We start from the raw sequence: 144,179 nt of genomic DNA, 5'->3' as shown, positions 1-144,179 counted from the left end.
CCCCCTGACTGCCACCTGGAGGGCTCTGGACCTGGGGGAGTGACCACAGAGGGGGCCTGGATGACCATAGGCTGTCTATGGCGGCCGATGCACCAAAGCGCCCCACCCCAGATCAGCCTCACCTCCAGACCTCTCTGTGTCACAGATGGACCAGGAGTCCATTCTCTGCACATGCTCAGAGTCCTGACCTCCAGGTTCCCTGTTGGTCCCTCTCCCACCCTCAGGAGGGAACCGGGGAGAGCGCCCAGGACAACAGCCCCCACCGCCTGGCAGGAGGGCGTGCTGCAGGCCTGGCTGGATGCCAGGAGCTTGGCACAAGTCCCCTTCTGCATCCCCCAGTGCTTGGGGTGGTAGCCAGGGGCTGGGCCCCAGGGAGCTGTCCATTTTGCCTTTCCCTGGAGCATCCCCAGCCTTGGCAGCCTCCAGGCTGGACAACAGCCACCACCACAAAGTCTCTGAGTGCCTTTTCACTTATACTGTTAATTTTAAATACTCAAGTAACAGGTGAATACATTTTTCTTATACAAATGAAATTATTTCAATAAAGCCAAGGGTTCCTTGACCATTTGGCCCTCAGTGAATCCTAGGCCCGGATGAACATAGTTTGGATTTGCTGACTCTCCTTGTGGATATTTTCTATGCATTTATAGACACACCTGTCTGCCTGTAGTGTATATAAAGCATTTGTGTGTGTGTTGTGAATAGCATAATCAGTCTATATTGTTCTGCAGCTTGATTTTCTCACCATCGACTGTCTTATTGGGTGGAACATATATCAGTGCAGGGCCCTCTGTCATCCTCTTAATGTGTTTCCCCAGGATGACTAGACTGGCTGGTATAGTCTCATTCCTACTGATGGATATTTGGGATCTGGGTAAGATTTTGCAGTTCCCTTCCTTGAGTTAGATGATTTATCCTCCATTTTTATGGGGTGTCTCCAAGACCATTTGCCCCCTTACTCTTCACATGCTCTATGGCTGTCTCCTCCACCGCCTTGCCTTAGCTTTTATCTCTTGCCAATGATCCCACATCTCCATCTCCAGTGTGAACCTCATCTGGCCACCTCTACTGGACAGCCCACAGGCATGGCCACCAACAGACTGACCTCTATGTTTCACAGGAGCAGACATTGTGGCCAATAAATATTTGTTGAGCCAGACAGTGTTGGTCATGTTTGAGTCCTGCTAGAAGGATTCTAGAAGCCTTAGGTGGGCATGCTTACACACTGACCATTTCCTTGATTACCACTGCTTGAAGGCAACCAATGCCAATGCCAGCTGTGATTCATGACCCATCCTGAATTGCAAGGAGGAGCCTTGCAGAAGGCAAGAAGCCTGGGCTCACATCCTGCCCTCCCACTTACTGGCTCTGTGCCATTGGGCCAATGAAGACCACATCTGAGCCTCAATTCCCTCACTGGCAATTTTGATAGTAACAGAGTGTACCTCAAGGGCAGGATTGAATAAAATGAAGCATCCCAAATGCTACTGAATGCTATTTCTGGTATGATCGTATCAGTTTTCTTGCTCGTCATGTTGCCAAGATTAAATACAATCGAGCACAGCTAGGCATTGAGCACTGTGCCAGCACATTAGTAGGTGCTCACTGAATGCTGGCTTCCTTTATTTCTTTCCACATTTATCTTCAAATGCAAAGAATTAATCAGTGAATGATCAAATGGCCATCCCCTGTGGCACCAAGCTGAGGAGTGGATCCTTGCTGACTGCTAATCAATAGGCATTAGCCAATGCCCAAAATGTTAATGGGACATTTGCCTTGCAGAGACCAATGTTGGAGTCACTAAGAGAGGAGCTTCCAGATGTCCTATGCCTCCAAATGGGATATGCTGGAAACCCCCAGCCCCATCTCTGAGGTTTCTGCCAAAGAACTGAGCTTGAATCCAGGGAACACCTTTATTTTATTTATTTTTTTAAGATTTTACTTATTTATTTGACAGAGAGAGTGACAGCAAGAGAAGGAACACAAGCAGGGGGATGGGAGAGGGAGAAGCAGGCTTCCCGCCGAGCAGGGAGCCCGATGCGGGGCTTGATCCCAGAACCCTGGGATCATGACCTGAGCCGAAGACAGACACTTAACGACTGAGCCACCCAGGCATGCCTAGGAAACACCTTTAGAACTGACTTCCAGATTAGAGGAGGAAGAGAAGATAGAGGATCCAGTGATAGGACACCACAAGGCAGCCTGGACAAATTGAGGAAGAGGGACACTCTACAGGATGATTGACCTCGCTCGTGCAGCAAGTCAATGGCAAGAAAGGCAAGGTGGGGGGCACTCTAGATTGAAAGAGAATTAGGAAACATAACATCCATATATCATCTATGGCCTTTGTATGGATTCTATTTGAACAAGATACGTAAGAAGAGGCCTTATTTTTGAGACAATGGGGAAATGGGACTATGGACTATACATTTGGGAACACCAAAGACTTCTCGGTCATTTAGTGTTATAACGGCATTATGATTATGTAGGGAAATGTGCTTATGAGGTATATAGGGACAAAACAGGATTTGTTTTTTAAGTAAAACTATGATGACGGCAGACCAAAAATTTAGTTATTTTGTGAAAGATGTCTGGTTACCAGTGACCTCTCTATGGTATAAGAATCTTATGACAAGCAATTCGTACTTCTGAAAATGAAAGAATAAAGCCATTTGCAAAAATTCTGAGAAGTTAAGGATAAGAATCAATGCCAAGAACACTCTAGTGAAACCAGTATATTCGTTTGGTGTAGTGAGAATATACAAACACCGGAAGAAAATTTGGCAATAAGCAGCAAAAGCCTTAAAAGTGTTTGTTCATCTTCTCTAGCCCAATCATCTCACTGCTGGGAATTTACTCTGATGAAATAATCTGGAAGGGGTGGGGGAGCCTCTCACAGCAAGGGCCTGGCCCTTTGACTTACATACTTTGGCTTGAGAACTTGGAAAGCAAAGTGCTGAGAGCTGTCACAACTTAGAGGCCCAAGCAGTGCTTTGGGGATTGCACTGGGATTACACGCACTTGGAGGCATGTGTGCCTGGGCCCTGGGCAGTAGATGGCCTTGGAGAGGTGAGCTCTGCCCTCTGGGAAGGCACAGCTGGGCCGGCCAAGAAGTGGAGGGCAGGGGTGTTTCCAAGCTGGTACCACGCTGCCTTGGCCATAGATACAACTTTCTCGGGAATGGATTGTGAGCCCAGGTGAGAACTCAGCACTACAGCTTTCTATGGAGCAAAGGGGCGCTTTCAGGGCTCCAGAAAAGGCCCTGTCCGCTCCCATTTCTCCCAGGAGCTCCTCTCTCCAGTCCTGGGACTCTGTGCTCATACACAGACGGCCTTCTCCCACTAGGGTGAGATTGTCAAGCCCTTTCCCGAAATCTCAGGTGAAGAAGGGGTGAGGTCATGAAGGCAGAGTATCTGGGAAGGAAGGAGGGCCTGTGGAGGGGAGAGGGAACCGGGTGAAGGAAACTCACTGGCACTAGGTTCTTGACACACATTTACCGCACTGCCTCAAAACCTTCTTAGAACAAGACATCATGTAAAATGTCTCAACACCGTTTCTTCACCATAGTCCCCAATAGTTATTCTGTCCCCATTTCACAGATGAAGGCACTGAGGTTCTGAGGGGCTGGTAATCTCACTAAGGTTACTGGCTTAGGTGTAAAGTTGAAATGCCAACCTTCATGATAAGCAGGTTGTCTCTTTCTATGGTGTCCCCTGTGACTTGTCAGGACACCAAGGCTGACATTTAGAGGCTTGCACAGGTGAGCTCATTGCCAACCTCCTTGATTCTTTCCCCAGGATCTGATTTCAACCCCTACCCCCAAGGTGCTGGACCCTCATGTCCCATTTAAGTATGGCCTTAAGGCCTCAACCATGACTTGAGCCCAGGCCATTGGAATGGCTGCATCATATGGTAGATATACATTTTACCTTTTTTCTTATTGTGGTAAAATACACATAATGAAATTTGCCATGTAAATCATTTTAATGCATACAATTCAGTATGCTGTAAATACGTTTATACTGTTATTCAACCATCCCCACTATCTAGTACCAGAACTTTCTTGTCATCTCAAATGAAAACCCCTTACCCATTAACAGTCACTCCCTGTTCCTCCCTGCCCCCAACCCCTGGCAACCACTAATCTGTTTCTATAGATCAGCCTACCCCAGACATTTCATGTCAGTGGAATCTTATGATATGTGTGGTTTGTGTCTGGCATGTTTTCCCCAGTCAACCAAGTTGTAACATGGATCAGCAAATCATTCCTTTTTTTAGCCAAATAATAATTCATTGTATGGTTGACCTTTGAGCAACTCAGGGCTTAGGGGCCTCAACTCCCCATGCAGTCAAAAACTCATATATAACTTTTGACTCCCCCAAAACTTACCTACTAATAGCTTATTGTTGACCAAAAATCTTACCAATAATATTAAACAGTTGACTAACACAAATTTTGTATGTTAGATGTATTATATACTATATTCTCACAATGAAGTAAGACAGAAAAAATGTTATTAAGAAAATCATAAGAAAGAGAAAATGTAGTTACAGAACTGTACTGTATATGAATGGACCCATGCAGTTCAAATCCGTGTTGTTCAAGGGCCAACTGTATTCATATACCACCTTTTGTTTATCCATTCATGTATTGATGGCAATTTGGATTGTTGACACATTTGGGCTCTTATGAATAATGCTGCTATAAAAATTCACGTACAAATATTTATTTGAGTACCTGTTTTCAATTATTTTAGGTGTCTATACCTAGGAGTGGAATAGCTGGGTCATCTCCTAATTCTGTGTTTAACTTACTAAGGAACCACCAGACTTTTCCACAGTGACTGCATTATTTTATAGTCCTACCAGCAAGGGTTCCAACTCCACAGCCTCATTGTTGTTATTGCCATCCTGGGGGGTGTGAAGTGGTATCTCACTGTGATTTTGATTTGCATTTCCCTGATGATGAGTGAAGGTGGGTCTGTTTTCATGTGTTTGTTGAACATTTGTATATCTTCTTTGGAGAAATGTCTATCCAAGTCCTTCATCCATTTTATTAATGGATTGTCTTTTTTGTTGGTGAGTTGTAAGAACTCTTTATATATGCTGGATAGTAGACCTTTACCAGACACATGATTTGTAAATATTTTCTCCCATTCTGTCAGTTGTCTTTTTACTCTCTTTTAAAAGTTAATTAATTTTTAAGTCGAGCTATATTTGACAATTAAAAATTTTCTATATTTAAGATAATAAATTTAAGTACAATTTGATTCTTTGATATATGTTGCAAAATAATCACCACATTCCAGCTAATTAACATATCCACCTCTTCAGATAGCTACCACTTTGTGTGTGTTTGTGTGTGGGGGGGGGGGGTTGAGAACACTTAAGATCTACCCTCTTAGCAAATTTCAAGTAGTCAGTCAAGTGTTGTTAACTATAGTCACATCGTTGTGCCTTAGATCTCCAATACTTGTGCATCTTGCATAACTAAAACCCTGTACTCCTTGACATCTCTCCATTTCCCCCTCCGCCCGGCTCCTGGTAACTACCATTTTACTCACTGTTTCCATGAATTCAACTATTTTAGATTCCACATGCGAGTGAGATCAGACAGTCTTTCTCTTTCTGTGTCTGACTTGTTCACTCAGCATAATGTCCTCCAGGTTCACCTATGTTGTCACAATGCTTTCAAGATTCTGTCTTTATCTTTCAACAGGTTAATTATAATGTGTGTCAGTGTAGGTCTCTGAGTTTATCCCACTTGGAACTTGCTGAGCTTCTTGGATGTGTACTTTCATGTATTTTATCAAATTTGGTAAGTTTCTGACCATTATTTCTTCAAATATTCTTTTTCTTCCTTTCTCTCTCTTTTTCTGGGATTCTGTGCTGCTTATGTTGGAACACTCAGTGGTGTCCCATGGGTTTCTTAGGCTCTGTTGATTTTTCTTCATTCTTTTTTCTTTCTACTCATGAGACTGGATAATTTAATTTGACCTATTTTTAAGTTCTCTGATTATCCTTCTGCCAGTTCAAATTTGAGTTGGTCCCTGCTAGTGAATTTTTCATTTTAGGTATTGGACTTCTCATTTCTTAGTTCATTAGGGTAGCTGTAACAGAATACCACAGGCCAGATGGCTTATAAACAACAGAAATTTATTTCTCACCATCCCGAGGCTGAAAGTCCAAGATCAAGGTGTTGGCAGATTTGATGTCTGGGGAGAGCCCTCCTTCTGGTTCATGGGCTGCCATTTTTCACTATAACCTCTCGTGGTGGAAGGAGCAAGCAGACTCCCTGGGGTCTCTTTTACAAAGACACTAATCCCATTCATGAGGGCCCTTCTCCTCCAAATAGTTTCCTTCAAGGCCCACCTCCAAATATTAACACATTGGGGATTTGATTTCAACATACGAAATTGGGGAGGGGGGACACAAACAAGTTTATAGCCTCCTTCAGATTTTCCGTTTGGCTCCTCTTTACATTTTCTATTTCCTGATTGATGTTCTTTCTCTGTTGAGACATTGTTTTTCTGGTTTCTTTTCATCATCTGTCCATGGTTTGTTTTTATTTTTCCTTTGAGTGTGGTAAAGAGAGTTAAGTTAAAGTCTTTGTCTAGTAATTTCCATGTGAGGGACACCATCTGTTAATTTTTTTTCCCCTGTGAATAGGCCATACCTTTTTATTTCATCGCATGCCTAATACTTTGTTGTTGTTGTTTAATGCCGGGCATTTTAAATATTATGCTGTTGTAACCTGGAAATCGGATTCTGACATCTCCTCAGGGTGTGTTATTGCTTGCTGTGAGTTGCGGTTACTTGTGTAGTGACTTTTAAAAAAACAACTTCCATGAAGACTGTGCTTTGGGATGTGTGGCCCCAGTGTCTCTGTTCCTTTAGCTTAGTAACAGCGGAACCTTGATAAGGATTTCTTGATAGGGAAACCTTGATAGGGATTTCTTGAGATACCATGAGCCAAGAGAGAAAAACACAAGAAAAAAGGAACAAAATACCCTTCAGGTCTTTGCGGGTTATCTCTCTGCTGGGACACACCTTCGGTGCTTAACCAGGCCATTTTCAACTCAGCCTGAGACTTCACTCACTGCTTTTCTGAAAGCAAGCAGTAAAAACTTACGGTCTTCTCAGGTCTCTTCTGAGCACATGCCCTTCCCTGGCATGCACAAGGCTTTCTAGATCCCTCATTACACGTGGGAGCTTTTCAAAGCCTTTAGTCCCCAGTGTATCTCAACCCGTAGCTTTTCTTCCCAGGCTTCTGGCTTGTTTACTTTTTGCTTCAACTGTTATCCAACCCCCACCAGCCCCCCACCAACCCCAGGTGACAGCTGCTTATTCTTTGAGCAATATCTTCTGTATAGCCACATCTCCATCCTGAGAGCGTTCCAAGTTGGCAAAACAAAGGCAAGCCCCTCGCATTGATCCTTCAGGAAACCTCAGACAGGACAAAACTAACACAAGTTCTTGGGAACAAAGTCCACTCTGCTCCCAAGTACCCCACTGGGAGTGTGGACTGGGAAAAGGGTAAGTTGGCAGCTACAAAGCCCTCCTATCACATTTCAGTGGCCTTTCTTTTGGTTAAGCTCTTGCTTGCTTCCTATAAATCCTTGACTATTTTCTAGACTTCTGATAAGTTTGCTTCTGGCAACTTTTGCCAAGGTTTTTCAGTTTTTAGAGAGGGATAAGTCCCCTAGAATTCCCCACTCCATCATTTTCAGTGATATCACCCATATTTTGCTTCTTAAGAAACTGCCAAACTGTTTTCCAAAATTATGGTACCATTTTAGATTTCTACCAATAGTTTTGAGAGTTCCAGTGTCTTCACATATCTGCCAACACTTGGTATGGTCAGTCTTTTTCACTTTAGCCATTTGTTCTGATTGCCTCTTACTCACCTTTTGTTGAGGGAGGGATAGTATGAGATGGTTGAACATACAACACTGACACTGGACAAATGAGATAGCCATTTATTAGTCCCATACACTCACAGCCCAGGGGAAGAGGACACCATATGCCATGCAGGGCCACATGGAGATTGCACTCAGGAGTGAAGTGAACCTGCAGGGGCTGTGGGAGGCAGGCTTTGTAGTGACAAGAGGGTGGAGTGACCTTTGCTTCCTAGAGAAGGATGTGATTGGCTTATTTGAGTATTTTCATGGGCTAGCAGGGAGATGAACTTGTTAGGTTGAAGACTGGGTGGAGTGTTGCTGGACCAGCTGATAGGGGAGCTCCTGGGTAAGGAGGCTTTCCCTCTGGTTGGGGGAATATCTGGCAAGACTAAGGGAAATCATTGTTAGGCCTTTGGAGCCCTGAATGAATAGATCATCTTGGAGAAAACTGACATCTTAACAATACTGATTCTTCCAATGCATGAACAAGGTATATGTTTCCATTTATTTAGGTCTTCAGAAATTTCTCTCAGCAATGTATTATTATTTTCTTTGTACAGATATTATGCATCTTTTATTTATTCAAATTTCATATTTTTGTTGCCATTAAAAGTGTTAGTTTTTCAATTTCAGTTTCTTTTTAGGGAGCTTCCAGCAAGTTCAATAAGGCAAGAAAAAAAAAAATGAAATCAAGCCAGATTGGAAAAGATGGAAAACTCTTGATTCTTAGTCCACTTGATGGTCTATGTAAAAATCTGGTGGAATCTACAAAATGCTACTGGAACTAATAAATGAATTTTTTTGAAGATTTTATTTATTTATTTGAGAGAGAATGAGATAGAGAACACGAGAGGGAAGAGGGTCAGAGGGTCAGAGGGAGAAGCAGACTCCCTGCCGAGCAGGGAGCCCGACGTGGGACTCGATCCCGGGACTCCAGGATCATGACCTGAGCCGAAGGCAGTCGCTTAACCAACTGAGCCACCCAGGCGCCCCTAATAAATGAATTTAATAAGATTTCAGGATACAAGATCAAAGTACAAAAGTCAATTTTATTCCTGTATATTAGCAATGAATTATTTCAAATTAATATAGCAATTCTCCACAAATTAAACTATAGATTCAATGCAATCCTAATTAAAATCTAGCAGGCTTTTTTGTAGAAGTTGAAAAGCTGTTTCTAAAATTTACATAAAAATTAAAAAGCACCTAAAATAGCCAACATAACATTGAAAAAAAGAAACAAAATTAGAAGACTAACGCTACCTGATTTTAATACTTTTTATAAAGCTATCTGATCAAAATTGTATGATGTTCACATAATAGAGAAATAGATCAGTGGAACAGAATAGTTGAGAAATTAGATTCACGTATATGGAGAACTAATTTTTGATAAGTATGTGAAGGTAATTCAGTGAAGAGTGGATAATTCCTTTAACAAATGTTGCTGGAAAAATTGGACATATTTATGGAAAGGCAAAAACCCCAACATATACCTTACACCTTATACATAAATTAACAAAAAAATGGATCAGAGACCTAAATGTAAAGTGCAAACTATAAAACTTTTAGATGAAAACATAGGAGAACATATTTGTGAGCTTGAGTTAGGCCTAAGACTGAGTAATTATGTATTTCCTACTTTTATACATAAATAATTCTGGTTTTTTAGTTAAAGATGGTAGATTGAACTTACACAATAAAGCTCTGCTCCACATGGACATCCCACTAAAATTAAAATAAGTATGACTTTAAAACTGCAAAACATAGCAAATTAAGCTCAAATAAAATAGAAGACAGGAAATTATACTGATAGGAGCAAGAAATGCATGAATGTAAAAGAAACATACACATAGTGAGAATTTAGAAATTCAAAATACAGCTATTTGGAGATTATGACATTGATAAACTCCCAATGAGATTAAGGGGGGGGAAAGGGAGGAGACACAAATAACCAGTAATGAAAAAGAAAATGTCACTGCATATTCTTTTTTTGAAATAAAAATTGTGTGTGCTTAAGGTAAACAATATGACATTTTGATGTACATACACATAGTGAAATGATTACTACAGTCAAACTCATTAACATCTCCTCACATGGTTACCATTTTATGTGTGTGGTGAGTGTACCTGATATCTACTTTCAGCAATTTTCCAGTGTTAACTATAAACACCATGCAGTACATTAGCTCTCTAGACTCATTCATCGTATATAACTGTAATTTTGTACCTTTTAACTAATATCTCCTCATTTCCCCCACTTCCTTGTCCCTGATAACCAATATCCTACTCTCTTCCTCTATGTTTTTGATATTTTTCGATTCCACATATCAGTGAGATCACGCAGTATTTTTCTCTCTGTATCTGACTTATTTCACTTAGCATAATTTCCTCCAATTCGTCCACATTGTCACAAATGACAGGATCTCATATTCCTTAAACATTAAAAATATCATCAGATGTTATATAAAAGTTTATGACAATAAATTGGAAAATGTAGACATAATAGGTAGATTGCTGGGGGAAAAAATGCAACCTAGCAAAATAGAATGAGGAAGACAGAAAATCTGAAGAGTTTAAATATTAAAGCAATTTAACGCATAACTTAAGACCTTCCTACAAAAACACTGAAAGCCTAGATGGCTTTGCTGATGAGATGTCCCAAACATTTAAGGAAGACATTGCAACCATCTCACTAACTCTTCCAAAGAACACGAAAAGAGGGAACATGTTCATGAGAAAAGGTTAACAGCAGGTCTGGACCCTTTCTTCACAGAAGTAAGCCTGACTGGAAAAATGACCTGGGGTTGCCTTCCTTAGAGTGTTTCCTTGGAAGATATGAAGTCAAGATACAAGTGGAATGCAGTGCATGGGCAATTGGTGATGGGCCGTCTTTGCTGTGAATCCCCCAGTCTGTGTGACTGCCTGGACCCGGAAAGCTGTGAATTGGCATGAAGACCAGGACCCCCGAGTGCCTGGAGGGAAACCAAGGCAGTGGCTTCTCTCTGTTGAAGTGTGGTGGATTTGCATTGTGTCAGGTTAGCTGAGCTAGAACTATTTCCCAGAGTTCCTGTCCCTGCATAGTTCCAGGTCCACATGGGCCACAGAGACATTTCACAGGAAATTATGGAGGTGGACATGGAGCAGGCAACATATTCTTTAATGCAATACTCCGTTGGGGCCCACACAGCACACTTCCCCACTGGCTCACTTGGTTGGTGTAGGCAGCGGCTGCTGCCAGATCCTCCTCTGGCTTCTCAGGCTCCTGGGCCAGGTTCTTGTTCAGCTCACCTGCTTCTCCAGGAGGTCACTTTCATTGTCAAAGCTGGAGGCTTGAAGACTGTGATAGTTCAGCATGGGTTCCAGTCTGTTCTCATAGGCTCCAGTTCATGCTTACAGGTCCCAGCTTGTCTTTGTTTCCCCCTCTTCACGCCTAAACATTCTCTTCTGATTGCCTGCTCTACTGACTTCAGGCTCTGGCAGGAGGCACAGAAGCAAGAGTTAACACAGCTTCTTTAACCAGCTGCCACATTGCATAAGGTCCAACTCCTCCAATAAATCCCTGTAATCGCCTGCAAGTCCTGCTTCTCTGATCAGATCCTGACTGATACACAAAGGCACTTCGATGTCATCTCTGGCAACCATGAATACTTCTGTGGGAGTGTGGGGTGGACAAGAGCTACACGGGCAAGCAGTTGCTGTGTCCTTCCCAATGCACCCTACCAAGAGGTACATGCTGTTGACCTGTCTCATCACTGCTAATGTCAGCCTTGGTCACTTGGTTCAGGTGGTGCCAATTTTCTCTACCATAAAGTAACTATTTTTGTCTTTGTAATTAATGGGCATCCTGTTGGGGGAGACTTCTAGATTACTAATTTTTAGCAACCATTAATGGTTCCTTTCCTGCAACAATTGTTAGAGCGGTGCTTGCCAAGTAGTGACTTTCTATCTCCATCATTCCTTCTACATTTATGAATTAGAACACCGCTATAAGAAAGAGCTTCCCCCCATTTAATTATATATTTAAATATTTATATATTTAAATACTTATATCAGATTCGTGGATATTTATTTGACCATCTGGGTTATAACCCATTGTTTGTTTCTCAAACGTTCCCACATTTGGCCACATTTGGCCATTGGGACCCCTCCTCTGTCATAGGCTGATCTGTTGATTTCCTCTATTGTTTATATATTTGCTGTTTTATTGGCTTCTGGGCCAGTGATGAGCTCCTTTTCCTTCTAAATTATTGCTCTTTTTTTCCCCCTAACTTTTGCGGGCAGAAACTTACAAAATTGATTTTAAACTTTCACTCTTGTACAATATAATAATTTAAAGTGTTGGGGAGAGGGATGCCTGGATAGCTCAGTCTGTTGGGCGTCCGACTCTTGATCTCAGCTCAGGTCTTGATCTCAGGGTCATGAGTTCAAGCCCTGCATTGGGCTCCATGCTGGGCATGTAGCCTACTTTAAGTGTCCGGGAGCAAGAATTCCTGTCCCCTTAAAGATCTTCCAGCTGGATTAAGAAATAAATTGGTGTCAGTCAGACTAACAGGAGAAAACCAAACTTAATAGGCATACATACAGGGAATCCATGTAGACATAGAAATTCCAAAGACAGGCAAAATGAGGTATATATGTCATTCTGAACTAAGGAAAGGGGGATAGGGATCTGGGACTTAGATGGAAAGGAATGTACTTCACAGGATGATAAGAAGAACAGATTTTTGGTAATTAGATGTTTGCCCTACCATACAGATGGGTCACTCAGATAAAATTTACCTCTGTTAATAACTCTGTGTGACTAAAGGAGGATAAAAGTTTCTCTTGAGCCTGCAGGGTCTCAAGCGCCTTCAACTCAAAATAATCCACACGTCAAAGTGGCACATTTGGGAGGGAGGGGGTCTGCCTTGAACCCCTACAAATGCTACAAATTTCCTTCTAAGCTCTGTTGTAGCTGCATTCCACAGATATTGATATTTTGGTTTTTTGTTTTGGTTTGGTTGTTTTGCTAGCATTCAGTTTAAATACCTTCTGATTTTCCACAACATTCTTTCTTTGACCCATTCATTATTTGGAAGTGTTCTGATCAATTTAAAATATTTAGGAATTTTCCAGATTGTTTTTAGTTTTTCATTTCTAATTTAGTTCCACTATGGCCAGAGAACATGTACTGTATGATTTCAATCATTTTGCATTTAGTAAGATATGTTTTATTGACCAACAAGTGGTCTACTTTGATGAATGTTACATGTACACTTGAAAAGAGTTTATATTCCAAGATTGTTTAGTATAGTGTTCTATAAATATCAGATTAAGTTGGTTGACAGTAATGTTAAAAGCATTCATTTCTTACTGATTTTTTGGTCTACTTTGGTTTATATCAATTACTGAGGGAGAGAGTTAAAATTCCTACCTATAATTGTGGATTTGTCTAATTCTCCATTAGATCCGTCAGTTTTTGCTTCCTAAATGTTGAAAGCTCTCCTATTAAGTGTATACACATTTATAAATATTATATCTTCCTGATGAATTGAAGATTTATCATTATGAAATGTCTCTATCTCTGGTAATAGTCCTTGTCCCGAAATTTACTTTGTCTAGCCACTCTAGTTCCTTCCTAGTTTCTTTATTTTTTTAAAACAATTGACTGTTTCAAACAAGTAACAAAAACAATATAATGTGGAGTTTACAACATATATGAGTTTTTTAAATGTAATAACAATAGTATAAAGTATAGAAGAGAGTAAAAGTATACTATTTTAAGTTTCTTAAATTATATATGAAAAAGTATAACAGTAATTCAAGGTGGCCTGTAATAAGTTGAAGATGACTATTGTAATCTTTAGAACAACAACCAAAAGTTTAAAATAAAAAGGTGCAGCTAAAAATCTAATAAAAGAGATAAAATAGAACTTCCAAAAAAAATTACACTACTAGTCTGAAAGAAGGCAGGAAAGGAAGAAAAAAGAAACAAAGAATACATTGGACAAATGGAAAGTGAATAGAAAGATGATTTACAATATATACAATGTATACACTATATCACTGGATGTAAATGAACTAAACACTCCCATGAAAGGCACGGCTTGTCAACCTGAATAAAGTAAGATCCAACTATGTGCTTTAAATATATGGTCTTTGGATATACAGAAGGAAAAAAACATGAGTTTTTTTAAAGGGTTTTTTAAAAAAACATGAAAGATTAACTGTATGATGTCACTTATATTTGGAATATTAAAAAAGCCCAAATCCAGAGATACGGAGAACAGATTGATCATTGCAGAAGTGGAGGGTGGGCAAAATGGGTGAATATGGTCAAAAGACACAAACTTCCAGTTATAAGATAAATAAGTCCTGGGGATGTAATGTACAGCATGGTGACTAAAGTTAACAATACTGTATCTTACATTTGAAAGTTACTAAGAGAGTAAATCTTAAAAGTTCTCATGATGAGAAGAAAGTTGTAACTACGTAGGGTGACGGATATTAACTAGACTTTTGTGGTGACCATTCTGCAATATATACATATATCAGATCATCACGTAGTATACCTAAAAAGCTAATACAATGTTACATATGTATTATAGCTCAATAAAACTGGGAAAAAATTAGAAAAAATTTGGCCATTATTCCTTCAAATACTCTGTCTGCCCCAATACAACTCCCCTTCTAAAACTCTACTTACATACATCTTAAGAATGCTAGCTTCAGGTTACTGAAGCTCTACTCTTTTGTTTTTCTCTGTGTACAGAAGTTTGGGTAGTTTTTATTAACCCGCCTTCAAGTTTACTTCAAGTTTACTAATCCTTTCTTCTCTACTGTTCATTTTCCTATTGAACCCATTCGGTGAATTTTTAACTTCAGGTACTTCACTTTTTACTTTTAGAACTTTAATCTTTTTCCCTTTTTCATATTTTCATTTCTGTACTGGGACCCCATCTTTTCCTTGAATTTTTTGTGATTACTTTGTTTGCCAATCCCAGTGTGTCTTTGGCATATTTGAGTTGGCTTCTGTTGACTTTTCCTCCTTCTTTTTATGGGCTTCTGATGCCTAATAAATTTTGATAATATGCTGGACATTGTTATGCTACATTATTGTGGGACTAGATTATGTTGTTTTCCTTTAGAAAGTATTGTGTTTTGTTTATCTTTGTGGTGTCCCATCCAGTTCTTTTTCTTTTGGCTGTTTGGAATTGCAATTCCTTCCAATACTATATACCTCAGGAATCTCAATTCAGCTCAGTTTCCTAATTATTGTTCTCCAAGTGGCCTCACAGAGTCCTACTCTCAGGACGCCAGCTCAGTTTTTGGCTGAAGACTCAAAGGGACCACTATGCAAATTTCTACGTGTCCTTCTCTGCCCACCTCCCTCCTCTCTGTTATTCTGTTCCCACAGATTCTAGCTGGGGTAGCAGCTCTAAACCCAAATTCCCATTTATCCACCCCATAAAACAGTGGCTCTTGTTTCAGCAATAGTTTGTGGTTTAGAAGGTGCTTCCAGACAGAAGGTTGGGATGGATGTAGAGCCTACCATGTTTTCCTGTGTTCGAAGCTCACTTCATATCTCTTCTATAGTATGTAGTTGTCTAGGGGAGGAAGATAAAGCCAATACCTGTTTTTTGTCATGTCTGGAACTAATAATCCTCCATTATACTTTTCCCCGTTTTAAATGTGATTGGAAACTCAGGGACCACCACACATGTGAGTAAATTTTCCTGTACTAAGTCAGGATACCAAAACTAACAAGCAAACAAGTAACTTGAAGGAGGCAGAAACCATGCATGGAAAGAAAAACTTTAAAAAAGAAACCATTATTCATATCCTCATCCATAATGCAAGAACAGAATTTTATATTTTAAAAAGGTGGGAAACCATTTCTCAGAGAAAAAAAAAAAACCTTGCTTTTAGAAAATAAAAATTTGGGACGCCTGGGTGGCTCAGTCGGTGAAGCGTCTGCCTTCGGCTCAGGTCTTGATCTCAGGGTCCTGGGATCGAGTCCCACATTGGGCTCCCTGCTCATCACGGAGCCTGCTTCTCCCTCTGCCTGCTGCTCCCCCTACTTGTTCTCTCTCTCTCTGACATATAAATAAATAAAATCTTAAAAAAAAAAGAAAAGAAAAATTTGATCCCAGAAATATAAAGTTCAACAAAGGGATGGAAAATACAAGGAAAAAATTTAAATACATAGTCCAGCCCAAGAAGTCTAACGTTTGAATAACAGGAATTTCAGAAAGAGAAAACAAAGGAGAAAGAGAAACCAAAGAAATAATTGAAGAAATTTCCCAGAAACACGAGTCTCCAGAAAAATAACATACTTCCTTCATCAGGTGCTCTGCATAATTTATGAAAATACACCAACACCAAAATACATCATAATGAAATTTTAGCATACTGAATAAGAGCACATATTTTATAAGATCCCAGACAAGAAGGAAGAAAAACAGATTCTGTTAAAAAAAAAAAAAAAAGACAATCAATTAGAATGGCTTCAGTTGTCTTGATAATGACTCTGGGAAGGAAGCAGACACCATCATAGTAATGGGGGAAAATCTATCCCCAAATTAGATATCTATATCCAACAAAGTTATCGATCATGTGTAAGAGAAAATTAAAGACATTTTCAGGCATTCAAGGCCTCCCATGCTTCTGGTTTCTAGAAGCTGTTATAGAATGTGCTGATAGCACAAGGGAAACAATCAGGAAAGAGAACAACATAGGATCTAAGACGATGCTCCAGCCCAGGAGTGAGCAGAGGTGGACCCAGGATGATGGTCAAAGCCATTTGCCAGGCACAGGGCCACCTGTACAGACTGGAGCGGGCCTGGAGACTCCAGGAGAGAGCTCTCAAGAAGTTCAAGATGCAAACACATTTAATATGTTTTTTACACAGTCAAAGGAGATTTACCTAAGTGGAAAAAAAGCTTAGAGATGAAATGAGTGATGAGTATATAGAAAAATAGATGGCAGTCATTACCGCTAGTGCAAACAAAAGGCTGTTCTAGAAAAGGAAAAGTAATTATGGCACCACATGTTCAGCTGTGAACACCATTTACATAGACATAATGATACAACTCCTGAAGAGCAATCTAGCCAGAATGACAACAAAACCACATATATGGGGAAGATGAGGGATTATAAGTGGGTATGGGGGCTACAGAGAGAGAAAGAAGGGACGTGAGCTAAATTTTCATCTTGCACTGTGGAAATGCAATAAAAAACTTAAAATGAAACAGTCCAGAAGCAGCAATATAAGTATCCTATTTAGAGATATGAATGTTAATGCCTACAGAATCAACTAGAAAATTTGACATGGAAGGACTGCTGTTCTTGATATAATTCTTATATAGTTTCTTATGTCTCTACTCTGTATGCATGCATACCTTTGATGACCAACAATAAATTTAGAACAAATAGCACTGTGATGAGCACTTCTAGGCAGAAATTTATTTTTATTTTTAAAGATTACTTCCAAAGGCCAGATTCCTAGAAATGAAAGTATTAGGACAATGGCGTACCCTTTTGGAAGTTCTTGCCACATTGTGCCAGACTCTTCTCTAAAGGGCTGTACCAGCTCCCTCCCAGATGCATCTCCTCTAACTTGGACTTGCTTGGTGCTCCTGCGTGTTGCTCTGGGCGACACAGAGTGTTGAGCATTTCTGCCCCCAAAGTCTGACCTTTGACAACTGAGCTGTGGATTGCAGGACCCCAGGGGAAAGAGGGAGCCTTCTTGGAGGCTACTTGAAGGAGGCTTCTTAGAGAAGGTGACACTGAAACTAGATCTAAAGGAATAAGGAAGGGTTTCCCATGTCGGGGAGTCAGGGAAGGACTTCTGGTGGGAAGTGAGAGAAAGATATCTCACGGATTTTTTTTTTTTTATGTGACGGTCGGTCAGGGGTAGCCAGGAGAGGCTCAGGAAAATAAAATTTATTATACTCACTGGTTCTAGGGACAGGAAGCAGGACACATGGAAAAGACACCAGTGTGGTCAGAAGGCAGAGGACAAGAGTGAGGGGAAGGTCTGGGCCAGAGCCTTTTCTTGGGGTGTCCTCAGAAAAGGGTGAACAGTGTAGGACGGGCTGGTTTGGTTCTAAGCTAGAGGGGTGGTCCCTGGTTGTGGGTCACCTGGCCTGGGATGATTAAAGCAGATGAACCTTGCCTCCTGGGCTTTGTGGGCCTGGTCGAGAAGCTACAGGCTCCCCAACAGTTAGTTTGCAGTTTGCATAACAAAGGCATGCTCTGGGCTGGGCCCTTTGCCATCTCCATGAATTGGCTAGCCCCAGGAGGGGCAGTCTCCCCAGCCAGGAAGATTTTTTCCCCCAAAGATGCCAAAACCTCGTAATACATGGAAAATAAAAAAATGTAAATACAGAAGCCAACTCAGATTAGGAAGGGCAGAGGAGAGGAGGCTTAAGGAGAAGCCAATGACAGGCACGCCAACTGCCCTCTCTCCCCTCCTGCCCGTCGCCTTCTGCGTGTGTGTTGGCTTCATTCACCCAGACCAGCTTCTACCCTGGGTGGAGACGTGGCAGCCTCCGTTCCAGGACCAGAGGCAAAGCCATGTCTCTGTGCTCTGGGTAAAAGGAGCTCCCATTTGACCTGGCTCCAGCTGAAGTCCCGCCACACCCCCTTCCCCATCCCCTCCGCCTGTGTGCATGCTTCCAGATCCCTCTGACCAGGGCTGGCTACTGTGATTGAACCAGCAGGTGCCAAAGGCCTAAATCTGTGGCTGGTTGGGGGGAGGTAGGGGGAGGGTAACTCAAGGGCATAGCTGAGAATAGACCCCCTTCTAGGTCTTGCCCTTGACCTTCCTTCTGCCTGGAAGGCTCTTACCCAGACAGAATGGCTCCCTCTCTTGCCCTCCCTAGGTGTCTGCTCAAGTGTCCCCTTCTGCATGGGACCTGTGCCCGCCCCCTCTCCTGCAACTGGTGCTCACGGTCCACGGAGCCGGCCTTTTGTTTCTCCATGTCTCGCTCCGCCGCCTGGCTCCCATGCCTGTGTGTGTCCTGTCTCCCCCTCCCCACGCTAGAATACAAGCCCGCGGGGGCAGAGCTTTGGTGCAGGTTGTTCACGGCTGTATCAGCGGTGCCTAGAACAGTGCCTAGTGCGTGGCAGGCGGTCGGCAGGCATGCGGATCTTGTGGCAGAAGGAAGCAGTGTGTACAGGAGAATTTCCTCAAAAGAAAGAGGAATAGCACAAATTTGGTGCTGGGGGATCGTGGAAGAAAGGAGACGCCCTGAGTGGTGTCTCCTGGGGCTGGGGGTCTAGGAATGCCACAGCCTGAGCTAGTAGATTCTCCTTGGGCTTCCAGGCCTGTGCCCTATTGGGAAGGCTCCTTCCACTGACTCCTCCCCTCCCAGGGACAGAAGCCAGTACGGGCACTGGGAGGTGGGCAGTAAGGGAAGGGTGGGGGCTGTGCCCATAGAAGCAGTGGATAGCCACCTAGCTGGCCCCTTGCAGGAGTCAGTGGTAAAGCCACATGGATTTCTGGACACCTGTTCTGAGACATTCCTCTCTCATGGACAGAAAGCTGTCTTGGGACCAGCTGGGGATGGGGTCATGATGGGGAGGATGGTATTATGTTAGGACTCAGAGTGCCCCAGACAGGCCCCTGAGCACGTGGGAGCAGACTCCACCCTGGGGAAGGGAGGACAGGTAGCAACAAAAGTTAATGAGTGGGATCGCTCCTGGTCCTCTGCCCTTGCTTTGTCCTGCTCATGAGGTGGGTTTGCATCCCTGCTGCTCCAATGAAGACACAGAAGAGCTCAATCCTAAATACCCACCCCCTAGAAGACTCGCTCCAGGGGCCATAGAGCTCTCTCCTTTGTTCACAAAGGTGTCCCAAGTGTGTGGCCTGGGCTGGGCCCTTCAGTGATATTTGTGGGACCATGGGAAGCATCTGGGCTTGCTAAGCAAGCAATCCAAAAGGAAGGTTGAGTATCCTTTGGGGTGGCCCCCGAGGCCATAACGTGGTCATTGCACCTTCTTTTCAGAAGATCACTTTCCAGCAACAGGGTTGCCCAGGATGGGAGAAGTCACCTTGACAGTGGTCAGACCCTGTCTCTAGGGGTGCCTTTCCACCTTATCTCTGGTGAGCTCCAGGGGCTCTGCTCTTGGGGATGCTTCTGTTTCCAGGCTTACCTGTCAAAGTGTGGACACTGCTGCCTTACCTGGTCCTGGGGAGGTTCTGTTAGACTCACCCTCCTGCCCCCACCCCCAAGCTCACAGGACCCCCAAGTTCCTGACCTGCAGAGGTGAGAAAGAAACCTCTCTGAACACAAGCAGCCCCCAGGACAATGATCTTCAGGGGAACCCTTCGCTTGTCAGTGGAGGTGAACTACACCCCAATAGTCCTCTGACTTCATTAGCACCTGAGTCCCCTGGGAGCTTGTGAGAGACCCAGATTCCTAGACCTGGGAGTCTGCTTCCCTAACAGCCACCCCATGGGACTGGGAGAGTGAGGGCCAGGTTCTTCAAGGCTTTGCATCAAGTGGCGCCAATGTGTCTCGGCCACTCACCGGGAAACTACCCAGCCTGGAGCTGCAGCTATGGTTCACCTTGCTTCGGGGGGCCTCTCAGGCAGTGTGTGGGGTGGAGGCCTTGGTCACCCCTGACTAGAGGGTGGGCGTGTCCCAGGGAGCTGCCTCCTCCTAGGAGCCCAATCTTTAATGCCCACTGTGCTTGAGGGACCCTCCAGCTCCAGGACCGGGGGTCCCCACACAGAGGGGAGGATAGTAGGCTGAGTAATAGCCCCCCAAAGATACCCAGATCCTAATCCCAGAACCTATTAACATTGCCTTACATGGAAAGAGTCTTGGCAGATGTGATTCGTTAAGGATCACACGGTTAAGGATCTTAACATGGGGTGATTATCTTTGATTATCTGGCAGGCCTAAATGCAACCACAAGTGACTTTATAAGCGCGGGGCAGAGGGAGATTAGACACAGAAGAGGAAGAGGTGATGTGACCACCGAGGCAGAGATTGCAGCAACGTGGCCACAAGCCAAGGGATGGATGCCTGTGGCCACCAGAAGCTGGGGGTGGAGGGGCAAGGAACAGATTCGCTCTTGGAGCATTCAGAGGGACCCAGCCTTGCCAACAACACCTTGACTTCAGCCCAGTGAGACTGATTTCAGTCTTCTGGCTTCCAGAATTGTAACAGAATAAATGTGTTTTTTTTAAGTCTCCAGTTTGTGATCATTTGTTATAGCAGCCACGGGGCATCTCCTCCAGGAAGTTGTGGCCTGGTGTCCAGGCCGCTCTGCTGGCTGGCTGGTGGAGGGGACCAGCAGGGCCCTAGGGAGGAGTCATCTGGGGGTTGAACCCAAAGCCAGCAGCCCCAAAGACGTCCATGTCCCCTCAGGGTGTTGTTTTTAGTTATCTGACAAGCTGGGGGCCACCCAGACCAGCCCCAGAGCAGACATCAGCCTGTTGGCACAGCTGGATACCAAGGTCATTTGCAGCCCACTTCCCCGGAACCCTGGGCCAGGTGGGTGAGGCCCCCGGGGCAGCCTAGGCCGGCCTGAGGGATTGCTGAGCAGCCTCAGGCAAACTGAGGGGGGCGGGGGTAGTCACAGCTTGTGCTCAGCATCCTCCCCAGATCCTGAGTGGGCCACGCCCCCAGCCCTGGAGCCTGGGGTCCCTCTGCAGCTCCTCCCACTCCAAGCCCATCTGGACATTTCACATTTCTGGGCCTCTACATCTGCCTTTAGCCTGGGCCTCCTTGAGGCAGAGACTGTCCCCTCTGCAGCAGAAGGGTAGAAACTGGTGCTCATCGTGGGTTTGTTGGCCCCTGCGCATGTCTGGGCTAAGCAGGCCTTGCTGCCTGCGGACACAGGAGTGCTGGGCACCTGGCATGAGGACCAGGCCTGCCTGCCTCCTCCCATTCTGGGCCTGAAAGGGAGGGTCAGGTCTAATCGGGCTTCTGCATCCACTACCTCCCAGGGATGGGGTGAGCCTGAGTCTTCGTTGAAAGAGTAGTCCTATAGACCTTGAGAAAGCTGATTTATTCAGGAAAGCACAAGAGGCAGATCTGGGCATCAGCAGGAGGGGGAGACCCTAGAACCCAACTCTGTGAAGACTCCCTGGACCTCTCCTGGACCCTGCTCAGGGCTCCTGGTACCATCCACAAACTCCTTCATTTCTTGGCTCAGGCCCCTGATGCCCACTTCCATCCCCTCCCCCTTGCACGCAAACACTTCCGAGGCTGCCTTTCTGTGCACTCAGCCTCCACCTCGAACTTCTCCTGTGAATTCGCATAGCCATGCTCCTTTCTTGCAGGACAACTAAGCTCTGGCCTCAGCCCATTGGGCCCTGAGCCTTGCTGGGCTCTTCTGGGCAGGGGCACAGACTGGACCCAAGGCAAAGGGCATTCATTTCTTGGGGTAGCTGAAACCCAGCAGGTAGACAGCAGGCCTCCCTGGTCGGTGGCTGATAGCCTATCCCTAGGCCTGTGCATCTCCTTGCCATCCTGCCCTCTCCCTGCTCGGCCCTGGCTTCACACTCAAGTAGGCCCGAGCATTGAGACTTCCCGTGCCCAGCTTAGCAAGCCCAAGGGAAACAGTCCCTACAAAAGTCCCTGAACAGTGGGACTTTTCCTCCTGGGTTGAACCTCTGCCCGCCTCAGAAGCCATAGCTTTGGCAGGGAATAGAATTCTCTGAGTCAGGCTTTGGACCTGGGCCCTGCGCCCATGGGTGCTGGAAAAGGTGATCTCGCTGAGACCCCGTCTACCTAGAGTGGGGCCGGGGAGATGCCCTAGGAGGGAGTGGATGCTGGGTGGAGAAAGAGCTAATACCTCACCAAAAGATGCCTGCATCTGCCACAAACTCTTCTGACACCCGTTGGCACCCCCACCTTCCCGCTGCCAACAGACCACCCAGATCTGGCTACGGGGCTGCGCCTGGCCTCCGGCTGCGCCATTTGGGCTACAGAGCCTCACCAGCACCTGCCTCGGCCTCAGTGCACCAGCTTCGTTCCTTTGTAGGGACCAGCCCGAGCCAATCAAGTCTTGCCAGGGGACCGTCCTCACCTTCCCCAGGGGAAGTGGCGATAGGAGGCAGCAGGACAGGGAGAGACATGCCTGCCACGTGAGAATTCAGCCTGAACCTCACTGATCTCAACATGCAGGGCGGTAATCCTGCTTACCTGCCTGCACTAGGGTGAGGAGAGCTATGGAAGGATGCTTTGCAGGCTGAGCGCATTGCTGCAATGTGAGGCGGCCAACGGGCCTCCCGGGCGGGTCCCCTAAACTGACACTGAGCTTGGAGAATTTCCCCGGGGCCAGGGTGTGGTCCCCAGATCGGCAGCTACAGGCAGGATTGGTCCTTGCAAACCAAATGCCTACCTACCTGTTAATTTTCAGTGCGATATACACTGGTCCATGAGAGGCCACCGGCAGAGGGCGTTTGGGAGCCTTCTCTGCCCTGCCTCTCGCCTCTTGGCAGGGCTGGGAGAGGCAGCATTCCTCTTGGCTTCCCCGGCTGATCAGCATCCTGCTCAAGCTTAAAAATTCTATATTTCAGGCCTAATGCACTCCCAGGGGAGTAAGACTGGAGGGTTGAGAGTTCTGAAATGCTTCCCTCAGCCCCGCATAGGCCAACGAGGTTGCTCATGGGTGTCCCCGATCTGTTCCTGAGAGCAGGAGGCCCTGGAGGGTCCCTCAGAGCACACCAGGCCTACCAGCCTGTGTATAGGGAGGTGGGGAAGGGCCTCATGGCAGCCACCTAGCCCTGAGCACTGGGCCAGGCATACGGGGGACCCCACACCCCACAAAGCACCGAATCAATGAATGGAGTTTTGCATAAGTTTTGCATAATCGATGTTATCCTTTGCAGGTGCTATACCTTAAATGGCACAGATAATTGGAACATGGTCCTCAGAGGAGGAGAGAGTCCTGGGGTTTGGGGTCATCAGGGAGGCTTTCCAGGGGACAAATCTGGGCCTGGGGCTGAGAGAATGGGGCACAGCTTAGGGTGCTTGTGGGCAAGGCCAGGGTAGTGTTGGGAAGACAGGGCGTGGCTGCTCTGGCTGGAGCCCACGATGATCTTGGAATTCCCCAGGGCTTTCCAGATGCCAGAGAGCAAGGGTGGAGTGGGCTGTTCCTCCTGTCTTCCTCCTTCTGCACCAGCCACAGCTGGGAAGCCCTGGGTGGTGCCTACAGCCAACTGGCACATTCTGCCTTTCCTGGAGATCCGGAGGTGGGCCGAGAGGAGTGACAGAGAGGTGTCCTGGGGCCGTGCATTCAAGACAGGAATGGAGGCTACAAAAACAGCCGCAACCTCCCCCCCAGCTGTTGTGCAAGGAGAAAGGCATGTCTCCTCTCAAATTTCGGGGCCAGTGGGGACCATTTTCTGGTCACAGTTCAGCCAAAGCAGCTGTCCTCCCCACTGGCCCGGAAGATCTAAAGTGGGGAAGGTGGGGGAAGCGTTTCGCACTCATGGTCAGAGAGGAGATGCCCTCACCCCAGTTTACAGACAAGAAAATAGCGGCTCAGAGAATGGATAAGGCACTTGAAGGGCCGGGCAGGTGGGAGCTGGCTGGCAGCAACCTAGGGTGGAGGAGGGGCTGGATGGGCTCTGGATGGGAAAGGGCCGACCTCGGGGGCAGGTGTCATTACTGACCTGGAAAATGGCTTCTGAGAGTCCCAGAGTCTGCAGGCCATCAGGGCAGAGAAGCCAATGTGGGCTCAGATGGGGGTGCAGCAGGTCGGGGGGGGGAGCCTGGCTGTGGACTGGGCCAGAGGGCAGGGTTGGTCAGGGGGCAAGGCAGCAGGACCAGAGCGGACGGCCCGAGGAGCACCGCCTGGATCCAGCTCAGAGGCTTCTGAGGCTATCTGGGCCCAGCCTCATCACCCTTGGCGTTGACATCCCAGAATCCCTTCCAGGCATGTTCCATGACCCCTCAGTCTCTCCCCTCTCCATAAGCACGGTCCAGTCTCAACTCACGGTTGACCCTGCTGACGAGTCTCTACTTACAAACTACAGCTTAGCTTTGCCCTTCTTCCCGCGTTAGCTCAGGAAGGCCTTCCAGGAAGTATGTCCTGAATTCCTCAGGATCCTGGAGCAGGTTGACCAGTCACTGGACACCAGCAGAGACACAGGTACATGGTGGGCCGCCCTCACTGACAGATGTGGGGGAAGACAGCCGACAACCAGGGGCAGGGGCAGAAACACGGCGGTAACTCTCATATCTGCGATGAAGGAGAGGCTCAGTGTGTCCACAGCGGAGCTAAGAGGCGAGGCATCCCTGAGCAGGCCTGGGGTGCAGAAGGATGGCCTGGGGCTGTCGCAGGACACAGTGGGGAGTGGCCCAGGCCGAGTGGGACAGGTTGCTGGGCCCGGCATCCCACACACTGAGGACCTGGTGGCAGGTGTGACTTTGTTCTTAGAGCCATGAGAAGCCACAAGGAGACTCCTAGCAGACGTGTGTGGTACCTGGTTTGCCTTTGGGAAATCCGCTCTGGCTGCTGTTGGCGGAGGGAATTGGAGAGGTCCACATGGCACTCCAGGATACCTCATCGAGGTCACGGCAGTCCTCTGGTTCAAGATGATGTTCTTGAGAGAGAACATGAAGTGGATGGATTTGGAGTGTGGAATCAAGGGGGGTGGATGAGGAAGCGGAAATGCCCAGGTACAGCCTGCATCCCCTAAGGGGGGGTCTCAGACAGCAGCGGCCTTGGGGAGCAGTGGGGAGAAAGCCATGAACTCCGTGGGATAGATGTCGCAAAACAGGTGTGAGGGGCCAGTCAAGGTATGGGGCGAGAGGGCAGGTGGGCAAGATGTCACGAGTGTTTGGCTGCTCAGAGGAGGAGCCCTGGGTAGATGATACAAGCCCGAGAGTCCTCGTGGCACCAACGACACTTGTCTGAACCTCCTGGCTCTCATCCCAGAGTCGGAAAAGCTGAGTTGAAGTCCACTCCATCACATAATTGACTGGGCCACCCAGACACCCTCCCTGAGGGAGCTGCATCTGCACTTGGGACTTGAGCCGTCACAGGGGTGCTCTTGGCTCCCACACCTGCACCTCCTGCCCCCAGCCTCAGGCACATGCCCTGCTGCTCCCAGACAGTGCACCTGGGTGTCCTCAGGCACCCCCACATCCCATGGCCCCAAATGAAACTTACGTGGTCTCTCCCACCCACAGCTGCTCCCATTCCTCCTGCATCCTCTCTCAGGGGTGATGTCCTAACAGCCAGAAATCTAGTTAGACCAGGGCTGTACCAGGCTGCGAGGTACATATAAATCACCTGGAGGTCTTGTTAAATGGCAGGTCTGACTCAGCAGGTCGGGGAGGCCAGAGATGCTACGTTTCTGATAAGCCCCCAGGTGCTGTGGCGGCTGCTGGTCTGGGGAGCACAGTTGGAAGCTGTGGCTTTTCTAGGCCCTTCTCCCCTCCCTCCCCTCCCACTCTGCATCCTGCATACTTCCCGAATCTGTCCCCAGAGTTCCCCTCCTACCAAGTCCCATTGTCTCTAACCTAGATGCTTGTAGCCACCTCCTCAACCAGTATTCCTTTGGTTCCTGTTGCTGATGGGTGTTCCCAGGAGAAATCGAATGTTCCACGATCAGGATGACTTATCCAGTCACCTTCGCCAAAGTCGATAACAGGGGGAGGGTGGGTCCAGGCCTCCACCCTATGGCCAAGGCAGGCTGCAGGGTCCAAGGTGCTTCTCACCCCTGACGCTGTGCATGGGGCTGGGGGATGCCCCCGGAGCAGACTCTGGATGGACTGCCAAGATCCAAGCCGGGAAATGGACTCTAACAGTAGGCTTGGGGGATGAGGAAGCGGAATTCATCCCATCAATCCCAGGGGGGGGCATGTCCGATAGTGGGCCAAAGCAAGGGAGAGCCAAGGATGAGGCCCCACTCCAGAGGGAGGGAGGGAGGCCCTGACTCCTCGTGCTCGAAAGCAGTGGTCTCAGATTTTCAGCGTGTGGACTAAAATCCTAGCCACAGCTCCCGAGATTCTGATTCTGTCTCCCTGGGGGAGCCATTATTTTAAAAGAAAAAACAACAAACAAAACTGTCTCCGATGATGGGGATGCCCACCCTGGAGCGCGGCCGCTGCTCTGGGTCGCTGCTGCCAATGGCCCCACCTGGCGGCCTTCGGGGGAGTTACACGGCGCTCCTAAAGGAAGGCTCCCAGCGCATCCCCTTAGCCTCAGGGATCGGCTTGCTACAGAACCTCTTTCAATATCTCCAACAACCCTCTGCACGAGGGATCCTCCTTCCCACGTCACTGATGGTGAAACAGAAACTCAGAGAGTGGAGGCGACGGCTCCATCATCACACACCTGGAGGGTGGAGGAGTCAGGGTTAGATCCCAGGTCTGTCTGAACCCCAGCCCTGTCATGCAGGTCAATGGCTTGTAAACCTGGCTGGTGGGCAAAATCACCCAGGGAACTAGAGGGGAGGACTTCAGGATGAGCCACATGCATGTGGCTACTTGCCCTCCCAGGCAAAGGTGCCGCACACAGTAGTCAAAGCAAAGAAGACCATGCCCCTCCCCCCACCCCCCAGGGCAGAGTCTGGCCCCGGAGCTGAGGTGGGGTCTGGAGAGCCCTCCCTGCTAAACCAGATCTTACCCCATCAGTTTCTGGATCAGTAGGGGTGCCTGGGGGTCTCAGGGAAGGGGCAAGAGCTGTGGGGGACACTTGGAGGTGCAGGGCAGCATCTATTTACCAACCAGAGGCGGGGGGACGCATTTCAGCATTTTAACAACTGGCATATGTATATATATATAGAAATCTACATGCATGAGGAGAACAGACGAGGGAACAAGAGTAATAGCATTTCAGAAGCCAGAAAGCAGATACTTGAGTGGCAACTGACTTAGCAGTGTGCATTGGCTGGGTGTCTGCTCTTTTCCCAGCACCATGAAAGTAAAGGAGTAAAGGCCCTATGAGCCCCTAATACAAAGAAAATGGGGGTGTCCACAGCTAAAGTTTCCACAGAGGAATAGGGAGTGGGTGAATTGAGCTGCAGCAGTATCTCCTGGGGTCCCCAAGGCCACCCACCCCAGAGGGAGTTCGGTTGCCTAGGCCAGAAGCTGCCTTCTGCAACCCTGGTCTCCAGGGACAAAGTCAGCCCCGTGATGATGGCTGCCAGCCAGCAAGCCCTACCCCCCCCCCCCCAATATCCTGGTTGCTTCTTCCCCTATATGTGAATGGAAGAACGAGAGCCACCTGACACTTGAGGAAAGCCAATATCCTGACAGGGAGAGATGGAGAGGCAGAAGCCTGCATGGATTCCTGGAGACACAGGGACAATTCTGGGAATGGGGGAGGGAACAGAAAGGAAAAATCTAGAATCCTGAGCAGTAACATTCAATAATGCATACTCTATCTTCACCTAAAAGATTGCTGCAACTGGCTTTTTCCTCTCAGCATAGTTTTTGAGATTTTTTTCATCGTAAACAAATCAAGGAGTTACATTTTTCAAAGTTCCTTTGTTTGCCTATCCTCCAATTTACTGAATGACACTTAGGTTGATTCTGTTCTGCTTTGTTTTGGTTTTTCAGTTACCAGTAATGCCTAATTGCCCTGTGCCTTTGGAAAGTTACTCTGACCCTCTCTGGGCTTCAGTTTACAGATACTTTCTCGGTTTACAGATAGTTATCTATAAAGCGGGGAACAGTAGAACCTACCACATAGACTTGTGATGACAATTCAATGCACTCATAAAGGTGAACCAGCAGGGGATCTCAATCAAGGGCAATTTTGTTCCACGGGGACATTTGGCCATGTCTGGAGACATTTTTGGTCATCGTAACTTGGGTAAGGAGGCCACGGTTATTACTGGCATCTGGTGGGTAGAGTCCGGGGGTGTTGCTAAACTTATCCTACACTGCTTCCCACACAAAGAATTAGCCTGGCCCAAAATATCAGTCGTGCCAAACTTGAAAAACCCTGGAATACTGTATGGCACAAAATAAGCACTAAGTAAATATTAGTTTTTTTTTTAAAGAGTTGCAGTGAAAATTCTTTTTCTTATCTTCTATAGACAAGTGTAAGAATCTCTCATAGAATGATAACTGCCTTCAAATACTCGTGGAACATTTACCACACTTGTTTTATGCAGCCATAAAGAACACCTCAGGAAAATTCTAAAATGTAGAAATTATACAGAGAATTTTCTTACCATGAAGCAATAGCTGAGAAATTAACTACAAAAGGAGAGCTTCTTTCTGCCTCACCCCTACCCCTCACACCTACCAGAATTCCGGAGCCATCCAGAATTTTTAAAATTTCATAAGTAACTGTTTTTTAAAGAAGAAACATAAAGTAAAATATTAATTTATAAAGTATTATCAATGGCAATATCGTATTTTAAGAGCCATTGCCTATGGCCCAAAGGAGAACTTATAGAAAAAAAGCATAGTCTTGGGTAACTTTATAAAATAAAAAAAAAAAGAAAGAAATGAGCTAAGCATTCACTTCTAGAAAGAATATAAATAATAAAACAAAATACCAACAGAGTAGGAGGAGGACATCAGTAAACTTAAAAAAGAAATTGATGAAATAAGAAAATAAGAGTAGCCTCAATATTTTCCGAATACCAATAAAATGGGCAAAACTCTGACAAGTATGTCTTCAAGAGGGAAAAACAAAAGCTAGAAACAGAAATAGGCAATATTAGGAATGAGCGAAAAGATAGCAAACATAGATATGTAGGAGATTAAACACTGTAAGAAAGACTTGCATCTAGGATAGGGTGCTGAGTACACCTGTCCGAGCTGCTCATTCCCACAAAACCCCACGAATGTTACAGTGACAGGCTGAGGACAGGTAAATAAGCCCACAGCACAAAAATGGGGAGGAGAGGGCGCCTGGGTAGCTTGGTCGGTTAAGTGTCTGCCTTCGGCTCAGGTCATGATCCCAGGGTCCTGGGATCGAGTCCCACATCGGGCTCCTTGCTCAGCAGGGAGTCTGCTTCTCCCTCGCCCTCTGCCCCTGCTCGCGTGTGCTCTTTCGCTCACTCTATTTCTCAAATAAATAAACAAAAATCTTTAAAACAACACCACCACCAAAAAAAAAAAAAAAAATGGGGCGGACAGAGAGAAGTAGCAATACAAATTTGGCCAGTAGAAAGCAGATATTGGAGTAGTAACTGACCTTGACTCCAGACAACAAAAACGAATCTAGCAGTGGGGAAAGCAGAAAAACTAGATTAAAACCTCAAAATCTAGCCTCTGCATTAACCACTCCCACTCTCACTCCAAACCAGGGCGCAGGCAATGGTGCCATCCACCTGAGGCTGCGAGGGCAGCACAAAGCCTCGGGGAGTTCTGGACCCCATCCCACAACCAGGGACTGGGGTGTCCCGTGCAATGGCACAGCAGAGAAGCTTTGTCTCCCCACCCAGCAGCATTAGGAGACATCAGGTCCAGTGGCTTCTGTTCACCCCCATGCCCTGCAAACAAGTCACCCAGAAACACCAGTCAAACCCAAGAAGTGCCTCCTGCCCTCGGAAAGCCTAGCTGGAACTGACTGAGCAGGGGCCCCAGAAGAACAAAGCCAACCAGAATGGCACAGAAAGGGCTCAGAAAATGAAAACTGTCATCAGAGCTAAAGCCTGCAAAAGTAGATACAACCTGCATACTAAGTTGGGTGACTGCCTGCTGACACAGAAGATTTAAGTGTGATTAAGAGTCCCTCACACGGGGCACCCAGGTGTCTCAGTTGGTTAAGCCTCTGCCTTAGGCTCAGGTCATGATCCCAGGGTCCTGGGTTGAGCCCCACGTTGGGCTCCCTGCTCAGCAGGAAGCCTGCTTCTCCCCTCTCCTCCCTGCTTGTGCTCTCTCTCACTATCTCTGTCACGATCTGTCTCTCTCTCAAATAAATAAATAAAATCTTAAAAAAAAGAGTCCCCTCACACAATAACCAAAATAAGAAGGGTACTGTAGAAAATCACCTGTCATTCCCAGAACAAGGAAAATCACAACCCATATGAGAGAAGACAATCGATGCAAGCCAATACTAAGATAAATCAGATTTATATACAATATCCAAAATAAAAACTCACTGGATGCACTTAGTAGAAGAGTGGAAATGAAAGCAGATAGAATCAGGGGCTCCTGGGTGGCTCAGTCAGTTAAGCAGCTGCTTTCGGCTCAGGTTGTGATCCCGGGGTCCTGGGATCGAGCCCCACATCGAGCCCCACATCGGGCGCCCTGCTCAGCGGGGACTCTGCTTCTCCCTTTCCCACTCCCCCTACTTGTGCTTTCTCTCACGCTGTGTCTCTCTCTGTCAGGTAAATAAATAAAATCTTTTAAAAAAAGAAAGCAGATAGAATCAGGGAGCTTGAACGCCAAAAGAGCTTACTCAGTCTGAGCAACAGAGACAAAAATAGATTGAAAAAAATAATGAACAGACCCTCAGGGACCTGTGGGTATAATAAAGGATTCAAGTCACAAAACTCTCAGAGGATAGGGAGAAAGTGTGTGCAACTGAAAAGGTGTTCATAGAAATAATGGCTGTGGTTTTTTCCAAAATTGGAGAAAGACATAGCCTACAGATTCAAGAACTGAAAAGAACCCCAAATATGAAAACCCAAAGAACTCCACATCAAGACACATCATAATTAAATTTTTGAAAACCAAAAACAGAGGAAAAAAATATTTTTAAAAGATTTTACTTATTTATTTGAGAGAGAGAGAGAGAGCACGAGTGGGGTGAGGGGCAGAGGGAGAAGCAGACTCCCCACCAAGCAGGGAGCCCAAGGCGGGGCTCGATCCCAAGAGTCCAGGATCATAACCCAAGCCGAAGGCAGACGCTGAACCTACTGAGCCACCGAGGCGCCCCCAGAGAAAAAAATCTTAAAAACAGCTGAAGAGAAATGATGCACTGCCCCAGGAAGGAAAAGATATTCAACAAACAGTGGATTTCTCATATGAAAGAAAAACTGTCAACTCAGAAGGGTTACATCTGGTAAAATTGTCCCTCCGAAATGAAGGGGAAATAGAGACATTCTCAGATGAAGAAGAACTAAGAGAATCTGTTGCTAGCAGACCTACCCTTAAAGAATGGCTACGGGTGCCTGGCTGGCTCAGTCCGGATGAGTTCGAGCCCCACATTGGGTGTAGAGATTGCTTAAAAAAAAAAAAAAAAAACTTAGAAAAAAAGAAAAGAAAAAGAATGGCTAGAGGGAAGCTCCCCAGAAAAAAAAAAAATGATGTCAGGGGTACCTGGGTGGCTCAGTCAGTTAAGTGTCTGCCTTCGGCTCAGGGTCCTGGGATTGAGCCCCGCATCAGGCTCCCTGCTCAGCGGGAAGTCTGCTTCTCCTTCTCCCTCTGCCCCCCTGCCTCCCCCTGCCTGTGCTCTCTTTCTCTCTCTGTCAAATAAATAAATAAAATCTTTTTTAAAAAATTATGACAGAGGAAACTAGGGCCCTCAGAAAGGGGTGGAAAACAATGGAATGAGTAAACAGAATAGAATGTTCCTCACCTCGTGAGTTTTCTTCAACATATCTTATGGTTGAGACAAAAGTTATAGCATAATCTGATGTGGTGCTCAATGGTTATAGAGAAAATACTTCAGAATATTATATTTTATAAATTGGAAAGATCAAGGAACCTGAGTGGAGGTAAGTTTTCTACATTTTGCTCAAAATGATAAAATGTTGACACTAGCAGGCTATGGTTAACTTACGTGTGTAAACACATATGATAACCCCTAGAGCAATTGACTGAGAAAATTATTCAGTGATACACTCAAAAACTTTATCAAGAAATCAAAATGAAACTCTAAAAGAATGTTCAGGGCACTGAAAGGAAGGCAAGAAAAAAGAAAACAGAGGACAGAGAAAGAGAGGGTGAATGTGCAGAAAACAACAAAGTGGCAGGTTTAAGCCCTAATGTATCAACAATTGCTTTAAATGTAAATAGTTTAAACATACCAAAGAAAAGATTTAAAGAGTGGCTTAAGAATAATAACCCACCTGTATATTGTGTATAAGAAATTCACTTCAGACATAATGACATAGGCAGGAGCAAAGTAAAAGAATGGGAAAAATAGTATCTCTAAGCCAGATAGTTTCACTGGAGTATTTTAACAGACATTCAAACAATTAACAACAATCTTATGCAATCTATTTCAGAAAACAGGAGGGAGGATACTTCAGAACTCATTTTCTGGGCCAGTATTACTCTAATAGAAAAACCAGACAAACATAACACACAGCAAGAAAACTACAGACCTATATCCCATGTGAACTTAGATGCAAAAATCCTCAAGAAAATTTTAGTGAATTAAATCCAAGAACTCATAAAAAGATTAATACACTACGACCAAGTAGGATTTATTTCAGATATGTGTGGTTGGTTCAGTATTTGAAAATCATGAAAGAAAGACTGTATTTACACAGGAAAAGCATTTTCTTGAATTCAACCACCAAATTATGATAAAAATTCTCAGTACACCAAATAAAGAAGGATTTCCTTAACCTCGTAAAGAGCATCTACAAAGCCCATTGCTAACATCAAACTTAATGGTGAGGACTGCACGCTCTCCTTCTAGGATTGAGAACAAGGCAAGGATATCTCTCCCCAGTCTTATTTGACATAGTATTAGAAGTTCTAATCACTGTGACAAGGCAAGAAAAAACAAAACCCAAAAGGCATACACATTGGAAGAAATGAAAATGTCTCTACTTGCAGCAACATGATTGTCTATGTAGAAAATTGCAAAGAATATACAAAAAATCACCGGGAATTAATAGGTGAGTTCAGTAAGATGGCCCACTTGCACAAGAGTACAAAATTGCCATGCAAAAATCAATTACATTTCTATATACTGACTCTAAAAAAGTAGAAATCAAAATCAAAAACACCATTTAAAATTGCTTAAAGCAACAAAATGCTTAGGTATAAATCTAGCAAAACATACACAAGATCTGTAGGATAAAATATAAAATGCTGATGAAGGAAATCGAGAGATTGGAGAGACATACCATGTTTAAGATCTGAAAGAGTCAGTACAGTAAAGATGTCAATTTTCCTGACTTGATCTATAGATTTACCTCAGTTCCTATCAAAATTTCAGCAAGTCTAATTTTATAGGTATAAAAAGGCTTATTATTTATAATAAGCTATTATATATATATTGGGGCTATTATGCATGAGGCTACTAGAACATTCACGTACAAGTGTCCGTGTGAAAATAAGGGAAAGCCTCTACAATGGCCCAAACTATTTTTTTTAAGATTTTATTTATTTATTTGAGAGAGAGAGAGAGAGAGAGCACGCGCACACAAGTGAGCGGAGGGACAGAGGGAAAGTGAGAAACATACTCCCTGCTGAGCAGGGAGCCTGATGCGGGGCTCCATCCCAGGACCCTGAGATCATGACCCCTAGCTGGAGGTAGCCGCTTAACCAACTGAGCCACCCAGGCGCCCCTGGCCCAAACTATTTTTAAAAAGAAACATAAAGGGAGAGTAATAATTCTTCCGGATGTTAAGGCTTTACTGTTAGCTATAGTAATCAAAACAATGGTATCAGCAGAGGGATGGTCACATAGATCAATAGAACACATAGAGAATAAAAAAAAAATAGACCCACATAAAGACGCTCAAGTAGTTTTTGACAAAGGAGCAAAAGCAATTCAATGAGAGAGGGACAAGCTCTTCAGGAAATAGTGCTGGAACAATTGGGCATCCACAGCCAAAACACACACAAAAATAAAACCCTTGAACTGAGCCTCCCATTTTATATGAATTTTAACTCAAAATGGATCGTGGACTTAAATGTAAGACTTTGTAAAGCTATAAAAGTTCTAGAAAAAAATAAGAGAAAATATTCTGTATTCTCTATTTCATATTCTGGCAAAATATCCTGGCAAAGAGTTCTTACATTTGATACCAAGAGCATGATCCATAAAAGGAATAATGCATTAATTGGACCTCATCAAATTTTAAAACTTTTGCTCAGCAGTAGACCCTGTTAAGAGTATGAAAACAAAAATTACAGACTGGGAGAAAATATTTGCAAGTCACATATTTGACAAGAGAGTTGTACCTAGAATATATCTAAAGAACTCTAAAAACCTGACATTAAAAAGACAAACAATCCAATTAGAAAATGGGCAAAAGACACACAGAAGCATTTTATCAAAGAAGACATATGGATGGCAGATAAGCAAATGGAAAGAAGTTCAACATCATTCACTGGTAGAAAAATGCCAATTAAATCCACAATGAGACATACCTGTCAGGATGATCAAACTAAAAATGAGTAATAACACAAATGCTAATAAAGATGGGGAGAAACTAGATCACTCATACCTCGCTGGTGAGAATGTGACATAATATAGTGTAATATAATTTTTTAAAATGCAGTCTGGCTGGGGTGCCTGGGTGGCTCAGTCATTAAGCGTCTGCCTTCAGCTCAGGTCATGATCCCAGGGTCCTGGGATCGAGCCCCATATAAGGCTCCCTGCTCAGCGGGAAGCCTGCTTCTCCCTTTTCCACTCCCCCTGCTTGTGTTTCTTCTCTTGCTGTCTCTTTCTCCGTCAAATAAATAAATAAAATCTTTAAAAATAAATAAAATAAAATAAAATAAAATAAAATAAAATAAAATAAAATACTGTCTGGCCAAAAAATGCTGGTTTGAGGCTAGTCAGTTCTGCGGCATCCCATCAGACCCACAACCCAGCCACCTCTTTTTTTTTTTCCCCAGTCACCTCTTTATTGGGCTGTCCGTCTCCTGCCCACTATACACCTGTCCTCATCACCCCAGGGCCAGGTACCCGGCAACCAAGGACAGCCCCTATGTCCCAGAGCCCATTGAAATGATTCAAATCAGCCAGTCCAAAACTTGGTTACCCTGCCAAGCCCATTTTTTCCTGCAGAAATCACAACAAAGGTGCTTGCCCACAGTCGCCCCCTCTCTCTGCCTCCTGATCAATTCTGGTACTTCCCCATGTGGCCCGACATGGGGTGTTACATTCTCCCCACTGAACTTTGAGCAACAACACTATAAAATTCTTTGTTTTTTCTCTCTTGACCTGTGTCTGGCCTCCCCATACCTCACCCCAGGTAATATGGTTAAAACATACAGTCACTCTGGAAAATAGTTCGGCAGGTCCTTTTAAAACTAAAAATGTAGTTATCAGGTGCACCAGTTATGCCACTCTTGAGCCTTTATCATGGATAGTGAAAACTTATTTTTACACAGAAACTTGTATGTGAATGTTCTAGTAGCCTCATGCATGATAGCCCCAAACTAGAAATGACCTTAATGTCTTTCAAGTGATGAATGGTTAAATAAACTGTGGTATGTCCTTACCATGGAATACTACTCAGGGACAACAATGACAAAACTATTGCTACAAGAACTCAAATGAACCATGAGGAAGTTATGTGAAGCCATCTCCAAAGGATACATACTGCATAATTCCATCTATATAGCATTTGTGAAAGAACATAATTAGAGAGATGAGGGTAGCGGTTGATGCCCGCTAGGGATGGGTGGGGGAGGGGAGGATGCAGCTGCAAAAGGGCAGCACAGAGAGTCTTGAGGTGATGGTACAATTAAGTATCTTGATTGTGGTGGTGGTTCCATGAAGCTACACATGTGACAAAATTACATAGAGCTACACACACACACATACACACACACACACACACACACACACACGCCTGCACATGCAAATGCATATAAACTGGTGAAATCTGAATATCAAACACAATGGTTTGTGCCTAGTGTCGGCTTTCTGGTTTTGATATTGTACCATAGCTATATGCAAGACATGAGCATCAGGGGAGGTTGGGTGAAGGGTGAATGGACCCCTTGGCACATTTCCTTGCAATCTCATGTGATTCTGTAATTAACTCAAAATGAAAAGTGGTTTTTTGTTTGTTTGTTTTTTAAGCGGGAAAGGAACTCCTATAAAGGAAAATAAGCAAAGCCAAACTTCAAAATCCTCAAAAGTCTCAGAAATTGGCATCAGCTACATCTTCAACTGAAAAAAAATATGCCTTTTTTTAAATTGTAAGGGAGGCTAAAACCAAGAACAGAAGAAAGCACTCAGAAGAAATTAGACCCCAGGTCCCCTGCCCTACTCTGCTCAGCCAGGTGTCTGCCCCTCTTCTACTCTGGGGTTTTTCTTCTCTGATGAGAGTAAAGCAGAGGATGTCTCAATATTTATTCCTACTCAGCTGTAAGGATGCTGGCAAGTGAAGGGATGTTGGAGAGTTGCATCTTTATTCCTGAAGAAGAATTATCCTGTGGTCCCAGGACAACATACCATTTTGGTCTCTGGAAAAAACTTTAAAAAGAGGAAAGTGGGAGGATGGTGGCTACTCACTGGTTCTTGCCCATCTGGTTTTCTAGGAGCACTTCTCTGGAGGCAGAGTAAATTATTGGCCCACCCACCTGGCAGTCCTTTGCCCACTAGCCTCTACAGCTTTATCCCTACTGTCTGGAAGGTCTATTTTCTTTCGTGATCACATTTGACTTGGGAATTAGAGCGCCTGCTTCCTACTGGTGCAGGTTTGAGAAACTGGGTGTTGCTTTCAGGGTTAAATAATGATGGAGTTGTGGGCCATACTGGGGGTTCCTTTGGCAATATACTCCCCTCCAAAACCTACTAGGCTTCCAGTCTATTCACACTTTATTAATTCCATATGAAAGTACTCATAGCCAAAGATCTGGCCTGGACACGGTTTTAAAAATCTTAAGACTTGAGTCATTTCCTTGTTTGCTTTTGTGGTCTGCTCATCACCAAATGTCACAACCTAATGAAATTGGGGCTATTTTTAAAATAATCAACTTAGTTTGAAAGGCAACACTCTCAATCTACTTTTCTGCCAGCAAGCTTTTGGTTTCTACATGACAGGGCATCAATCTTATCTCCTGCCAAATACATACCTCGATTCTGGAGGAATTCAGCCTAGAGCTGGTATGGTGTCTCTCCTCCACGAAACGCTCAGAAACCAAGCTTCTTCCAGCTTCCATTTTTATTCTGACATCGTGGGCTCATTCCCATGGTCTAAGACGGCCGCTTCAAGTTCCAGGTAGCAGAACAGCAGAAGGGCTAAGGGAAGGAGGCAGCAGTAGATGGGGCCTTCCTTGGGGACAGGAAGAGGAGGTACCCTTTTTTGGAAGAGGTGTGCATGTGGATATCTGGTACACAGAGGGGTGACCGTGGCTGAGATGGTCGTTCAAGAAAATTCATGCTGTTCCTTCCTTTGTTAGATTCGTTGCTGAGAAGCAGTTGCTCAGACAGAATCAAGTAAGTTCTTTCTAAGCTTGTGAAATCTTTCCCAAGTCTTTTTTGCATTTGGTGAGATACGTGACTAGTTCTCGCCAGTGGAGTATGGGAAGGAGTGCTATGGGTGGCTTCAAGCTGAGCTCCATCTCTGCCATTTACCAGGTGGATAAAGAGGGCTCCAAAGCCTAGGGCAGGGTTTCTTGACAAATTTTATGCCACGAGCCCTCTTGGTAGTCTGGTAAAGTCTACGGACCCCTGTACAGAACAATGTTTTTTTTTTTAAAAGCATAAAATAAAATACAGAGGATTACAAAGGAAATCAGTTATACTGAAATACAGTTACCAAAATATTCTAAGTATTATGACATAATATTTATGCATTTGAATAGCATATCAAATGACAAGATCTACTGGAGGCTCTAATAGCTACCACATTTTCAGAGTAGTAGATGAATGAAAATGAACGACCATCTCAGCCACGGTCACCCCTCTGTGTACCAGATATCCACATGCACACCTCTTCCAACATTTTCTGTTAGGTTATGACAATGTTTTCCAACTAGAGAGGGTTGCTCAACATTGTGAATGTACTCAATACCATTGAATTGTACACTTTAAAATGATTAATTTGAGGTGCCTGAGTGCCTCAGTGGGTTAAACATCTGCCTTCAGCTCAGGTCATGATCCCATGGTCCTGGGATCGAACCCGGCATCAGGCTTCCAGCTCTGCGGGGAGTCTGCTTCTCTCTCTCCCTCTACTTGACACTCCCCCTGCTTGTGCTCTCTCACTGTCTCTCAAATAAAATTTTAAAAGAAAAAGGTTAATTTAAGTTATGTGAATTTCACCCTAGTCAAAAAAGAAAAAATTAATTGGGTCGTCTCCCCAATGACTATGATAGGATATTAAACTGTCAGGCTGGGGTTTCCACTGGTGATAGTTACAGGTACCATTCTCCTAGGATTGTTACCTAGATGCAAAATGCAGGAAATGTGAAAATTGTCTCATCTGGGTTCACAGCATCCCACCTTGAGGTCTATACACAGATCCCATAGGAGTACATGGACACCCCCCCATAAGAACTTTTGTCCTAGGGGATGACAAAGCCACAAGAGGAAGGAGCCCAGGTCCCCAGGTCTTTCTACATGGAAGAAAGTCATCTGCTGAAAGGGTTGTTACACAAGGAAGATATTTTGTATCTGTTTATTAAAGCAGCTAGCATTACCCCGAGGCAGTAAGTTCCTATTTCTGCTTGAATTATGAGTCAGGTTTCTATTCTAGAAACTGAATATATCCCAAATCCTAATAAATTCAGAAAGTGACCCACAAATCAAATTATACATAAAGAAACTTGAGACTCTGTCACCTCAGCCCCTCCCGAAGGAGCCCCAGGGCTCCAGCCATCTCTGGAGGGACCCGCATTCAGTCTCCTGCCATCACTCCAACACTCCACATATCCCATACTAAGTAGCAAAGGAACAAAATATTTTTTGTCCAAGGTAGTATCAGTGATTAACCTGCCCACAGGCTTTAAATCAAATAACCCTAATGGCTGCCCTACATTTGGACTTTCAGTCTCAGAGTCACTAAGTACCTCAACCAGTAAGCATATTTGAAGGTGTTTGGGTGTGTTTGTTTGTTTTGTTTTGTTATTTAAGGCCAAAGCACTGTAATCAATTCAAATCTCTAGGGACTATGGCTGGAGTAGGGCCAGAGATGAGACATCTAATTTCTTCTTCATCCCTTTCTGCTGTTTGGTTTTAATCATTTTTTTTAAAGATTTATTTATTATTTATTTTGAGAGAGTGAGAATGAGAGAGAGAGAGAGTACATGAGAGGGGGGAGGGTCAGAGGGAGAAGCAGACTCCCTGCTGAGCAGGGAGCCCGATGCGGGACTCGATCCCGGGACTCCAGGATCATGACCTGAGCTGAAGGCAGTCGCCTAACCAACTGAGCCACCCAGGCGCCCTGGTTTTAATCATTTTTTAAACGATGACCACAAATTACTTTTACAACAAGGATAAAGGGGGGTTGATCTTAGAAAAAAATAGTCATACACTTAAAAACAGAAATGGATTTGCAGCTTTTTCCTGTTCCCATTAATTCGCTACTGTGTCTTCAGGGAGAGCATCCAAGCTCTGAAATAGAAGAGCTGCACCCTGCCTCCCACATTCTGAGGCATGGAAGAACCTTCTCAGTCCGTACCGTGAGTGAGACCAGGACTAGAGGGGTTCCTGGAGGAGCACCAGGCAGGGGGTCTGAGCGGGTGCAGCTGGAGCCCTGATACAGAGACCTTAGACCTCTGCTTCTTTCTGCCTTTCTGCACCATTCCACTTTCTTCTGGCAAGAGCATCCTCAGTTTTTTTGGAGGGGACCCCCCAATTCTTTCCATATGTGCTTTGAGTGAACTTGAAGACAATCCAGATCCAGAGTGGGCGTGTGACTTCTTCCTGGCTAGGGTAGGACATTGCCCTGAACATGGCATTTGGTTCAGGGATGAGAGTCAGACCCAGGATGCCTATTCATCTGTTGAGGGAAGCTCTCTCCCCCACTGGGCTTGAACCTGGTAGGAGCTGGCCTCCATTCCGCTTCAGTGTGGCCCCTGATGATAAAATCAACGTGGAGGTGAGCAGAACTGAGAGTGGCATTAACCCCCAGATCAAGCCACACCTAAAGCTGGTGTATATTTCCTGGCCTTTTAAAGCTATTTGGGCCAGTGAACTCCTTTCTTATCTTAAGCTGTTTGAGTTGGGTTTTCAAACAATTGCAGGTTAACACAATGGACAAAGGACCTAGCTGAAGAAAAGCATGGCCTGGAGGCCTGGAGGCCAGAGAAGAAGAGATTGATGGCCAGGGTAGATTCATGTCTTTGGCACTGGGTGGGGATGAGGGATCTTGGTCATCAGTTCCGGTCCCTAGCCAACAAGTCTCCACCCCGAGAGAAGGCATAGACTGTCAAAGCTGAGTGGCCAGGGTCCATATTTCAGGCTCACCAAGCAAACTCTAGTATAAATTTGTGCTTCCTTGTGGGCTGAAGAGGTGTGGATCTTCCAATGCAAACATTCTGGTCACACAGTGGTTGGCCTTGTCTTGCTAATAAACCTTGGAACCAACTTCATTTGACAGTCTTCTGTGAATTTTACTGTAGTCAGTCTGACCAACACTGCCCATCTCTTGACAACTCTAGTTGCTGGACCCATAAACTTATTGTCCACATCCTACATTGACCCTGAGTTTGAATTCCAGTGCTCCAGCCATGTGTGAGAAATAGACACCAGAACAACATCCGTGATCATGGCCAGCATTCAGTTGTCTGTCTTTATTATTTATCCACCCACCCATTATCTAGTATATTTAGTGAGCATCAAATTAGAAGTATTTTGATCACAAGTGGCAGAAGCCCAACTCTTAAGCAAAAATCTGTCAGTCATGTACTTGGGATAGGTCACAGGCTAAAAGGAAACACTACCGAAACCCAGTACCAAGGCTTTTTGGCAACAAGACATTCTCTCTTCATCATCTGTCATCTCTCCACGTGGTGGGGAAGATGCACTGGTTTCCACCAATTCATACTGTCCTCCCTTAGCATCCCAGTGGGGCCAGGATTCTCTTCCTATGTCCATTAATCAATCCCAGATGGGTCCTGCTTGGGTCCCATGCCTACCTTTGCACCTGAGTGGCAAGGTTCTCATAATAGAGGAAGAAACTGGGAAAGCCTGCAGGTTGGAAAGCCTCAAAAGCAACCCCAGTTGGTGGCATGGAGGCAACAACATGAGTCAGACTTACATGTGTAGCACACAGCCAGGCAGGGGAGGTAAGAACATCAGCTGCTAGGTGCCCCCATGGAGGGAAAGACGGTGGGGAACCTGAGGAGACAGTGACCAACTCTTCCAGAGAAACCTTCCCAGAGGGGTGAGGTGGAATCTGCTCCCAGTCTCTAGCTGTCCTCAACTCTTCCTGAGGAACCCCTTCCCCACTCTCAATACATCTGGTTCACGTGGGGCTGACCTCACGCCTCCCTGCAGGGGTAGAGATGGGGCTTAGGCCAGGCCAATGAGAGCCTGTCCTGGGCTTTTTGCTGGAACAATGAGGAAAGAGGTACACCCTCTATCCACGTGGAGAAATTGGTAGAATCTGGTAGAAGCAGATGCTAGAGGCCATCTTCCCTGCCTGGTCACAAAGCATGTGTGAGGACGCTAGTGTGGACAAGCAGAGCAAAGCGTGCGGGAATGAGATCGATTCTTGATGACATCTTGAGATGCCTGAACTTTTCAGTTACAGGACACCTGAATTCATAAATGACCTCCTTCTGCATAAAGCCTATTTGAGTTGGGGTTTTATAACTTGCAGTGGGAGGTCCTGCCTAACACGAGGGGCTCTTTGATGTGGATCTGGAAAGGTGAGGCATTTGGTGGTTTCTCTTCAGAAAGAACAGGATGTGCTCAGGCAGGGCCACCACTGTGGTACCTAGCCTACTGAGATGGCCCCAAATAAGTCCATTCTCCCTGCATGTGCATGCAGCTCCTGCCTTGCTTATGTCTTCTCTTCCTGAATCCGGACTGGGCTTGTGCTTGCTTTGACCAGTGGAATACAGAGAACGTGATATTCCTCAGAAGGTCTGTCAGCTCCCTCGTGGAACCCTGGGTTGCCAGGTAGGACATCCAGGATAACCCACTGCGGGGAGAGGCCACAGAAAAGGAGGATGAGACATTACACAGAGATAGATGTCTCCTTGGGGGGCCCTAAGGTGGCAGACACTCAATCCCTAGCCACCATCTCCAGTATAGGCATGAGACCCCCCCCGCCCCCAGTGAGACCAGTAGAACTGTCTAGCTGGGCACCAGAATCATGAGATACAAAAAAGTTGTTGTTTTATGCACTAAGTTTTATGTTACGAACTCCCCTCTTGCGTACACACTATGCCAATTATAAAAAGTAGCTTCCTCTGGGCAGATGAGTTACAAAAAGGCACCTCTCTGTCCAGGCTAGAGCACAGGTTGCCAGGGCACAGTACTCAAGTGGAGGTAGAGACCCAGATGGATGTCAGCCCCTCAGCCAGGTGATACTGAATAGCAGGGGCTGCACAATGCCAGTACTAGGTGGTCTGGGGTTGGAGGATGTGGAGGGATGCCGAGAGGTCAGTCTGCACTTGTTTCATCAATCCCTCACCCCTGCTGGGCTTTGGTGCCCTGCCCTGTCCAGTGTCCTCTGGCACTTGAACACTGGGTTGTCACTTGATTTCTTGGAAGAATACAAGGACCACCCCCAGGCCATGCTGGAGAGAGGCAAGCACAGAACTCCAACAGCTTTGGTTCTTCCATCTTTTCCTTGCTCTTCCAGCTCTCCACTGCCCCAGCAGCAAGCAGCCACCCATTTCCCATATCCTTGTAGCCCAAGTGGGCCTTCAGGGAGGGGGTGTCTCACTTTGTTGCTGTTGTTCATTTCTGGAACGAATTTCACACCCACTTCTTCAGGGTGGATTTTTCAGGAAGGACCGCCGTGGCCCCTCCTGGTTTGCCCTGTAGGTGGGCAGGTGGCTATCCCTTTCCTTGGCATGCGTCTCTCTCTTCCCTAGACCATGAGCTTACTCAGGGCAGGGCGGGGCCTGATTCATCTCCACATTCTAGCTCCAGCACAGGGCCTCAACCACCAGTCAGCTAACACTCACCGAGGCACGCACCATCACCATCGATCTCTGCTCACCTCCAATCACCACCTGAACAGAACAGCTTGATTCCTGAAGGCAGCCGCGGACAATTACTCCGGCTAGGATCCCACCAGCATTACTGTCCCTTAACTTACTAGACTGAATGACCATTAATGGACCGAAACGGGCCACTAATTAACATTTTTTTCCTGCATATTAGAGGCAGGAAGCATCATGCGACTGTTCACGACTGAGAGTCTCATCTTTAGGCAGATGAAGACACTGGCTCAAGTCAAGTCTGAGAGCCGGTCCGCGTTTCCACGTGATTGACAGGGGAACGAAGGCGAACGAAGATCGAGGAAAAGGAGCGAAGACAGGAGACAAAAGTGAACAGCCTGAGACAAAAAAAAAGGGGGGGGATCGGGATAGATGGGAAAAGGGAGGAGGGAGAAGAAGCTAAGGGACGGAGCAGGCAAGGAGCGGCGGAGAGCGCGAAGGCTGGCCCAGGAGCGCGCCGGGCCGGCCCACAGCCGCCGAGCGCGGGGGGTGCGCGAGGGGGCGGGGCTTGGGGAGAGGCCCACCCCGCCGGACACCGAATGGTCGCGCCCGGCGGCGGCGGCCAATGGGCGGCCGGGATGTTGGAGCGGCGGCGGCGGTCGGGGTGCTCGCTGGCTGGGGGACGGCGGCCGCCGCCATGATGCTTGTTTGCTTTCAATGAAAACGAGGGGGGCGCGAAGGAGGAGGCGGCGGCGTCGGTGGCGGCGGCGTCGGCGGCGCGGAGGCGAAGGCGGCAGTGGGCGCAGCGAGGAGGGCGAGGCCGGGGGCCGAGAGGGCGGGAGGGCGTAGCGGCGGCCCGTCGGGGCGGCTGAGGCGGGCGGCTGACGCGGTGGCGCTCGGAGGGGTAACAAAGAGCGGCGGCTGAGGCGGCGGAGGAGCGGCGGCGGCGGCGCTGCAGCAGCGGCGGGACTGGTATGGTGGTTCCACAGGTCAGACCCCGCTGCACTCACAGGGAGGAGGCGGCGGCAGCGGCGGAGGAAGGCGGCGCACCCCGAGAGGTGAGCGAGACGGGCCCGAGGCCCGGCCGGGCGCTGCTCCCCGCACTGGCCACGCACGGGCCCTCCGCTCCGTCGTGTCCCCCGGGACCGAGGCACGCGCTGGGCCATGGCGCGGGCAATTTGAGTTTTGTGGGTGGCGGAGCTGGCGGTTGTTGGGGGGCTTCTGGACGCGCCGCTGTGGCGATCCGGCCGGGTCCCAGGCCGCGCCCCCCGCGCCCAGCCCGGGGGCGGGGGGGCGTCGATTGAGGCGGGGGCGGGGGTGGGGCGCCCTGGCCCCGGGACCCCGGCTGCGGCCTCCCGCAGGCGGCGAGTGGGTGTCCGGGACTCTTGGCCAGGATGGGTCGCAACTTTGGCGGAGTGTCTGTGTGGGATTGTGCGTCGTGGAGTGTGGAACTTCGCAGTTACCGCAACGCGGGAAACCAACTGTTGACCCCCCCCACCCTAAAAGTATTTAAAATTCAATTTAACGCAGATTTCGGGGGAGGGGATGGGAGTGACAATGACCTGGTTAAAGAGGCACTTGGCACCAGATGAAGAGATTTCTAGTATTGCTCAGAACTCGGAGGTAGTCCTAATTACTTGAAGCAGTTTTTTCCCGTAACCCCAACCACATCTCTCCCTTCTTATTTCTAAACGCCAATCGTTGTTTTCTTTGGAAACTTTTTTTTTCCTTGGACTCTTTTTCCTCCCTCCCCTTCCCCAGAGAGCCTGCTAACGAACACCTGTAGCCTTTTCTTTAACTGTTACTGCAGATGACATTGTGAATAGTCAGTCCTCTTGCTTGACCTTGGATTTACTGTGTTAAGCTGACGTGGTTTCAATAATGTGCTTGAATTTGAGTTCCCATACTTACCTTTTTCTAGGTGGATCTTCCCATTAGTGCTAGTGCGGAATTTCTTGCATTCTTGTGTCTGGACATTTAATCTTGGAGAGGAAGAGAGGGAATGTGAACAAGTGAAAAATAAAACGGCGGTAATAGAACTTGGTGTTTTTCACAGCCCTCTAGGGTTTACCATTCCAAAACAGTTTTGTAGGCGTTTGGGGTGATATGGTCATGGGTCAAAAGGTTTTGAAGACTTTCTTTGTAATTGCTGTCAGAGCAGTTGTCACAGTCTTTTAGAATGAAAATTGCTTAATATTCTTAGACCAGTGATCTCGTCCAGTCAGTGTGCTTGAAACAAAATATTGGAAAAGCTACCAGTGTGGAAACTGAGACCCAGAAAGGTTAAAGTGACTTGCCCAAGGTACTTGAAGAAAGCACTTGAGACTATGAGATACTTGCTGGAGATTAGTTCTTTTGGGAGGGCAGGGGTGTTTTAATGGGTAGAAGTTATTTGTGGCGGTTGTGTCTCTTCAGTTTGCAGGTGAACAAGATACTAAATGAAGTAGTCAAAAATAAGGATGGGATAGAAGACATTTTCTTGTGAGACTGAGAAGATTCATTCTGAAAGTTGATTCTTGCATAGTTTTGAAAATGTCTTGATCAGTGGTAATGTTGATGAAGAAGCCCTTTAGAATGCCTGTTTGGTTTGTAGGTGTTTTCAGGTTTCTTAAATCTTGGTGGCACATTAAAACTACAATTATTGGGAAATTTCAGACTATTTTCTCTTGACTAGAAATGAAGTTGGTTATAGAACTTGGTCCTGACTACAAATAAAAAAAAAAAGGAATTGAAGGCATTTGCCTACTGTACTTGTAGTTTATAAATACGCATTTTGGTCATTGCTTAGGCATCCCACTATACGCATATTAACCTTCTTATATTCTTGGAAGTATAAGCTTTTTTCATATTGTAGTGCAATGGAAAGGGATAATGTATGTAAGGCATACTGGAATAAGTGGTCAGGGCTGCTCACAGCTGTAGCCCTTGGGCCATGAGGGGTGAGGGACCAATATCTTCACACTTGTAACTTTCCTAGATGCAGGGTACACTGGTTGGGAAGCTCTCCTTTTAAAATGTTTATCACTTTGGAAGAGTCCAGATAGGTTCAGCTAAGGACATGTATTTTAATGCAGAAAAGACTTGGATTTGTGGGTATGCAGTACTATTTACATTTTTTTTTGTTGTGAATGGGACTTTATGTTATTGTCTAGAAAAAAGTTCCAATTTCAGTTTTCAAATCCTTAGCTTCCACTTTTGACGTACTTTTTTGTTTAACCTTGCCTGCTACTCACTTTACGAAGGTAGCCATTTTACAACAAAGTGTGGTTAAGAAAACACTGTGAGATTAGGAAATACCAAATAAATTAAACTGTAAACTTACTGTACACAGAGCTTGGTGCATTAGAGTACAATGGAATGCACCATATTTTCATATTTGAATAATTAAAGAGGAGAAAGTTATTTGCGTCCAGAATGGGGACTCATATACACTGCCTTAACCTTACCCTCTTCTGGCCTTTACCTCTCCCTCATCCGTTTGTATTTTCTTCATAACTTCATTTATGTGTCAAGGAATAGTATATGCTGGACACAGCGTTGGACCCTGAGAAATCAAAAATGAATTCTCCGTTTTTGGCTGTGTAGTCGTTAGGTGTTGTAGGCATACAAGTGCTATGAGAGAACAGAAGAAAGGATGAATAAATTTGTGGAAGGTGTGGGACCAGTTTACAGAAAATAACACGGAATAGGTGTTTGTCAAACTGGGGTGATGGGGTCATTTCAAACAGAAGGGAATGGTGGGTGCATGAGGTGCCAGAAGTTGGGGTATGGCCAGTGGTGAGGTGATACTGGGACAGGGAGAGTGACTGGAGATGAGCCTGCAAAGCTGTGTCCTAGATTTTGAAGAGCCACGCCTTACTCATCTAAAACTGAAGTTTGAATCTTTATTCTAAAATATTTTTATTAGGGGAGCAAGGTGATTTATAGACTACTTTGGCATCAGTGTGGAAGATTGAGTGGAGGCCCTACATATAAAAAAGTCACTTCTGAGATAGTATGGAGTTAGTGACTCTCAGTCTTTTTAACTTGGATATGATGTCTGTTGTGTTCTGTAGTTCCTTTTATAATGGACTTGAGGGTTTGGCCAGTTGTTCTATGAAACAGGGTAATTTAAAATCAAAGTGTCAGGATGTTTTAGAAGAAGTTAAAAGCAGTCAAAAAACAGTAAAACCCATAACATGGTACACTTGAAAATTCAGGCACTGAGAACTTGTTTTTTGAGTTAGGCTTAGGCGGACTGTAGAGCTGGAGAAAACCACCCTCTGCTTACCAGAAATGAGAGGCACCAACTTTAAAGGTTGTGAGTATCCTAATAGTCCGTTGGGACATGGGCTGTATGTATATGAAACTTGTGGGAGGGCAGAGTTTTCTCTCCAGTGACTTACTGCGGTTGGAATATTGAAATTTTCTTAAAATCTAAGAGCTCATCATACAGCTGATAGTTTATGTAGTCCATTCTGCTGTAAAGCAGCATATAGGTTCCTGAAAGTTACCATGGTATGCTAAATTGTGCACTAAAAACTACAGGCTTGCGGGGAAAATGAGATCAAAACACAACTGAGTGACTTATTGTTAAAAACGAATCTGATGAAAATGGTAACAGTTTTACACATGTGAAGTGGCTAAGGAATATATAAATACTATAATAAATGTGGCACTTTACCTTGAGAAAGACCTGGTTTGCTTGTGGAAATGAGCATGGAAAGGTTTGCTGCTTGTGAGTTCCTGTGAAATGGTAGAAGGCGGGTTACCTGAAATCAAATGGAATGTTACAGTAATATCAGATGTGGGTGGGTGGGTGTGGCTCATATCACACAGGGAGAACTGAGGGGTGGGTAGTGTTTGAGGTGTGTGTGTTTTGTGTGTTTCTGCACAGCTTAGTTCAGCTGGGTGCAGTTTTCTGCCTTCATCTAGTGTGGTAGATGCAAATGAAAAATGGTATGCAAATGAGAATTTTGCATTGTGCTCACATTCCCTGATAGATCAATCATGTTGGAACAAATTCACATTTCAGAACAAGCAATATAGCAGAACTAATTATACTTGAATACAGCATTTTAAAATAGTGCTAAAACTCAGTTCCAAAAATACTCAGACAGCCATATGTCAGGCGCCATGTATAGACTTGCTATCCTTGTGGGGCTTATGGTCTTTTGTCCCAAGTGGATTTATAGTGGGGTATAAAGACGTAAAGCACTCATCAGGTTATACAGTAATGAGGAATATACAAAGCATTTGGGGCTTGCTAAGGAAAGAACAGCTAATTCTGCTTGGGAAACTTGAGAGAGTCATCTCAGAGGTCTTTGAGCTGAGTTTTGAAGGGTGAATAGGCACTTGTCAGGCCGAGTAGGACTTTTCATGGAGGAGAAGCATGTGCAAAGTCAGGTCACATACAACTTGGGCTGTGAAACATAGGAGGCCAGGATGTGAGGGCCAGGAGGAGTGGCCAGAAACAGTTTGTGAATAGTCTTAGGCTTTTTCTTGAAGGGTTGGGACTTTAATGGGGATCCATTGAGAGGTTTAGTGCATAGGGGTGGGGAAATTGTGACACACTTTTTCAGGAGACACATCGTAAAAATGTGGAGGTTGGATGAAAGGGGTCCAGAAACTGGGGCGAGAGAGTTCATTTAAGTCCTTGTGAGAGGTCAAGGACATAATAGGAGCTGGAAAAGAATAGGATAAATTTTGAAAGATACCAGAATTAGGGACGGATAAGCGATGGGTTACTGGAATTAGGGACAGATAAGCGATGAGTTATAAAAAAATAAAAATTCAGAAGTTTTTTATCTTGGGTAACTTGGTATGATTTAACTTGGAAAGTAGTCAGGAAGAAGAGCAGATTTGGGCAAGGAAAGTGGAATAGCTTGCTTTTGATTCTAGGGTTCACATGGCCTATTGGATATTTAGGTGGATATGTCTAATAGGTATCTGGACCAGAGAGTGGTTGGGGATATTAGAGATTTGGTAAGTAGTATATAGTTAGTATTGGAAGTTAGAAGATCACTTGGGAACAGTGTATGAACAAATGCTTTTCACCTTTTTGGGGGAGGTGGGGTCCCCATTTGAGAATCAGTTGAGAATTATGGCCCCTGCTGAGGAGAATGAAAGTATGCGTACACTTAAGTGTGAAACTTACTCATGGAGCTCAGTTTAATATAGAACGGGAAGAGGAGAGGACCAAGGGAATCCTTAGGAGCAGCCAACATTACGTTTTGGACAGGACTGCAGTAAAATGGTTAATGAGGTAGGAGAATAGGAGCAAGCAAAATTTATAGATGCCAAGAGAGGTAGGAGTGCTGAGCAAGAGGGAATTTTCAGTGGTGACAAGCGATGGCCAGGTTTAGGGTAGGATGAGCTCTGAGAATGGTTTAATAGGATTTGGCAGTTACGTGAATATAAGCAGAGCAAATTTTTCTGGGACCGGGGAGGTAGAAGTCAAGACTGTAGGTTAGGTTTTAAGCGAATGGGAGGTTAAGAAAAGGTTACAGACTGCTGTTTGAAAAGTTTAAAGTGGAAAAAGGGGTAATAGTTTAAAGAAGAGACAGGGTTGAAAGAAAGAAGACACCTATAGTGGTTGCCAGCCTTATGTTTTCTTTAAGTCCAAAACAGGAAATAAATTTCTAATATATATGTTTATATTTCAGACTTTCTTCTGATATATTGGCTTAAATGATTGACTTTTTATTTGGTCACATAAAGTTACTTTCTTTGGAATTTTATGGGATTTCAAAAACAGGAAAATTTTCCTCATGGGAGGTGGATCTGATATAAAATCATAATGTTAGAACTTTCAGTCTTAAGTTACTGGAAGACTAAAATTTTCATACACCTTGCTAGGTTTGTATTTGTCCTGTGCTCCACAGTCCACAAAGTTGAGTTAAATGTTTGATGCGCTTTTATTTTATTATTATTTTTTATTTTTCTTTTTTTAGAGAGAGACGGTGTGCAAGTGGGAGAGCAGGGAGAGGCAGAGGGAGAGGAAGAGAGAATCCCAAGCAGACTTCCCACTGAGCACGGAACCGGGGGCCCTGCAGGGCTTGATCCCATAATCCCGAGATCATGACCTGAGCCGGCGTCAAGAGTTGGTCCCTTAACCAGCTGAGCCACCCGGCGCCCCTAAGTGTAGAGTAGTAGCAAAGAAGGAGTCGTCAGGCGTAGTAATTGTCTTTCAGAGTTGTTTGCTATAAATGTATACCTCACAAAATAAGCATGTGGCGGTCTAACAAAACAGAAAATAGGCTGTGATCTTCGTATCCCAAAAGAGCATTAGAGGTGGTTCTTTGGATACATCTGGGTGTTGTATATAGATTTTTTAACTAGGCCGATTTTGAGTGGGAGAGGGGTGGTGGGATAGACGGAAAAGGCTGTTAGAGGAGTCCCTGCTAATTGAGGACCAAACAGAGATGAAGATTTAGTCGCATTAGGTCAGACATGTTATTTGCACTCAGCTTTTTGGGGGGCAACTTTTTCTTTCATAAGATTGTATGTAGTTGTATGCAAACACCACAGCATCATAAAGCAGGATCTGATGAAGCCAACTGCCATGTTTTGTGGAACAATAGCTCTTCATGTATTTTCATCTAAAATTGTTGAAAGTGAAAACTGTACTTTGGGCCATCTAAAGAATTATCACTTGGTTTCTAATTTTAGGGAAACTAGAGAAATTCAGACTTAGGGATTTGTAGTCACACAAAAAAATAGCTTTGTTGAATGCTAATATCATAGGCATTGTGCTTTAATGCGTTCATTCTTGTAACAAAATTGTGAGGTAGATATTGTTTTATAAATGAGGAAGCTTTAGCTTTAAAGATGAACGTAAACACATCTTTCTTGACATAGGTCTGTTTGACTCTAGTTTGTGTTCTTAATTTCACTGTACCTCCCCCCACTTCCATCCTAACATGTACTTGATGATGTGGCTTGGAATGGACCTTTGATACAGTTTTGATAATATGGAGAGACCCAGTTGCTGCCCCAAACGTATAACCGTTTACATTGGTGGCTAATCATGTTGATGGAATAGAGCTACCTGGCAGATTCTTAATATTTGTGATTCTGTTTTAGGTTATGGATCAAGAACCGTGAAAGTCCACATAAGAATACTATTCATGCTGGTCAAAAATCCAATTTTAAAGCATTTCACTGTTTTAGGAAAAGGCGGTCACATATGCGGTCAAAAAGCAGTGTATAGCAGAACTCCCATTTGAACAGAGTTGCTTTAGATTTCTTTCCAAATCTTCTGAAACATCACTCAGTAGCCTTAGAGCAATAATTCTAGTGTTATTAAAGGCTTCTTGATGATTTGTAAGGTCAGCGTCTCATGAATAATTTTCTTTTAGGGGAAAAAAAAGGACTAATGGGTTGAAACTGATTGCTAGTACATTAAAACCCCCCAAATGATTGTATATATGAATTAGCAGCTGGAATAAATGTTGAGTGCCTCAAGAGACCAAATCTTCACTAAATAGTGGTAGTTAGGCTATTATGAGTCACTGTAAGAGAGGGAGAAGCAAATATATTATGGAAAATCTGACAAAAGATAAGAAAGAAATGAAAAGACTTCTACTGGCATCCATCATTTGGTGCTGAAGCTTAAACCAGATGGTTGTTGCTTATCTCATGTTAAGGAGCACATTTAGGATTGATGGCCTTGCTTGCCTTACCTTTTAATCTTGGTGAGGTTTTACCCCACAAATCATGGTTTTGACTTGCTACCCTGCTTATTAGTGGGCACTCAGCTTTTGGTGTTTAGATGGCAGATTGTATTTGTCTTAGTATGTTTTCTGTACTTTATGTTTGATTTCAGATATAGAGAATAAAATCTAACCTGACAAATAATTTGTATTTGAGTTGAAATTTGTGGATGACCTCTACTTGGGATATCTTTATAATTGTATTTTGAGTTAATTTATTGGGTTGAATGTAATTGCTAGTATTTGAACCATTTTTGGCCTTTAAAATTAGTGGTTTCCTATGGTTGTTGCATAGGAAACTTCTCTCTGTGCTTCTCTGACTATTTTATATTCACTCGTGTTATTGGGCACATGCACATGGTTAGAATTGCGTTTTAACAGCAGTATAGTTACAGGCTGTCTGTCACAGGCTGGGCACTGTGGATGCAGATGGGCATGCCAATCTTTTCCTTTTAGAGCCTGGTATTGACTACTATATCCTGCTGTTCAGCTGTATGTTTTGGAGGAATATTTTACCATAATTTCAAGATCTCTGTTTTCAAAGAGGTCTTATTGATTGGAAATTTTAGTTAAACCAGTTTGTACTGCAACTTATTTTTGTACTACTTGAGAAAGGATTTGAGGAAATTGTGTACAAGATTTTGGAGGCAGGAGGAGTTGGCTATAGAAACCTTAAGTTCTTAGAGATATTACTAAGATGTTATTTGTCTTTTTCATTCTTACTGTCTTACGAGTATACAGTGGAGTTTTCCAGAAGCTAAAAAAATGTGTGATATCTGATCAGATTGACTTCAGAGCAGATGTGTGAATCCAGCTGTCTTTTAGTATGTCATACATTAATGAGATTTGCAAGGATGTAAGACAATGTCCTTGCGATATTTTACTTTGTTTTTGAAAATAGTTACTTTTCATGAAAATGTTTATTAACATGTAGGTTTGGGATGCCTGGGTGGCTTAGTTGGTTAAGCATCTGCCTTTGGCTCAGGTCATGATCCCAGGATCCTGGGATCGAGTTCCACATGGGGCTCTTTGCTCAGCAGGAAGCCTGCTTCTCCTTCTGCCTGCCACTTGTCTTGCGTGCGTGCGTGCTGTCTCTCTCTGTGTGTGTGTGTGTGACAAACAAATAAATAAAATCTTAAATAAATTGGTAGGTTTTACATTTAATGAGTTAACACATATTTTAAATTTTCTTCTAATTTCTAGAATGGCAAATGTTGACAGGTATAATCTACATAAATGAAAGCTCTTTGAGGTTGCTTGTGAATTTTTAAGAGTGTGTAAGGATCTTGAGGTGATAGGGTTTGAGATCTGCTGTCTTAGAGTATTAGGCAGATTTTGGGAGTAGAGAAGGCAGGTGTGGAGTAGCTCAGAGACGTCTGAGAAGAAAACTGGAGGGCTCATGATCTCAGCAATACAATATTTGGAGAAGGAACATGAGATCTTGGCTTTATTAGTGGCAGAATTCTAGACTTGTGCGAGGAGCTTTGTGGCTGGATTGTCTGAGGTTCAAACCCCAGCTCTACTACTTACCAAGTGTATGTGACCTTGGGCAAATTATTTAAACCCTGTGTCTTCATCTAAAATAAAATGAGGATAGCATCTACCTCATGGGTTGCTTTGAGAATTAAATTGAGGATAATACAGGTAAATGACTGCATAGTGGTTGAGAGCACAGACTTGTGGATCAAACTTGGGTTAAAATCTTAGTTGTGCCACTGGTATCTCTGTGACCTCATGCAAGTTACTCATTCTCTGGACCTTCCCTGTGTTTGTAAGGAGAATAATAGTATTTACTTACAGGAGCCCTGAGGGTTAAATGAAATAATATATGTGAAAGGGCCGGGTAGGCCTGTCACACAGTGCATGCTCAAATAATGTTGGTTGTTACTGCCTAGTGCCTTGTGGCAGACAGGCATGCAGAAGTTTTGCCATTACCCCCTTCTCTTCAAGGTTTGCCCTTATTTTGCTAGAGCGTTTCACTGAGGTTACGTTTATACAGTTTAACCTTTTAAGTCTGTCCCCTTGATTCTTATCCTAGGCTATCCTAGAACCAGTATTCTCAGTTTTTGGTCCTTTCTGTCTGGTTTTTCTAGATTTTGCCTTCAAGATTAGAAGCCTAGATATTAGTTTTTCTTGTTGCTGGTAAAATGGGCACTGCTTCTGTTAGTTCACTTGTCTCTTACAAAATGTTTGCTCTTTTTTTTTTTTTAAACTATCACGGCTCTCCTTGAATTCTTACAATTATTCACCAGTTACTTAACTATTTGCCAGGCTCTGAAGAGACTAAAAGAGATTTAAAATATAAAGCCAAGGAGTTATATTAGAGTAGGTGAGTGAGACATAAAAAAAAAAAAATAAGGTGGAGTTAAAGATACTATTTTAGAAATATCTTCAAGGTTTGGAATAGCTCAAAGCAGGGAATGATAAGCTCCTGTGTTTGGGAGGGATAGGAAAGAAGGACCTTTTTGAAGTTGGATATCTGATTTGGCATTTGAAGATGACTAGAGTCCCTAAGGTATCTGGAGGGGAGGGAAGAATGGCACTTCAGGCAGAAGCAATAGCATATGCTAAGGCATGGACGGTTGTGAGAGGTAAGTGGGAATTGATTGGCTAAGACTGGAGGACGGTCAAAAAACTTTGTTTTGTAAATGAGCCTGGGTCTCCTGTTTAGGTCAACTCGTCTTTGAGCCTCCTTTGTGTCAGGTGCAGTATTAGTCCATGGGTGGATGAAGGAGATGTGGTTTTAGGACCTTCAGGTAAGCACTTGTATTTTTAGGAAGTCAGTCTGGATAGTGTCTAGGCTGCATTTGAGTTGGGGGACAGCAGAAGAACATGGATCCGAGACTGCTGGATTAGTTCATATCTCAGGAAGAGCCCAGGAAATGGAGGCAGAGTGGGCGAGAGGAAGATTTAGGAAGTTAAAATGGGCTGGAACTGGGGACTGGATGTGAAGGCTGGGGTTGGGTGGGAAAGAATTAAGGATAGTACTGCTATTTCTGGCTTGGAAAATGGGTGGGGATCATAGAGGAAGGGCAGGTTAGAAGACCAAGAAGACAGTTTCACTTTTTAGTAAGGTCTTTTTTTTTTTTTTTTTAACTAGCTTTTTATTCTGTCTCTCCTGTGCAATTCAGATACCTTTTTTGAGAGATTATCATGAGTTGTAAGATACCTGCAGTAGTATCATTGGTTATTTATGAGAGTAGCCCTTGAACTCTACAGATCCACAGTTAGGATTTAAGTTTGCTTTTTAGATAAGGATAGTCATCCTTTGCAGAGGTTTTTTTTTTTCTGCTTGATTTGCCTGCCACAGGGAACTAATTAGCGATAGACCTGGTGATAGTTTTGCCACTAAGGACAGCTCCTGTATGAGGTTTATCGTCTGTGTAAACTTTTAATTGACCCATCAATCATGGTGGAAACTTGGATAGAAAAAGAAAACAAATTGTGATCACATTGAAAATCGAGATGATTGGGGTTTAAAGTGAGATGTAGCAGTGCCTTAACTGACTTGAGGCTCTAAGGAAGACTTAAGAATGTAGCCCAAGGGGGCTAGCTGGTTTTATTTACAGAGAGTCACATGTTTTTCATGTGTAGAATTCAACTAATACACCTGGAAAAAACAACGTAAGTAATTTACAGTAATTTAGGCTTGCCATCTCAGCCATAATTACTATCAACTTAAAATCTCAGAGTATTTTCATTTTTTAAAGTATCAAATTATTATGTTTGTATGACATTTTAAATATCTTACATGTCTTGGTAGGAACAAAATCCAGGTTAAATTAGTATTTATTGTTATGTACAATTTTTTAATGTACCTGTGAATAAATTATTGTTTGGATTGTATTCAAAGAGGGAGGGGGGTTTTTTGTTTGTTTGCTTTTTAAGTGGCATTCATGTAGTGGCTTGGTGTTTTTGTAATAATGGGGAGTAGAAAGAAGATAGTGGAGCATATTTGAAGGATAGCAATTGTCTGCCAGTTGTATCAAAAGAAACAAAAGTATTGGAATAAAGTCTGGGAACGTAGACCATTTTGAATTCTAAACTGAGAAGTTTGAATGTTTTCTAAGCAGCAGTTGAGGCAGTGATGGCAGAGAGGATGCCATAGAATCATAGTTTTAAAGCTGATACAGGACCAGAAATCATTCTAGATGATTTTCCAGTTCTTTACAAAGAATGGTTCTTTTTCCTGAATTTTGCAGTGTAATGAGAACTCGACTTTAGGAAGAATAATTTGAGAGTGATACGTAGGTTAGGTGTAATCTTAAAAGCATAAATACCAATAATAAGAGTCCATTATATTAGTTGAAAAAATGCAAATAAAGTCCTAACTTGGAGTGATGTTTGTAAAAGTAAGAAAAGGTTGTAGTGTGATTACATGGTTGTGAAACTTTTGTTTGCTCCCCCGGTAGATAAAGCTCCGTGATCATGTATTTCTTATTTTTATTCCTAGCACCTGGCATAGTACTTGGCACATAGAAGGTGATGAGTAGGTATTTGTTGAATGAATGATTCCATAAAGAAAACTCCCCAAGGAAGCATGGTTCAGATGTACTGAGCTGCTTTTGGATTTCTCTTTTAGGAAAACCTGATGCTGGGTCATGAAAGAAAGAATGTTTAGTCCAGTTCATTAGTCTCATGTGCTGGAGCTTACACAAGACGCTGGGAGATGCATACTGTGTGGGGTGATAGATGCTGGAGTAAATGTTTGGTGTGCAGAGGAGAGAGTAGACACCGTGTGCTTTTGTTGGGAAGGGCTTACAAAGGCTCCACCATGTGGCTTGAGCTCGCTTGTCAGGTTTGCTTGAAGTTCGAGTAGGAGTTGAGGGGGAAGCTTGTCTGGTGAAGGAATTAGCACATATTGAAAGACTACACCTCAGAAGTAGGTTTGCTTCAATCGATTTAGGACTTTATAGGGTGGCATGTGTGTACGTGGGTGAAGAGGAGTGAGAAAATAGTTGGCTAGGTCTAGATTGTAAAGGACTTTGAAGTTTGGACTTTAGGTAGTTAGGCAGATGGGCCATCTTGGGTTTTTAAGCAGGAGAGTGATATGAGCAGGCATCTATCTGGAAGGTGGATGTAGAGGAGATTGTTTAATACTTGAAGCTGAGAAATGAGGGTCTAAATTAACTTCAGTAGCAGTGAAAATGGAGAAAACAGATTTAGAAATCCTGAAGAGGTAAAAATCAGTTGGATTTAGTGAAAAATTCGTTTGGAAGAAATAAATTGGTGCCGAGGTTAGTGTCACTACCTTTTTGAATGTAATGGACTCTTGAACAGGGTTTGACCTGCATGGGTCCATTTATGTGTGGATTTTTTACAGTATACTTCTGTAACTGTATTTTCTCTTCCTAATGATATTCTTAACATTTTCTTTTCTCTAGCTTACTTTATTTTAAGAATGCAGTATATACTACATACAGCATACAGAATATGTTATTGGTAAGGCTTGAGGTCGACAGTAGGCTACTGGTCGTTTTTGGGGAGTCTGAAGTTACATGTGGATTTTCAGCTGTGTTGTTCAGGGGTCAACTGTATATTTTAACTCATAGCTCTAAGAGGAGCCTGATCTTAAAAGGGGCTTTCTGCACATGAGTTTATTTCTTCCTGGTTCCCTCCCTTCCTTCCCTCTGTCCCTCTTCTTTTTTTCTCCTTCATGTTTGGGAAGGAAGTAAAAGACAAAGAATGGAGAAGAAAATGTAAAAAGGAAAAGAAGAGTTAAATTTAGCATTTTATTTTATCAGTTGAGAATGGCTGTAACTCCCATTTCCTTGAAAAAGATCTGGCCAATATAATTAAAATAAATTATTTAACTTCAGAGTGCCTATTAACAGACATTTTTGTATATGGCCCAAATAACATGATCTCATAATTATTCATTAATATTTTAAATACAAACTAGGTATTAAATGTTTCTCCGCTGTCCACAAAATGTCTTTCATTGCTGATTTATGGATCCTATATAGGGACCATTGATTGCATCTAATTATATCCCTTAATTCTTTTCAAATCTGAAATAGTCTTGACACCAGGTTGTTGAAGGCAGCAGACCAGTTAGTTATCCTGCAAGAAAGTCCTGCATTCTCATTTTGTCTGATTGCTTCTTTGTTTTCATCTGGCCAGTTCCTCTAATTCTTAATCAAGGTAAACATTGTTGATGTGTACTTCATGTGCCGTCATATTGTCATGTTGAGAGACAAAGTCAGTATCTGGTTCTCCACCCATTAGTGTTGTGAAGATTGATGAAGAAGGTAACCTTTTATTCTTCCCTTATGATCAAGAAAACAATTTGGGTGATGGTGTTACCTTAGCATTACACCAGTGCCAATGATTCATCTAATGGTTTAAACACAATTTATAATCCTTGCCTAAAGAAGGAATTATAAAATGAAGTTGCTTTTTGTTTATTTGTTTCATTCTTCATTTATTAGCTGTCATTCTTTTGTAAAGTAGGACTATTCAACTGGGGCTGTTTGGTCACCTCTGAAATGCGGTACCTGCTGAAAATATAAACACTTAAATCTTTCCCTTTAGTTACGAGTTTTCTTAGTTTAAAAGCTGCATCAGATGGTGGCTGACGTGCACCTAATGCCTTCCCTTTCCTCACCTCTCCCTTCCTGCTTTCTTCATGCCCTGGTGACTGCAATAGTTACTTTCTGCTGCTAATCCCCTTCTACAGCACTGCCCGCTGTGTTTTCTGCAGCACCAATGATGATCCTGTTATCCACAAATTTTTGATTCCATTTCATTCCACTATAATCATGATTCTTTTTGCTCCAATTGCCACAGCTTTGGCCAGTGAGGACCCCTTTTAGCTGGCTCCTGTGTTATGTTGACTTAGGTTTTTGGCCCTAAAGGATGTCTCAGGCTTTACACATTTTATACATTTCTTGCCCCAGTCTTGTAGTTGGTCATTTTACAAAGAACTTTTCTTTCTCAAAACTGAGGATTAGGGGTGTTGTTATTCCAGAGATAACATTGTTTCCAGATCATTTTACTGTGTAATTAAAAACAAATTTGAAATCTTGAGTGTAGGGGCGCCTGGGTGGCACAGTTGATTAAGCATCCAACTCTTGATTTGCTCTGGTCATGATCTCGGGGTCCTGAGATCAAAGGCCCCTTCTGAGCTCAGTGTGCTTGACCCTCTCCCTTGTGCGGGCTCTCTCTCAAATAAATAAATAAAATCTTAAAAAATAAGATTGTGTATTTATATTGATATTCTCAAGTCAACTTTGGTGTTGTTTTCACTTAATTTCTTTGATTTATAAACCTTTTCTTACCCTGAAAAGCTTGGTTCCTAATATCTTTAACCTAAGTATTTATTTGCTTAATCCTAAACTATGAAGTGAATAATCCAGTATAATACCAAGAGTTCACATCATTCTTTTCACAGCTGCATGGTTTTCCATAGTATATGGCTGCACAGTAACTCATTTAACCATACATTCTTATTAATGGTCACTTAAGTTGTTTGTACTTTTTGTCATAAACAATGCTGTAATGAGTAATTCAGACAAGTACATGGTGGTATGTTTTGTTAGTAATTGCTTGTCTGAAAATGTCCTTTTGTTTGTCTTCACACTTGACCAAGGGGTTGAGTACAGAATGTTTTTTAGTTAAGGTAAAATTTATATAAAGTGAAATAGACCTTAAGTGTACAGTTTGGGTTTTGATAAATATATATGCCAATATAAATCACTCTCATTTAAGATACTGAATACTTTCATCAATTCCCATAAGGGCAGCCACTGTTACCACTGCAAATTCATGTAAATGGAATCTTTTGGGTCTTTTCGTTCAGTGTAATGTTTGAGATTCATCTATATATGTATATGTATCAGTACTTCATTCTTTTTTTTATTGCTGAGTAGTATTTGTATGGATATATCACAATTTGATTATCCTTTCATTGTTGATGGACATTTCAGTTGTCTTCAGTTTTTGGCAACTATGAATAAAACTATTTTGCACATTTATATAAATGTATTTTTGTGGAAATACATTTTTATTTTTATTTGGTAAATACCAAAGGGTAGGTTTACTGAATTACAGCTTATGTGATTCCTTTCTTAGATACTATGTTATCATCTCTTTTGTTTTTCCACAAAAAAGTATGTTTAATTTTTGCCAATGTTTGCCTTTTGTTTTAGTAAGAAGTATGTTTATGGTACACTGTGACTTTCCTTTTTTGCCCCAGTCTTGTTTTAGAGATTCTAATATTCAAATACTTCTTCCCCTGCTAGATCTGCACTCTTACCTTTTTATCTCAATTTGTGTTGTTCCACAGTTGACTTCTTTACTTACAGTTTTTGTTTGTGTTGTTCTCTTTAATTTCTTTAAGCACAAGAAACAATTTTTTGTGGAATATTTTTCTGTTTCTGTAGTCTGTCTTCCTTCCTTCCTTCCTTCCTTCCTTCCTTCCTTCCCCAGTGATTTTATATAGTCATTGTGCTGTGTGTGTTACACTTAACTTGTGTTTGACCACTCTATGTTGACTTGCTTTTTATTCAGGTATGGCATGGGTGGGTTCTTAGGCACTTCTGTTGGCTTCCCCTCAGATTGATTTTGAAGGTTAGTTATAGATGGGGAAGAGGCAGGCTGTTGGCACAGCTTTTGTCTGTGGGTTGTTATGGTTGGTGGATTTCAGCCCCCAATTGGTGGTTTTTATAATTACATATTTTTTCCCATGGGGAGCATTCAGATATTTGATTGTCCCTGATTTTGACTGAGTATAAGTTTGATTCCTGGCAGAAAAATAGACCAGAGGCTCCTATCCCTTCCTTTATGTCCCTGCCTCCAGCAGCTGTTTTCTTTCCACTCTTAGTCAGAGGATGGTTAAAATAGATTTAATATAAAGGCTGTAATTAGGGAACTATGAATCTATTTGGGGCTATGGGGTGAGATATAACTTTTTGCAAGGACCTTTGTGAATATATTCATTCTAGTCTGCTTCTGTAGTTCTTGTTTCTTTTCTCTCTACCTTAGATTCTGATAAATCCCTCCCTGTGGGTTTTTATAAAAACTCTCCCAATGATTCCTGTCCCATCCCCCTCACTGTACCTACACACACACACACACACACACACACTCTCTCTCTCTCTCTCTCTCTCTCTCTCTCTCTCTCTCTCATGCGTAGCATTTCTGGAATTGTAGAGAATATGTGGATTTCTAAATTTTTTTCCCTATCTAGATGGCAGTTTTTCTAAGTTTATGGTATGCAGTTAGGTTACCTTAGTTTAAATGCTCCAGGATAGTCTTATTAGTTGTGTTATGGTTTGTAACTCTGCTTTGCAACACTAACCTTCCCACGATGGCTATAGTTCTGTAGTTTTAAGCCATTCCTTACAATATTTAATTATGAAAGCATATCTTTCTGTGTTGGTAAATAATGTCCTGTGTTTAAGGTAAATAATTCTTCTAAGATAATGAAAACTGTTTCTCTGAGATCTAGAGTGGGGACGGGCTTCATGCTGCCAGGATCAGTAGTGACGCCTGGCCCTGGGTTGGAGGAATAGGGGATTGACTAGTCAGGTGCTACATACCTGCTGACTTTGGCGTAGCTGTTTTTAAAAGTCTTTTGTAATCCTTGGCAGTTTTCAAGTCTGTTTTGGAAACCTTAGTCTTCTTAGATAAAAATACGGTATGTCACTGCAGGTTATTTAGAGGAGAGATCTGCTTGTTGATTTCAAAGTCTTGGGAAATGTCCTAAATTGTATGCATTCTTACATCCTTTTCTCCTCCAACACTATGTTTTGCCAGACTCCCCCAAAAATAGGGGAAGGGCGTTGCTCAGTGGGCAGATGTGCTCCTCTTGCTGCTCCTGGAAAGAGTTTGTCTAGTTTGCTACCTTTTTTTTTTTTAATTTGACTATAGTTGACACACAGTGTTACATTAGTTTCAGGTGTACACTGTAGTGATTGGACAATTTATGTGCTACCATTTCTTTTAGTCTGTCGTACTCTTCCCCCCCCCCCCCACTTCCAAATCCTTACTCTCAGGGATTTGGAAATAAAGGTGGTCTCCTTGCTGCTTTCGAGTTTAATGAGCTGTCTCTTAAAATATTTTTTTTAAGATTTTATTACTTACTTGACAGAGAGCAAGAGCGCAAGCAGGGGGAGCAGCAGAAGGAGAAAGAGAAGCAGGCTCCCCACTGAGTGGGGAGCCCAATGTGGGACTCGATCCCAGGACCCTGAGATCATGACCTGAGCTGAAGGCAGATGTTTAACCGACTGAGCCACCCAGGCGCCCCTGGTTTTCAGACTTCTTAGCTCAGTAACACTTTTATCCATTCTCTGAAGTGTGATCAAACTCTGGACCTTGATTCAAAGTAACTAAGCTCACATGAGGTTGATAAATCAGACTTCTCAACTTCCACTAAGAAGTCAAATGATTAATAATAGGACCAAAATACTAACCTCACCTGGACAAAGCCAGTTTCTCACCATTGTTAAATTTTATTGGGAAATTTTATTGGGAAAAGTCAATATAGATCAGGTGGTTGGTTTTTGTTTTTGTTTTCGAAGTAGAATCTGGTTAGAATAATGGCATTTGGGTGATGGGCTGTACTCATCAAGCTCTGGTAGCCTGACACAACATTTTATATTTTCTAGGTTGTTACTGGAATATTCATATCATTCAAAAAGGGCACTTGCTTTGCCAGGTAATCCTCTAGAATGGGAACAGTTTCTGACTCTGTAGCTCTCTGTGTTAGGTATTTTGTATCATCAGTCTAAAAACTTTAGTCATTGTATTCTAGTCTCAAGAAGTTAACATGTAAGAGAACAGTTTATCAATAATATTTAACAAAACAAAAAATAGATGTGCTGTTTTTTGTGCAGATGATTAGTCTCACCATTTATATTTTTTCAAGCAGCTTTTTAAGGATTATTTACCTCCTTTTCTGTTTTGACTACCCAGTCAGAGCCCATTTCTGTTTCAAAAATAGCTCTACTTCCCATCACTAGGGAGGCAACATAGCATAATGAAAGTTGCTTTGACTTTTTTCCAGTCTTTTTTTTATTGTGGCAAATACACATAAAATTTACCTTCTTAACCATTTTTAAGTGTAGCAGTCAGTAGTATTATATACATTCATAATGTTGTGCAGCCATTACCATCATCCATCTCCATAATTCTTCTTTTGTAAACTGAAACTCTACACGTTTTCAGTAACTTCCCTTCCCCAGCCCTGACAACTACCATTCTACTTTCCGTCTCTCTTGAGTTTCACTACATTAGTACTTCAAGTAAATGAAATCATACAATTATTTGTCTTCTTGTGATTGGCTTATTTCACTTAGAAAGTAGCTTTAACTTTTTTTTTTTAAAGATTTTATTTGAGAGAGAGAGCACACGAGAGGGGGGAAGGTCAGAGGGCGAAGCCAACTCCCCGCTGAGCAGGGAGCCGGATGGTGCGGGACTTGATCCGGGGACCCCAGGATCATGACCTGAGCTGAAGGCAGTCGCTTAACCAACTGAGCCACCCAGGCACCCGTAACTTTAACTTTGAATCAGACACAAAGCCTGACTCTGCTACTTCTCAGCCTTATAATACTGGTTAAATTGCTTAAACCGTTTTGGGCTTCAGGTTTCTGTTGGTAAAATGGAGTTAATTCTGACTGCAGGAAGAACTAGCAAAAGACTAAGTCTATTGAGATAAGAAGAAAACCAAGATAAAAGATACCTTGGAAGCCAAATAAATAAGTGTGTCTACAAGGGAGTGATCCTTTACATCAAATACTGATCATAGGACAAGCAAAAGGAGGTCTAAGAAACGACCATTGGCTATAACAATGTGAGGTCACTGGTTTTCTTCTTGGCAGTTTTTGGTGGAATGTTAAAAGCACATACTGACTTGAATGACTAACTGGGAAAGGAGGACTAGGAGACAGCATGTACGACTCCGGGGGATAATGTATTTTGTGAAGAGAATGAGAAAAAAGTAATGAGGGAGAAATGGGGTCAGGACTTTGTTATATTTAAATAGAGGAAATAATACCATGTACGTGTATTTTGAAGGTAAAGATCTAGTATAGAGGCAAAAAGTGATGTATGAGAGAATTGCCAAGTAATGTCCTTGAATAGGCAAGATGATGGGGTGGGATTGAGTGTTCAGAGGGCAAGCAGTTTGTCCTACTAAAAGAGTGTAGATGGGTGGAGGTGCGAGTTCATAGAAAGGGCTCTTGTGTTTTCTGTTTCAGTGAGAAAATAGAAGTAAGAAAGGGAAGATGGAGGAGTAAATGTTAGAGGTTTGAAGGGAGAAGTCATGTAGAAGGGACTAGGAGAATTAACAGTATAATTTCCTGGTAGCACAAATAGTCCATTAGAGGTAAATGATTGCTGCTGACTGGCTCACTTTAAGTTCACATGGTGGTAGGTTCTTCTCCAGCTATATTTAGCTGAGTAGGTATCCAGAGAAGGTGGAGAGTTGGCTGAAGTGGGTTTGACCTCATCTAAGTGAATAAGGTGAAGTGAGACTCAGTCAAGGAGTTTGGAGGAATATGCAAAGGGCGTGAAACTTCATTTCACCTAAATATTTCGAAATGTATTGATAACAGGGTTAAGGAAATAACCACAAGTGAATGAACAATAGTCCTTCAGTATCAATTTATATTTAGTACTTCAAATTGTCTGATTCTCAGAAATGGTTTTTACACTTGGTTTTTCCAAATATAGGTGTATATAGTGTATTTAGTGCATTTGATTGCTGTGCCTTGTAAATTGTTTAATCCATGTCAATTTCTTCTTGTCTTATTTTCATGTCATTTATTTGTTGAAGAAATTAGGTCTTTCTCATGTAGAACTCTGCATATTCTGCATCTGGCTAGCTGTATTTTTGTGAAGTTATTTAAGGTTTTTAAAAATTTTTTAATTGTGGTTAAAATATAACAAAATTTAGGCCTTAGCCGTTTTTAAGTATATGGTTCAGTAGTGTTCAGTGTGTTCACGTTGTTGTGTCTTGTGTTATTTTTAACATAGTCCTCTATCTCCTTTATTTTGTTCAACTGGTGCCAGAAGTAGAAGGGCTTGATATGATTCACATTCAGGTGTTTTTTTTTTAAAGATTTTATTTATTTATTTGACAGAGACACAGCAAGAGAGGGAATACAAGCAGGGGGAGAGGGAGAGGGAGAGGGAGAAGCAGGCTTCCCGCTGAGCAGGGAGCCCGATGTGGGGCTCGATCCCAGGACCCTGGGATCATGACCTGAGCCAAAGGCAGACACTTAACCACTGAGCCACCCAGGCGCCCCTCACCTAATGCTTTTATTAATCTTTGGTAATCATTGCCTAGATTCATTTTTTTTTTCATTAGGGGTTGTGAAATAGTGATTTTGTAATTATGTGACTCTTTTGCATTTATTAGCTGGAATTCTGTTAAGAACATTCTCTTATCTAGTTTCGGCCAGAAATGCAGGATAAATGCTTGATTCTTTCCCTTTTCCCACTTTTTAGGTGACTGAGATATATATGTATTTTTAATTAAAGCTTTGAATTCATGCAGTATATAATGACTCAGAGCCATTCTTTTGATGTCCATGTCTTACCTGTGGCCACTGGTTGCTTCTCCAGGCTGTCTGCTGTGTCTTCCACAGCCACAGCATCTTTGTTAGCATCCAGCCCTGTTTTTTATTTTTCTGATCCTGGACCCGAAATCCTCCATTTCTCCAAGAAGCACCTAGTTCTTTTTCTTGGGAAATGGTATTTAGAGATCATAATATGGGTGTTTATTTTTAAAAAGACATCGTTGTTTTCAGTTATTTGGTTCTTCAGAATACTGATTGGATTTTTTTAATTCAACAGGCATGCCCAAAGAAAAATACGAGCCCCCTGATCCTAGGAGGATGTACACAATTATGTCCTCTGAGGAAGCAGCAAATGGAAAGAAATCACACTGGGCAGAGCTTGAAATAAGTGGTAAGACCTGCATACATAAATTTATGGTATGGAATCAAGATATGGTAGAAAATGAAGTTTTCTAATGACAGTACACAAAAGAGCCAATGCTGTATTTTGCCAGTGCTAATTTATCTTAGAGGTGGGAAGGTTCAGTGGAAGGAACGTGGTTTCAAAGTTCAAAACCCAGTCATTGCTTATTCTCTTAAGTATCAGTGTCCTTTTATGAAATAGGGGTAATAACAAGGATGAAATGAGAGTAACACATGTGAAATGCCTAGTGCGCAGAGGTTTGTTCTGATAACATAATTCTCTGATAAAGTAGGCTCGAGCTTTTATATTATCAAATAACAGATTTCCATTGGGGTGGGAAATACCTATCCTAGTATAGGTTATGTGATAGATTTCTTTCTCCTTATTTTCTTCATTTGTTTTTCAGTCTGAGTCTCCTTCTTCAGAAACACAAAATCTTAAAGGACGGCCTTATTCAGAAACACAAAATCTTAAAAGAATTTAAAGCAGATCTCAAAGTTCCCTTCTACCTTAATGCAGTCTAGACATAGAGAAATAGATGAGCCTCCAGAGATAGATAGCCCCATAATCCCTGCCAGTGGGCATGCAGCCTCTTTTTTTTTTTTTTAAGATTTTTTTTTTTTTTTTTAATTTACTTATTTGACAGAGAGAGACACAGCGAGAGAGGGAACACAAGCAGGGGGAGTGGGAGAGGGAGAAGCAGCCTTCCTGCTGAGCGAGGAGCCCGATGTGGGGCCCGATCCCAGGACCCTGGGACCATGACCTGAGCCGAAGGCAGACGCTTAACGACTGAGCCACCCAGGCGACCCAGTGCAGCCTCTTTTTTAATACTTCAGAGGTGGTAAGGGGACATTGTTACCTCTCAAGGCAACTAGTGCTAAAGAAGTTTTGTGTTAATGTTGGCCTGATAGGCCTCCCCATACTTTTCTCCCAATCTGTCTTGATTTTTGCCTTCTGAAATAATGAAGAACAAGTTTTCTCTTCTTTTTCCTGACTGCCCTGGATTTTCTTTTTCTTTTAATTTAATGCAGCAAACATAGTGAGTATATGCTATGTGTAAAACATTTTGCTAGGTGCTGTAGTAGGAATAAGAAAGATAGACAGATGGAAAAAAAAAGTCTCTGTCATCCTGGAGCTTATGCATATTAGGAAGTGAGAAGAACAGAGTATACCAGTATAAATAACTAATAGACAAAATATAACTGCCAGTCTAGATAGAAAAGTATTTACAGGAAGCAAAAAAGTAGGTAATAATAGTAATATTCTTCCCTTGTCAGCTCAGAATTTCTGGTTAACCTATTCAGTACCTAAACATTCTCCCTGGGTACCCACATTAGTCTCTCCAGGTTTCCCTCTCTCGAGGTTTTTAGAGTGCTGGTGGTGGTAATTAAGTTGAGTTCAGTTTCATAGAGTAGGTGTGGTAGAGTAAAAATTTTCTTTTTTCCCCTCTCTTTGTCAGATTTGACTTTCTGGGTCAGGGTAGCCCAAAGGGAAATACGCTCTCTGATTTACCAGTTACCTTCAAAGCTTAGGCAGTCACCCATTCCTCCTTTCCCCTTTGAATTTCTTCAGGATTGGTATTTGATTGTATTTTTCTCTTTTTTCAGCCTGTATTAGCAGTTTTTGAATTGTATGTCCTTGGCTTATAGGAAGTTTCCTTTTTCTTACAATGTCAGGATAAGCTTAGAAAGTACTCAGTGAGATTTTATCTCTGAGGTTAAGGGGATTTTTCTTTACTCTTTCCTCCCTCTACCTCATGTTGGGAACTCCTTGCAAATGAGCTTTGGGAAGAAATCTGTATACAAGATAGGAAGGAAGTATGTTAGTATCATTTAGAATAAACTATTGGTTGAAATAGGTCTATGGAACAGGGTCTAGTAATAAAGCCACAATCAGGAAGGTCACTTTATTGTCTTAGCCAGTCTTTAATACATAAGCTCCTATGTGTAGAAATTGTCAAGACTGACTTCAGTTCACGCAAAGGCAGTTCATATATATGCTTTAGCACCAGTTCCTTAAGATTCTGTGTTGCAAAGTTCTAGGGATCTGAGGTCATTGAATCCTAGACCCACAGTTGTCTCATGTACTCCTCTGGTTCCAGGGGAATGGGTGGGTGGTGAGTTCCTTTTGCCATTTGGAGGTAACCAGATAGTCAAATGACTACTGATCATTTACTTTTTAAAGAAAGCTTTTTTTTTTTACTGTAAAATGAAACACATAAAACCACACAAAAAAATATATTAATGAATTATTATAAGGCCAAAAGCCTTGTAAAACCACTATCCAGGTCAAGAATTAGAACTTTTTCATCTACCCCGGCGTCCCTTTCATTGAGCTTTAATACCAACTTATGTATATCTAAGCATTATAGTTTAGTCCCCTACCCCCAGTTTTTATTTAGTATGTCTTAATTTACAGGTTCCCCCCTCTGTGTTGAACTTGAGTGGTTTGACTTGTTTCCCACAGTCTCTGTTTTGCTTACTGAGACTCATACAGTTCAACATGTTTTTCATCCTCTGCAAAGGGGCATCTGGATGCAGAGGCTCGGTCAGGCTCCTATTTATCCCCTGGGCAGGGCTCAAGGTAGTGCTGTGCTTTTTCTTCAGACCGCACATAAAGTCTGAAGGTCTTCTTTTCTACTGATGTTCAGTGCCTAGAGCCATTAATTCCTTCGGGCGCAAAATAGTGATATTCTAATTCTGTAATTTTTTTTTCCCATTAATTGAGCTACATCTATAAAGAGACGCTTTTCCTTACTTACAGATTGATTACCCAGTGTACAGTTTATATAGGAAAGGCAGAAAAGAAAGTTTCTTTCCTTTTATTTACTAGTTTTCAGTATAAACTATCATCCTTTGAGGGTGACTAATTAGGTTTTTTAAAGTGTCATTATTACTGTATCTAAACATTTGGGTTTCAGATGTATGTCATGAATTGTAATTATTACTTTTATTGTGATGCTTAAATTGTCCTGTTGTTGACTAATGGGAGAGCTTCTTAAATGGTTTCTGAGTTTTTGATACAACCCTGATTGTCTTTGGTAGTTTCCTTGCTGTCTGGTATAGCAAGATTTTCTTGACTCATCTTGTGTATTTATGCCTCCAACCTGGAATGGATAATTTTTTCCAAGAAATCTGTTTTTTTTTTTTTTTTTTTTAGTTAGAAATGATATTTCAAGACCAAAATATCCATTGCTAGGGATGCTTGTTGCTATTGGGTTGGTCATTGTTTCTAGGTCTTTCCACTGGACGGAGCTAGGAAATAGGACTATACATATCGTATCTTTTTGTCATATATATATAGAGAGAGAGAAAGAGAGTCACACATATTTACAATGGAAAGATAGATGATAATATTTACATGCTTCATATAAAATATTTTTAAATATATAAAATACATTTGTATATTTACAGTTAAGATACCTTGTTAAACTATACTGATACTTTTGATTCAGATTTAGAATAACAGGGATTTTTAGTTAACCTTTTGTATAATTACATGTGTGTCTCCTTTAATACTGAGTGTCCTAGTTCTCAGGGACATGGGATGATGGAATTTGAATATCCTGTAATTACTTATTTGGTTTATCCCATATTACATTGCAGTCTCAGAATAACGGTATGAAAAATACTACCACTAATATGAGACCTGAAAGCAGGTAGAACTGACAGGAATATCATTCCCATTCCCCACCCTACTCCCATTAAATAGTTGTACTCTATATTGTGAGAGTATGTTTTCATTACATACTGTCAGGCTTCCCATTTAACCTGCATACAGTCTCCATTTGGACTTTGTTTTCTAAGTAAGTATATATTCAGTGCCTCCCACTAGTTCATTTATCTCTAATCATTTTGGTTTTCTGGAATCTTATTCTCTAGATGTTTCCTTAGGAAGGGCTCATGGGAGCAATATTCCCTGAGTTTTTGCATGTTGATAACAGTTTGTGTCCTTTATATTTGAATGTCAGTTTGGCTGAATGTAAAATCAGTGGCTCATGTTCTTTCCTGAAATATCTTGAATATGTTGCTTCAGTTTTGCAGTAGACTTTGATGACAGTCTAATTTTCTTTCACCTACTAATTAGTTGCTTTTTTTGCCTAGATGCCCAAGTGATTTTTTTTTGTAAATCAGTAATTTTACTGGAATATATCTTGGTGTTGGTTTTGTTCTAAGTTGATATTCATAGGTACAGTGTATTAAGGAAAATGTGTACATGTGTAATATGAATTTTTTTTCTTTTAATTTCAGGACAGTTTGGATAAGAACTTTCAGTATTCTGATTCCTTTGTGTTTTTTCAGAGATTTATTCTCTGAATTTGCATATTTGTCTCTTGAATCATTTTTAAAACTTAAAAAAATTAAGGTATAATTTACAGGAAAATAAAAATAAAATGCAGTAAAACTCACCCTTTATTGTTGTATAGTTCTTTTATAAGTACAAACAGTTGTATAACTACCACCACAGATACAGTGTGAGTTTCATCACCCCCAAAAGACTTCCCCATGCACCTTTTTTTAAGATTTTATTTATACGAGAGAGAAAGAGCATGAGCGGGGGTGGGGAAAAGCAGAGGGAGTGGGAAAAGGACATTCCCTTCTGAGCATGGAGCCTGTTGTGGGGCTCCATCCCAGGACCCTGAGATTATGACCTCTTGAACTGAGGTCAAGAATGGGACGCTTAACTGACTGAGCCACCCAGGAGTCCCTAAGATAGACTTTATTTTTTAGAGCCACTTTAGGTTCACAGCAAATGTGACACAGTATTGTGCATGATTCCCCCCATCAACATCCTCTACCAAATGGTGTATTTGTTACAGTTGATGAACCTACACTGACTGACACATTATCATCCAAAGTCCATACTTTACATTATAGGGTTCACTCTTCAGTGTTGTACATTTTATGGGTCTGGACAAATACATAATGACATATATCCACCATTATAAATCATAGTATTTTCACTGCCCTAAAAGTCTTCTGTGCTCTGCCATTTCATCCTCCTTCCCCCTCCCTGAACCCCTGGCAACCAGTGATCTTTTTACTGCCTCCATGGTTTTGCCTTTTCCAGAATGTCACATATATGTATGTAGCGTTATAGATTGACTTCTTTCACTTAGTAATGTGCATTTAAGTTCCTCCATGTCTTTTCGTGGCTTGATAGTTCATTTCTTTTTAGTGCTAAATAATATTCCATTGTCTGGATGTACTGCAGTCTATTTATCCATTCATCTACTGAAGGATGTCTTTGTTGCTTCCGTGTTTTGGCAGTTAAGAGTAGAACTGCTATAAACATCCATGTGCACGTTTTTGTGTGGATGTAAGTTTTCAGTTCCTTTGGGTAAATGCTAGGGAGTGCGATTGCTAGATCATATGGTAAGAATATGTTTAGTTTTGTAAGAAACTGCTAAACTCTTCCAAAATGTCTCTTATTATTTTGCATTTCCACTAGCAGTGAATGCGACTTCTTGTTGCTCCACATCCTTTCCAGCATTTGATGTTGTCGCTGTTTGGGATTTTGACCATTCTAAATAGTATATGTAGTGGTATCTCATTGTTTTTTTAATTTTCATTTCCCTGATGACATACGATTAAGAGCATCTCTTCATATGCTTATTATATACTTATCTGCATATTTACTTTGGTGTGGTATCACATCTTTTGCCCATTTTTAGATTGGATTATTTTCTTATTGTTAAGTTTTAAGAGTTCTTTGTATATTTTGGATGACAGTCCTTCACCAGATAGTTCTTTGCAAATGTTTTCTCCCAGTCTGTGGCCTGTCGTCTTGATTCTCTTGACAGTATCTTTCACAGAGCAGAAGTTATTCATTCTGAAGTCCAGCTTATTTCTTTCATGGCTTGTGCTTTTGTTATATCTAAAAAGTCATTGCAAACCTAAATCATAGTAGATTTTTTTCTTCTGTGTTATCTTCTAGGATTTTTATGGTTTTGTGTTTTACATTTAGGTCTGTGATCCATTTTGAGTTAATTTAATGAAGAGTGTAAGGTATCGATATTCTTTTTTTTTTTTTGCTTGTGGGTGTCGTTATTCTAGGACCATCTGTTGGAAAAGTGTTTCTCCGTTGTATTGCCTTTGCTCTTTTGTCAAAGATCAGTTGACTGCCCAAAGATCTGGGCTCTCTGTTCTGTTGATCTGTTTGTCTATTCTTTTGCCAGTACTACACTGTCTCAATTACTGTAGCTTTATAGTAAGTCTTGAAGGCAGCTAACATCAGTTCTCCAGCTTTCTTCTTCTTCAGTTTTGTGTTGGCTATTCTGTGGTCTTTTGCCTCTGCATATAAACTTTAAAATTAGTTTTGTCAATATCCATAAAATAACTTCCTGGACGTTTAGTTGAGATTGCATTGAATCTATAGGTCAAGTTGGGAAGAGCTGACATCTTGATAATATTGAGTCTTCCTATCCATGAACATGGAATATATGTCCATTTATTTAGTTCTTTGATTTCTTTCATCAGAGTTTTAGTTTTCCTCATACAGATCATGTGTATATTTTGTTAGATATTTAATTCATTTTTGGGGTGCTAGTGGTTTTGTTTTTAATGTCAAATTCCATTTGTTCATTGCTGGTATATAAGAAAAGAATTGATTTTGAATCTGTAGTTCTTCATTTATTTGTGATTTTTAAAAATATCTTCCTTTTCTAAAAGCATTCTCTTTTTGTGGTTATTCATTATTAAGTTCTTGGTAGTTTAGTTTTCCTTTGTTGAGTTTTTCTAATTCTTATTTATGTTCTTTTATTGCTTTTATCATTTTCTTAACACCAAACTTTTAGCTCAGTTTGAAAGTGTAAGTAATAGTTTTTGGGGCGTGTTTATGGTATGCTTTCCTTGTCTATAGGGAATTATTCTGGTAACTTTTTTTTAAGATTTATTTATTTATTTTTAGAGAGAAAGAGAAAGCACACACATGCGTTCGAGAGCACACAAGCGTGGGGGGGGCAGGAGCAGAGAGGGAATCTCAAGCAGACTCCCCACTGAGTATAGAGCCCAGCTTGGGACTCCATCTCATGACCCTGAGATCAAGGCCTGAGCCGAAACCAAGAGTCGGACACTTAACTGACTGAGCCACCCAGGTGCCCTATTTTGGTAACCTTTAAAAATACTTAATAATTTAATGAGATTTGAGCATATAAACTTTTCATTTTTATTTAAACTTAGTTTTTATGAAGTTCCCGGAGGTGTGATTCAGGATTGTTTTTTTTTACTTCAGAGCTCCCTCTTCTGGTTTTTGCAGTGAAACTTTCTGATTCTGTTCCCTTCTCTCATTTTTATCTGGACCTCTTTCCCCCCCTTTATCTCTTTTATGCCTCTCTCACTAAATTTTAATTCTATTTTTGGAGATTTTTTTCCTAAGGGGCCCTGGCTGGTCAGTTTGTGGAGTTCCTGGGGTCCAGACTACTTTCAGACTTACTGTGGACGGTTTGCACTCATAATTGAATTACACTAAACTCCTCCCAGTTGCAATGATGTTCTCAGATGGGTGCTTCTAGTGGATACTAGTTGGTTTCTCTCTTTTTAGTTCTGGTAGTTGGGTTTAAATATGTTGTCATGTGATTTATCTTCTCTTTTCCTGTTTTTTGTTGCCTTTTCTTTCCTTTTGAATTAACTAGGTAGTTTTGGTAAAATTGCATTTTATCTCCTTTGTTGACTAATAAGCTATCATTCTTTAAAAATGGTTGCTTTAGGGTTTATAATGTATAAAGTGTATCAAGAATATTTATATATTACTTTGTATTTGGTATAAGAGTCTTCTGTTTTTTTTTTCTCCTGATGTTTGTGCCATTGCTGTCATACATTTTCCTTATACATGTTATAGTATCTCACATTAAATTGTTATTTTTCCTTTAAAGGGTGAAGTATTAGGAAAAGTTGTTTTTATTTACCCATGTACTCACTGTTTCCAGTGTTCTTCATTCCTTTTTGTATAGGCAAGTTTCTGTTATCCTTTTCCTTCCAATTGAAGGACTTCCCTTAATATTTCCTGTAATGGAGGTCTGTTGGTGATTTTTTAATTCAGGTTTCATGTTTGAAAACGTCTTTTACTTTGCCTTATTTTTTAGCAAGATATTTTTTTGGGTTATAGAGTTCTAGCTTGACAGTTTTCATCTTGCAGTACTTTAAAGATCCTCTTCCAGCATTTTCTTGCTTGCATTGTTTTTGATGAGAAGTTTGCTGTCGTTCTTACCCTGTTTTCTTTTATGTATGTCCTTTTTCTGTAGCTGCTTTAAGACTTTCTCTTTATTACTAATTTTAAGCAATGTGATTATGATGTACCTTGGTGTCTTTTTTTTTTCCTTGTGCTTAGGTTTCGTTGAACCTCTTCGATCTGTAGGTTTATAATGTTCATGAAATTTGAAGAAGTTTAGGTCACTCTTCAGATAATTTTTTATGTTTTCCTCTCCCCCACCCACCTTTTTTGGAATACAGTTACTTTTTCTTGAAGTTGTCCCACAGCTCACTAATTCTCTGTTTAATTTGTTCCATCCCCTCCCCCGCTTTGGACAGTTTTTATTGCTGTATCTTCAGTTTCATCAGTCTTTTCTTTACAGTATCTAATTTGCTATTAATTGCATCTAGCAATAGTATATTTTTCATAACTGGAATTTAAAAGTATTTTTTTTAATCTTCCATGCCTTTACTTAATATTTTGCCTCTACCTTTTTGAGGGTATGTAATATAATAACTTTTAATGTCCTTATTTGCTAATTCTATCTTTTTCATTTCTGGGTTGCTTTGATTCCTTTCCACCTCCCCCCCCCATACCCATTTCTTTTTTTTTCTTTTTGCATGCCTGGTAATTTTTTATTAGACACATTGCATTGTGAATTTTACTGTTTTGGGTGCTGGATATTTTTATACTCCTATAAATACTTCTGAGCTTTGTTCTGGGATGCAGTTAAATTATTTGGAAACCGTTTGATTCTCTCAGGGTTTGCTTTTAAAACCTCTCTAAATTCTCTGAGTTATGAAATATTCCATCTGGTGGAATGTATGATCCTAAGGATTGTTCCCTTTGCCCTTTTCAGTTTGTCCTCACTCCCCCATTTCTGGCCTCAGGTTTTCTTCACATGCATTTGCTTGCATATTACTACTCAGCTGAAGACTCAGGAGGGTCCTCAGATCTTTAGAGTGTTTTATCTGTGCGGCTCTGTCTCCTTTTTGGCACTAAGCCCTGTGAACTCTAGCCACCTCGGCGTCTCTGGACTGCCAGCTTCATCTCAGTTCGCATAGACTGCCAGACTCCACCTGAGTTCCATCCCCCTGCGCTACTCTGAGGAAACTGTCCAGGCTGAATAGTCTCAAAGGCTCACATTGTTTCCCATCTGTCAATGGTTATTGTCTTGTGCTATGTGGTGTGTAGTGTCTGAAACTCAGTTTTTCATATATTTGTTTGGTTTTTAGTTGTTTTATGTGGGAGGGTAAATTCAGTCTGTGTCACTCTTCTTTAAAATGTAAGTCCATCATAGTTTTTTTTTTTTTTAAAGATCGTGTTTGATAACTCTAGTATCCGAATCTCCTGGGAGTTTGTTTTGTTTTCTCTTTTTCTTTTGGTTTTCAATCCTTTGGTAAGTTTCACTGAATGCTGGAAATTATAGGAAATGGTGGAATAATTTGATTGTCTGTCTGGATGGTGTTTTCTTCCTTTGGAGTGGATTTGCTTTTGTCCTTGGCAGGCAGTCATGGTAGGAGCGGCTCCCCAGGAATCCATCTCATTTGAGTGTGGTGTTCAGTGGGTTGGCTTACTGCAGGTCACACACATTCCATTAGTAGGTCCTAACTGGAATCTTGGTGGTTTAGTAGGGTCTTTTTCCTTGGTGCTTCCTGAATTCCTGTGTTGTTTCCCCAGTGGTGGAAAAGGGATTAAAGCTTTGCTTTTAGCTCCTCAGCGTCTCTGTTTTTGCCTCACCTACTTGCCTTTGCTGCTTGTGATTCTCCATATTTGCCAAAGGTAATGTGGGATCTGTCCTGACTACTACTTCTCTTTGCTCCTCTTCTAACTACTTTGTCTCTCATTTCTTTGTTGTCTTTGTAGTTCTCCAGTGCTTTCAAATTTATTTTTGTGTTTTGTACCCTATTTTCATCTAGTTTTTCTTTCTCTCAGGAGGCTGATTGGTGAACAACAAATTATTCTGTTGTTACAGGAAACTGAAATTCAGATGCATACAAATTTTTAAATTCTGCCTAAAGAATCTGCAGATACCAAACAATTTTCATGTTTCTCTTGTTTCATTGTGTGGTGGCAGCCTTGTAATGGCCTGCTTTTGAGGTACACCTAGCCCAGAACAGCTACTTGTTCCAGGCCCTTGAGCTGGCAGTGGAGGGTAGGGAAAAACATAATAACCAGAGCCACACTGAGGAACCTTCCAGGGGAAAGGGGCTAGTCGTCTTCTTTTTTTTTTTATTTTCCATTTTCAAGACTGTATATATTTGTCTCTAGAAGGTAGCCCTGAGCTGGCCTTTTCACTTTTCATACTTGGGGGAGCCTGTGACTCAGGGCTTCCACTTTTCGGAATCTGTCCAGACTCCTGGTTGGGGAGATAACTGCAGTCGTAGACCTCATGCTCTGGCGACACGTGTACGCTGACTCGCCGCCGCCATCTGCCCTGGGCCTTTCCTCCCCATTCTTCAAGCCCACAGTACAGCTGGCCTGCTGGGTGATGTTTCTCAATAAATTTCTAGCCAAGGATGTATGTGGTTCAGAAGTATTGTTGTTGTAGTCCTGGTGATCTGGATTTTGTGTCTCAGAGTCTTTGGCTCCTCTGGAAACATCACTGAGAACTTGTATGTATTCAGTGGCACCTTGAAGGATATCAACTTTGCTAGGTTTCCTGCTTTGGGGAAGAAATGGCACAAGCGTCTTCAGCTTGGCAAAACCAAGGTTGAGTTTTTTTTATCTGCTCATGCTCCTTGGTGTTGGCCACGCACCGCTGTTCCAGCACCAGTTGGAGGTGTGTCCTTGGTAGAAGAGTAGCTGCCTGAGGGCAGCCACTTGAGCTGGCAGATGGCGACCAGCTCTTCTCACAGCCTGTCCTCCAGCACCTTGGCCTGCAGGGCACCCAGAAGAGCAGGCAGGCGCAGGTGCTGCGTCCCTAGCAGACGGTGGCAGGCCTCCTCAGTAGTCTTTAAATGACACCGGAATCAGGTGCCTTAGCTATAGAGCCACACATTAGCCTTTTATAGTTTGTGACATTTTCTGACATTTTGAAGGCTTCGGTTGAGTTTGAGTTTAGTTTAAGTTCTATTCATGTTTTCCCATGGAAGAGTGGTAGACCATGTATCAAATTCTGGATCACATTCTTCTGATTTTTTTTTTAATATTTTATTTATTTATTTATTTGAGAGAGAGAATGAGTTAGAGAGAGTACATGAGAAGGGAAGGGGGAGGGTCAGAGGGAGAAGCAGACTCCCTGCTGAGCAGGGAGCCCAATGCGGGACTCGATCCCGGGACTCCAGGATCATGACCTGAGCCTAAGGCAGTTGCTTAACCAACTGAGCCACCCAGGCGCCCTCTTCTGATTTTTTTAAAGAGAATATCACATTTAGCTCTTTTTGGTAAGTGTAACTTTTGTTAAGTGTCACTCCAGAGTCAAGCAGCTTTCAATATGGCATCAGCTTGTACAGCTGTCTGCCCTCTGGGTGACCCTGGTGTCTGCTTTGTGGAAGTTTAGAGTGGGGACAGGTAAACAGGAGAGGAGGGAAACTCACGTGGAGGCAGGACATCTGGAATAGGAGTTTTGAGGCCATCACTTACTGGAAATCACTTACATGGTATTCACTCACTGATTGTGAAACTTCTGATGTGGTAGGTGATGGAATGTAAGATTTCAGGAGTCTTGCAGGCTGTAGGAGAAGACTCCCACAAGAAGATAATTGTAAAACCATGATAAATACAGGACAAAAAGGCTGACCTATTATCTTTTCTTTCTTTTTTTTTTTTTTTAAAGATTTTATTTATTTATTTGACAGAGACACAGCTAGAGAGGGAACACAAGCAGAGGGGGGGTGGGAGAGGGAGAAGCAGGCTCCCCTCCGAGCAGGGAGCCTGATGCAGGGCTCAATCCCAGCACCCTGGGATCATGACCTGAGCCGAAGGCAGACGCTCAACGACTGAGCCACCCAGGTGCCCCTATTATCTTTTCTTTTAAGACGGTCTTAGCCAGCCTGGCAGGATCAGGGAAAGCATCCTAGAATAGCTGACTACTGAGTTAATGATACTAGCCAGGGGAAAGTGGAGTTAAGGACATCTCAGGAAGAGGGGACGTGGAGAACCTAAAAAAGCATACAGTGGAGCTCTCCCTTTCACCCCCCTCCCCCATTACACTTCCCAGCATGCACACATGTATGCATTCACACACAGGGTTAGTAGGTTCTTCTGCATTCTTCTGGAGTCCTTCTGTGCATATACAAATACAGATTCTTAATCCACACCTAATTTTTAATTCAAAAGAATATGTACATATTTCTGCACTGTGCTTTTTTTTTCATGTAATATTGTATTGTGGAGAGATTTCTAAATAAGGATATAGACAGCTGCCTGTAACCATAATATTTCTGTCACTGTAATTTAAGTAGTACTATAGTGATGGTCAGTCAATGACAAACATAGCTGCAGTGAATAACCTTGTAGATTGGTTACATCTTATCCTGATTGGCTTCTCTGGCAACCAGCCCCCATTCGTGGGGGCTTTAAAAAAGTCACCTCTTTTAACATTAAACTCTGGTGTCCTTGAAAGGGCACCTATGATAACAAAAGACACTTTACTGCTTAATCACTTAGGAAATTACGGGGGTTTTAGGAGCTCCGTGCTGGAAACAGAGGTGAAGACCAAATGTATATTTCTTTCTTTCTTTCTTTCTTTTTTTTTTTTTTTAAGATTTTATGTATTTATTTGAGAGAGGGAGAGAAGAGAGTGTGGGCAAGTGGGGGGAAGGAGAGGGACAAGCAGACTCCGTGCTGAGCAGGGAGCCCAACATGGGGCTCAGTTTCAGGACCCTGAGATCATGACTTGAGCTGAAACCAAGAGTCAGATGCTTAACTGACTGAGCCACCCAGGTGGCTCAAATATGTATTTCTTGTTATAAATCAAAGTAGCACAGATTGTTTCTACTTTTTGGCTCTGAAGACTAATGCTGCTCTGAACAGTTGTGTACAGGTTTTTATGTGGGCATTTTCATTTCTCTCAGGCAGATACTTAGGAGTAGAATTACTGTATCATACGGTAAATGCTTAACTTTTTGAGTAACTGCCAGACTGTTTCCTAAAGTTTCTGCATCATTCTACATTCTAAACCAGCCTTGTAGGAGGGTTCTAATTTCTCCACTCCTTGGCAACAATTGTTACATCTGTCTTTTTGATTTTGCCGTCTTAGTGGGGGTAAAAGAAGTATTTCATTGTGGTTTTCATTAGCATTTCCCTGATGGCTTATGAAATGGAGCATCCTTGCTTGTGTTTACTGGCCATTTGTTTATCTTCCTTGGAGATGATATGAACTTTTGATAATGAAAAAGTAGGTAATGAGTGGATGGGGGAAGTGTAAAATGATCTATTTCCCTTTCATTGTAGGGAATCAAGTTTAAAAGCGAAACATGCAGTTAAAACTGTAAGGATTCTAACCTTTAATGTTTTTAGATTCTCTCTTAACCTTAGATCGGTGTTAGAAAATCTTTTATAGCAAAAAAAAGTTTGATGGTCTATCGTTCCATCATTTTTCCTTTTTTTTTTAAAAATCACATTAAAGAATCATGTATAGTTTGACTCACTTTGATTCCTGTTTATTTTTTTATATTAACATGAATGTGATGTAATGGTAGTTACACTGGGTGATGGAATTTTAGTATTTTTAAACAGTGCTGAACTATTTATTAAAAAGTAAATTTTTTAACTGGGCACCGGGCTGGCTTAGTCGATGGATCACGTGACTCTCGATCTTGGGGTTGTGAGTTCAAGCCCCTAAGTTGGGTGTGGAGATTACTTAAAAATAAAATCTTTAAAAAAATTAAGTTTTTTAGAAAAGCATGAGAGGCATAACTGGTTAGGTGTTAGTCACTGAGCTTTGCAACAAACATTTCCTTTTGCTCAGGTCAAACGGTAGAGCTCCTTGGCGGTAGAGCACAGACTGCAGCGGGAGTCCCCTGACGCGAGTGCGTCCCTGTGGTCATCTGCATCACACCGCAGCAGTCATTCTCTATCGAACCTGAGAGCCTCACCTTTCTCTGGCTTTCTGTTTCCTAATACTTGCCTCAGTCTTTCCATTCTCAGGTTCTAGGCTTTTTTACCTTCCTGCCTAATCTTATTTTACTTAAGCTAGGTCTGTTAAATTTGAGCAAGCTGCATTCTTTCATTGCATTTAAGACTGGAACTCCTTTCCACCAAAGCTTAGTGAGTGTACCTTTACAGTTGTGTTTTCCTTCATGGATCGGAACTTCCATTTGTTAACTCACATGATTTGGTGTGTTAAGTATGTTTCCTTCCCCATCAACTTTACGGTGTTTAAATTAAGCACTATCAGCGTATTTGATCTGCCAACTGTTCTCCTTAGTGCCCTTCCTGTAATTCATGTAACTTAATTGGGGCCCTTTTCTCCCTTCTAATCCAGTTTGCCATTCTCACGACACAGTCTTTTTCCTTTTCTGAAGTTGCAGTTTACCTAGCTACGAGCCTGAAATCCTGGTCTTTAACTTCATCAGGAGTTGTGAGTGGGGAAAATTTCAACTGGCCACCGTTTCCAATTACAGTGGAGTCTTGTTACTCACAGTGGTTAAGTTCTGTGTAGTCACCTGGAGCATGGCATTACCAGATACTTGGTCCCACAGGAGATACATGGTTAAGTTCCTATGAACCTCTGGCCACAACATTTTCATCAGCTGATCAATACGTAAGCTTGTATTAGGTTTATTTATTTATTTTTTTAAAGATTTTATTTATTTGTCTGAGCACAAGCAGGAGAAGGGGCAGGCAGAGGGATAAGCAGGCTCCCCACTGAGCAAGGAGCCTGATGCAGGGCTCAATCCCAGGACCCTTGGATCACGACCTGAGCCGAAGGCAGACGCTTAACCAACTGAGCCACCCAGGCATCCCTTGTGTTAGGTTCAAAGACACCTTATTTAATGTATATCATCAGCTCCTTAACCTTAAACACGTGGACACTGTAACTGATGCCTGAAGGAAGCTTACCTAAAACACTGGGCACATCACAGCCTTGCACTTAGCATTTCAGCATCATGCTTGGGGGCCATGTAAACCCCCAAATCACCTGCAAAAAGCCCACATGTGCAAAAACTGTGGCACTAAATAGTATATAAGGCACTTTTTCACTTTGTGAAAGGTGGAGCAAGAAGCCAGAGTGTTGCCTTGTTGGACCTCATCTCAGAACTGTTCTGGGTGATTACTGATTCTGCTATTCTGCCTTTTTGTGAATGAGTGACAGAGCTACAGGAGTTGCTTTTGGGTTTACAAGTAGACTTGAGGGAGTGGAATTCACAAATACAGAGTCTGGGAATAATGGAGATCAACTGTTAATTGCTCTTCTAAAGTGTCAGTTTTAGAGATTCACCCAAGATTTTTTCTTTTTTTTTTCTTTAAAGATTTTATTTATTTAATTGACAGAGAGAGACAGCGAGAGAGGCAACACAAGCAGGGGGAGTGGGAGAGGGAGACGCAGGCTTCCCGCCGAGCAGGGAGCCCGATGTGGGGCTCAATCCCAGGACCCTGAGATCATGACCTGAACCGAAGGCAGACGCTTAACGACTGAGCCACCCAGGTTTTTTTCTAAATCTACGTATGTGGAGGGTAGTAATTTGATTTCTTTGTAGGTATGTTAATTAACCTGGTCCCTTTAGTGTTTGCTGATCACCCCTCTGATTTTAGGGAACACTAGATTCCCCCTGTCTCCTGGTATTTAACAATAAAGGATTCTGGACACTTTAGAATGGAATTACTTCTCAAAACACACCTCTTAATTTAGGTCAGGATAATCTCTGCATTTCTCAAGTCATAAAGCTGCTTAAAATGGAATGTAAATTTTTGGGTGCATATGAAAATGTACAATTTTATGGAGAAGTAAATAGATAACCTCAGAATTTCAAAAGATGACTGTCTTTCGTTCATTGACCTCTCTCAAAAATTAGAGACCTTAACTTCTTGGATTACATAGTTCCACCAGTAGAGATTTATCTAATTGAGGAATTGTGGTGGGGCAAAGGATATTCACATTTAAACTTTTAGTAGGAAACCAATAGAATTGGTTTCAAAATATAGTGGTAGTTTCCCCATAATGAATGAGTGTATCTGTTAACCCTCTTAGCCTTGTGGATACTGGATACTAATCTTATTTTTCTATTTGCCTAAGTAGAAATGAATATTTTATTGTTTAAATTTGCATGTTTTATTACTGAAATCAACATTTTTTTATAACTGACCCTTTTGTTTGTTCTTGAGTAATTTACTTGTTCTTATCTGTTGTTCATTTTCCTATTTTTGTTTTACTTCTTTATTTTTCATCATGGACCTCACGTAAAAAATCCTGAGCTTAGGGACTTTGTATTTACCATTCTGTCCCCACACCAGCACAGCAGTCACTGAAAGTTTGCTGAATAAATGAATGTTATCTCTTTGACTGCCATACATGGTGACATCTCCACATTATAGAGGTTTTGAATTTAAATGAATTGTGTTTCCATTTTTGGGTTCTAGGATTTGAGTTATGTTTAGAAATATTGCCTTCCATTACTTTTCTGGTTTTTTGGCATTTAGAAATTTATTTCAGTTTTACTTCTCTGTATATGGTAGAGATCTGAGTCTTCCCTCTCCCTTCAGCCTTGTATGATTGATACATTTATACCTGACTCCTTATACTTGATTTCCGCCCCCCTTCCCCTCTTCACAGACTTCTTGGTTTCCTTTCTGGTTACCTTCTTGATGGAGAATTTTGTATCCTTCCTATTAAGTTCAAGTATAAAAATGCATTTCTTAAGTCCTTCTACCTTTTTTTGTTAAGTGGTGTCTTGAGGATGAAACCCATGCAAAACATGCACTCAATAGTTTGTGATGTTTTAAGTATTTATATTGAATATTAGCTGTGTGCCTTAGTTTTATGAACTGAAAAGTAAATAAGTTTGTTTTACAAATAGGCTATGCTGTAAATTCTAATTTTTACACAGTAAGGAAAGACACTTTCTCAGATCAAGATAGATTTTGTTACACAGCTGTATTGAGGTATAGTTGACATGTAATAATCTGCATGTATGCAAAGTGAATGATGTGATGCTATATTTGGATCTATGTATACATCTTTGAAACCATCACCACATTCAAGGAACATATCCATCATTCCCCCAGATTTGTAATTCCTTTCCCCTACCTCCTTCATTTCTCCATCCCCTTCCCCAATCCCAGGCAACCACTGTTCTGCTTTTTTTAACCACAGGATTGGTTTACATTTTGTAGAATTTTTATATAATGGAAGTGATACAGTATGTCCTTTTTTTTTCTTTTTGGTCTAGCTTCTCTGCTTATTTGATATCCACGCAGTTGAGTTTTTAATAGTTCATTCTTTTTATTACTATTCCATTATTTGGATATGCCAGCGTTAGTTTATCCATTTACTTGTTGAACATATTTGGATGATTTCTAGTATTTGGCTCTTACAAATAAAGCTACATTTATGTACAGTTCTTTGTAGAGGATGTAACTTATTTCTCTTAGGCAAATACATAAGAATGAAACTGATCGTAAGGAAGTTAAGGTTTTTAAAAAACTCAAACTGTTTTTGCAAAGAGTTTTTCTTATTTTACATTCCTACTAGATATCTTTGATCCATGTCCTCACCAACACTTGGCAAGGTGAGTCTTTTTAGTTTTAGCCATTCTTCTGGGTGCGTAGTGGTATCTAATTGTGGTTTTAATTTGCATTTCCCTAACGATGCTGATGTTGAGCATTTTTTTCATGTGATTATTTGCTATCTTTATGTCATCTTTGGTGAAGTGTCTGTTCAAATATTTTACCTGTTTTGAAAATTGGGTTGTGGGTGCCTGGGTGGCTCAGGTCCTGATCCTGAGGGTCCTGGGATTGGGCTCCCTGCTCAGCAGGAAGTCTGCTTCTCCCTCTCCCTCTGCCCTTGCTCTTGCTCTTTCTCTCATGTGCTCTTTCTAATAAATAAATAAAATCTTGAATCTTTGAAAATTGGGTTGTTTTCTTCATTATTGAGTTTTGAGAGTTCTTTATATAATAATTTCTAAAATCAGGGGGCGCCCAGGTAGGGCTCAGTTGGTTAAGCAACTGCCTTCAGCTCAGGTCATGATCCCAGGGTTCTGGGATCGAGCCCCACATTGGACTCTCTGCCCAGCGGGGAACCTGCTTCCCCCTCTCCCTCTGCTTCTCCCCCTGCTTGTGCGCTCTCTCTCTCTCTCTCTCTCACAAATAAAATATTAAAAAAAAAATTCTAAAATCAGGTAGTGTTAGTCTTCCAGCTTTCTTCTTTTTCAAAGTTGTTTTGAATTTTGTAAGGCCTTTGAATTTCCATGTGAATTTTAGAATTCACTTGCCAGTTTCAGACATGCTGGCATTTTGATTGTGACCGTGTTGACTCTCTGTAAATCAGTTTGGGGAGATATAATATCTTAACGATATTGAATCTTCTGATCTGTGAACACTGTGTATCTCTTTACTTATTTAGAAATTCTTAGATTTCTTTCAGGGTGTTTTGTAGTTCTTAGTACACAGGTTCTGCACATTTTTGGGGGGTCAGATTTGCCTCTGTTTCATAATTTTTGTTCTGTTGTAAATGTTATTTTAAATACCAGTTTCTGATTGTGTGTTGCTATATATAAAAATACAGTAGATATTTTGTATATTGATACTTTATTCTACAACTTTGCTAGACTCACTTCTCAGTATTTTTGGAGATTCTTAGGATTTTACATAGATGATTGTGCCATTTGCAGATAAACATGACTTCTGTCTTTCCACTTTTAAGTTTTTCTTGTCTTACTGCATAGGCTAAAACTTCCAGCATAATTTGAATGGGAGTGGTGATAGTGGAACATATCTTGCTTTGTTTCTGATCTTAGGAGGAAAACATTTATTCCCTTGCCACTAACCTTCTTATTGATGCCCTTTGTCAAGATTGAAGAAGTTCTGTTCTATTCTTAGCTTACTGAGAGAACTTTTTTTTTAAATTGAATTCATGATTTGATTAAGTGCTGATTTTAAATGTTGATTTTGTCAGATGCTTTTCTGTATCTACGTAGATGATTCTCTTTTCTAAGAAAAGTTTTTTGAATCATTTTTTTTCCCCAAACATTTAACAAACCTTGGATTTCCTGGCACAAATCTTACTTGGTCATTGTCCTATTAATATATTGTTGGATTTGATTTGTATTTTTTTCTTATACTAGTTTTATTTGGTTTTGGTAAACAAGTGATGTTGGCCTCAGAATGAATTGGAAGGTATCTTTTTGTTTTCAGTTTTCTGGATCAATCTGTAGAATTGTTATTAGTTCTTCCTTAAATGTTTGGTTGTATTCACCAATGAGCCTCTCTGGTTCTTGAATCTTGTTTGTGGGAAGGTTTTTATCAAATACATTTACAATGTTGTGCTACCATCACTACAATCCATCCCCGTAGCTCTTTCATCTTGTAACTTGCCTTCATTTTTGAAAGGTATTTTTGCTGGGTTGCTAGGTTTGTAGGATTTTTTTTCTTTAAATACATTAAAGGTTTTGCTCTGCTGTCTTCTCTCTTGCATTGTTTACAAGTAGAAGTCTGCAGACCTTTTCATCTTTGTTTCCCTGTGTAATTATTTTTCCTCTGACAGCTCTTAAGATTTTCTCTTTATCATTTGTTTTAAGCCAGTGATGAAGATGTGCCTTCCTGTAGTTTTCTTTCTTGCTCTTCATGGAGTTTTCATGTACTTGGGGTCATTGAGCTTTTTGTGTCTGGGTTTATACTTTTCATCAGAAGTGGAGAATTTTCTGCCTCTCTTCATCAACTTCTTTTTCTTTCTTTTTGGTAATAGCTTGAGATATAATTTACATAATTCACCCACTTAAAATGCACATTTAGTGGTTTTGTATATTCACAGAATTGTGCACCCATTACCACAATTTGGCATTTTCATTGTCCCCAAAAGAAACCCTGTACACATTAGCAGCCATTCCCCATTTCATCTCAACTAGCCAGCCCTTGGTAAGCATTAATCTTTTTTTCTGTCTCAGTGGATTTGTTACTATCCTGGACATTTCAGGTACATGGAATCCTATAATATGTGGTCACCAGCTTTTTCCATTTAGCAAAATGTTTTTAAGATTTATGCATGTTTTAGCATGTATTAATATTTCATATATTGTTGAATGAATATACCACATTTTATTTATCCATTAATCTGTTGATGGACATTTGAATTATTTCTGCTTCATGACTCTTAAGAATAATTCTATGAATACTCGTGTACAAGGTTTTGTGTGGACTCACGTTTTCCTTTCTTTTGGGTATATATGTAGGAATGAATTGCTGGCTCATGTGGTAACTTGTGTTTAACCTTTTTGAGGAGCTGCCATACAATTTTCCAAAGTGGCTTCATTACTTTATGTTTCTACCAGCAGTGTATGAAGGTTCCAGTTTCTCTACTCCTTGCCAATACTTGTTATCATCTATGTCTTTTTTATTACGGTCCTCTTAGTGCGTATGAAGTAGTGTATCATTGTTCTTTTTGATTTGCTTTTCCGTGATGGCTGGCGATACTGAGCATCTTTTCATGTGCTTGTTGGCCACTTGTATATCTTCTTTGGAGAAGTACCTGTTTGTTCTTTGCCCACTTTTAAATTGAATTATTTGTCTTTTTTTACTGAATTGTATGAGTTTTTTATATATTCTGGATACAAATGTCTTAGTAAATTTATGATTTTCAAATATTTTCTCCTATTCTGTGGATTGTCTTTTCACTTTGTTGATGGTGTTCTTTGAGGCACAAAAGGTTTTAATTTTGGTGAAGTACAATTTAACATATTTTTTTGTTGTGCTATTTAGTGTCATATCTAATAAACCATTGCATAATATCAGGTCATGAAGATTAATGCCTCTGTTTTCTTCCAAGAGTTTTTGAGTTACTTTTTGTATATGGTGTGAGGTAAGGGTTTAACTTTATTCTTTTGCATGTGGATATATAGTTGTCTTTTGGGTTTATTTCTTAAGCTTTTTTTTTTTCTGTCCCCAACTCATACCTGTTTTGGGGACTTCAATTACGAATATATTAGGTTGTTTAAAGTTTCGAAGAGTGCATGGATGTGAATTTTTTCAGTATTTCTCTCTCTCTCTGTTTCATTTTGGGTAATTTTATTGCTGTATCTTCATTTTAGACATGGTGTTCAACTTTTTAGAAGTTCAGTTTGGTTGTCTATGCTATCTTGTATCTCTGGTTAACAAGTGTAGTCTTCTAGTTTTTGACCGTATAGAATACAGTTACAGTAGCTTCCAATAACTGTCTACTAATTTTATCATCATTCTCTCTTCTGAACTGGTTTTGATTGTTTTCTCTCTTCATTATTGCTGTTATTTTCCTTCTTTGCATGCCTGGTAATTTTTTATTGGGTGCCAGATACTGTGAATTTTGCCTTGTTGGGTGATGCATATTTTTGTATTCCTATAACCTGTATTGAGCTTTGTTTTGGGATACAGTTAGAATCAGTGTAATTCTTTTGAGGCTTGCTCTTTAACTTTCTTAGGTGAGACCAGAGTGGTCTCTAGTCTAGGGCTGATTTTCTAAGTCCAGCATCTTATGAGTTACGAGGTCTTTCCCTTTGGTGGTTGGGAACACCAGCTAGCCTCAGTTCTGTGTAATCCTGGGGATTGTTGTTTCTACTCCTTTTGGGTGTTCCTCTGGCTTAGGCAATTTCTCACATTTTTATACTGACCAATACTCAGCTGAAAACTTGAGGGGGGACCTTTTTCCCATCTCCAGACTTCTTTGTTCATCTCTCTCTGGTACTCTGCCTTTGTAAATTCTAGTCATCTTGGCTTCCCTGTCTCTAGAACTTGGGGGAGATCACTGTGCTGCCCCTGGGATCCCCTCCCTGTGCTGTTGTGCACAGGCTGAGACAGTTGTAGGGCCTGACTTGTTAGTGATCCTTGAGGGATCACTGTTATGCACTGGTTGGTGTCTGATCTCTGAAATTTGTTGATTCATGTACATTGTCTGGTATGGTAGTTGTTCAGGTAGGATAGTAAATTTGGTCTCTGTTGCTCCATCTTGATTAGAAGTCTCAAGATTGCTTTTTTAGCCAAGAGAAAATCAGTTCGTAAAGACTAATGTATTTCCATTACATCTGTTTGTTTCATTCTGTCTCAGACTAGATCCTGGACCATTAAAGAGATTGGGGGAAAGTTCTTAGTTCTTAGATGGATTGCAGAAATGGTTGTCATCTTATCAAAATGTACCAAAGTACTGATTTAATGTTGCATTGAAGGAAATTATTCTTTTCTTAGTTACTGAATCGTGTGTCGACTACTGTTTGATCATATATTTATGATTTCATATCTGTAATGTTTCTGGGCAAGTATTTTTACTTGTAATTATTCAGTACAGCTTTTTTTTTGTTACATGATTCTTGATGGAATTACCACTTGGGTACCCTGGTCTTAAAACTTCTCTAAGCTGTGAATATATTATTTACCTTTTGTTTTCAGGCAGAATTCTTGTTTTCTAGAGTATAGCTAGGAAAAGCTTCTGAGATACTGGATTTGATTTTTTGGGGGCATAATTTAAAATACTGGATTTATCATCAGTAAAAGTTAGTTGAACCGTTTCTTTCATGTCATAGTTGAGGCAACCTTAAAGGATAAAGTCTTAACTTTTGTGCTCTTAAAAATGATGATGCAATCTAAACGTTGAGGTTTTTTTTTTTAGTTTGCTAAGGAGAATTTATAACCTAGTCGTAACAGTGTATTGTCCTTAGAATAGGTAAGCTTTCTCCTGTTAAACCCTTCCTCACAATTTTTTAAATGATAAATTATTACTCATTGAAACACCTATTTAGATGTTAATCCAGGGACCAGATTGTAGAGACCACTATATAATCCTTTCCCCATTTTTTTTCTTCTCTTACAGGAAAAGTAAGAAGCTTAAGCTCATCTTTGTGGTCCCTCACTCACTTGACAGCTTTGCATCTGAGTGACAATTCTCTGTCCCGCATTCCTTCAGACATTGCCAAGCTCCACAATCTGGTATATCTGGACCTGTCCTCTAATAAAATCCGGAGTTTACCGGCAGAACTCGGAAACATGGTATCACTCAGGTGTGCAGATTCGACTTCCTATATGACTTTATACCCCCTAAAAACAAAATAGAGCATTTATTTGCCAGGAAACAGCACTACCAATTAAATGGTATTTGAACGAAAGCAAACATAACTATATCCTCTATGTAAAGTTTTCTGGGAAAATTGAATGTCAGCCAACAACAAATAAATCCAGTAAATTCATTGCCTAAAATTTGTTTTATTGCTATAATTTGTGTAATATACTTTATTCTTAAACAAGATTTTTGGACAAAGTGGGGGGTCAACAAATAGAAGGCAGTTATGTTATTCCACATAATGACAGATGGTTGTGGTGCTTTTTCTTCTGAAATTCTGGGGCACCACACCATGGCTAACACAGAGTCCCGGAAACCATTGCTAATGGGTGAAAACTTTATGGCCATCCCTGGGCTTTTATGCGTGATAGTAATAAAGTCTGGACTTGAAAGGAGCTAAAATTAGTCATTAGATTTGGGGGACTGTAGTGTGGGGTATAGGAGGTCGATAGGCTGTGAAGTCACACAGTTCAATTTGGAATCCTAACTGCCATTTGCAAGGTGTGTGAATTTGCAAGCTCCTTAACCTTGCTGAGCATTTTGTCCTGTATACAGTTACTGTATAGTAGTTACCTAGCCAGGGCTGAGATTAGATATATCTGAAATAATGAGTGAGAAGCTGCCTGACACATATTGTATTTAATAAATGGTAATTGCTTTTTATTTTATTATCTCTGTTTTGTAAGGTAGATGGAACCTACTCAAGTTGAATGCAAAGCTAATTTCTAGTTATTATGTTAGTCCTAATGAAAATCTTACCCCATTTCATGTTACCTGCCTTTTTTTCTGATTCCACTGGCTTTTATGTTGCCTTCTACCATTTACTGCATAATAAAAAGGAATAAGGACCTTATGAGAGTTTCTTTATTGCTCCTAGTCCAGCTTTTTGACATTGTTTTAGGCTTAATTACTGAGTATATACTATGACCATTTTTAATCTCCTTAAAAGACCTCCTTTCCCATGTGTTATATGTGGAAATAAATGGGAACAACTTATTTAGTTCTTGTTCAGTTTATGGCCTCGCCAACCTCTGGTTCACTAAGTAATAACCAAGCTTTATTTATTTTTTAAAAGATTTTATTTATTTGACAGAGACATAGCAAGAGAGGGAACACAAGCAGGGGGAGTAGGAGAGGGAGAAGCAGGCCCCACGCTGAGCAGGGAACCCAGTGCGGGGCTGGATCCCAGGACCCTGGGACCAAGGCCTGAGCCGGAGGCAGCCGCTTAACGACTGAGCCACCCAGGAGCCCCACCAAGGTTCATTTAAATTCCAAGAACCAGGGATTATGGAAGTAGTACTTACTCACATTTAAAAATTGATAGATAAAACTTAATTGGAGGAAATTTAAATGTCTCAATGTTGGGTCTTTTTTTCCTACTGGAGATTCCTTTGATAGTTATAGTTATCTTTACCAAAAAAATCATTAAAATAATCTTTAGTAGTTAGTATAGCTGCCATTATTTCTAAAGTGAAACTTTAGTCAATTTGGAGAAATATTAACAATAGACTTAATTTTGCGGCTACATAAGCTATTTTCAGTTGGTGCTACACGATCATTTTAATTCTCCTTTAACAATTCACATGTTAGTTTGTTTTCTCATTTCCACTTTCTTAAAACCGTGTGGTAGACCCCACATGTGCTGGATCAGTGCTGCTCTCGGGGTGGTGCGTGGACTGTGCCGGTTTGCAGACTGTGTCAGCCTGCACTGACATATACGATGTGTGAGAGTAGGTTTGTACCTGTTAAATTTAATGCTCTTTAAAAATTAGGGCTTGTGTTTTGTTGGTCTTGTTTTTTTTTCTCATCTCATTTTTCTAATTCATTTTTTCCTTGTTTTAAAAATGTATTGGTCTGTGGCAGTTTGGGGTTACTTTGTTGTGTTTTGTTTTTTTTACCATCGATTGTTTGAGAAGCACTGTACACACACACTATAGTATATTCTAATGCATATACTATACAATTTTGTCATTCTTACAAGATTATATTCTTAGAAACTATATTGCTGATTTTAGCTATGAGTTAAAAGGTTATATATCTTCTGACATGGAACTTTTACATCCACAGGGAACTCCATTTAAATAACAACCTGTTACGAGTTCTGCCTTTTGAGCTGGGAAAACTGTTTCAGTTGCAGACTTTAGGCCTGAAAGGTATGACTTCCCCTATTTGTGTTGTGGTTTGTATGTATGTCTTTAAGTCTAGAGAAGCTGTAAAAGGGAATCCTTTTGCCAGGGATTTGCAGGCTCACTCTTCCCCAAACTTCATCAGTTCCTTAGATGTATCTCAGTGGTTTTCTCTCTTCTCCACCTGTAGACTGTCTCTTAATCTTTGTATTCTTTTTCACTCCTAGCCCAGCTTTGCTCTCTGTCCTTTGTTTCGATCAGTTCTGTGTTCTGATGATGCATTCCTGAGGTCATACTTTATTTCATCATACTATAAACAGCTTTTTCCCCCCCTTTTATTCAAACCTCAAAAAATGGAGACTCACAAAGTGCAGAAATCAATGAGTTAAAAAATTACTGAGCCATTTGGACCTGCTAATAACAATTTTTGATCATTTTTTAAAACTTGGTTTATGAGGACTTCATTACTCTATTAGAATTTGGGGACATAATTGATCCAGTGAGAACTATTGGGAAATATGTTTTTTAAAACAGCAAGATTGAAAGTCCTATTTTAATAATATGTCAGTACCTAGAATTTTTTTTATCACGTTAAGTGATTATTTGCCAATCTTGTATCCACCTTACTCTAGAATTAGTTCCTAAAAAAAGTCACATAATGAAGTCTTCAAGAATTGTACTGTTATTTCTTAAGAGTATGTAAGTTGTAAAATGAGGTTTTATTCTTATAAATCCATTTCATATCATAAAGGTTAACAGTAATTTCACAAAAACAAATGAAATAGAAAAATATAAATAATATATTTACAGATGTATGTAAAACCATACTCAACAAATATCAGCTTTATAAATGGTTCTTTGGAAAAATGTTTTTCTGTGTGGGATGGACTTGGCTGAGGCTTCTTAAAATAGAGGTCAGAGAAATGTGAGCTGTAGATCTTTCTGTCTCCCTTCTTTTTAAATTTTCTTGTTTTAACTTTGAAAAACAAAAATGTAAAATGTAGCAACGTGTATCTGTATACTGACCGTAAGAATTAACAATATTTTGTCACGTTTGTGTCCGTTTTCAAATGCAAAAGAAACAGGGCATTACAGAGTCTGAAAACCCTCTTTGTTCTTCTTCAGGTCCCTTTCTCATCCCAGAGGCAGCTACTATTTTTATGTCCTTTCAGTACTTTCAGGTTTTATAATCTTGCAGTATTTATTTTACAAACCTTTGACTGTACTCATTTCTCTAAGGATTCACAAACTTTATTTGAAATGACGGTCATTGGTCACGGATTTTCACATTGAGTTGATGTATAGGAAAGCCTTTGAAGTGTTTGGGGGAGGGGAAGGGCAGTCTTTGCGGCACATTAGTTTTTGAGGATCTGTTGCTCTTCCATTTCAGAAAGATCCTCTGATGTTTGACATCTAGGTTTTATGTTTCTTTCTTGGAAGGATAGTTTCACTAATTGTACCTTTTTTTGGACAAATCCTCTCATTTTTCTGAGCTTGCCCCAGCTCACTTGTTAACTTCAGACCACCACTGGTATGTTTTCCATTTCTATAGTTTTGTTATTGTATAAGTAGAATCATGCTGTATGTAACCTTCTGAGATTGGTTTTATTCCACTCAAGTTAATTCTTTGGTGAATCATGCAGGTTGTTCGTGTTTGCTCCTTTATGTTGATGAGCAGTGTTCCGTGATGTGGATATATCATGGTTTGTTTAGCCAGTCACCTGTTGAAGAACATCTGGCCGGTTTCCAATATTTGGCTATTATGGATGAAGCAGCTGTGAGCTGCGTACAGGTTATTATGTGAACATAAGCCTTCATTTCTTTAGGATAAATGCCCAGGAATACAGTTGGCTCAGTCATACGTTAGTGTCATGTTTAGTTTTCTAGGAATCGGCCAAACTGTTCTCCAGAGTGGCTGTACTATCTGACATTTTCACCGGTGATAAATGAGTGATCCTCACCAGCTTGGTGTTGTCACTCTTGTTACTTTAGCCTTTCTGATAGATGTGTAGTGATATCTGATTGTGGTTTTAATGTTCATTTCCCTGTTAGCTGAAGATACTGCACATCTTTGCATGTGCTTCCTTGTTATCTGTATGTCATCATCTGTGGTGTAGTCTTCGCGTCTTTGCCGCGTTCTGTCTGGCTGGACTGTTTTATACTGTTGCGTTTTGGGAGTCTGTTGTATATTCTAGATAATAGGCCTTTGTCAAAGATGTGATTTGCAGACATTGTTTTCCCAATATGTAGTCTTCTCATCCACTTAACATACCCAGTTCCAGCGCTGGGGGGCTTTCCCCCACACCAGCAAAGCCGTTCTAGGGCACCAGCTAGATGTCCTATAATTCAACTAAATTCTGACACTACATACCCAAAGATAGCATCAGATTCCACGGATAAGGGTTCAATCCTACACGATTGGTCCTTGCCTGTGCTTCTGACCAAGGTTCCCACAACCCCTTCTTGGTTCCATTAATTTGTTAAGAGTGGCTCACAGTAATCAGGAAACCCATTTACTCACTAGATTCCCAGTTTTTTATAAAAGGATATAACTCAGGAATAGCCAGATGGAAGAGATGCATAAGGCAAAGTATGGGGGAGAGGCATGGAGTTTCCATGCTCTCTCCAGGCACGCCATTCTCCGTGTGTTCACCAACCTGGAGGCTCTTTGAACCCATGCTTTTGAGTTTTTAACAGAGGCTTCATAACATAGGCATGATTAAATCATTAGCCTTGATGATTGAGCCAACTTCCAGTCCCCTTTTCCTCTAGGGTGGGACTGTGAAAATTCCAGCTCTCTAGTCACATGGTTGGTTCCTCTGTCAAGCGGTCTCCAGTCCTTAGGCAGGGTCTGAAAGTTACTTCGTTAACAAGAGACACCTCTACAACTTCTTCACACAGGAAATTTTAAGGGTTTTAGGAGCTTTAAGAAAGTGGATGAAGACCAGATATATATATATATATTTCTTATTATAAATCACAGTATCATACAGGGTCTCATATTTAGCAGAAGTTTTTAGTTTTGATGAAGTTGTTTATCATTTTTCCTTTTATGTGTCTTGGGTTTTGGTGTCAAGTCTGAGAATGCTCTGAATAGCTCTAGATCCCAGAGATTTTCTCCTGTGTTTTGTACTAGAGATTTCATGGTTTTGGGCGCCTGGGTGGTGCAGCAGTCAGTTGAGAGTCCGACTCTTGATTTCAGTTCAGGTCATGATCTCAGGGTCGTGAGATGGAGCCCCACATCAGGGCCTGTGCTTAGTGGGGAGTCTGCTTGAGATTCTTGCTCCCTCTCCCTCTGCCCCTCCCCCCTCTCTAAAATAAATAAATCTTTTTTTAAAAAAAGTTTCATGGTTTTATGTTTTACATTTAAGTCTGTGATCTATTTGAAGTTAAAATTGAGCTAAAAGAAGCCAGGACTAGTTGAAGGTTCATGCTTTAGTGTATGAATGTCTAGTTGGTCTAGCAACATTTGTTGAAAAGTCTATCCTCCATTGAATTGCCTTTACACCTTTCCCAAGATCAGTTGGACATATCTGTGTGGATCTATTTCTGGATTCTCTCTTTTCCATTGATGTGTGTGTCTATCCCTTTGCCAGTAGTTACTTGAAAGTTGAAATAGGGTAATTAAGTCTTGAAATAGGATAGACTGATTCCTCTACTATGGTTGTCTTTTTCAAAACATTTTAAACTTAGTTCCTTTGCCTTTCCCTATACATTTAGAATAATCTTGTCTCTAGTTACAAGAAATATTGCTGGGATTTTGATCGGAATTGTGTGAAACCTAGAGATCAAACTGGGGAGAATTGAATCTTCTGATCCATGAACGTGCCGTGTCTCTCCCTATATTTAGAGCTTTGATTTTTGTCATCAATATTTTGTAGTTTTTGGTATATAAGGCATGTAAATGTTTTGTTTTATTTCTTTTTGTTTGTGGTTTTTTTTTTTTTTAGTGATTGTAACTGATAGTGTATTAAATTTTGCTCTCCATGTGTACATTCCTGAGCATATAGAAATACAGTGGGGATTTTTTTTTTTCTTTACCTCTTTCATCCATCCTCCCATTCCCCCCTTCCCTTTGGCAGCCACCCGTTTGTTTTCTGTATTTAACAGTCAGGTTTTTGTTTGTTTGCTTGTTCGTTTTGTTTTTTAGATTCTTTTAAGTGATACTGTGTCATATTTTTCTTTCTCTGTATGACTTATTTCACTTAGTATAATATCCTATAGGTCCATTCATGTAATAAATGGCAAGATCTTTTTTTTAATGGCTGAGTAATACTCCATTGTACATATATACCACATTTTTTATCCATTCATCTATGGATGGATACTTGGGTTGATTCCATATCTTGGCTATTGTAAATAATGCTGCAGTAAACATAGGGGTACATATATCTTTTTGAATTGGATTTTTGTATTTTTTCTTGTATCCTCCACCCTGTTGAATTCACTTCTAGTTCTAGGAGTTGCCTTTTGTGTGTGTGTGTGTGTGTGTGTGTGTGTGCGCGCTCTTTTTGGTAAATTTTTTAATTTGGGGGGAATTTTCCATGTAGTAGAAAATTATGTCATCTACAAATAGGGATGATTTTATTTCTTGCTTACCAATATGTCTGCTTTTTCTTTCTTTTTCTTGCCTTATTGTGCTGACTAGAACTTCTAGCACTATGTTGAATAAGAGTTGTGAGAACAGATATCCCTCTTTTTCCTGATCTTTGAAAGTGTTCTGTCTTCACTGTTAAGTGTAATGTTAGCAGTAGGCATTTTGTGGATTGTCTTTTATCAATTTGAGGAAGTTTCCCTCTATTTCTTTTTTTCTGGAGATTTTAATCATGAATGGGTTTTTAATTTTGTGAAATGCCTATTTTGCATCAGTTGATAGGATTATGTATTTTTGCTCCTTTAGCCTTATAATTGATTTTTGCATATTGAACCAGCCTTGTATTCCTAGAATAAATCCCACTTGGTCATGGTTCTCATTCTTTTTATTTATTGCTTACTTCTGTATGCTAATATTTTCTTAAGGATTTTTGACTCAATATTCATGAGGGGTATTTGTCTTTATTTTTATTTGTATGCTAACTGTCTGGTTTTGGTATTTAGGTAATACTAGCTTTATGAAATGAATTTGAAAGTGTTCCTTCATATTCTGTTTTCTTTTTTTAAAGATTTTATTTATTTATTTGTCAGAGAGAGACACAGCAAGAGAGGGAACACAAGCAGTGGGAGAAGGAGAAGCAGGCTTCCTGCTGAGCAGGGAGCCCGATGCAGGGCTCGATCCCAGGACCCTGAGATCATGACCTGAGCCGAAGGCAGACACTTAATGACTGAGACACCTAGGCGCCCCCTCATCTTCTGTTTTCTGAGAGTCTGTAGAATTAGAATTCTTTAAGTGTTTAGTAGAATTTTCCTGCAAAGCAGTTTGGGTCTGGAGATTTCTTTTCTGTCAGTTTTTAAGATTTTATTTATTTATTTATTTGAGAGCATGCGTGAGCAGGGGTGGGGGCACAGGAAGAGGGAGAGAGAATCTCAGGTGGACTCCATGCTGAGTATGGAGCCTGACTTGGGGCTTGATCCCACAACCCTGAGATCATGACCTGAGACGATCATGATCTGATGCTTAACTGACTGAGCCACCCAGGCGCCCCTCTTTCCTGGTATTTTTTAAATTATGAATTCATTTCCTTTAATAGGTATAGGGCTATTTAAATTATGTACTGAGTGAGTTCGGACAGTTTGTGTTTTTCAGGGAAATGGCCCGTTCATATGAGTTGTTAAATTTATGTATGTAGAGTTGTTCATAGTATTCTCTTATCCTTTTGATTTCTGTAAGATTTGTAGTGATATCCCCTTTCACTTTTTATATTGGTAATTTTTGTCTTCATTTTCTTTGTCAGTCTTGGTAGAGGTTTACTAATTTTATTGAAAGAAACAGCTTTTTAAAAAATTCCTTTTTTCTGTTTTTAATTTCATTGATTCCTATTCTTTAGTATTTTTAATCCATCTTTTTGCTTTTTGTTCTTTCTAGGTTCTTAGGATCAGAGTTTAGATTATTGAATTGAGATTACTTTTCTAACGTATGCATTAGGTCCTATAAATTTCCCTCTTGGCTCTGTGTTAGCTGTGTCCAGCCACAAATTTTGATATGGTATGTTTTCATTTTCACTAATTCAGTGCATTTTACTTTTATTTTTTTTAATTTTTTTTTAAGATTTTATTTATTTGACAGAGAGAGAGCACAAGTAGGGGGAACAGTAGAGAAGAGAGAGAGAAGCAGGCTCCCCACTGAGCAGGGAGCCCGATGTGGGGCTCGATCCCAGGACCCTGGGATCATGACCCGAGCCGAAGGTAGACGCTTAACCATCTGAGCCACCCAGGCGCCCCTAATTCAGTGCATTTTAAAATTTTCCTTAAAACTTCCTCTTTGATCCATGGATTGTTTAGAATTTTCCCAAGTGTTTCCAGATTTCCCTTTTGTCTTTTCAGTACTAGTTTTTAGTGTGATTCCCTGTGGTTGAAGAATTCTGTATGATTTGAGTTCTTTTAAATTTGTTGACGTTTGGTGGTTTATGGCCCAGGGTTTGGTCTTTACTAGTTTAATGCCCCTTGGGCATGCACAAGAATACGTATTGTGCTGTTATTGGGTAGAATGTTCTATAAATCTCAACTGGATCCTATATATTAACGTAGTTAGTGTCAGATTGATGGTGTTGGAACTTTTTTGTCTGGTTCTGTCAGTTGTTGAGAGAGGATTGTTAGTTTCCCAGCATAATTGGAGATTTCTCTATTGTCCTTTCAGTTCTGTTTTTGCTTAAAATATTTTTCAGTTCTGTCATTTTGTGGATGCGTGTTTAGAATTGCTATGTGTTCTGCTTTACATTATGTAATGTCGCTTTGTGTCTCTAGTAAATTTATCTTCTCTGATACCAACTTTATCTGATACTAATTAGTCACTACTGCTTTCCTTTGTTTTCATGACATCTTTTTCCATCCTTTTCCTTTCAACCTGCTTATAGTGTTACATTTGAAGTGAGTTTCTTGTGGACAACATACAGAACTTACAAAGTCTATTAGTGCTATCATTTTGCCATTTTGAGTGAAATATATAATCCCTAACTCTCTTGATGACTTTTTATTTGCTCCCTGTTTATAGTATCGTCTTAAATATTTTCTGTACGTTTATTTAGAACTAAACCAGTGTTACGAAAATATTTTAACGGCTGAAGACGAGTTAGAAAGCTTAAGCAAAGGAAAGCCTATTATTATATTTGCCCCCTTTTGAAGATCATATTCTTTTTTTCTTTATAATGTTCCAAGGTTCCTTCTTTTATCATTTCCTTTGTATTTAGAGAACTTCTGTTCTGATTCTTTTTGGATAGATCTGCTGGCAATAGATTCTCTTAGTTTTCTGTCCTCTGTGAATGTCTTTATTTCTCCTTCCTTTCTAAAGGTTGTTTTCACTGGATATTGGTTCTGGGTTGCCAGTTCTTTTTTTTCAGCACTAAAAATCTTGTGCCACTTCCCTGTGACCACCGTGGCTTGTGATGAGAAGTCTGCTGTTATTCAGAGTGTGTTCCCCCTAGAGGTAAGGTGTTTTTCTCTGGCTGCCTTCAAGATTTTTTCTTTGTCTTTAGTTTTCAGAAGTTTAATTATGGTGTGGCTTGCTGTGGATTCATTTAAGTGTGTCCTGTTTGGGTTTTATCAGACTTTTGAATCTGCAGGTTTGTTTTTCTCTCCAAATTTGGGGAGTTTTTCAGCCATTATTTCTTTGAGTACTGTTTCAGCTCAGTGATTCTTGTTCTCTGCTTCCACAACTCTGAGGACATGAACTTTAGAATTTTGTTATGGTCCCACAGGTCCCTAAGGCTCTGTTCATTTTTTTCGGTTTCCTTTCTATTATTGTTCAGATTGGGTAATTCTTACTGTTCTGTCTTCAGTTCACTGTTTCTTTCCTCTGACCCTCTATGTTGCTGTTGAACCCATCCACTAAACTTTTTATTTCATTTATTCTGTTATTCAGTTTTAATATTTCCATTTTCAAAAACATGTTTTGTTCATTTGCCAAAACTTTGTTTTTCTTTGCTGAGTCTTCCTGTTTTTTCATTTATTTCAAACATGTTTTTGCTGTTTTTCATTTAAGCATTTTTTGTCATGCCTGCTGTATTTAGATCAGATCATTCTAATGTTTTTGTCATCTTGGTGTTGGAATCTTGTTTATCTTTCTTCATTTAGTTTGAAATCTTTGGTATGATGAGTGATTTTCACTTGAAACTGGACATAGTCATATTACATTATGAAACTCTGAATCTTACTCAACCTTCTGTTTTTGCTGGCTTTCTCTTAACACTTCTCTGGCAGAGAAAGTGAGGGGGGCAACATCCTTTGAAAATCTTTTTTCATTTGGTATGTTTAAGATCTTATAATCACTTTATAATGATTTATAAATCGTTTGTCTTCTTCAGTCTATAACATTTATTAGTCTTTCTTAAAGTGGGGCTGTGGCATCCAGAACAATATATATACCCCTTGTGTGGTGTGGGTAGGAACTTCACTGTTCAAGCAGTTCATTGTACTGTTAATTTTCATAAGCACATAAGAAATCCTTCTGCGAGGATTTGAGACTCTTGTAGATACATGTAAATCATTGCGCTTGCTTTCATTTTTGGCACTTAGGAAAGAGCTACTGAATTTACGGATGGCTCACAGCCCTGGGGTTTTCCCCTTTCCTTAGTGACTTAATCATAAACCAAATCTGTCTCATCTTGTTATTACTTTATTTAGTAGAATTTTTAAAAATCTAAGTGCAGACTACGTTTGTCATTAGGATATCTTGTTAGCTTTGTTGCATTCTTAAGTTTTGATTCTCTGATTCATTACAGTGGATGCCCTCTTTCCCTGGTCTGACCCTCCTTCCCACTCTTCCCCTTCTGCTTTCACTTGGGTTTGATTGTCGTAAAAGTGTTGTTGAGGCAGGGCCAGATACAGAGCACTGTTAGATCTCTTCTAGATTGACATCAGTCCACAATCATCATTTTCTGCCTACTTCTGTGGAACATGGTATGAATCATTTTTATTCTTATCAAAACCTGGAAAAATATTTTCTCTGGTTTGGTATATTACTAGTAACTATATACATTGTTATAGATGATCTGATAATTTTGGTATGTTTTTTTACTTTTGAAATATTTTGTTACCTTTCTTGGTTTCATTTTACCTATTTAAAAAATATTTCCAGGAAATCCACTTACCCAGGATATATTGAACCTCTATCTGGAACCAGATGGAACAAGAAGGCTACTGAACTATTTGCTTGATAATTTGGCAGGTACTGCAAAAAGAAGTAAGTGGTCATTTGTTCAAACAATTTTTTTAGGAAGATGTGTAAGAATATTGCTTAATTTTGTTTTATATTCATCTAGTTTCAACAGAACAGCCACCTCCAAGATCTTGGATTATGTTGCAAGAACCAGACAGAACAAGGCCAACTGGTTGGTAGCCTTATATTTTTTTAACTTATTTTTACTTGGTATTATAAATCTAACAGTGTGTTGGCATGGGTTAGATTATGGGCTGTGTTATAGTTGAATGCTTAAGATTGATTTGGTTTGAGAGAGAATAATAAAGACTTAATTGTTGCTTAGCTGGTCTTCCTACTATGCCATAGGTATGCTGTAGAGCAGTGCTTCTCAACCAGAGGCATTTTCATCCCCCAAGGGACATTTAGCAATGTCCGGAGACATTTTTTTGATTGTCAAAACCGGGGGAAGTGCTCTTGACAGCCCATGGTTAGAAATCAGAGATGCTGCTAAGCATGCTACATTGCACAGCACAGCGCCTCCCCCCAGCCCCCAGCAAAGAATTTACCCACCCATAATGTCAGTAGTGCCACTGTTGAGAAGAAGCTCCGCTGTAAAGTATTGACCAAACTCATTTATTATAATAAAGACACCAAAATCTTTATATTGGAAGTTTCCAAACCATAGTGTGTTCCAAATGAATTTGATACTACAGAATTGTAAGACAGCCAAAACACTTACTTGAGAGAGAAATTGAACTAATGGCCTCTGACTTCTTCTTTTTTTTTTTTAAAGATTTTATTTATTTATTTGACAGAGAGACACAGCGAGAGAGGGAACACAAGCAAGGGGAGTGGGAGAGGGAGAAGCAGTCTTCCCACGGAGCAGGGAGCCCTGTGCGGGGCTTGATCCCAGGACCCCCCTCTGATTTCTTTTTAACTTAACTTGTATGAAAATAGTTTGGGAATTACATGATGTGTGTAACAGGATTTGGTCTATGATACCTCTTTCCTTTCACATGGATTAATAATAGTTGCTCTATAGAAGAAAGTTAGCCATGCCTATTAGGAAAACTGTCAAGTTTTCCACATTATGGATTAGCAGTTAGCAGAGTGGTGGAGGGAGTACAGATGTGATGAGCCCTGGTCTTAGGGACAGAGAGGCTTGAGATCTTAGTCTTTTAGCTTCAAACCTTCTGTGGGTATCTCTATAGCAGATAACACATCGTATCATTATTTGTTCAGCTGTCTTTCCTTCCTTATTCAACTTTACTTTTATCCATTATGTCTGGCATATAGTAGCTTTTCAGTGAATATATATTGAGTGAAATAAAGTCAAACTTAGCATTTAAGTAAAAATTATTGAAATTAATTATTTTTATTTTTCTGCCACGTGTGTGAATAAGTAAAGTTATCTTTCCTACAGCCTTGTTTTCTGTCATGTGCTATAATGTTCTTTGTGATAAATATGCGACCCGGCAGTTATACGGCTACTGTCCATCTTGGGCACTAAATTGGGACTACAGGAAAAAGGCCATTATTCAAGAAATTTTGAGCTGCAATGCTGATATCATAAGTCTTCAGGTAAGTCATGAGAAGAGTGTTTGTGTAAATTGCACAAATGCCCCAGTGTTGATAAGCAAGGGACAGACTGGGAACACATTACCCTAACACATTTGAAGTTCCAGCTCAGCAATTCTTAAAATATTGGCTCTGTTTTTAGCAAATCCTGGGAGCATTCACTACCTGCTTTGTTTTGCAGCACTGTGCTGCCAAATGAAGCAAATGGGTTAATTTGGGTTTTAGGCATTTGCTATGACAGTTAAATATTCATCTTTCTCTCCCAGATGCCCTGGCACTATTTTTTAATGGGGTGGCGGTGTTACTGAAATTATGGCATTGTCAAGGTATAGTTTTACTTTACCATCAGCAGTAATAGAATAATTAGGGCATAGTGGAAAGCGCATTGAACCTGATACACAGTAACTTTGGGGTCTCAGTCCTACTGTTATAATAATTTACACGACCTTGGGCAAGTCACTTTCTACCTGTGGTCTTCAATTAGAATCTGCGAAGTTCCTCCTCTCTCTCTGATTCTTATTCCCCATCAGTTCTAAAATATAAGAAAATACACACACACCGAGGTGTATGTACGTTGAAAGATGTTAGTTCTTTATTCTGCAGATTAGTCCTTTGAAATTATTTCAGCCCCTCAAACTGTACATGTAAAGTTAATGCATGGGACTGATTTTTGTCTTATGAATAACTTTGCCATTTGCAATTTTTCAGGAGGTTGAAACAGAACAGTATTACAGTTTTTTTCTGGTAGAACTGAAAGAACGTGGCTATAATGGATTCTTTAGTCCTAAATCTAGAGCTCGGACAATGTCAGAACAAGAGAGAAAACATGTCGATGGCTGTGCAGTATTCTTCAAGACAGAAAAGTAAGTCATCTTATGTTTAAAAAAGAAAATTTTCTCAGTATTTGCAGGGAGTCAGGGGTGTGGAAATTAGTTGGCAAATCGGAGACTGAAGTGTTGTATTCTTAGTGTTGAAGGGTTTGGTTCTGAAGCATCAGAAGTGATCTTGTTTGGGAGACTTGTTGAAAGTGCTGCTGTTTCTTCAGGTGTTCACTAGGGTTTAACTCCAATTGGTAATTGAAACACCTCTGAATTATCATTCCCTCTAGGATGGTAGAGGGATTCTTAAACCTATAGTTTGGAAAAGAATTATTTAAAAATTACAAGATGGAATATTCCAACATGAAACTTAAAACAGAAGATGACTACATTGTCTTAAGTTGTAAAAGTATTTCAAGATGTTGTTTTTATCAGTAACAGACTGAGAACAACTTGAAACGGATGTGGGAAGCTTGGTGTGAAGTTGGAGGATTTTCCATAATGTGATTTACATGCCATCATATTTGTTAAGAAAGTTTGGGAAAACTGCATTTCCCACAAAGCTAATACCTTGGTATTCCCAATTCTATGTTTGTGTGTGTGTTTTTGTTTGTGTTTTAGATTTACTTTGGTTCAGAAACACACTGTTGAATTTAATCAGCTAGCAATGGCAAATTCAGAAGGGTCTGAAGCTATGCTGAACAGAGTCATGACAAAAGATAACATTGGAGTTGCAGTACTGCTAGAACTTCGAAAGGAATTGATTGAAATGTCATGTGAGTGACCTTTTCACTTCCTGTAAAATTGACCTCCAAAATTTAATAGAAAGCAGAAAATTTGTTATGTATTAATAGTCTTATCTAACACCTGAAGAAACTCAGTGAGAATTTAAGTCATTTCTAAAATACCATATCCCTTTTTCTCTACCACAAAGCTTAAGATGAGAACGCAGTGCCCAGAAAAGTATTTCAAACTTTGAAAGGCATAAAGCCAAAGAAAAAAATGGGTTTTTTTGCTCCCAATAATATTTTACGTAAGAGAAATGTTGAAATAAATATTAGCTAAAATAACTGCTCAGAGAGAAGAACTCCATACCCTTCTATAATTTCATGGCAGCAAGGATAAGTAAGCTAACTTCTCTTCCTGCCCTACTTGTAATCATTATTTTAAATGTTTTGAGTTTTGGATAAATGGACCACTTATTTCAAATTAAAAGTACATTTGGAGTGACCATCATGCCGAGAACTGAAACTTGTGTCCCTTGAGGAACAGTTGGGACTAGAGATGTTTAACCTGAAGGAGAGAAAATAAAGATGGAACTTAGTGCCTGTATTAAATATATCTAAGAAAAAGGATGTAGATTTAATTTTGTGAGACTCAATTTAGGACATCTGAATGAAGCCAGAAGTTTTAAGGAGACAACTGTTTAAAAATAAAGCTGTCCCAAATAGAATGGGCTGTGTGTGTTCAAGTACTGAATGCCCTACCTCAAACCATTCAACCAGAGCATAGAGGACTGTTTTTCAGGTTTGTGCTACCGTAGATTTAGTCATCAGGTGGGCGGTTGTTAGGTAAATTTTAGGGTCCTTTTTTGTTCCTGAGACTCTGAGATATATTACTTGCTTTCAGATCCTGTAAGAATATATGGGCTGATGGGCGGGTTTTGTCTGTCTCTTTGTTTTCTTTTTATCTAATATAGCTGGAAAGCCACATCTTGGAACAGAAAAACAACTTATTCTTGTGGCTAATGCTCATATGCATTGGGACCCTGAATACTCTGATGTGAAATTGGTTCAAACTATGATGTTCCTCTCAGAAGTGAAGAACATTATTGATAAAGCCTCACGAAACCTCCAGTCCAGTGTAGTGGGAGAATTTGGAGCTATTCCACTAGTGTTATGTGCAGATCTTAATTCTTTGCCGGATTCTGGTAAGAAAAGATATTTTATGTAGAATGCTTTTTTTTTTTTTTTTTTGACTGAATTGTTTTTGTAATATATTGTTTTTGGTAATTCCAAATTTGGTCAAAATGAAAATTCAGCTTATAGCAGCAACTGTGAATCAGATTTAGCATTTTTTGTGTGTGTAGTTAGGGAGACTATTTTGAAAATGAGATGATGCTATGAACACCTAAGGAGGAAGGACATTAATCATCTTCGATAAACATGTAGTTGATAACTTGAAATAACTTGTTAAAGAACATGATTATATTTCATTATCCCCAAGTCACATATAATCTAAACTCTGAGAAGGTTATTAAGATAGCTTCTCTGGGATTCCAGCATGGAGTAATAGGATGCAGTGTAAATGGCTATTTATAGGATCTTAATATTGGTGGGCTTGATACCAATACACCTTGGGTGGAAATTGAGATCCCTTATTTACACAGATCAGGCTAGTGCTTTGAACAAAATAGAACAGGGATCTTGATTTTTATTACAATGTAGAAGAATACAGAAAGGCTTATTCTTGAATACTTTTCCATTGGATAGTACAGTGAACAAAACCATAGTTCTTGTAATGTCAGACTAAGTATTCCTTTTTGTATTTCAACTCTTCGTTTGTACTCTGTCATTCGCACAAAGTACTTTTCCTTGCCCTTGCACATGTGCCTGAAGCATGTAAGTATAAACACATTTGGAGTGGTTCAGTTCACTTGCAGTTCATTGCTGTCATGATGGATGAGAGCCAGGAAGAAAATAAAAACTGTTAAAATTTGTTTTCAGGGCAGGTGAAGGTATCTGAGATCCATAATTCTTCGGCCCATCTCTTAGAGCTCTCTGGGATCACTGCTGCTGAAGCAGTGGGGGATTGTTCTCTGGCAGTTTCTCTACATGTGTCCTGCCTTCTGTTTAACTACAGAGTATCTAAGGGGCGAAGAGAGACTAGCCAAATAATACATATTAAGCCTCATTTCAGTGTTAAAAAAATACAGTATTTTAATAGCAAACACATGGGAAAATGTCCAACTTTACTCATTAAATGCAAAGTAAAATAACTATTTGCGGAGCCCGTCTAGCTGGTGGCATTCTCTTCCATGGTTGACAGTATGTATAGTGGCACATTTAATCCTAATCTTGGCATTTTATACCAAGTAAATAAGTCAACATAGGCAGAAACCTAGATACTAAGATGTTGATTATGGAGTTAACTCTTTTTAAAAAGTAAAAACAAGGGATGCCTGGGGTGGCTCAGTCGGTTAAGCATCTGCCTTCCGCTCAAGTCATAAACTCAGGGTCCTGGGATCCAGCCTCGCTTTGGGCTCCCTGCTCAGTGGAGAGTCAGCTTCTCCCTCTAACCTTCTCCCTCTCTCTGCTCGTGCTCTCTCTCTCTAATAAATTAAATAAATAAACTCTTTAAAAAAGTAAAAACAAGCTGAATTTTTTTAAGAAATAAGGAACTAGTTTAACAAATATGAAACACCAGCACAGCAAAATATAAAATATTCAGTATACGAGGATCAAAACCATGTAAAAATGGACTTAGATAAGTTCTGGGAAATGTAAAAAAAAAAATAAAACAATAACAAACAGAAAGGGGAACTGTCTGTTTTAAAGTAGTTACTATTACATTTTTTCAGTTTTGTACACTGCATATTATACTGGACAATGAACAAAGTACCTGTATCTTCATTATAGGTGTTGTAGAGTATTTAAGCACTGGTGGAGTAGAAACAAATCATAAAGACTTTAAGGAACTGAGATATAATGAAAGTCTTACAAACTTCAGCTGTAATGGGAAGAACGGGACAACCAATGGAAGAATCACGCATGGTTTCAAGTTAAAGAGTGCCTATGAGAGTGGCCTGATGCCTTACACAAATTACACGTTCGATTTCAAGGTGACTTTTTTTTTTGTAATTTTATTTTATTATGTTATGTTAGTCACCATACATCATTAGTTTTTGATGTGTAACATGTTCCATGCTTCACTGTTTGCGTATAACACCCAGCGCTCCATGCAGTACATGCCCTCCTTAATATCCATCACCGGGCTAACCCAACCCCCCACCCCTCCCCTCTAGAACCCTCAGTTTGTGTCTCAGAGTCCATAGTCTCTCATGGTTCCTCTCCCCCTCCGATTCCCCCGCCCCTTCATTTTTCCCTTCCTACTGTCTTCTTCTTTTTTTTTTTTAACATATAATGTATTATTTGTTTCAGAGGTACAGATCTGTGATTCATCAGTCTTACACAATTCACAGCGCTCACCATAGCACATACCTTCCTCAATGTCCATCACCCAGCCACCCCATCCCTTCCGCCCCTCACCACTCCAGCAGCCCTCAGTTTGTTTTCTGAGATTAAGAATTCCTCATATCAGTGAGATCATATGATACTTGTCTTTCTCTGATCGACTTACTTCGCTTAGTATAATACCCTCTAGTTCCATGCAGGTCGTTGCAAATGACAAGATTTCGTGTTTTTTTTTTTTTTTTTTTTTTAATGGCTGCATAATATTCCATTGTGTGTGTATATGTACATATATATGTATATATATATTACACCCACCTATACCACATCTTCTTTATCCATTCTTCTGTTGATGGACATTTGATTTCAAGGTGACTTTTGAGATTGAGAAACTTTGTAAACCTCCCATTTTTTGGGAGAGTCTTGTAATTTTATTATATCTTTGAAATGTGGATGTGTGTTGAGACCGGAAGTAAGCCATCTTGAATTAGTTGACAGCAGTATTCTCTTATTACTCTTCTGTGATTTGTGTCCCGTTCCTACTTGATAGTTACCTCTTAGAGTCGTTTCCAGGGTAAGAAATCAGATGAAATAATGATAGTAAATCCTGAGTTTTACTGTCACTGTTTTGGGGCAGTTATGTTTCTCATATGCTCATTGCTAACAGCTGTTCAGAAGGTACCATAGTATTTAATTTGGTGTCCGTTGGAGTGACATGTTTCATCTCATATTTTAACTGAAACTGTACTCCTTGAGCCAAAATGTGGTTTATATTAGCCATTTGAAAATATATGTTCTATTTTATATTCATTCAGACACAGTTAGTGGCTTACAATATGGAGCTTCTCATTTTTAATATCAGTGGTTGTTTAGGACTTGCATTCATCTGTTCTTTTTAACTATCTTTTGCATTTCTGCTCTTGAATCTTAGTTTCTAACCTCCTGGAAAAAGAATCATTCAGGTTAGATTGTGTGTTAGAGTGTTAAATACTAGTAATAACTGGATCTTAATTTTGGACGGGAGGGCTGTTTGTTAGTCTTCTTTGAGAAACTTGAAAAACTTGAAATTTTTTAAATTTGAGTTTGGAGGGGCCGCAGTGCTGTAGATAATGATTTAACTCTGGGAACAGATGAGTGTGTGGAGATGAAGAGAGGCTGGAGCAGACTCTGGGGAAAAGGAACGTGTAAGTGACAGAAGAGTGGCCAGAGAGAGGAGGTAAACCAGGACAGTGTAGGAGCCCAACTGCCAAGGCAGGAAGGCCTTTCTGGGGAAAAGAAGCATGCTTTCAGCTTCCAAAAACTGTTGGTGAGAGATGCTTCACTGGTGAGCTAGGCACCGAGACTAGAATGTGGAGAGTTAAAGAATATTGCTGGGCAAGGAGGTAGTAAAAACCAACGTTGAGATTCTTACTTGAAGCAGATTGATTGAAGAGGAGGTGAGGGTGATAACGAAAAGGTAGGAGAGATTAGGGATTCTTCTTTCTTTCTGTTCCTGTTGCTGATACAGAGATAAGAGGAAGACACTTGAATGTGCTTAAGTATTTTTGGCTGAAAGCATGTGGAGGAGAGGCTGAAGTTACAGGGAGGAGAGGGGCAAACTGAGAGGTGTTTACCTGGGTGCCCAGTGCTGGGCCTGGGTGCTGCTGGCGGTGTGCAGGGCAGAGATGTCCCGGCCCTCGTGGAGCTCGCAGTCCTGTGGGAGAGACCGGTCTCTCCCACGCAAATGAGTGTGTAGTTACACCTCAGGGGTGCGCATAAACAAGAGAAGAGACTTGGAGGTGGTAGCAGGTAGTAAGTGGGTGGGGGCAAGATTCAGGAAGGACTTGGGAAGGTGAATGAACTTGACGTGAAGATTGAGAAGAAATTAGCCAAATGACACGTAGAAGAAAGTGCTCCAGGCAGAGGGGAGAGCGTGTGTGGAGGCCCTGGGGCAGGAAGGAGCTTGGCACCTACAGGGAATTTCCTTCTCCCCTCCCAACACCACCCCTCCTCAAAAAAAAGGACCAGTGTGGTAATAGAGTAGTCAGCGTGGGAAAATAATAAAAAATCAAGTTAGGAAAGAGAAGCTGAGGCCATACCATGAAGGATCTTGTAGGTCTCATTAAAGATTGTGAAAAGGTCCAGAAATGAGGAAGAATGAATGATTATCATCCCTAAACTGTTTTCATTCTGCTAGATTTGACATGTGGGGGACCATTTGGTTTATGTAGTACTGCCTCTTCCCACGTTTACCAAACATGACTGTGAGGGTGCGTCTTGAAAGCTCTCAGTGTTTCAGTGTTAGCTTATGTTAGGCCTCATCTTTTTTTCCTTCTGTTTTTCAGGGTATCATTGACTACATCTTCTATTCGAAACCTCAGCTGAACACTTTAGGCATCCTGGGACCTCTGGACCACCATTGGCTAGTTGAGAATAATATCAGTGGCTGCCCACACCCGCTCATCCCCTCCGACCACTTCTCACTTTTTGCACAACTGGAGCTCTTACTGCCTTTCCTGCCCCAAGTTAACGGCATTCACCTTCCTGGCAGGAGGTAGTCAAGTACCTTCAGAGGACGACCTCAGTTTCACTTGTAAACTCATAAAATCTGATTATAGGGGAGTGAGGTATGGCCACCAGGGTTTGTTTTTTTGTTTTGTTTTGTTTTTTCTTTTTTTTTCCTTTTTCTTGATGATTTGAATTTTCAATCTTGATTATTTGATAAGGATATAGTATGAAAGCCAGGTGCTAGCAACAAATTCTGAGCCCAATATGCTTTATATACTGTTAGACAGGGATTGGTGTGTTTACACCTCTCTTTAATTTGTTACAAGTAATTTTCCTGTTTCTTCTATCCAATATAATATTTTCATGCCTTGAAATAGGAAAATGTTTGAACAGCATATTCTCTTTGCACAGAAATCTGTAGCACTACTTTTTTGAGGCCAGTAATAACATCCAGAGACCATTCTTCCATACTTTACTCCCTCCCTTTTCAGACTTGTTTGTAAAATAGAGACTTTGAATTTAGCCTTTATGATTGTATATGATCCACAGAAGACCTGATTTATGAAATTTTGTACTAAAAAAAATCAGATTTGGAAATGATTGTATTGTAAACTAAGGCTAAGTTTTTTTTACTGTTTCATGTGTTATAAAGGCCAGCTTGTAAAAGAAGTTGCAACAGACTTTCTCTGCTGATGATTTGCACTGTTAGGGTTTTGTTGGCCCTTTTGTACTACTTTATTTTTAAACTGAGAACATTGCTCTTTAAATCTAAATCTGCTTAAAGCTTTGGACATTTTCTCAGACCAGAGGCAACTTATCCATGAATTCCTGGGTTTTTACAAAAGCTATCTACCAGGACAGATAAGCTGAGCAGTGAATGATCTGTAGGCATTTATGGACTGAATGTAATGGTTGATATATGTACATTCTGATATTTTTAAATCTTTAACTTTTTTAAGTTAAAAAATTACAGCTGCTTGGATGCAGCTTCTTAACTCCTTTTTGAGACACTTCCTGTCCTATCTCCACTGTGCCTGCCTAAATTTGTTCTCACCAAGCACTGCCTGTGCATGCAGAGAGAATCTGTGCAGCCTCTTTTATATTTTTTAAATACTGTTTAACATTTGTGAGAATTTTATGAAAACGCTTTTGTATAAGCTGTGGCTTTTTTTTCCATTGTGAAGCATTGAATATCACATTTTGGAACATGTTCATAGGTGGGTCCCTGGGTCTTTGCTCACCAGACCCAAGCATTGCTTCTTGGTGTCCTTGCACAATGCCGTCCGTCACCCGGAATACTACTATCATGTGAATTCTTTGTTTTCCACGTATTCCTTCGTCTCCGTGTTTTTTAAAAAATCATTCCCTTTTTTTAAAAAAAATAATTTTCCATTTATGAAGCAGTGTAAATGAGATGTATTTTCAAAACAGGTCCCTAAGACAATTCTTCAGATCATTTATAAAGTGACTAAGTCATTTTAATAGGTCAACCAAGGTAAAAATTCTGTTGCACCCTGTATTTTGCGCGTAGCATCAGTAGTAGATGAGAGATTAAAGCTAGCTTTTAACTTTGCAAAGTTAACTTGTATGTATTCTGTTCTCATTCATTCTTCTCTCAAAAATCAAATGAATTCAGAGGGAACTTGGTATAACTGCTTTTGTTTCAACTGCAGGCAGGGGAGCAAAAGGACATGTGAGCAGTAAGAAAAATGTTGAAATGTTATTAATAATTTTTATACAGAAAATGAGTCATTTTGAATAATGACTTAAAATTTTATGAAAAATACTCAGCACTTAAATGTGCTTATTCTGTTTTTAAGAGAAAATAAAATTACCTACTGTTTAAATAAATGATTTTTTTTCTTTTTAAAGAATTTTCCAAAAGGTTTTGATCTTGAATCTTTGTCTGGGACCTGGTTTTTCCTTTGAGGTTTTTTTAAGATTTTGTTGTGATGACTTTTTATTTTTTGCTTTTTTGTTTAAGTTGTGCTGACACCAAACACGTCCAGTTTATAATCAGTACATTGGAAAGCTGGTTTTATTGATGTAGAACCAATGCAGAACTCTTTATGGGGTTTTTGTTTTTATTTTATTTTATTTTATTATTTTATTTTTTTTATATTTTATTTTATTTTATTTTATTTTTATTGTAAGGTGTGAATAAAAGGTGTGTTTACTCATTTTTCCTAAACACTGTGTTGGTAATGTGCATCCTGACAATTTCCAGCGAAGGTGAGCTGGAGCTGATTGGACTGATGAGGCAAGGAGACCGCTTTTCCTATGGGATCTGTATTATGTGATAACAGGTCCAGAGAGCTTTATGGAGAGGGAGGGGAGAAGCACTTACCCGTTTGTATTTGTTAATGGAGGATGTATTCTTTTCATAGATGCTGGAACTAGAGTGCACTTGTTAGATGCTAAAGGTTTGAGCTTTACACAAAAATGTTTTCATCTGTATTTGTTATTGTCTGCAATATATTTGAATTTGGGGGCAGCATAGTAAGATATAAGGGCCTGTTAATGTCTTGAGACTATTTGTTCTTGCCTCTTCTGGGCACACTGCATTCTGTGGGTCAGTTTGAACAGCCTCTCCATCTTATTTAGGTAGTGATATATTGAACCAAGAGTGTAGTCTTAACAACTGTAACCTTCAAAAGAGGAAGAAATATTTTGGGTCTGTAGGGAATAAAGAGTCACACCAAAATAGATTGATACTTTTGTTAAGCAAGGTTTTGTGTTCTAAATATCTTCTGTGTCCTGGATAATTTCCAATAATCCATACTCTTTAAAATGCAATAAAAACTAGTATGTTTTCTCAGTATAGATTTTTTTTTCAAATTCTGTAACAGATCTATTTAATGTGGTGTTGCCATAATGTAATTTCAGTGTTTTTGCTGGATAAATCCATTTTATGAATGTTTTACAGAAAATTTGGGGTATGTTTTCTGTTTTTACTGATCAGAAATTTGGAGGCACACAATTCCTTGTTGTAAATCTCTTGAAGTACATTTTACCGTGTTATTGGTAATTATTTATGCATTGAGAATTTAAATATTCGTCAAAATTAATTTATGGCATAATTTAAACTAAAGTTGTAGAAATAAATTGCTGATTGCAACTTTATTAGTCCTAGAAGACAGTCAAGGAACATCTCCAAGAAATGTGTTTTTATTCTTGATTTGGTGACAGCCAGGAGAGTTAGCACTTTGAAACCTAAGGACATTATTAAATTGGGTGGGATGCACTTCTAAATGTTGAAATTAACAGTTCAGAGCTCTTCTAAGATTCAGGTTTTCAATAATAAATTCCAATTGTATTATTCCTTTTTTTTTTTTTTTTTTTTTACTATTTAAATTCATGGAATTAGTTTCCATAGTGACTTAAGGTTTTGGGGTCATGTCATATATAAGACAAAAGCCAACCTAGGCAGAATAGTTACAGCAGTTTGTTCTTTTGATGAACCAATCAGAATTTTCAGTACAAATACTGCAGATAATTCAAAGAACACCTTTAGCAAGTGTTTCTCCCCTACTCGTAAACAGTATTTTAAGATGTTCACTTTGCTCTTCTTTTTGGTTACATAAAACTTAATAACCGGTATGTTGAAGTAGTGTCTAAAATAGAGTATCTAGTCTTTATTCACAGTACATTATATTGTGTAATGCACTGGACTAGTTTTTGTTTACCATTCATGTAACAAAACCCAGCACATTATCTGCACTAAGCTCAAAGAATGTCGCATTTGCCTAGGCAGCTCTTTGATAAGGGTGATGGGAAACCGAATATGTACCTATGGACTGGTGGTAACAAGGGCTTTTACTGTTCTTTTCAGTGGAACCTTCTTGGTCAAATTGTAACTAGCTAGTATTATATTTATATACAGGGTCTCTTTTCTTTACTGATGTATTTTCCTACTCATAGCCAACCAATAAATTCAATATCTGTTTCAAATATTTTAAAAGTGTTATTTGTTATAGCTGTAGTACTGAGGTTTGAGAAAAATAAATGTTAGCAGACCACATAATTAAAATTCTGAGTCATCTGGGGCAGGGTTATAACTCACCTTTTGAAAGCGGGAAGGGTGAATGGGGGATGAGGGCCATGATATGGGGAGATGGTGCATTGGCTGTGTTGTTCTGTATAACACTTATACCTTTGCCAAAGTTCATTTTTATATTTAGGCAACTGATGGTCCATATGCATTAAGAATTTTGTCACTGTTACCATATACCTCATTAATACAAGAAATGGGCTCATGTCTTCCGTCTTTTGGAAGGAGTTTGACATATTTTAAATAAATGCTTTTAAATATGGTGACAAACATTGTGTTGGTGGGGTTATACTAATTGATTAGATGTTTTACTTTTCACATGTATATTTTATTGTATATATAAACTTTAAAAATGTGACTTCCCAAGTCTTCAGAAAAAGTATTTGTATTTTAGAAACTGCTTTCTATGACAAATGTGAATTTTTAATGTAGATGCTAGAAAAAAATCATTTAAAATCAGATGACAATGAATGTTTGCCAAGATGTCCACTTTTTTAAAAATTTTTTTATTTTTAAAGATTTTATTTATTTGTCAGCACACAAGCAGGGGGAGCGGCAGGCAGAGGGAGAAGCAGGCTCCTCCCTGAGCAGGGAGCCCGACGTGGGACTCAATCCCAGGACTCTGGGATCATGACCTGAGCTGAAGGCAGACGCTTAACTGACTGAGCCACCCAGGAGTCCCAAGATGTCCACTTTTTAAAGTAGGCATTTTCTACCTAATCCTTAATATATTAATTTTACCTCTGTAACAGAAGTCTTGTTCCTCTTTTTAATTGTCAAAAAGTAAGTGTATAAAATAAATGAAGTATTATGCCCTTGTTATTTTATAAATTCTAGTTTATGTTCTTGAGAGGAACCAGGTACCTAAGGGAACACAAAAGTGAAATATATTCAGAATAATGCTTTTGTGTTCTACGTAATGTTATATATACTGAGAATTCCCATTTTGGAGTATTATTTAGGTGTTCAAATTTAAATTGATTTTTAAGTTTCATAAGTACTATAAAGACAATTTTAATAAACAGATTATGTATTAGAACACTCTTACAGAAGATAGTGTTTACTAGAATTTTACAAGAGTTTGAGAAATAATCTAAGTTAATTTCCTCCAAATAGTGAAACATAAAATGTTCTGAGTGCTCCCCAGATGACTCTAACCAACCAGTCTATAGGAATTGGGAAAACTGCTGGATGACGTGGTGGCCTGTGAACCAGTTTCTGTGGTTTCTTTAGCTACATTAACATTTTTAATCAAATAAATAAGGAGATGGCAGTTTTTAAAGTTGGCAAACTTCGAATCACTCTAATACGTTAAAAAGCTGTTAAATTATTTTGGGCCTGTCCTAAGAAATTTTGCTTACTACACCAGTGTGCCCAGAGGCGGGCAGGCTCAAGAGTTCTTACTGCCAGATATTGTCAACCTTTCTAGCACAGTGAGTAAGCTGCGGGCCCCAAGGAGCCCGTCAGCACAACGGTGTCTTAGTTAATGCCTCATCCACCAGCCCTACAGCCCAGTGAGTTCAGTATCTCCCCTGCGCGGCACACCTACTAACTTGTACTGTTCCCCAACTTTATGTAATTCTTGAAAACCTGGTCTGTTAAGGACACTGAGGAGGAATGATGGTGTGACCAAAACCAGGTAGAAGTCTGCAGGATGCAGGGTTTCCCATTTAATATTCACCCTGGTGCCGGTGGCTGGTTCTCAGGGCAGTGACGTAGGTGTGAGGGCATGTGCTCAACATTGGGAGCTTTGTGAGTTACCAGAACCTTTTTCCTCTCCTCCCTGACATGATGCTTGCTAGTGGTAACTTTGAACAGCCCCGATGGTGTGGGTGCTGTGTGTAGTTTCCATTTTGGTGATCAGAGTTGTTCTTAATGTACTTTTCTTGGTCACCATACTGATCCATACTTATTTGCAATTTCTTCTTGTCAGACACTGTGCTAAGATTGGAAATGTATACCAGGTATGGAGGGAGCAAATCTCTGCATGAGCCTTTACAATTTTCCAGAGGTGACCTTAGAGCTAGTTTTGAAGGACTAAGAACTTGTTTCCCGGATGAATAATAGCAAATTATTCATCCCAGACGAATATAGTAAAACCCTTTGTGAAATCCTGCGTATTACGAATTTCAGACAGGAGGGGGTCTTCAGTGGGAAGCACACTAGTGGAGTGTCTGGACAAACAGTGGATGCCTTTGGAACCTTGAGCGACATGCTAAAGTTTGAACTTAATCCTGCAGGTGGTGATAAAGAGCCATATAAGGGTTTTAAATAGGAGCAACATTACCAGGTTTATGTTTTAAGAAAGGTTGCTAGAGCAGTGCTCTGGAGGGTGGATTAGAACGGGAAAACTAGTTAACTGGCTTCTGGCATGGTCCAGTTGACAGGATAAGCTGAGGATGGCATGCCAGGAAGTAAGAGAAAAAAGGAAGGAGAATTTGAGATGTTCAGGAAATAGAATCAGTAAGAATCTTGATTTGTCCCTCATCACTTGTGGGTGAAAAGACAGGTAAGTGAGTTTTGTTCAGTCACTCATTACTTTCATTAGGCAAACCCTGACTTACCATCCCTTATGGTGTTTGCTGCCAAGGCCCTCCTTTCTCCTTTACTGACCTCACAAAAACATTTAGGCAAAGAACTTTGTTATAAATTTTGCTTTATTTTTCATTCAGAGTTTAGTCTGCAAAGGAGATCCAGTATGTCCCTAACTGAATAGTTAAGTAATTAATAGGCATTACAAGATACTTTAATAGAGCAACCCATTACAAATGGAAGGAATCCGAGAATTCTAAATTTCCTGTCTTGCAGAGGATTAGCCTCTGCCTCTAAGCCTAGGCTCTAGCCACATGTGTCTTTTGAGCTCTTGAAATATGCCTAGTGGGACTGGAACTGTTAAGATGTTTTTCGGTTTTGGTGAAACTGTATTGTTGTGCTAGGACCAAATTTCCCTTTATCTGATATATTGTGTAAGATGTGAAACCAAGGTATTGCTTGTGTTACACATCTCCAGTTGATGTCAAAGAAATGATTCCATCCTAACAATATTTTACTAACCAAAGTAACCATAATATGTTTGAGTACTTTCTGCCAGCAGCATGACTTACTGTGCCTGTGTAATCCCATTAGTAATTGGGATGCCTTTGTTCATTTTAATATAAATTAATTTTCTGGTTTAAAAAAAGTATGGGCAAATTATTAAATTTAAAATCAGTGCCTATTCAGAACTGAGCTAGTCCCACAACTGAACAATTAAAGATGAATTTCATGATGAATGACGATTGCAATTTGTTGCACCAGAGGAAAAGGAAAAACCAGTGTAAAAAAGGTACTGAAGTGAGCAACAGTAGGATACATTTTCTTCAAATATTTACTGAATTTAATGTTTCCTGTCAACAGTCAAAAAAGATGAAATTAATCACCTGAAATAAGAATTAGAGGTCCAACAGATTTTTTTTTTTTTAACTATAACAGGATATGAGCTTGTGGATTTGGCCAGCTATACAAGGGCTTGTATTCTTCCACAGGGGGAAAAAAAAATTAATAGAGATACAGTATAAAAAATATATTTCTATTAGGGAAATTTTGTTAGAAAATGAAGACAGTATTTTACAAAAATGAAATATTTTCAGTTATAACAGCAGTTACCTATATAAGACCTCCCTAATACTCTTAAAGAAAGTTCAAAATGTAAAAGTTTAAAGTACTTACTAGCCTTAGATGAGTTGTGTGATATAAAAGACACCAGTTAATACTTCGTGTATGCTTTTTCTTAAAGGACTTCCAAATTTACAAAGAAATGTGAACTCTCAGCCTAAAATCAGACTTACGACATAGATATTTTTGCATCTTTTATATCTGCCAAAGAATTTCTTCTAGATATGAAGAAAGATCGTTTCTGTCACTACAGATAGTGTTCCAGCTATGTTAGGTCAAAAATCTGGGTTTATTAGAATTTTAATGAACCTGGATTTCCTTTATTGTTTCACCTTATGATGCTTATTGAAAATAGTTGCACTTACTTTTCTGAAACAGACTGAAAAGTGTCATAGTTGTTAAAATTAAGTTTATATAATTTCAAATCAAGAAACCATCACCAATTTGTGAAGACTATTCAGAGGGATAGAAGGCAATTTAATAATCTTGTCTTCTTTACTGATGCTCATTGGTTGAATTATGAAGGAACTTTAGCGATGGTTCACTGTTCGTTTAATACCAGTTTAAGATTATCTTGCAACAAAAGAAATGCTTGCTAAATATTCAGTAATCAGAAGCAAACCATGTCTGTATGATACACATTTTCTTACCAGTATCAATCTGCATATGGGTGAACCAAAATTGAAGCTCCAAGGAGAGGAAAGAGTATTTGTGACCTTCACAGGCAGGTCCAAGAATTTGTTGAACTTCATGATACAAACCAAGAACACGGATTTTTGTATATTTTCTAACAAATTTTAACTGTCACCACATTTTGTAAATTGGCTGCTAAAACTACAAGAAAAATTTGAAGAACGCTTTGTTGATACCTTGGTAAGTTAGAGTTGCTTTCAAATTATGCAAATTTGAATTTGATGTTACTCTAGAGCGGACATAAGAATTAATGAGTACTGGAATGAAAATGTTCTTGGAGAGAAGTTGATAAGCTTTTGCTACAAAGTTAAATTATAAAAGAATAAACCGGTTTTGTTGATGTGGTTTCAAAAAAATTTTTAATGACTTTTGATGATTCACTTGTGGGAAAACATGTATTTGGGATGATTTGGATATATGAATCTACTTTTTCAGTTATGTTTTATGTAATTGTTAAAATCATTAAAATATTACCCTAGAAAATATTAATGCAAAAAGTAGTAAAGGAGGAATAGATAAAAGCATGAGACTGAAAAAAAATGGCAGGCATAAATCCAATAATATTAAATGTGAATAGATGAAGCAAGATCAGACTGGATAAAAATAATCTAACCATATGCTAACTAGAGGAGATACACTTTAGATTCAGAGACACAAACAGGTTGAAATAAAAGGATGGAAGAAGGTATGCAAACAAAGTTGGTGTGGCTATACTAATAAGACAAAGTATACTTGAAAACAAAAAACATAAAGAGGAACTTTTTATAATCATGAGCAATGCTAAACGATAACCACAGACTGCATGAAGCAAAACTAACAGAATAAAAGGGATAGACGATCAACATGAATAGTTGTCCAGTACCCCATTCCCAATGGATAGAACAACTAGGCAGAAGATCAACAAGGAAATAGGATACTTGAACAACACTATAAACCAAGTAGACTTAACCAGACATGTATAGAACATTCTACCTAATCATACCAGAATACATATTCTCAAGTGCACATGGACCATTCCCCAGTAGACCATAGGCCACGCCATAAAACAAACCAAGAAGTTTAAAGAATTGAAATTGTACCAAGTATATTCTCTGATCATAATGAAGGGAAGCTAGGAAGGAAGTTGGGAAATTTGGAAATATGTAGAAGTTAAACTATACTCCTAAATAACAATGGGCCAAAGGAAAAAAAAAATCTGAAGAGAAATCAGAAAATACTTTGAAATAAATGAAAAGACCTAACACACCAAAACTTAGATGATGCAGTGAAAGCAGTACTTAAAGGGAAATTTGTAGCTGTAAATACCTACATTTTAAAAGATCTCAATAACCTGATCTTCCACTTCAAAACACTAGAAAACAAAGAGCAAGGTAAATGCAAAGCAAGCAGAAGAAGGGACATAATAAGGACTGGAGCAGAAAATAATGAAATAGAGAATAGAAAAACAGTAGAGAAATCAACAGATATAAAAGTTGATTCTTTGGAAAGATCAGCAAAATTGATGAGCCTTATTTATACTGAGAAGAAAAAAAAATTACTAAAATCAAGAATAAATGGGGGGACATTACTACCAATCTTACAGAATAAGGAGGGTTATTATGGAGTACTATGGACAGTTTTTGTCTAATGACAGATTGTGTAGATGAAATAGACAAATTCTTAGACAAATTACCAAAACTGACAAGAAATAGAAAATCTAAATAAATGTATAACAAGAAATTGAATTAAAAATGAAAACTATATAGAAAGAAAAGCCCAGGTCCAGATGGTTTCACTGGTGACTCTTCCAGGTACTTAATAAATAATTCTTCACAATCCCTTCCAAAAATTAGAAGAAGGAACACTTAGCTCATTCTGTGAGGCCAATGTTACCTCTGATATCAAAGCCAAAGATGTCACAGGGAAAGAAAACTACATGCTAATGCTGCTTGTGAATAAAGCTAGGAAAATCTTCAGCAAAATACCAGAAAACTGAATCCAGCAATATGTAAAATGATATAATTATACACTATGGCCAAATGGGATTTATCTAAAAAATGAGAGGTTGGCTTAATATCCCCACTTAATATAATACACTCTATCAGTAGTATGAAGGGCGATACCACAGAATCATTTCATTAGGCACAGAAAATGTATTGACAAAATTCTATAACCTTTCATTTAAGAACAACAATGAAACACCAAACTAGGAATGGAGGAGAACTTCCGCAGCCTGATAAAAGGCTTTTACAAAGAACCTACAACTGACATCCTACTTAATGGTGAAAGAGTGAAGGCTTTCCCTCTAAGATCAGAAAAAAGACAAGATGTTCACTCATCACTTCTCTTCAACATTGTACCAGAAGTTCTAGCCAGGGAAATAAGGCTTGAAAATGAAATAAAAAGTAAGATCAGAGAGGAATAAGTAAAACTATATTTGCAGATGACATGATCTTGTACATAGAAAACCCCAAGTAATCCACACACCAAAAACCTATTAGAAGTAATAAATGAATTCAGTAAAGTTTAGAAACAAGATCAATATACAAAAATCATTGTATTTCTATTCATTAGGTAAGAACAAATAAAAAAGCAATTGCATTACAATAATAATAGAGTAAATACTTAAGAAATTTAATGAAAGAAGTGGAAGACTTGTACACTGAAAATTATAAAACACTGAAAGAAGACCTAAGTTAAGTGTTAAAACTTTTCATGTTCATGGTCTGAAACACCTAGTAGTATTAAGATGGTGGTACTCCCCAAGTTGATCTATAGATTCAACTGTAGTCCTATCATAGTTCCAGCTGGCTTTTTGTTTGTTGGAGAAATTGACAAGCGGATCTTAAAATTCATGGAAATCCAAGGAACTCCAAAGAGTGAAACAATATTGAAAAAGAACAAAGTTGGAAGACTCAAACTTCCTGGGTTCAAAATGTATTACAAAGCTTCAGTAATCAAGAAGTGTGGTATTGGCCTAAGGATAGCATAGATAGATCAATGGAATTGAATCGAGAGACCAGAAATAAACCCTTACATTTATGGTCAATTGATCTGAGACAAAGGTAACCAAGACACCTTATTAGGGGAAGGAATAGTGTCTTCAACAAGTGGGGCTGGACAGCTGAATACCCACAAGCAAAAGAAAGAAGTTGGACTTAAGTCTCACACTATGTACAATAAGTAAATGGAATAAAAAAAAATCTAAATGTAAGAGCTAAAACTAAAATCCCTTAGGAAAAAAAATCAGTATAAATCTTCATGACCTTGGGTTGAGTAATAGTTTCTTAGATAAGACATCTTAAAGTGCAAGCAACCAAAGGGAGGAAAAGAGATAAAGTAGATTTCATCAGAATTAAAAACTTTTGTGCATCAAAGGAAAAGAAAGTGGAACCACAGCCCACAGAATGGGAGAAAATATTTGTAAACCATGTATCTGATGAGTCTAGTCTCCAGAATATATAAAGAACTATTACAACTCAACAATGAAAAAACAGCCCAATTTAAAAATGGGTAAAGAATTTGAATAGACGTTCTCCAAAGAAGACCTGAGTTTCTCTTTGGAGTGATAAAAATGTTATGAAATTGGATAGTAGTGATGGTTGCACAGCATTGTGAATATTCTAAAAACCCTCTAAATTAATATACTTTAAAAGGGTAAATTTTATAGTATATAAATTATCTCAAAAAAACATAAATGATATCATTTTGTATGATTTCTTCTGGGACTTGAATTATTTGAGATTCACTCATGTTAATGCATGTAGTTGTAAGCTGCATTGTGATATTGCATTGTGTGAACATTCCAAACTCTACCCTTCTCTGCAAGGATCTTTTTTTTTTTTTTAAGATTTTATTTATTTATTTGAGAGAGAGAATGAGAGATACAGAGCACGAGAAGGAAGAGGGTCAGAGGGAGAAGCAGACTCCCTGCTGAGCGGGGAGCCCGATGCGGGACTCGATCCCGGGACTCCAGGATCATGACCTGAGCCGAAGGCAGTCGCTTAACCAACTGAGCCACCCAGGCGCCCTCTGCAAGTATCTTTGAGTCGTTTCTTGTTTTCTTTCTCCTTCCCCCAGCCCTTACAAACCGTTCTGCTCTGAACATTCTGGTAGGTGCCACTGTCTGTGAGCTTCTCTGGAGTATAATCTTGAGGGTTGGAATTGCTAGGTGTTGGGGCACGCGTGTGTTTGACTTTACTAGATATGCTTACTCCTGTCCAAAATATTTCTGCTTACTGTCCCACCAGAAGTTTATAAGATTTTGCCATTGTTCCCCAACTTTGCCAATGCTTGTTTTTGTCTGACTTAGTTTTTGGCAATCTGATGGGTATAATGGTAACCCATCGTGATTTCTGTTTGTATTTCCCTTATTAATGGCATATTTTTTTTGCTATTTCAAGTTCCTTTTATGATTTTATGTCTGTTGAGGATTTTTCCTTTTCTGGTTAATTCATGATTCTTTATGTACTCAGGGTACTTACCCTTTATTAGTTAATGTGTATTGTGTATCTTTCCTCAGCTGTCTTTTAATTTTTGAATATTTTTAACTTTGCACTTTGAAATATTTTTCAGTTTTCAAAATAATGATTTTTAAAAGATTTTATTTATTTATTTGACAGAGAGAGAGCACAAGCAGGGGGAGTGGCAGGCAGAGGGAGAGGGAGAAGCAGGCTCCCCCCTGAGCAGGGAGCCGGATGTGGGACTGGGATCATGACCTGAACCAAAGGCAGACGCTTAACCAACTGAGCCACCCAGGTGCCCCAGTTTTCAGAATAATGAATTGATTTTCTTGTGTCTTCCAAAGGTTACCAGTCTATTTTTTCCCTCTGTATCAAAAACTTACAGAGTAAGCATATTTGATGAGTGTCATCCATACTCCACTTACTACCATTACTGATGATCAAATTACCTCATCCTTGGCCAGAGACTTACTCAGACTGGTCCCTGTGTCTTTTTGGCACAATCCTGGTAGTCTTTAGCAGCTTCTATTCTGGTATAAAAGGATGTTCTAGGTTCATCTTTTATATTTCCTGCTCCGTATCTGGAACCAGCCATTTCTCCAAAGCCTCCTGGTTCCTTCAGTGAGAAATGGTATCTGGAGGCCACAATCTGGGTACAATGATTCTCATTGCTCCTGGATTGGTCAGTTTCTAGAAACTTTCAGGGGACAGAGATAAGAGAGTTTTTTCCCTTTACAGATAAAATACACCAATTATAATTGTACTTTTTGTTAGAATTTTGAGTTCTAAAGTTTTTATGAAACCTTAATCTTATATCAGCATCTCCTTTCTACTTTGCCAGGCATCTCAGGTTTCAATGACACTGATGTAATTACTCATTTGAGTTTGGCCATCTGACGGGTATAATGGATTTACATGGAAATATTCTGCAGAATATACAGAGAACGGCTTCAGTGTGGCAACACCACCACCAAGAAAAGTTTGATGGTTTTTACAGTTCTTCTCATCCTTGGGATGTTACCCACCCCTCCCAGAATATAGAGTTAAGTTACTATATTTTCATGTTATTTGGAATAGTTATTCTTTTTTTTTTAAGTCTATTTTTTTTTTCTTTTACTAATCTCCACCTTCACTGTGGGACTTGAACTCACGACCCTGAGATCAGGAGTCGCACGCTCTTCCAACTGAGCCAGCCAGGTGCCCTGGAAGAGTTACTCTTTGGGGATTCTACCACTACTGGAAACAAAGAGGTTCGTTTCTCATTTTTTATTATCTCAATTTTTAGAAGTTTTTTTAAAAAAAAAATTCGGTCTTTTAGAATCATGTAAAATATTTACATAGTTACCAAGTCAAATGGGCAAAATAAGATATTTAAGGAAATCTAGCTTTCCACCATATTCCCTCTTTACCTGGGGAATGATGGTCTTTTCGCAGGAATCTACAGGAGGGAGGAAATCGTTGGAGTTAGCCTCAGGGCTTCAGATGTTACTCACGGTCTCCCTCTTCTAGTAAGTGCTGTGATTTCCCCTCCAGTGTTTGCTTCGGAAGGCTCCAGAGGCAGGAGGCAGCAGGGCCATCTCAGGACAGGGTCCTTGGCCGAGCTCCCCAAGCCACCGTCAGTTCCAACAAGCTCCTGTGGCAGAGTGTTCTTCCAGTGATCCCCTTGAACATTTGAATCCGGTGCATTAACTGAGGAACGTACGTCATGTGGTTGTTTCAGGTCAGGTCATGTCCCCACTGCTTTCTTCACCAGAGATGCATAGTGATCCATCTCATTATTGGTTCATTTTTGTCCAGACCAGAGCCTTACGCAAAGATTCAGAACCCTTGAGAATCTCGGGGGGCAGTGGTGCTGATGAGAGATTTAAATTTAATATCCTGGTGAGCTACCTGTTCTAGGTTGACCTAGAACTTGTCAAAATGCACCCTCCCCCATTTAAATCCCTGGATGTCCTTGTCAAAAGTAGGAACAGAAAAAAACCACACCCATGTTTTCGTATAAAACAGATAATAAATGGAGTCAGATTGTCCACGGTGGGTTGGTTGATAGTCAAGCCAGGGAGAGCCCTTCCCAGGAAACGTGAAGCCGAGTTTTGCTTTTCCCTGAGTTGTAATTTATCACTAAAAAGGAGTTTACTGGGAAGTTTCTCCTGAGACAGATGTCAGTATCCCGCTCTGGGCACCTTCCCATCAATACTGAGGATCAGTCCAGAAATGCTTCTGGTAGAAGCAAAGCCACTAATTATTTCAATGAAACTACCACAAACCACAGGGAAAACCAAACCCAAAACAGACTTCCTGCAGCCTTCAGTCCTGCCCCATTCCAGGGAAGAAATCTAAGTAGAGGGAAGAAGAAAAAACCTTCAAATAGGTTTGAAGCGTAACAGGTGGAGAAAAAAAAATCCCAGTTTTAACTAATGCTTGCCTGATGCCCAACACCTTTAGTTGCTGGCTCTGTGTCACCTGCCACATGTGAGTAGTGTCCCTCACACGTACGCACACACCCCCACATAATCTGGGGCACAGTGCTCCTCCTGGGGTGTAGGCACCATCCCACCGCCAGCCCACTCTTTCTTCAGCACCATCGCTCCTAGCAGGGGGAGGAACGGGGATTGGTATCAAGGGAAGAAGAAATCAGCCCCAAAGCTGCTGTTATCCATGTTTATTGGGAGAGTAGGTGAAGAGCTTGGATGGTCAGGTCTGGGTGGCAGGTCCCCAGCCTGCAGATGGCAGCATCTTGTCCCCGGGCAGGGATACTCCAGCCTCCGCTCAGGCAAAGTACATCAGGGCCCCCTGTAAAGGAGAAGCCAGGTTTGTGCTCTCCAGCTCACTGCCACTGAGCACCTGAGGGAACTCAGGGCAGAGTTCCTGGAGGGGTCACATCTTACCCCCAGGGGCCCTCTGCAGCCTCCCTGCCTTTCACATAGGGTCAACCCGGCTCCCACCCAAGGCCAACCTGACTCTCCTGGGGATGGGCCATGAGGTTTCCCTGACACGGGGCTGGGATGCCTTCGTAGCATTTAGAGGAGTGGGGTGTTTCCATTCTGTGGGGGGCTGGGGAGGGCCGCCCTCACAGGGAGTGCCCAGGGTGCCCACATTACCAGCAGTGCCTTCATGGCCCCCATGGCCTCCCTGGCCTCAGGGCCCAGCTCGGCCACACACTTCCTGGAACCCTCCACCAGATGCTCTGCCGGGATCCCCACCATGCTCAGCATAAACTTCAGGAGGTTGAAGCCTCCGAGGAAGGGGTGGACCCTGGCCCCCACCCCGGCCATGGCCCCCGCCCCAGCCTCTGCAGCAGGGTTGAGGGCGTTCGAAGTGGAGGCCACAGGCTTGGCCGTGGAGTTCACAAAGCGGCAGCTGCAAACACAAGTAGAGAAGAACCGTGCCATCGGGACTGGTGCTCTGTGGAGACCTGCCAAGGGCCTGGATCCTCCAGGAGGTGCCGTGCACCCCTTACCCCCCACCCCCTCTTTCACCCACAGCTGCCCAGTTTGAGCTGGGGCGTCCCAGCTGGTTGGGAGAGGCAGCCACGTCAACAGATCGCCGTGGCTCAGCAAGCAGGTGGCTGGACAAGAGACACACACAAGGCGGCCCCAGCATGGAGGGAGGAGAGGAAAGCTCTTGAGCGGTGGCCCAGGCAGGCTTCTTGGAGGAGGGGACACCTGGGCTGTGCCTTGAAGGATGAGGCAGAGAGCAGACAGGTTGTTCTAGACGGGTCAGCCCTGACACTAGCCCACCCTGGAGTTGGGTGAAAAGGAGAAACCAGGGCCAGTAGGGACACGAGAGGAAGCCTGAGGGCCCCGGGCAGGGCAGCCCCCAGAGGGCCTTGAAGGCCCCAGGAAGGAGCCGGACTTCCTGCCCAGAGGGACGGGGAGCCCTAGGGGGTAGTAAGCAGAGGAGTGGCCTGGTGCCCAAGGCAGAGGCGACGGGGTCAGGACCGGCCACCTTTGGGGCCAGGGGTCGAGCAGAGACACCACCAGGGCCCTGTGGCGAGGAGCTGGGAACTGAGGCCTGCAGGCACTCACCGGGGTGGCTGAGCAGAGCCACACAGAGTGCCAGGAAGGCAGCGGTGAGCTTCACGGTGGACCGGCTCCATGGCTGCTCCTGGGAACAGAGACAGGCTCTGCTGTGGGCGTGATATACCCTGGACTCTCCCCTGTCCCAGGCTGGGGCCTCACCCACCACATCCTCCTGACAAATGTGCTGTTTGCTCAGCCAGTAGAGCCCTGGCCAACTTCCTGTTCGGGCTGGTGGGCGCTGGGAAGCCTGTACCCCCCTACCCCGCCCCGGGTCTCAGGGACTTCCTGTTGGCCGGGCCCCCTGGGTGCGAGGGCTGGGCTCTTCAGCGAGAGCCGGAATGCAGGCTGCGCTCTGTGGGCACGAGGCTCACCCAGGCCTTTGCCTTTGCAGAGAGTTCTCTGTTCTCACCCCATCTGGCCCTCCAGCCGTGCTGCGGGCCTGGCTGAGGAAGGGGCAGATGTGTGACCATGGAAATGGCATGCAGTGGGGGTCCTCCTGGCTTCCCGGACCGTGGAGAGGCAGAGAAACTCCAGGTAGCAGCCCTCTCCCCCCAGATTAGGCCTTACTCCTGGTCACCTCTCTGGTGGGGCCACAGGCAGCTACCAGTGAGAACAGAGGACCCGGCACATGATTCCATCTTTGCAATTAGTCTCCGTGCCAAAAGTTTCTTTAAAAGTCCTTATACATCCGTCACTACAGAGTATGACAGTGGAAGATAAGAAAACATATTAATCCTGTGACATTTAGGCTCATCAGTGGGAAGATCTGAGTTTTCATGGAGTGTCCCGGAATATCCCCACTTTGGTTATGAGGGGGTCTTGACCTTTGCAGCCCTGTGGGTGTCCAGCCACTCCTGAGCTCCCCACGGCCTGACTCAACCTGTGCAGGGGCTTTGCACCCTCCCGCCTGCAGACAGCACGGGGCTTAGTAGTAGCCGTGACCAGTGCGTGCACATTCGTGTGGCCTTCACGCAATTCTTACACTTTCCCTTGACTTTTTGGCAGGGGGCGGGGGGGGGGGGGTCTTTTGCATTTTGCCTTGTAAATGTATGTTCTGTTGATCATTGTGTAAGTAATTTCAATAGGAAATGCATTTCGACATGTAAAACTTCACCCTCAAGGGCTTTTTTCCGAAGGGATGCTGGGACGAGACCTGACGAGAGCAGGACGGGGTTAAAGGAGCAGCAGGGTGAGAAGGGCAGCTCACCCCGGGCCATGCCCACAGTGCCCTGAGCCTCGTCCTCTCCAGGGGACATTCACCAAAGGGACACTTCCTCTGGCCAGCCCCCTCCCTGCAAAGCCTGGGCGGGCAGGTGGGATTACCTCCTCCCACCACAGGCCTAGGGAGCTGGGGCCGGGGGGAAGGCTGGAAGGGTTTGTTTCTCTGTGAGATTGTGCACTTGAGGGAGGACACATACTTTGAGGAGAAGCTGAGGCAGCTGAGGATTGTGTGTGTGTCGGGGTAGGGTGGGTGGTGCTGCTGGAATGTTCTCAGAGGCCTCTTGTTCCTTTGAGACCTGGACATGTGGATCTCGAAAGAACAGGTGTGGCTCCTCCCAGCTTGGGGTTGGGAGGAAGCCTGCAGGGTCCCACGGTCGCCCAACCGCTCAGGTGTAGCCTCAGCCAAAGGACCCCAGACCCACCAGAGCCTTGGGGGTGGACATGGGGAATCTCAGCGGGAGAGCCACGAGGAGAGATGGAGGAGGGCTGGGGTCAGGCTCCATTCTCCTTGGGGACTTGAGCCGTGACTTTAAAGTAACATTTGGTTTTGGGAAAGGTGGACGGGGCCGCTCTCCTGTCGGTCAAACTCTGCAAGTGGTGGTGGTGTTGGCTTCACCCAGACCCCATGGCTGTCGGCAGCCAGAGCGCACCCGTCTCCACAGCTTGAACAACGCAGTGGAACATAGTTTCAGATCACAACTGGGAGAGGGCAGGATGCTGGGGGAGTGGTCCTCAGAGTCGACTTCATTACTCACCCATTTCACAGTTCTGGGGGCTGTTTGTTGGTAGCAGTCCTCAGGATGCCGGGGAGCACTGCACCTGTCATTGACAGCAGGGCTCAGGAGGCTCTCCACACCTGGTCACCCACGCTTTTAGCTGTTAGTGTGCGTTTACAGAAGAAAGAACGGGATGGACCACATTTCCTTGAGGACTCTGCTTGCCCCCAGCCCACCGCTGCCCCCAGCAACAGTGGCTTTAGCCAGCTGGTTCACGCCCTGCATGGTTGAGGGGTCTGCTCATTGGTGAGCCCACTGCTCTTCCTCTTTTGTCCAAGTGGCTGTGGGTCAGCCGGTGCTGGTCCTCTCTGCCCCTTGGCTCTCCTCTAGCATGGGGATGGGCCAGGGAAGCATCTGGCCCAGCCTTCGGGCCTCCGTGGTTCAGGGCCCAAAGTACTCTGATGTCTTGTTCTCTGCCATTACTCCCTTGGGGGTCCCAAAGGGATGGCGGAAGCAAGGCAGAATTCCTTGGGCTCTTGGCCAAGACCCCTCTAATGGCACTGCAGTCATTTAACACTGGGGGACAGGGACAGATGGCTTTTCTTTGAGCTTGACCTCAAATGCACTCAAGGACGACCAGGGCCCAACCAGAGAAGATGGTTAAAAGAGTTGACCCAGAATCACGATGGAGCCTGGCTACATGGGATCTGAACCTTCTTGACCTTCTTGGCCAGAGCCAAGCCACGGTCACTGTCCCCAGGTGGGCTCTCATCTTTGCTTCTGCTGCCCATGGCAAGTGCCCCCACAAATACTCATTACATCTGAGATAAGAGAGAGCAATAAAAGTAGTTCATGAGGTCACATTTAACGTTTATTTTTGTAATTTTTTATTCCTGATATCAAACACAAGTGCCTCATACTTTTATTTGCTAAGTTTTTTCCACTGCTTTTGCTGATTCTTCCCAAATTTTCCAATAGAAGGCATCACTAGGATCCTCTTTGGGATGTGGACATTTACAGAGACACCCTTGACAAGTCCTCTGTCCTCCTGCTCCATTCTCGCGAGGGGGCCCCAGCGGCTGCCCCATCCTGAGAATTCTGTCCTGGAAATGACCTCCTCCTGGGTTGTGTGTTTCCCTGGAGGATCAAGGTCAACTTCAGCCTCCAGCCAGGATGGGGCTGGGGTGGTCACTGGCTGTGTGGGGTTGGTGGGGGTCCTGGGCTTCAGCTGCTCTGCTCATGAGACTGTCAGCCAGACAGCCCATTTCCATCCCTTGCCCAGCCTCCCCATTCTGAGCCCTACATGGGGCAGTGCCCACACAGACTGTGGGGTTCCCCTTCCTTGGCACTGCCAATCCCACCACCTATCACACCACCCCCGGAAATGATTGTTCTTTTGTTTGATAAAGTTAAAATATTACTGAGATGAGATTCACATAACATAAAATTAACCATTTCAAGGTGAACAGTGTTGCGCAACCATAACCATCTAGTTCCAAGACATTTTCATCACCCCAAAAGGAAACCCCATACCCATTAAACAGTCCCTCCGCATTTCTGCCTCCTTCCCGGCTCCTGCCAAAGCCTCAATCCGTGGTCTGTCTCTATGAATTTGCTTATTCTGGTTGTCTCATATAAATGTAATCATACCACACATGACTTTTTGTGTCTGGCTTCTTTCACTGAGCATATTTTGAGGTTCATCCCTGTTGTGGCAGGAGTTGATTCCTTCTCATGGCTGACTATTCTGTTGTATATACAGACTACCACCTGCTTACCCACTTATCCACTGACGGGAGCTGTTTCCACCTTTTGGTTATTGTGAATAGTGCTGTCATGAACATGTGTATACAAGTAATTATTTGAGTACCTGCTTTCACTTCTGGCAGATACCCAGGAATGGAATTGTTGGATCATGTGGTTATTCTATGTTTAACCTATTGAGGGAATCCTAAACGGTTTCTACTATTTTATATGAGGTTTCCATTTTTTCCACATCCTCGCCAACACGCTTTCTGGTTTTTTTTTTCCCCTATTCTAGCCATCCTAGTGCGTGTGAAATTGTACCTTAATTATGTTTTTGCTCTGCATTTCCCTAATGACTGATGGTATTTCTACTCAAGTCCTTTGCCCATTTTTAAGTTGGGTTCCTCATTTTCGTTGTGAGTTATAAGAGTTCTTTATATATTCTGCATACTAGACCCTTATCGAACAAATGGTTTGCAAACATTTTCTCCCATTCTGTAGGTTCTTTTTTCCCACTTTCTTGATAGTGTTCTTTGATGCACAAATGTTTTTAATTTGGTGAAGTCCAATTTACCTATGTTTTCTTTTCTTGCTTGTACTTTTGTTGCCGTATCTAAAAATCCATTGCCAAAGCCAAGATTTGGTCGTGAAGATTTACCCTGATATTTTCTTCTAGGAGTTTTATGTTTTTTGCTATTATAGTTGGGTTATTGATCAATTTTGAGTTAGTTGTTTATGGTGTGAGGTAGGGGTTCAACTGCATTCTTTTGCGTGTGGGTATCCAGTTTACCCACTTTTTATCATTTAAGAATTTTTTGGCTTGTTTTATCATTGTTGTTTTCTGGCCAGTTTTCTTTGCCTTTGTGGGTTCACAACTTGAAACAATTATTATTCGTCCATTTTTAGTAGAAACTTGAGAGAGAGCAAAGTCAATGCATGTGCTTAATGGGAAATCACAAGGTTTACGTCTGAAAAGATCTCTGGTGTCTTCCTACCAGCTTTGTTCTCCTGGTCTTTCACTGATGGGCATTAACCCTCTCATTTTTAATGACCATTGTCAAGGCAAGCACGCAGAAAGCAAGCCCCGTGTGTTCTCAAACAAGGAATGACTAAAATTGTTTTGAAAAGTTTAGTGGTTTATTGATAGAAGATGAGAGAATACTTCGGTGTGTGCGGGGGAATTGCCAGGGTTTACGAAGTTCTGTAGACAACAGAAATCCCTCGTGGGGTTTGAGAGGCCTCAGGGGTCAAGCCCCCATCTCGTTAATCTCCCTGTGTGCAAATCTAATTCTAGAAGTTAATCCTACAGACGTAACCAGCCAACAAAAATGCCTGTGATAATGTCCATGACGATTACTTCTAAGAGGAGGCAGGCCTGCAGTGGGCCTTTTGTGGGGTCCTCAGTACTTTTGCCTTGGAGGGTGGATGTCTTCTTCCATAAATTTAAAAAAAATATATATATATTTCATGACTGCATTGTTGAATTCAGGCTGGATCCATTATTATACATATTCATTATCATCATATTACATTTTTTTATTTAAAGAGACACTAAAATGAAAACCTTTTCGAGTGCCTCACCAGCCCTTGGCTCTGGGCCTCCTGCACCTGGTGCAGAAGCCATCGGCCTTTAATGGAAGTAACTGGAGACAATTTAGTGCAGGGTCATGGAAACCGTGAGCCCTCTTCATAATGTCACTGCCAAAAATGATGCAGGAAAACATTGCTCATCTGGACTGGGGTGGGGCGTGCAGGGGATCACCTACTGCTCTGCACCCCACCCTCGCAGTGAAGCTGCCCATGCACCCCAGCATTGCCTGAGCCCATGTAGCCTGTGTGCAGTGGGCAAGCACTGGGGCCCAGCTCCGCGCCCAGCTCTGCCCCTGACACTCGCTCCAGGTTCCAGGGTGTTGATCAAGTCCAACCCATGCTCCCTGCTTCACTGCCAGGGTGGGGTGCCGAGGGGCCAGGTGATCCCCAGACCCCTGCCAACATCCCAAGCCCGGTGCAGATGAGGGACATCTTCCTGTGTCGTTTTTGACCATGGCATCATGAAAAGGGCCACACAGAGGGGAGGCTGACCGAAGAGGGGAGGGTCCTGTTCTTCGTGTGGGGAGAGCTGAGAATGGTCAGCTGGTCATGTTTGCTTTGCTGGCCTGTCTGCCCCTCAGTCAGCCTCCGCACCAAGACAGCTACCCTGTTTCGACGAGGGGGCTGAGCCCAGCCCCAGCTGACTGGAGAGAATCTCACCGACCCAGGTGGGGACCCCTGTGAGCCAGGGCCCCAGCCAGGATTCTGCACTGGAGTCCCCGAGGTGCTGGCCTTGACCCGAGTGATCAGCGTGCGCAGACCTTGGGACCTGAGCTGGGGACGCCTTCCTCCATGCAGACAGAAAGCTGACAGCCTGGAAAGACCAGAGTGAAGCCAGAGGAGGGGGAGGCAGGCAATCCACAGGTTCCCGGCAGCCCTGGCTTCCTGGCGGTGTCCCCTTCCTGCACTTCTTTACCTTTAAAGTACCCACCCCCTCCTGCGTGCCCCCTTCTGGCCCGTGGTTGTCGTGGTTGTCGGAGTAGACCTGTTCCTGGTTTCCCATGAGCCTGCCCAGTTGCTCCTAGAGCCAGCTCTCCTGGCCCTGTTGAACCTTTTTCTTCTCTCTTCTGGGCTTCGGCACCTTCCCAAGCCTGAGGAAGCCGGGAAGACCCTCGGATGTGGGTCTGGGTCTGTGTTCCGTCCTGCCCCTATCCTCCAGGCCTGCCCCTGGGCCTCAGGCAGTGGGGGTGCCAGCAGGTCTGGGCACCTACTTTTGTAGAAGTTCACAGAGGAAAGTTTGTTTTTTTTTTTTTTCCCTGCATATCCAACCTGGATAAGGACCCAGCTCACAGCTGAGCTCCTCTCTGCTCCTGTGTCTCCCAGAGCCATCTTCTCCTGCTCAGAGACCACCCTGGGACAGCCCAGCCTCTCCCCACCCATGCCTTGCCCTGCTCCCGGAGGGCCAACTCTGCTCCTTCAAGAACCTAAATGTAAGTCAGAGCATATCACCCCTTCCTCCAAACTTTCCTCTGGCCTTAAAATAAGAAACGACCTCCTAATTTTGGGCTCCCAGGCCTGATGGGATGGGGCCTTTCCTCCTCACCTCCCCACCCCGCCGGCCCCTCCTTCCTTCCGACCTGAGGCATGTGAATTCGGTGAGGACTGGGACTCTGCTGTGTCCCATGGCCTAGGATGATGTGTTGCTCCGCGGTGTGGGCCCCTTGGCCTCCAGGGGTGATGTCAGGATGGAATCAATAGCATCAAGTGACACTCCAGTGTGCTCTTGACCTGATGCCCCTCAGAGAAGGTATATGGGCCTGGAGCTGGGGCAGAGGGGGAGGTGGGCCGAGGGACCCCTTGCTGGCTGAGTTCCCATTCACACCTGAAGACCTTGGTGCTCTGGGGAGTGACGCAGGGCTGGGACCTTGGGACAGTGAGTGCGGCCGTGAGTGTCCAGCCCAGGTAGGACCAGAGGAGCCCAGAAGTGTGAGCACAGCCCTGCCTGGAACCGTGTGTGGCCGTGCTTTGGGCTGGGCAACCGGGCGGGCAGCCTAATGGCTGACACCTGGGTTGGGGTATCTATCCAGGGAAAGTGGCTACATCCAACCGATAAAATTGTAGAGTTAAAATGTCCAAACCTAAAGGGGGTGTGTGTCTTTTCTGTATTCACATTTAGATTTATTATAGAAGTAAAAACAACAAGCCCATCATTGCCAGCTGCCTTGGTGGGGAGGGGCTCTTCCCATTGGAGTCGAAAATGAGGCCAGGACAGTGGGCATCACAGCCCGAGGAGGGGGCCCAGCCTGGGAGAGGCCTGGACATAGGATGGCCTCTGGCTCCTGACCTTTGCTGGGCTCCATCCTATCTGTTCCCCTGGGTGAGGTGTCCCCTGGGCCCAGCCCAAAGCCAGGTCTAGGGGTCATTGCTTGCTCTCCCCCCGCCCCCCGAACCCCTGAGGCTGCTGCTGGGCCACATCCCTATGGACAGTGTCATGCCCCAATCCACAGCCACCCCTATGCCATCCGCTCACGTGTGAAGGGAAATCACACAAACATGGCAGGGCAGGGCTTGTGGAGGGCCCTGCCACACCTGCCTGGCTGGAGCGCATCTTCCCGGGGGGTGATGAAGCTGGGGTCCCAGCTTAGACCTCCCTGATCTCAGAGTCCAGACACACACCTAACCAGCAAGGTGACCTGGGTGCTCACTGCACCCCTCTGGGCCTGTCTCCCTCTGGGCCTGTCCCCCTGGGTGTGGATGGGGGTGGTTGAAGGCACCTGCTGGGCCCCGGGGAGACAGGCCCCTGGGTCACTGATACTCAGGGCCGGAGGCAGCATTTGGCTCTAGGAGGCGGGGACAGAGAGCCTTGTCACTTTACCCATAAAGCAGATGTTAGGACGGGTTTGCTGCTCACCAGGCTGGGTGCTTCCCGGTATGGGGAGAGGAGCCCGGCCTCCTGGTGCTTCCCGAGCGCCCTCTGCTGCTGGCCTTGGGGGACTGCACAACTGGCTGGGGGGCGGGGAGGACCCAGAGCCCAGGCCTCTGCTGTCTGGTCCTTGGCGTGGCCTGTCCAGTGGCCTGGTGGGGCTGATGATCCCGTGGGAGGACGCTGGAATCCAATCTTCACAGACAGCCGGGACTTAGCTGAGAATCCATTCATTGTAACGCAAAGACTGGCATCAAATTTATTATTATCGTTTGTTAAATATTTTAGATCTTTTCGGAACACATGGTCTACAAGGCTGTGGTGGGTTTTCTTCCCAGTACATTTTCGCGGGTGCAGTCATGTGACAGGGGGAGAGGGGACGTAAACAGGTGGTATGCATGTAGGGAGGGCCCTGGAGGGGGCGGCGCCCCTGCACCTGCATCATGGGCCTTGCTCCTCTGGGTGAGAACAGCCTCTGGACTTCCACCAGTTAAGCCTGAGAACTGTGTCTCCCAGTCAGGTGACATCAGAGGAGGAGGGCCACTGGGGACAGCAACGATTGTAGAGACACGTGCGTTCGACTTATCTTAAAGGCACAATACACAAGGGGTGGTGGGGGGAGGGGATGTTCTGCTGGGCAAGCCCCTGCTCGCTGCATGGCCGCCTGTCCTGCAAGCGTCTCGTGGGGTGGGGGTGGGATGTCCATCTCCACGGTGCTAACTGGAGAAGGGTCTCTCTCGGCCGGGGGTAGGGGTGGCTGGGCAGTGAGTGCTGGAATGGGGGCCCCTGGGCAGAACAGCTCCAGCCTCCAGGGGGCTCTTGGCCACTCTCCTGGGAGGCCAGAGGCTTGATCTGCCAGGGCGCCGACATCAGGCACAGACCGGGGGCGGGGGGGAGGGATGAACACAGGGGCCCCCTGGGGCCACCAGAACGTCTGCTGACGGCCTCCTGGCACATGTGGCAGCTCCTCTGGGCCAGCACCAAAGACCTTCCTCAGTGGGTCCCGCGGTGTTTGCTTCTCAAAAGGCCATTCACAGCTTGGAAGGTGCCGTGGGTGGCGGATCCCGGCCTCCGAGGGAAGAACCAGCCATTTCTCAAACTGGGTTGTTCTGGACCATCAGCTGCTTCTTCCAGTTTTGAGCCAGGCAGGTGGGGCCGCAGTGGCCTGTGCTATGTCGGCACCTGCCTGGGGGTCAGAGGCAAGAATCATCTAGATTCAGAAAGACCTTCCCTGGGCTCTCCTCAGACTAACGTTTTGAAAACTAAATTATTCACAGCAGCTCCAAGAGTCTCTGAAGTTCTAATGAAAAAGCATCTGTTGAATAGTTGTCATTACCCAGGGGTAGGTACACTGTGACGCTTGGCCCAGCAGAGACCACGGCCCCGGGAGGGTAAGCTGTTTGGCCGGGCTCTGGAGAGGACACCCCATCCCCCCCCCAACTCCTTATTTGTCATTTGAGATGGAAATATGGTGCCCTCTCTCAGCCTTGGAGAGCCAAGAAAGCCATTCCCACAGGAATGAGCGGGGACATTCCCACAATGAGTGGGGTGGGATTTGGGGACCGCAGCTCAAGTCTGGCTTCACGTCCATCACTGTGACTCTCAGACCTTCAGAGTCCTCCTCAGAAAATGGGGATCATGCCCCTACCCACCATGGTGGGAGGAGGCAATCCAGACCAGCCCCGTGGGTATGGGGCTGAATGGAATCTGAATCTCAAGGGAAGGCGGCCCCGGGGGATCCGCAGGGTGGCCTGGGGGTGCAGGTGTGGTGATGGAGTCCGGGGGAGCCCTGGAGCCTCGGTCTTGCTCTTCCTAACTAGGGAGGAGGAAACACGTGCTGACCAAGCTGAGGGAGAGGAGTACCCAGCCCTCTGCTTGCCTCTAGGCACGGCCCCCACCAGCTGTCAGACCCGAGGGCTTAGGGGCCTTGCCTGGGGCTGCTTCAATAACTGTCATCTGTGAAGAAGGGTGCACGGGCGGATGGGGGGCAGTCGCCCTTGTCCTGCGGCCCCACCAGCTCCCCGTACTCGCTGTTGTAGAACACCTGCCCTCCCCGTGCCCCCCGGTCCGGCCGCCGCCGCCGCCCTTGGGTGTCAGGGTGCGCCCTGGTCACGTCCACGTTCCGGCCCGGTCCTTTACAGCTGCCGAGACAGGGAAGGTGATGGTCAGTAAGACAAGAAGAGAAAAGGCACAGGACCCCGGTGGGGGTCTGGTTGGAGTCACCAAAGACGCCACCGGAGCTCCAAGCGGGCGCAGAGCCCTTGGAGACACAGACCTGACTCGCACAGTGAACCAGAATGACGTGAGGGTTGGCAAACCCTGGAGCTTTCTTTGTCCCCAGCCTGCACGTGGGACGACGAATGCCCACCTTGTGCTCCCAGACCTGTTTCTCTCCCAGACTCGCCCATCTCTGTAAACGCACTGACTCCGTGGCTCAGGGCCCTGGGCGTCATCCTTGCTCTTCCCTTTCCCCAAACCCCTCACATCCAGTCCATTCAGAAGTCTTGTCTGTGCTGACTCCAGAATGGGCCCGAGCCCCTCTCTGCATGCCCGGCCCCGGTCCAGAGCGAGCGCCCACCTCTGACGCTCTGCACTCTCCTGGCCCGTCTCTCTTCTCCCAATGCTGCTTCAGAGATCCTTTCTGCCAGAGAATGTCCTTCTCCTGACAGATCCCCCAATGGCTCTTCGTCATTCCCAGAATGAGCACCAAGCTTCTCACCCTGAGAGAGGTGCCAGCCCCCACCTCTGCCTCCTCCCCAACGGCCCTAGGATGCTCCCTACTTAGCTCTCACTTCCTTTGAGATTTTGAAAAAAATATTTATATATTTGAGAGAGAGAGCACCAGTGGGGAGAGAAGCAGAGGGAAGGAGAGGGAGAGAGAATCCTCAAGCAGATTCCCCACTGAGCGTGGAGCTGGAGCTCATGATCCTGAGATCATGACCTGAGCCGAAACCAAGAGTCAGACGCTTACCCGACTGCACCCCCCAGGTGCCCCTTCTTTGAGATTTTTGAAGACCTTGCTTCATTTCTTCTGATTTTGTTTTTGCTGTGCATGGTGCTCAAGCCTGGTGCCAACCTGACTTTTTTTCTTTCCTTCATAAATGACTCAGCCTTTTTGCCTGAATTCCCAGAATGTTTACCTTGAAAATCTAACAGTTCAACTCAGATATGCAGCCAAGTCCACTGTTCTGGGGCAGTTTTCCCAGGCCCTCTTCTGCTATGTACATTCAGTTCTTCTTTTATCTGAGAGGGTCCCTTGGGTTACAATTTTAAAATATTAGTTTTGTTCCACGGCCAGCATCGTCTCCTTCGGAGACTCCAATTTTATATATACTGGATCTTTTCTACTCAAATATTGCACACTAGTTTGCACTTGCCAACTTCGCTTCTGGTCTTTTTACCTCTTTATTTATTTTGGTTTTCTTTTCTTTTGTCTTTTCATGTCCACCTTCTGTTTCTTTCCCTGAAAGGGAGCATTGATCGTATTTATTGATCCTTGGGCCTCCCCCAACCCTGGTCTTCATTTTTGTGGGGATTTGTCTTTTATTTGAATTTCTTTCCTGAACGTAGTCAGCCACCATTTGATACCTTCGCACTGTTCATTTCCATTCTGAATGTTTGAATTTCCGACTCCTGGTGCCGCTCCTGTTTAATTATATATTTAATTCACGTCAGAGTATTGTATCAGCTTTTCTCTGCTTCATTTTTTTTTGAGTGTTGACAGCTACAGAAAAGTTTTCATTCTATTTTTTAATTTTTATAATAACTGTATGGATAGTGTATGATATTTTTAATTTTTTTAAAAGATTTTATTTGTCAGAGAGAGCATGAGTGGGGGGGAGGGGCAGAGGGAGAAGCAGGCTCCCCACTGAGCAGGAAGCCCGATGTGGGGCTTGATCCCAGGACCCGGGATCATGACCTGAGCTGAAGGCAGATGCTTAATGACTAAGGCACCCACATCTTTGGCATCACCTTGAATTCCTTCAACTGCATCCTTCTTTGCAAAGGCTCCATTTGTGTTATGGTGTTGTATTGCCACCAGCAACCAACCAGTCACTTTGCTGGGAGTGCTGGGCCCCCCCCCCCAGCTGCTGCCACATAGCCATGCTGACCTAACACAAGCCGAGGGCTTCCAGATCTTCCTCTTGCCTACACACTTGTAGGAGACGCCACCCTGTAGGGTGTGGATGTGGCATCCTGTGCGGCCACTGAAAGGGCAGGATGAATGACTTGAAACTGAGGACCCTGTGGGGGCGAGTGCTGATCAGTGGTTCAAAGGAGACAAGAAAGGACTGGGCAGAGAGAACCCTCCTACTTCTCCCCCATGGAGCCATCCAAGGCCCATTCTATCCTTGCACCTGTTTGGAGAATGTTCCACATGCCAAGCGAATGCAGGTGCACCTCTCAATGGCTGGTCATGATGTGTTTCCGAGGGAACCTGTGTAGACAAGAGTGCTTTGTATTGCTGCTATTGTGAGGTGCAGTTTCTGTAATAAACAATTCCCTTGGGTGTAGATCTGTCTTCTGGATTTTTGCTTCTGGAGGACTCTTATCTTCTGCAACTTTCTTCTTCCTTCAGCACTAAGTACTCGCGTTCTGCTCACTGGCCATTCAGCACTGCCTTCCCCAGACGGCTGCCCCTGGTGCCTCAGACTTGCCCTGGAGCCTCCTCCACTAGACCTCTGCCTCCTCCCTCATCTCCCTGGTTTGTCCCAAGAACCTCGAGATACTCCTCTCTCCCGGGGCAGGCCCCATCTTCCTTTCCTTCCTCCGTGACTCAGGTACAGCTCTGCTGGTCCCAGGACTGGGTTTCCTACTCACACATAAACTTGAGTCTCTCTCTCCTGCTTACGGCACAGGCATGGGCTCTGAGGGGCCTGACTCCATGGGCTGTTTTTTATGAAGATGTATGGAGATTAGAACTTAAGTAGCAACCATCCCCTGGCTCACCCTCTTACTGAATTACCTTTTTTTTTTTTTTGGAGATATAAAATACCGTTGGGTAAAGAAACATTAGCCAGATACTATTTCCAATAATGCCATTAGCATTCATTTTCCAAAACTAGGTTATTAACGGAGATCACCCAATAGGTGATCGAGGAGGCCAAGGTGCATGGTACAGCTGGGTACGTGATCCCCACAAACCACCAGCACCCACAGCAGACACACCTCTTGTAGGCTGCTGGGAAAATAACTGCTAGTTGGTTCAGGTGCAGAGATCATAAACATACCTACTGGAAAGGTGAAGAATCACATCAACTATCCTAACGTGATACAAATAAATACTTGCGATCTCAGGTAAAAAAAACTCAGTGACAACATCACACATTGATTAAAAAACAGCATAGGCAGAAGCCAGGATTCGTTCCAGAAAACTGTGTCAGATGACCCCAAAACGGGGCTCCCGACAAAGACACAGATCAAGAGTCCTATGCTTTACTGACTGAGCCAGCCAGGCGCCCTATAGGTTCTGTCATTTAAACAGCTGTGTGCAAGTTGACTTCTAGAGTAAGTAGGTAGACGTTTAACTATTTCACCTATACCCTTAAAAGATTAAACATTCAGGGTTTTTTGGGGGAGTGGCGGCTATCTTCTTGGACAAAGGGAGGTCACCCTCTGTACAGGCATGTGAGGATTTCTCTGTGACTGCATTCGTATCAAAAAAGGACACCAGCCAGCTCCAAGTCACATGATCTGTCTGGCTCCTGAGGCCTCGGAGCTTAAATGGGAGCTAAAATGCGGGCTGGGGATGGTGGTGGCGCCCCCTGGCTGTGGGAGGGGTGCATAGGCACAGTGGGCATGCTAGATCATACCCGGTTCACAAAGAGGTGGCCTCTGAGCACCTGTAACATGGAAGGGAAGTGTGGGGACCAGCACCAGATGTGCTGGGCCAGGATGCTGATGGGGGAGGCGGCTTCCCAGGTGGCCAAAGGCCGGTCCCAGAGCAGCTTGCTCTGAACACCCAAAAAAGGAGTAGGGAGCTACGAAAGGTTTCAGGTGAGTCAGTGATGGGCACACACAGGCCCAGCTTCCCCGTCCCGGCCCCTTGCAGGGAAAGAGGCTCTGGAAGCCCTACCTGAGCCCCCTTTCTTGTCTGTACCTGCTCTCCAGCTGCTCAAACTCCTCGGAGGCCAGCACCATCCCACTGTCCGTCTGGTTATCCTGTGCGGAGAGAACAAGCCCGTCTGCAGGTAGCCCCCCCTGCACCCCCCAGCCAGGACAGCGTGGCACGGACCTCCTCTGCAGACCTGACACCCGCCCTGTGGAAACTGAGCAGAAAGCACGTATCCGTTCCTCGCTGAAGCATGCAGGTGAGGGTCACACACCCTGCCAGGGAGGGAGAAACTGAGGCTCAGGGTGCAGGCAGAGCAGGAACACAGGGAGAAACAGGGAGCCTCTCGAAAGAATCTGGCAGCTCATGGGGTAACAAAATGGTCCTCACGCACACCCATCCCACATTTAGCGGGGCTCTGTCGCCCTTCGATGGTATGTGACTTGGCGTGGTTTTCGTTTTGCATGACATGGAGGGAAATAGCACTCTTGTCACAGCTGGGGGCCCCCCAACATCTCCATCTGCCCTGGGTGACAGGAGCCAGGGCCAGCACTCACTGAGCAGGCCCGTCTGCAGGGAGGCCGGGGCGGGAAGGTTCCCAGCTCTGTGTACTTGCTCCAGGCTGAGGATGAGTCTGTGCTTTTGCAAAATGGACCCACGGGCTCCAGCCTCCCAGTTGCCCTGAGAGGTCTACTCTGCTTGAGTAGATCTGAGAACACTGCTGTGTCATGTACCCTGTACCCCGGCCTCTTCCTTGAGGGACACCGTCCCCTTCTTTGGCCACATGGCTTGGTGGCCACCAAAGGGAAGCCTTGACTCAGGCTAATCCAAAGATAATCATCTGGAAGGAGAAGCTGTCTTTCCACTGGGTTTCTCTGCTGTGTGAAGGGGAGACCGGTGTGTGTGAGGAGGGCACGGGGGAAAGACGCTGAGAGATGGTGGCATCACAGGGACACACAGACCCCAACATGCCTGACGTGCAATCTGGACTTGACATTTCAATGCAGCTCCCCTTCCTGAGCTGGTTTCCCCTGCAGGCCTGGGGAGGTCCTGATACCTCCTCCCAGCGGAGAAAGCCTGATCTGGGGGGCATAGGCCCAGCTGCCCCACTTACCACAGAGGCCTTGTAGGTCGTCAGGGTCATGGGAAATTCTTCGAATGTCTTCATCCTGGAAGAGCCCTGGGTCTGAGTCCCTCTGGCCAGGCACCCCGGAAAGGACACGCAGTTGTAGTATCTGTGGGGAGAAAACAGAGTGCTGAAGAAAGCTCTCTCCACCTCTCCTTCTGCCCCCTCTCCTCTCAGAAGGACCCCAGGCCTGGGCTGTGAGTATGGGGCCTGGGTCTGAGTGCTGGTCTGAGTTCCTCCCGGGGTGGGGGGGGCTGCCGCCATCCACCGCTTGGCCCCCCTGTCCCGCGATGTCTCCTCTCCTGTGCAAGAGGAGAGCACCTCCTGGGAAGGGCATGGGAGGTGAGTGGAGCACACCCAGCCTGGGTGTGGCATGGGGCTGGTGAGATGGGGGGGCCTTCACCCCAGAAGGGGTCCCTCTGTGCAAGCCACCACCTGGGCTGTGTGCACAGGGCCGTGTGTGCATCTGTGTGTGCATGTTTGCGTGTGCGCTGGGGTGGCTGGTGGAAGGAGCCTAGTGGGCACCCTGTCCCCCCTACCCATGTCTTCCACTGGGGCACATGGGGTGGCGGGTCTTGGAGCCCTTCTCTCGGCAACCCCATTGGGAATGTGAACAGTCTTCCTGGAGTGTTAAATAGCTGTTGGCAAGAGACCTCGGGTCCAGAACTCTGGGAAATTAGGCTATGTTCTAAATCCTGAACACGGGCGAGTGGCTGGCCCGTCCTGCTCCCGGGACCCGAAATTTCAAATTGGGGGGAGGGGCTTTCGGGGTCCAGGAGTGCCCGAAGCAGAGGAGGCTGCAGGGCAGAGGGAAGGTCTGAGGGGGCGTGGAGGAAAGTGAAGTCACAGGCTACATGGTCTTGGAGGGGCCCCAAGGCTCCCCGGGCCCTCTAGGGAGCCCCAGACCCAGTACTGTCATTTAAAAAACCACTGTGCTCTTTCAGTTGGTGTACAAAGGTCTCTCAAGTCCCTGTAGTCTGCTGGTCCTTGATGACTGGCGGGAATAAAATAGACCGCGTCCAACCTGCTTTCTCCCTGCCCTGGGGGGATCCGCTGACCTGGCAGCCAGGCTGTGCCGGTGCAGCCTCGGTGGGCTGTCCTCGGTGTCGGCCTCGGCCACGTGCAGGGCCGTGGTGGACGCTTGCAAGAAGCTGCCCTCCTCCAAGCTGTGAGAGCCACAGGGGGCCATGCAGTCCTCCTCCTCCTGGCAGGAATGGCAGAGGCCACGGGGGTGAGAGACCACCGTGCCCCCGTGGCCCCCAGCCCGCGCTCAGGACAGCCGGGGCTCCTGACTGGGGAAGTTCTGCTCTCCAAGGTGCTCTGGGGATTAAATGAGCCTGCCCGGCAAATTCTCCCAACAGGTGCCCCACTTACAAGGAGGGGGGTGCGGCAGGGGCAATCCCAATCCAGGGTCCCCTCTTTGGGGAACAGACTTGGACTTCCAAGTGCTGCAGGCAGCCCCCGCTCACTCCTCCAGATCCCAGAGCACCAGGGCAGCCGTGAGCTGGCTGAGCTCCCTGCACACCGCGCCCACCCCCGCCCTGGGGAGCCTCCGGGGGAGGGAGACGGAAGTCAGGGGTGGGTGTGGGGGGCAGAGCTATAGGAAGCAGAAGCGCAAAGAGGAAGGTGGAGGGAGGGACACACCATCCTTTGGCCGGAGACAGGGTCTCCTTGCAGACCCCCTGAAGACTAGCCTAGGGCTCCTCATGGCCAAAGACGGGCCCTGGTCAGCTGCTTGAGGGCCCTGGGGCTGGGGGCCAGAGATTGCTGCAGCC

General features: G+C 42.5%; 2 protein-coding genes and 1 pseudogene across 4 annotated transcripts in view; 1 reads left to right on the top strand and 2 right to left on the bottom strand.

The window, feature by feature from the left end:
* The first annotated feature begins 44,656 nt into the window (after positions 1 to 44,656).
* CNOT6 (CCR4-NOT transcription complex subunit 6) lies at positions 44,657 to 118,785 on the top strand. Of its 3 annotated transcripts, XR_003607602.2 has the most exons (14): positions 44,657 to 44,805; positions 66,241 to 66,354; positions 89,492 to 89,678; positions 91,805 to 91,890; positions 101,093 to 101,197; positions 101,277 to 101,345; positions 102,579 to 102,736; positions 103,442 to 103,596; positions 104,173 to 104,327; positions 105,251 to 105,481; positions 107,190 to 107,392; positions 110,066 to 110,347; positions 114,816 to 114,980; positions 118,587 to 118,785. XR_003607602.2 is itself a non-coding variant. In XM_028093781.2 (12 exons), the coding sequence occupies exons 2-12, from the start codon at positions 66,243 to 66,245 to the stop codon at positions 110,276 to 110,278; spliced, it is 1,659 nt and encodes a 552-aa protein (XP_027949582.1). In that variant the 5' UTR covers positions 44,657 to 44,805; positions 66,241 to 66,242; the 3' UTR covers positions 110,279 to 113,046. The 3 variants fall into 3 exon arrangements, 2 of the variants coding, with proteins under 2 accessions (XP_027949582.1, XP_027949581.1); XM_028093781.2 differs by lacking the exons at positions 114,816 to 114,980; positions 118,587 to 118,785 and having other exon boundaries at positions 101,093 to 101,182; positions 110,066 to 113,046; XM_028093780.2 differs by lacking the exons at positions 114,816 to 114,980; positions 118,587 to 118,785 and having other exon boundaries at positions 110,066 to 113,046.
* Positions 76,858 to 78,134, bottom strand: LOC114201200 (factor in the germline alpha pseudogene; annotated as a pseudogene).
* An 18,383-nt stretch (positions 118,786 to 137,168) lies between the features above and the next one.
* Positions 137,169 to 144,179, bottom strand: part of FLT4 (fms related receptor tyrosine kinase 4) — a 26,221-nt gene continuing 19,210 nt past the window's right edge. Inside the window, exons 27-31 of the mRNA XM_088023558.1 lie at positions 143,463 to 143,605; positions 142,393 to 142,513; positions 141,303 to 141,388; positions 140,458 to 140,460; positions 137,169 to 137,367 (exon numbers count right to left, since the gene is read on the bottom strand). Of these exons, the coding sequence (XP_087879684.1) occupies positions 137,169 to 137,367; positions 140,458 to 140,460; positions 141,303 to 141,388; positions 142,393 to 142,513; positions 143,463 to 143,605 (552 nt within the window). The remainder of the gene's footprint in view (positions 137,368 to 140,457; positions 140,461 to 141,302; positions 141,389 to 142,392; positions 142,514 to 143,462; positions 143,606 to 144,179) is intronic.

The sequence above is a fragment of the Eumetopias jubatus genome, unplaced genomic scaffold, assembly GCF_037043125.1.
Source record: "Eumetopias jubatus isolate StellerSeaLion01/CBP00866 unplaced genomic scaffold, mEumJub1_p1.0 scaffold_5, whole genome shotgun sequence".
Taxonomy (NCBI): Eukaryota; Metazoa; Chordata; class Mammalia; order Carnivora; family Otariidae; genus Eumetopias; species Eumetopias jubatus.
This window is presented reverse-complemented; position numbering and strand designations above follow the sequence as displayed.

Excerpts from the sequence above, each read along its gene's own strand:
- CNOT6 (XM_028093780.2), top strand. The coding sequence starts at position 66,243 with ATGCCCAAAGAAAAATACGAGCCCCCTGATCCTAGGAGGATGTACACA. Across the intron at positions 104,328-105,250 it reads GGAATTGATTGAAATGTCAT|CTGGAAAGCCACATCTTGGA; the intron begins GTGAGTGACCTT and ends TATCTAATATAG. Across the intron at positions 105,482-107,189 it reads TAATTCTTTGCCGGATTCTG|GTGTTGTAGAGTATTTAAGC; the intron begins GTAAGAAAAGAT and ends TCTTCATTATAG.